At 42.2% G+C, this 103,805-nt stretch overlaps 2 protein-coding genes across 7 annotated transcripts; one reads left to right on the top strand and one right to left on the bottom strand.

Annotated features, from left to right (window-relative positions):
• Positions 1-261: 261 nt before the first annotated feature.
• On the bottom strand, positions 262-27,297 carry UBE2B (ubiquitin conjugating enzyme E2 B). The gene is made up of 7 exons (XM_033927290.1): positions 26,955-27,297; positions 26,728-26,789; positions 18,802-18,882; positions 17,814-17,839; positions 7,121-7,210; positions 4,870-4,958; positions 262-2,905 (listed from the first exon to the last, which is right to left on the bottom strand). Exons 1-7 carry the CDS (start codon positions 26,955-26,957, stop codon positions 2,777-2,779), a joined length of 480 nt encoding a protein of 159 aa, XP_033783181.1. The 5' UTR covers positions 26,958-27,297; the 3' UTR covers positions 262-2,776.
• Positions 27,298-31,653: 4,356 nt separating this feature from the next.
• CDKL3 (cyclin dependent kinase like 3) lies at positions 31,654-89,795 on the top strand. Of its 6 annotated transcripts, none has more exons than XM_033927788.1 (14): positions 31,654-31,784; positions 42,579-42,764; positions 47,697-47,891; positions 50,479-50,657; positions 50,995-51,107; positions 54,834-54,973; positions 60,867-60,955; positions 62,997-63,147; positions 65,492-65,811; positions 66,891-66,987; positions 68,098-68,253; positions 70,557-70,722; positions 81,150-81,247; positions 86,198-87,697. In XM_033927788.1, exons 2-14 carry the CDS (start codon positions 42,600-42,602, stop codon positions 86,231-86,233), a joined length of 1,905 nt encoding a protein of 634 aa, XP_033783679.1. In that variant the 5' UTR covers positions 31,654-31,784; positions 42,579-42,599; the 3' UTR covers positions 86,234-87,697. The 6 variants fall into 6 exon arrangements, with proteins under 6 accessions (XP_033783679.1, XP_033783680.1, XP_033783682.1 ...); XM_033927789.1 differs by lacking the exons at positions 31,654-31,784; positions 86,198-87,697 and adding exons at positions 31,824-32,026; positions 89,434-89,795; XM_033927791.1 differs by lacking the exon at positions 31,654-31,784 and adding an exon at positions 31,824-32,026 and having other exon boundaries at positions 47,856-47,891.
• Positions 89,796-103,805: the final 14,010 nt, after the last annotated feature.

The following is a 103,805-nucleotide window of genomic DNA, read 5'->3' as shown; positions in this document are numbered from 1 at the left end:
CAATTTTACATAAGGTAAAACACTTTATAGTTTATAAATCTTTCCTTTTGGCTAAGTTAATAATATGTAATTTATAGCTAGAAAGACATATGATCAAGAAACTTGTTTTATTTTACTTTTGTGATTATGATAAATACATCAAGGGCCTCAAAATAGTACCTGGTGGGCCACATGTGGCCCCCAGGCTGTGAGTTTGAGACCACTGATCTAAACTATAGAATGGAATTTTTCTATAAAAAATAACATCTTGAACAGCAGCAAGAAGCTCAAAACAAAATCAAATGTTTAGTAATCCAGTTACTGTCACTTTAGCATGACATAATAATGTAGAAAAGATACGATTCAGATTTCAGCAGTTACCTGCATGTTGCTGACCAGTACTATTTACTACATCATGGATTGTGTAACAGTGGTTCCTCCTCTACAGCCTTCCATCGATTGCAGTACTTCAAGGCTCTGTCCTAGGATCACTCCTTTTTTCAAGCTACACTTGCACACTCAGAGCGCACACTGATCTCTTCCCATGGCTTCCAGCTTGTCCAACATTGCCACCTGGATATCTCGCCACCATTTAAACTGAATATGGCTAAAACAGAGCTGCCCCTCGTTACACCTAAACCCACCTCCCCACTTCCCTCGTTCTCTGTCTGCTTATAATCTCAGGGTCATCTTCGATTCCTCTCTCTTCTTCGCCACACAGATACAACATATCACTAAAACCTGCCACTTCCTCTATAATATTACCAAAATCCAACCCTTCCTCTCTGAGCACACTACCAAAACCCTTAGCCATGCTCTCATCACCTTGTACTTGCTATGCTCAGGGCCTTCCACATATGAATCTAGCTCCCCTCCAATCTGCCCAGAATTCGGCTGCATGACTCATATTCCGGGAAAGCCACTATACTCACATTACCCCTCTCCTAAAGTCACTTCATTGACTTCCCCTCATTTCCAACTACAATTGAAACTCCTCTTACTGATCTATACATACACTCACTCAGCTGCACCAAACTCTCTCTCTCCACTTATCACTCTCTATGCCCCCCATGAGCTCTGCTCAATTGGTAAGTCCACCCTTCGCTTCCTCTGCCAACCCCAGACTCTATCCCCTTCTGCCTTGCTGCAGTGTATGCTTGGAACAAGTTCCCCAAATCCTTACAGGGGGGCTCCATCTCTGGCAGTGTTCAAAGCCCACCTCTTCAAGAGTGCTTTCAACTTCTAACTCCTCTCACCTTGGGTTCTGCATCCCCAATCCTATATATCATGTCCATCTGGCCAAATTAGATTGTAAGCTTTTCCAAGCAGGGGCCATCTATTAAAAGTCAAAATGTACAGAGCTGCGTATGCTTTTCAGTGCTAGATAAAGAATAGTAGTAATTTTTTTATTGCTAAGGTATTTAAACCCTACTCTTGATTTTTCATTATATAAAGACTACACACTACAGCAGCAGCTAGCTCCTGAGGGAGGAACAAGAAACCTCTCAATGACAGAAATTGCTTAATATTTTATCTAAAGTTACCATTTTTATGAGGCTTTAAAGCTGATTAAATTTAATTCATCCTCATGTTAAGGTACCTAATCTCAAGTGCCAGATGGGAAAGGGAATTGGATCTTAGGCCTTCTAGCATCAATTTCATGAAAGAAATAAGAACCAACATCCTATAAGGCCTTTGAGAAAGTAATCACTACCTTTAAATTTACAAAGACACAGAACACCAATCAACTCATGTTTGAAAATATGGCTAAAGCAGTAACTTTTACAACCATTAATAGCTAAAGCAATAAACTAGAACTATTTAAAACAAGTCATGATCATATTTTAATGCTATTTTAAAATTTATATTGCACAAATAAGGCTGCCTGCTCTTATAAACCTCTGGTTAAAGGACATTGAAATGTACTAGAAAGAGCTCAGCAGCTGCCTAGACTCAAGCTCTCTCTTATAAATAATTACATCAGGGCACTTACAGGTGTAGGCTTCCTCTACCCTCTAATTTCAATCCAACTACTATACAAAAGGTCCTCATTTTCAACAAACAAATAGTTCAATTTCTTACAACAACAAAAAAAGTCTATGGATTCACTGCTTCCTCTAGCACCAATTCACTCAAGTGACAGCACCTCCATTCTTATCAAATGAAACTTTGAGGCTAGAAGGTACGGACAGACCTAAATTTCAGCTGCATCTATTTGTATAGCAATGCAGAGAATGCTTATATGAGCATTTACACAGTAAAAATCAAGTGAGCTTATCACCAATGTTATAAACAAACAAAAAAAAGATTAAGTCATAAAATGAATCCCTTATACTGATAAGGAAATAAAAGAATAAAACATTTTGCACAAGTGCTTTAGAAATTAACAGCTCTGCATATTATAATTTATACAGTATAAAAAGTGCTCTCTGAAATTTAAAAACCTAAAGAATTCACAACTAAGGCATTCAATCTTTGAAAAAAGTACAGATTTACAAAATGTGTATTCTTTCATGAAAATTCCACACCAAATGTTATACATTAAAAAAAAAAGAAATACAAACAAGATATATTACAAATGAAGCAATAACTTAGTTCATACCATGCAATAAAAAAGTACATTAATAAAGCTACACAAGATTTTAAAGTTTCCAAACAGGGCTGTTCTTTGTTTGCAAACACCTTTGTAGGTAAATCCTTAAACCTTGTGGCACTTCAAATTTCAGGCAACTTTCCTTTTTACTGAGTTAAGTTATACAGAATGGTGATGATAACGATGAACAGAGTATATTATCTATTAGGAATCGTTCCAGCTTTGTTCAACAATAGCAGAAACTCTCTTCTCATATTCACGCTTATTTTCCTGGTACAGCTGTGCTGCTTGGCTGTTTGCAGGACTATTTGGATTTGGCTCATCCAGAAGAGACTGGGAGGGGGGTAGAGAAAAGAAATGAAAGTCACATTATTAGATAACTTTTTTTCTATGCTTCAGTTCATCATTCAGCATTTGGGGGGGGAAGACAATGCCCCTCCACTCCCAGATTATACCCTCTCCTCCCTGTTCACGATAAGGCACCTTTGCGGTGGCTGGTGGGGAACCCAGGCGACATTCTTCAAGCCTGGGCCCTGGAGGGATAAGCAGTCACCAGAGCTGCTGCATCGGTCATGCTCTGCAGGTAGAATGAAGTCCAGCCTCCCCATTAATACGATTCATTGCGGTTGTTTCATTGCAGCCATGCTGAAACAGATGCGATGTATCGTCCCATTCCACAGCAAATACCTGTTCCATGTTTATGCTTAATTTACATACTTGATACGCTATTACTGAATGTCAGGTCATGACAGTTTACAATTAAATCAGGTAAATACATCAGCATGTAGTGTCAATGCATACTAAAGCATTTACCACAAACCCATTATCAACCCCTCTTCCCCAAAAGGCAGCCTACTCTCCCTCGCCCATTCCTTGGTACCAATGTTGAAGGGAGGGGGGGGAAGAGAGAGGAAAGGGTAAAGGAGTTCCAGATCCTCATGCTCACTTATGCAGGTTTCAAAATGGCAACTATGACTTCTCTCAGTACTACTGCAAACCTACTCAATCTGCCAAATAGGGCAATTCTTATTTGGCAGATTGACCCCTGGTAGTGCTGCCGCTATTTTGAATCCAATGCCAAAGAGAGCAGGAGAACTGGAGACTGCTCCGGTCCTTAGAGCTTTGATACTAAGGGACCCTACACTTATGGGCCACAACCATATTTTTGGCAGAGGTGCATAATGCTCTTTTTGAAGGGGTGTTATATATACCTGGGCTAGCTGCAGCCTTGACAGGGCACCATTTCTTATTGTGTGCTAATTGCAAGCACTGTCCATGCAACACCTCCACCCATGACCCACTCCAACCCATGCTAATTAGTGTGGGCAGACTGCACTGACTTGCTTCAGCATGCAGTACCCATAACCACAGTTTAGTAAACAGACCCTTAATTATTTTGTGCACATACAGCTGCAGCACTAAGTCTCAGAAACCAACGTGTTCCGTTTCAAATCTTACTTGAACCTTCAGGGTTTTAGAAATGGTGGTGGGGCTCTTTATTTCTTCTAGATCAAGGGTGTCAAAGTCCCTCCTTGAGGGCCACAAGCCAGTCGGGTTTTCAGGATTTCCCCAATGAATATGCATGAGATCTATTAGCATACAATGAAAGCAGTGCATGCAAATAGATCTGCATATTCATTGGGGAAATCCTGAAAACCCGGCAGGATTGCAGCTCTCGAGGAGGGACTTTGACACCTCTACTCTAGATGACGCCTTATTACAGCAATTCACCATGTGCTACTATAGCAGTTCCACATTTTAAAAACAAATATTTTAAAATAACTTGAACTGAGGAAGATCCTGCAGTGTATCTGCTTCTGGCTTCAGCACCTTTCATTCTCATCAGGCCCTCAGCCAGATGCTTTTGAATCTACACCTGAGAAGTGGCTGGAGATGAAAGAACACAGGCTCCTCTTAAGCCCACATGTTTTCTAAAAGCAGGACCACTTTATTAAAACTGTTTCAGTAGTGCTGGAACTCTAGTAAAGTACAGTTTGCCCTGCTTAAAATCAGCTTTAAGTCTGCTGTCAACATTTTTATAGCAATTAATAGCAGGTTTCCCCAACTTGTACTGTTGAAGGGCCCATAGCCAGATGTGTTTTCAAGACATCTGCAATGAACAGTGTATAGAAAATTTTCTCCTGCTCCAAGACAGTATACATTTCACTTTATTCATATTTGTTCTGTTAAGCACTTACTGACTTAGGGCACCCTAACCTGTCTATAGCATATCCTAGTGAAACTACAAAAAAAGTTTAGTACAAAATATGGTTGTTTTTTCATACAAAGCAATTTACCTGAATTGAAGTTAAAATGGAAGACACATCATATGTTGGACTCCAACGATTCTGAAGGATATCTAAACATATGCTACCATCTGCATAAACTGCAATAAATGATTTGTTGAGATAATATAATTGTAATAGCAAAAGGTACATTAGAATAATTACACTAGCTACAGGAGCCATGTTTCAATGCATCTCACCTTAAGTAGCAGAAACAAAAATGGTCCTCCCTGCATCCCCATCCATCTCTTGACCTCTCCTTTTTCCTTTTTAAGTCTAAGATCCCTGATTTACTAATGTAGCCTTATCTTCTATGTCAGTCTCTTGACAGGACTATAAACCTAACTGAAATAGGGGCAATACACTTCTCCCTCCATATTCGCGGTTTCGATTATGCACGGTTTTTAACTTGCTGGCTCCTCCCCCCAAATTACGGCAGCTTGCATAGAGAAATTGCTGATTCCAAGCGTTTACAGAGAAAATTCCCGATTCCCACCACTTTCTTCACTGTGTTTTGCCTTTCCTTCAGGAATAGGCCAGGTCTCCCACCATGTTATTCGTGGTTTCACCATATTCACAATGGTTTTTAAAAGAAAACAGTGAATAACCTAGGAAAAAGTTATTTGCAGTTTTTCTGTATTTGCGGGTCCGTTAATCCCCTATCACAGCAAATACGGAGGGAGTAAACAATTCTACTATATCTTGTACTGCTCTTATAAATCTTCAGTAGTAACAGTTCATTTGCCCTTTACAGAGAGATACAGACCATAAGGCCTATCCAGTCTGCCCATTCATACCATCTACTCTCCCTTTCAGTACAATTTTGTCACCCGGAAAAGAACAGATTAGTGGGATGTATACATTGCACATCAATGTGCTTTAAGGATGTACTTGTAAAATGTTTTTGCCAGTGAGGGGTTGAAGCATGCAGAATTTATTAAACTAGCTGACAACTGGTGAAATTCACCAGAGGATGCCTGTTCTTATCCCACTACCTTATTTAAGTGCTATTCTAACTCTTAAGTCAGTATAATGTATCCCCAGCCCTATCTGGCTGACAATCTCACCAGCAAAGCTTTGCCTCAACTGCCAAAGTATCACTGCAGGGTGTACATGCATACCCCACAACTTAAGATACTATGAAGCATGAAGCACAGATAAAAAGTTACACACATACATATGAAATGCATGTCCTTTTCAAAGACTTGAAAGAAAAACCTTGAGTTTTCGTTTCAGATTGCCCTACACCCCCACAAATCTAATCCACTTGCATAGCATTTACCAATTTTTTTAACTAAAATAGATTCACCTTCACTGTACAGTTAATGATATTAAGATTGCATACCAAGACCTGACATAGAATGATAGCAGTCTACCACCATTTTGGCACTATGGTCTTTTCTGTAAACTGTGTACCTCCAAAATATTTGAAAGGCCTTATATCAAGCCTACTAAACTAATTGCAAAAGCACAGCAAGACTAGATTATATGACTATACTTATGGGCTATACAGATATCTTCACCATAGCTAACTAATGCAGCCTTATGAAATACAGTGGTACCTTGAATTACGAGCATAATCTGTTCCAGGAGCATGCTCATAATCCAAAATGCTCGTTTATCAAAGCGAGTTTCCCCATAGGAAATAATGGAAATTCGCTTTGATACATTCCCACCCCCCGAGGCCAGCGGCGCTGCTCTATCCCCCCCCCACGAGAACTGGCATTGCTCCCCCCGAAGGCCCCCCTGCGATCCGGCACCCTCCCCCCCGCGATTCGGCACCCCTCCCCCACTTCTTACTGTCATCTTGGCACCGGCATGTCCTGTGCATTGGTGCCGGTGCCCGAAGATCGGCCTCCTCTTCTTGCTGGGCCTTTAGCATCTGCGCATGCTCAAGGCCTGAGAGAATGTGAACTCGCAGGCCTTGAGCATGCGCAGATGCTCAAGGCCCAGCAAGAAGAGGAGGCTGATCTTCGGGCACCGGCACCAACGCACAGGACATGCCGGTGCCCAGATGACAATAAGAAGTGGCGGGGGGTGCCCAATCGCGGGAGGGAGGGTGCCGGATCATGGGGAGCGCCGCTCGGAAATCGAGGCACGCTTGGTTTCCGAGGCGCCAATTTTGCGAATGTTTTGCTCGTCTTGCAAAACACTCGCAAACCGGTGCACTCGTAAACCTAGGTACCACTGTACTGGATATACACAACAGCACTTCACATCTCTTGTGTTCCAACATGCACCATATATAGAATAGAGTGCTTACCATTCGGATGAAACATTTTGGATACAAATCTAACTGTTGGAGGTTTATTTGGATACTCTTCTGAAAATTCTATTACTAGTTTAAATGTACCTGCAAAAAAAAATGAACAGAAGTATTTTGTATTATGTAAAAACAAAAATTCTCTGCACCTTAACATTCTAATTTGACAACCCCATCCAGTCCCAGAATTGCAATACTCGGGTGGCCAGAACACTTGTCAGTTCAGTTAGAAGGCTGTCTTCCATAAATGTTTATTCTCAGTGCTATTTGTTGGCTGCGAAGGACAAGCCCTGTTCACACCAGCCATCTTCCTGGGCCCATGTGTGCCACCTCCATGTAGGGCTGTCCAGATAAATAAAGTTGAGAAAAACTAAACTATGTGAATTGAACTTTTTTCCCATGAATTTGATTGGGCTTGATCAGAAAATAATTTTTTTTTTAAATTGAATGCCCATCCTGGGGTTGCTCAAAGTTACCGATTACATAAAGCTCTGTTTGCTATTTTTGCTTAATGGAGCACAATATCTGCACTTTATCGTGGAAAACATAAAATAGCTAAACATGTACACTGTGGTGTAGCCTTCTACCAATGGCGTTCCAAACACTCAAGCATTCAATGTCTTCTTGAGATAGTCACGATAAAGCATGCAACGCTGTTCAACTCCTTGCAATAAGTGAAGCATGAGGCCTTGTTGCAAGCAGTTGAACAACATCGCAGGCTTTATCCTGGCTATCTAAAGATGACACTGAATACTTGAGTGTTTGGAACACTATTGGTAGATGAGTACATTATATAGTACAACTGTCATTTTAAGCTGATTTAAAAAAAATCACACTGTATAACAACTCGAGAAAACCTGTAACATTTCTTTCCAAATATTTTGCAAGATGCTGGGGAAAGTGCAAGATTTACGGAAGGTTGAGATTTAACTTCAAACCTTGTCCATGCTGACATTAATTTAAGAAAAGTACAAGATATCCTGCTTATGTCCAGAACTTTTCTTGTGTTGAAACTACAGTCAGCTTTTGTGTCAAATAAAACACAGGTTTGTGTGTTTTGATTTTGCTGATAAACTTATGTGATTTTGGTGGACCTAGTGGAAACACACAAATTCTTAAGAGCAGATTTTATTGATGAAATTGATTTACATTCAGTATTGAATGTAATTGAGTGTATTGAGTGTTTAGTTATTAGCTAAGTATGTTAAATTTTTGTTATTTTCCACAGCAAAGAGCAGATACTAAGTGGTACTGCGAGGTAGAAGGTAATTTATAGTCCAAGGTCATGTGGATGCTAGTGTGTATAGCATCTTTGAAGCAGCAAGGTGCTTTGAAGACTCAAGGGTCATTTTCTGTGTTGAACATGGTTTCAAAGAGATAAGTCTCTAGTTTTTTGTTTTTTTTTTCAGAATGTAAGGTAGTTCAGCTCAGATCCGATAGCTGTTGGGAGAATGCTTCATGTCTTTGTACTGATACTGTATATGTAAACATAGAGTTGAAAATATGTTTGTATTTGAGGCCTTTTGTTGTGGGATAGTTCATCAGAAGCTTACTGAGATTTCTGTTTGAGGTGGACTATAAGGAGGTAAATGGGTTTATGAGTGGCAATGCAGAGTTTCCATGTAGGATGTGGAAGATTATGCAGGTGGTTTTGAAGTTTATTTGAGTCGGGACGGGTAGCCAGGATAACAGATATGTGGAGATTAGATCACATTTTTTTTTAAACTTGAAAATAAGTTTAATCGCTGTGTTTTAAATTGGTTGCTTTAGTCAAACTGACAAAATCAACATTTGTATTAGTACTAGTTATAGCTACAATACCAAGAAATTTTCTTCATTAAGCAAAAATTTAGCAGCAAATTTTAAGAAAGATGGAGCTTTATGTAGCTTTAAGCGACTCCTGGATGGGTTTTAAAAATTATTTTCTGATCAAGCACAAAGCACAGTTACTTACCGTAACAGGTGTTATCCAGGGACAGCAGGCATATATTCTCACATGTGGGTGACGTCATCTACGGAGCCCCGGCGCGGACAGCTTTTCAAGCAAACTTGCTAGAAGTTTCAAGTTTGCACACTGCACCACGCATGTGCGTGCCTTCTGCCCACTAGAGGGCGCATCCCACCTCGTGGTCCTCAGTTCCATAACTAGCTTAGAAGCCATCCCCGGGGAGGTGGGCGGGTTGTGAGAATATATGCCTGCTGTCCCTGGATAACACCTGTTACGGTAAGTAACTGTGCTTTATCCCAGGACAAGCAGGCATGATATTCTCACATGTGGGTGACCTCCAAGCCAAACCAAAAAGGGCAGGTGGGAGGATGGCAAATTTAAGAAAACAGATTTTGTAAAACTGACTGGCCAAACCGGCCGTCATTCCTGGACAGAGTGTCCAGACAGTAGTGAGAGGTGAATGTATGAACCGAAGACCAAGTGGCAGCCTTACATATGTCTTCCATCGGGGTGGAACGGAGGAAGGCTATCGAAGCTGCCATTGCTCGGACCTTGTGCCCCGTGACTCGACCCGGGGGAGGAAGGCCAGCCTGAGTATAGCAAAGGGAAATGCACGCCGCCAACCAGTTAGACAGAGTGCGCTTGGAAACTGGGTGCCCTAATCGATTGGGATCGAAGGACAAGAATAATTGCGGGACCTTCCGATGGGACTTGGTGCGTTGAAGGTAAAATGCCAACGCCCTCTTACAGTCAAGCGTGTGAAGCGCCGTCTCGCCAGGATGGGAGTGGGGCTTAGGGAAGAACACAGGAAGGACAATGGACTGATTGAGGTGGAAATCAGAAACAACCTTCGGGACGAACTTAGGATGGGTGCGGAGGACCACCTTGTCATGATGGAATACGGTGAAGGGTGGGTCCGCAACCAAGGCTTGTAGTTCCCCAATCCGCCTAGCGGAGGTGAGGGCAATCAGAAACACCACCTTCCAAGTCAGAAATTTCAAGAGGGACTTGTTGAGTGGCTCAAAGGGTGGTTTCATCAGTTGAGCTAAAACCACATTCAAATTCCATACGACTGGGGGAGGTTTGAGCGGGGGACAAACCCTGAGTAATCCTTTCATGAAGCGTGTCACCAAGGGATGGAGAGACAGAGGGCGTCCATCCAGGTGTTGGTGGAAGGCGGAAATCGCACTAAGATGGACACGCACCGAAGTGGTTTTCAGGCCAGAGCGCGACAAATGGAATAAGTAGTCCAGAACCGAGGGTACCGGGGCCGATACCGGGTCCAGGAGGAAAGATGAGCACCAGGTGGAAAACCTGGTCCATTTCTGCGAATAGCAAAGCCTCGTTGAGATATTGCGGGAGGCTTCCAGCACTTCCCTCACTGATTGAGACAGGTCCGGAGGGGTCAGGGAACAAGAAACCAAGCTGTCAGGTGCAATGACTGCAGATTGGGATGTAACATGGATCCTTGATTCTGAGATAGCAGAGAAGGACAGACAGGCAGAAGAAGGGGTTCCCTGGCGCTGAGTTGGAGCAGTAGGGAGAACCAGTTCTGACGCGGCCACCGAGGAGCTATGAGAATCATCGTGGCCGTGGACGATCTGAGATGTACCAACGTTCGCATGATCAGAGGGAAAGGAGGGAATGCATAGAGGAACTTCCCGTCCCAATCGAGAAGGAAGGCATCCGCCTCCAGACGATCCCGCGAGTACATCCGAGAGCAATACAGTGGTAGTTTGTGTGTCTCCGGAGAGGCGAACAGATCTACCTGTGGCGTTCCCCAGCGAGCGAAGACCTCGTGCAGAACTGCTGAGTGTAGAGTCCACTCGTGGGGTTGCAGGAGTCGACTGAGTTTGTCCGCCAGACAATTCAGTTCCCCCTGGATGTAGACCGCCCGGAGGAAGATGTTCCGGGAGGCCGCCCACTCCCAGAGGCGAAGTGCCTCGGAGCAGAGGGGCCACGACCCCGTTCCCCCCTGTTTGTTCACATAGTACATTGCTACTTGGTTGTCCGTGCGGACGAGGACCACCTGGTCCTGTACTACGTGAACGAAGGCTCGAAGTGCTAGGAAGATGGCCCGAAGCTCTAGCACGTTGATGTGACAGCGACGGTCCTCTGCCGACCACAGGCCCTGTGTGCGAAGACCGTCGAGGTGGGCTCCCCACGCGTAGTCCGAGGAGTCCGTGGTCAGAACCTTGCGAAATGGGGGAGTGCGAAACATTAGTCCCGTGGACAGATTTGAAGAGTCTGTCCACCAACTTAGCGATTTCCGCAAAAGCGGAGTCACCGAAATGAGGCGCGACTCCGGATCGCACTCCTGGCGCCATTGTGATGCGAGTGTATACTGAGGGATCCTCAGATGCAGCCTCGCAAATGGCGTGACGTGTACCGTCGAGGCCATATGGCCGAGCAGCATCATCATGCGCTTGGCCGACACCCTTGGTAGTTGAGAGACCTGGCGGCTCATCCGTACCAAGACTTCCAACCGTTGGGTCGGAAGGTAGGAGCGCAGGCGCACCGTGTCCAGCACCGCACCTATGAATTGAAGAGACTGAGCCGGCCTCAACTGAGACTTTGGAAAGTTTATCTCGAATCCGAGGGTTTGCAGGAAGGCAATAGACTGTCGGGTCGCTGAGATAACCTCCTCCCTGGTCGGGGCTTTGATGAGCCAGTCGTCCAGGTAAGGGAACACATGGAGCCCGCGAGACCTCAGGGCTGCCGCCACTACTACCATGCACTTCGTGAATACTCGTGGGGACGCGGCCAGGCCGAAGGGCAGGACTCTGTACTGGAGGTGTAGGTCTCCCACCTGGAATCGTAAGAATTTTCGGCAGGTGGGGTGCACCGGGACATGGGTATATGCTTCCTTCAAGTCGAGGGAGCACATCCAGTCCCCTTCCTCCAAAAGAGGATACAAGACCGGGAGAGATAGCATTCGAAATTTCTCCCTGGCCAGGCATTTGTTGAGCTTCCTGAGGTCGAGTATGGGGCGCATGTCCCCGGTCTTTTTTGGGACCAAAAAGTAACGGGAGTAAAATCCCGTCCCCCACTGGTCCTTGGGGACCGGCTCGACCGCCCGAAGCTTCAGGAGAGCTTTGGCTTCGGTCAGAAGGGTCGGTAGTTGCGACCGGTTGCACAAGGCTAAATTTGGGGGACTGTCCGGTGGCGAGGACACAAAATTGAGCGAGTAGCCTTCGGAGACGATCCGGAGCACCCAAGCGTCTGAGGTAATCGCGGTCCATGCCTTCCGGAAGGACCGAAGACGCCCCCCGATGGGAAGGGGTTCTGGTGAAGGTGCGGAGGGGAACCCGCCCCGTCCGCTCAGCCCGTCAAAAGGAAGGCGCGGGCTTAGAAGGGCCCTGCGCCGGGGCTTGGGTTTGTCCCCCTCTGCCTCGTTGAGACGGACGTCTCGGAGGCGGTCTTGAGAAAGACGGGGTCGACTTCTGGGGGTACCGGCGCGGCGGAGGCCGGAAAGGTTTCTGCGGCGGGGGCCTAGGTTTGGGGCGGACCAGGGATGCTAAAGAGCGTTCCTGTTCCGACAACCGCTTGGTCGCCGCCTCCAAAGACTCGTCAAATAACTCGGACCCCACACAGGGCAGGTCTGCAAGACGTTCCTGCAGGTTTGGGTCCATGTCGAGGGTGCGAAGCCAGGCCAAGCGGCGCATGGCCACTGCGAGGGCCGACACCCTCGAAACCAGCTCAAAGGTGTCGTACACTGAATGGAATAGGTACAACCGCAATTGAGACAGGTTGGACATAAACTTATCGAATCCTGCTCTTTGGGAGTCCGGTAACGAGTTCCGATATTGAGGAAGGTCCTTCACCATCCCACGCAAGTAGGAGGAAAAGGTGAAGGAGTAATTTAGAACTCTGGTGGCCATCAGAGTGTTTGAATAGAGGCGACGGCCAAACTTGTCCAGGGTCCGCCCCTCCCTGCCGGGTGGAACCGCCGCAGAAACCCGTGAGGGCTGTGATTTTTTAAGGGCAGATTCCACCAGGAGGGACTGGTGGGAGAGCTGCGCCTTATCAAACCCTTTCGGGGGAATCGTCCTATACTTTGATTCCATTTTTGACGGGACAGACGTGCCTGTAAGAGGGCTCGACAAGTTCTTCAGCCAGGTCTGCAGGAGGACACTGTTGAGAGGGAGTCTAGGTACCTCTCTAGGGGGAGTGGGAAGGTCCTGTTCCTCTAGAAATTCCTTGGAATATTTGGAACCTACCATCAGGTCAATCCCCAGGGCTTGGGCCATGTCCTGGACAAAAGATGAGAAGGAGGACGGCCTAGCCTGGGGGGACGGGGTTCTCGACCGTCCCGCCGAGGAGCGGGGGGAGGCCTCATGGGAATACTGAGGATTCCTAACCGATCCTGAATCCCAGGATCCTCTCTCCACGGCCCTCGAGGGGGAGGGTGAAATCATCCTCCTAGGGGAGTCCCTGGGGGAGGATCCCGGGGTCCGTGGGGTCCTCTCCCGTTTCCTCGGCGAGGCGGCACGGGAAGACTTTCCCCGGGGTGAGCGGAGGAGCCTCGGATTATCGAGGCGCAACTCCGACACCTGCAGCGCCTCGCCCCCGAACGACGAGGAACGATCGCGCCGAGGCGAGCCTCGGGGTCGCTTAGGCTTCCTCGATCGGCGCCTCGTCCGAGGTCGCCTCGAGGGCGAGGCGTCCGGGGAAGATCCCGAAGCCGAGGAGGAAAGTCGGCGCACTCTGCGGAACTTTTCTTTTGGGCGGACACTGCGCTCAGGAGGCTCCCCCGAGGTCGAGGTCCGGGGCGGGGCCGAGGCCGAGGTGGACGGGGCCGCAATACCCGAGACCGAGGTCGCCGAGGCCGGGGCTCCCGAGGTCGAGGGAGCCGAGACCGGGGCCTCCGAGGCCGGGGGCGCCCCGGCCGAGGTCGACGCCGCCGGGCCCGCAGCACGCTGCAGCACTTCCAGGGCTCCCGACAGCTCCGATGAGATCAAGGCTCGAAGGAGATCCTGGAAGGCCGGAATCCCCACGAAGGTGGGGAGTTCCGAGTCCGGGGCACACTCCCTGGAGGGCGACCTCGGTCTCGAGTATTCCCTCGGGGTGTGCGGAGTCGAGGTCCGATGCGGGGTCGGGGTCGACCCACCCGCTTTGGCCTGACTCGAGGATGGCTTCTTTGCTGAAGGGGGATGGAACAGAGGACTTACCCGAAGTTGGCTTCGATGACGACGGCTTCGAAGATGAGGGCCGAGGCGACGCCGAGGCCCCCGAGGACGCCGAGGCCGAGGTCAAGGCCGGGGCCGAAGCCGACGTCGAGGCCTTGGGCGGCGCGTCGACGGCGAACAATTCCGCCATTCTGGCCTTACGGCGACGGAGGGCCCTGTTCTGGAAGGTAGCACAGCGATCACACGAGGCTGTTGGATGTTCGGGCCCAAGACAGACAATGCACCACCGGTGAGGGTCGGTGATGGAGAGTAGTCTCTCACACCGGCTGCATTTCTTGAATCCCGTAACAGGACGGGACATCGACGAGAAAAGGAAGAAGGCCGGGAACGACCGACGTTCCCCGGCTCAGGCTTCCGGGAGCTCCCGGAGCCCAACGAAAAACAATTATTATTATTTTTTTTTTTTTTTTTTTGTAAAACGGACGAAAAATAAAGCAGCACCGCGATTAATCCGATCAATAAACAAACTAAACGCGGCAGCTAGAAGGCAAAAACACTGGAGCTCAGATCCACAGGGCTTTCTTGCTCCGCGGAAAAATTTGAACTGAGGACCACGAGGTGGGATGCGCCCTCTAGTGGGCAGAAGGCACGCACATGCGTGGTGCAGTGTGCAAACTTGAAACTTCTAGCAAGTTTGCTTGAAAAGCTGTCCGCGCCGGGGCTCCGTAGATGACGTCACCCACATGTGAGAATATCATGCCTGCTTGTCCTGGGATAATCAAATTTATGGTAAAAACTTCAAGTCACACAGTTTTGCCAACTTTAGGTTTTCTAGACATCCCTACCCCCACAACATATCCAGATCCAAACAGACTTGGATAGGGCATCCATGTGCAGAGCTACTGGGAATGAGCTATAGACCTGGCCCACAATGTTAGAAAAAAAAAAAAAAAGGTCTCTACACAATAGTTTTAGTGATCTAAATGAAAGGTAGGCCAAATATTATTGCAGAGTCAAACCTGTAACACAAATCAAAATCCCATTTTGTGTCTAACTGAGCATAGGACAGGTTTACTGGAGCAACTGTTTGACTACAAAACCACCCCCCAAAAAAAACCAGGACCAATAGTCCTCATTCATTCTCATTTTTTGACCTTGATTTCCTGACTTTAATTGGGACCATTAAATTGCACCCACTGCTAAACACCAAAATTAGAGCTGCTGCTTAGGAGTACTACCCTAAACATAACCTGCAAAGCTCTGCCGCTTCCTGTGTACAGCAGTGGTGGTTCCATGTCACTGATGCCTTGAGGTTCCTTCCCTCATGCTGCTGCATGTTCAAGAGATCTCCTTACTGTTAATCAAGTCTGATAAACTGCCACAGGAGCAACTGTTAGAGCCAATTAGACCTACTTGTTCTAATCTAGTCTAACGAAGTAGGAGGAAGGGGTATGAAAGGCACTGAGCATCACATCAAAATGATTATCCCTTCGTCCCTTAATCTTGTGCCAAACCACCACATGAATCTGTAGCATTCTGAACAGCATGAAGATGCCCAGAGGCTTCACAAGTGACGTAGTGCTAATTTAGAAGCATGCTTCTCTTGCCAGACTAGCAAAAATTCAACAAAATAAGAGCATGGCAGACATTATGTCGTCTCACTGAAATCTGTATGGTGTTACCCGATTATCGGATATTCTACATTACCAGTCAATTTTTACTGTTTATAATAGGATCTTACAGCTGTATATGGTATAGTGAACGTTTTAAATCAAAACACTAAACAAGAATACCAATTAATCTGTTCCATACTGTTCTTTTTCTAGTCTCAAAGATGACTTTATGCACAAAATAAATACAAGACGGCAGTGGGGGGATTTTTCAAAGTGTGATAAAAAAAAATCATCTTTTACCACACCTTGATTCTCTGCATGATTCCAGTACTGCAGGCTGCTGAATCATGTGATTTAAAAAAAAAAAAATGCTGCTTGCTAGCCACCTTGTAAGAAGTGTTATTCTGCTTGCCTGGGAGCATTGGGCTTCAAAGCCACATCTTGATGGTCCGAGATGCCAGAACAGGATCCCATTCTCCACCCCCTCAAAGAACTACCGTATTTTCTCGCATATAACACGCGCGTTATATGTGGTTTTTACAAACCGTGCATACCCTTGCGCGTTATATGCGTGAGCGCGTTGTACAAAATTTTTTTTACATAGATTCCCCCCCCCCCTGATTCATCACCCGGAAGGAGCGCTCGCACTCCCACCCCGAAGGACCGCTCGCACCCCTACCCGAAGGACCGCTCGCACCCCCACAGCCTCCCCCCCTCCCCCATGGAGAAACTGTCTACCTTGTTTCCGGATGCCAGCCCAGCTGCTTCCTCTGCCGGCGGTCCTGCCCCTTCTCGGAGCCCTGTGCTGCGCTGCTTCCTCTTCAGGCGGTCCCGCCCTTTCTCTGATGTCAGAGAAAGGGCGGGACTGCCGGAAGAAAAAGCAGCGCAGCAGGGCTCAGAGAAGGGGCGGGACCGCCAGCAGAGGAAACAGCTGGGCTCGCTGGCATCCGGAAACAAGGCAGACAGCTTCTCCATGGGGGAGGGGGGTGAGGCTGTGGGGTGCGAGCGGTCCTTCGGGGTGGGAGTGCGAGCGCTCCTTCGGGGTGGGGGTGCGAGCGGTCCTTCGGGGTGGGGGTGCGTGCGAGCGGTCCTTCGTGGTGGGGGTGCGTGCGAGCGGTCCTGTGGGGGGGTGAATCGGGGGGGGGGAGCATTAGGCTTTCAGGGTAGGGTCAGGACTTCAAGGAGGAAAGGAGAGTCGGGGCGGGCGAAAACAGAGTCGGGGTCTCCAGAGGAGAGTCGGGGCGGGCGAAAGGAGAGTCGGGCAGCATGCGCGGTATACGGGTGTGCGCGGTATATAAAAATTTATGTACATAAATATGTGTTTTTTGCGCGCTATACCCGTGTGCGCGTTTTACACGGGTGCGCGTTATCTATGTGAAAATACGGTACCTGATCATTGGATGTTGGGGGGGGGGGATCCTCTGGGCAGGAGCAATGCTCAGTCAGTTCACCGCATCCAAAATATCATGACTACTGCTACAAAGTCATATTTCCATATAAGGAAATATTTTCTCATATAGAAATATGATCTTCTTTGGATATGGTGCTGGACTGGACAGGAGCAACTAGGCATTGCCCCTGGCCAAAGAACCCTGGAGGGCTCCCCCAGGACCACTAATGATGTTCAGGTAGCCCTTTCAGGGGTTAAGGGCTTCCTTGAAGTAGGGAGGGAGAAATCCTACTCGAATGTCCCAGGGCATCGGGTTGCAGCAAAAAGCTGGGATTATTTCACCCTGTTTTTAGGCCCTAACCCAAATAGGGAATTTGTATAGTAATAAGTTGCTGTACAATATTGCAGCGGTATTTTTTCGTCAAGCGGAGTTAGGACTGTTTAAATTGCATTAAGGGCCAAACACCACAATTTAAGGCCTTAGTGCTGGTTGATGAATTCCCCCTTGGTGTAATAATAATCCAAAGTATAACTTAAGCTTCACATTGGCAAAAAATATTTGAAAATTTATAGTAGTACAATATTGGAAGCATTTACAAATAAAAGTGTTTACCATCTTCAAAAGGTGTCCCCTCTGGCCTAGAAAATGAATAATCAGGATTAGAATATATTAAAAAAAGGGAAATAGCAATTTCTAATATTCTTAAAACATTGTCCTTTGAGTACATCACTGATAAAAGCACACCCATATTTTAAACAACAATTTTGAAATTGTGAAAGACACCAGCAACACTCAGAAAACATTGCACAAAAAATGCACAAAATACGCATTATTCTAAGATGGAGCAGAATGCAAAATATTTTTAATAAAAAGTGTGATGCTAGCTTTTGAGTTGACAGGAGAAAGCACAATGGGCCCCAAGAAATGATATGGGCACTGAATTTATTAAGGACCCAACACAGGCCATGCATTAGGAGTCAGTTCTGTATATGTTCCCACATATGACTGAATATGTTAAAACATATGGTCGATGTAGCAGAGACCCTTCTCAATGGCAGTCCAAAAGGCTGCCCTGCATCCATGCTGGTTAATTATTTTTGGACACTATGCATCTAAATGCTACTAGCATTACATCTGTGCTTGATTATGGTAGGTAAACTCAGCTCACAGTACAATGCTTCCTAAGCTACTGGCAAATGAGAGACTGTTTATCATCTTTAGAGTATATAATATTGCATGATAATAGATTTTATTCTTGTCCACCACAAATGTAGAATGTCTTTCTCCAAATGGAAACCAAAACACATTGCTCTGCAAGATGCTTAGGGATAGAGGACTCTGATGGATTTTCAGGTTAATTCTAATTTTTAGTGAGCTACTAGACGTACACAGCACTTTATAAAGTGGTGATAGATACCAAGGTATAATGTATCCCTTCTCTGAAGAGCTTACAAGTGAAGTGGGTACCTGATGCAAAGTAACTTGCCCAAGATCTGGGCAGGGTTCAGACCCTCAACCCACTGCTCTAACCACCTGGCCACTTCCTCTCCACATCAATTTCACCTCCCTTCTGATAATAAAGTCCGTCTCTCCTACTCACCCAAATATAACTGCATTCCATATCATGATATTATTTTCAGATGGAGCACCACTGACACCCACTGGAGGGTCTTCTTGCAATCTAGGAAGAAAACAGGCTACCATTAACAGTGAATAAAAAATAGGGTCTGTAATTTAACAAAAACAACACAGGAATGAGCAAATGACACCCCCTCCAATATACCTGGTTTAATACATGGGTTAAGGAACAGACTATTCAAATATCCAGTCACATGGAACAATCTACATCCTTTCCAGAACAGGTTTGTGCACAATGACAAGCTGTTCATGCCAAATATAGCTGGAACACTCATGCAAAGCTATTGCCACATCATCCTTTGGCCTGAGTTGCACTAGAAAGCATAGACCTGGATCAAATCTCTTACATATGTAGCTCTCACCAAGCCATGTGGCAATGCTTTTTTGTGCCAAGTAGTTCTAATTGAGTGAAAGAAAAGAGGGAAGAACTAGTGATGGATTTCATTCACAAATACTCAGATTTTCACCCATATTTAAGCAGATCCACACACTCCAGATTGCTCTCTGGGAAACAACTCTACTGAACATAAGAATAGCCTCACTAGGTCAGAGCAGTGGACAACTTAACTCAATATCCCATCTTCAGAGGCCAATCCAAGTCACAAGTACCTGGCAAAAACCCAAACAATAGCAGCATTCCATACCACCGATTCATGGCAGTGGCTTCCCCCATGTCTCTGGTATCCTTTTTGTCTGCTCAAAAGTATTATTTTCTTTTTTTAGGAATAAAATGCCTTGTTTTGTGGCCCATAAGATTCAAGATTTTTCCCCAATGTGGCTGTTATCAGACAGCTCGGGAGGAAGGCCTTCCTCCAGCTTAAACCTAGAGAATGACACGGGGACAAATTTGTCCCTGTCCTTGCAGGAACTCAATTTCCCAGTCACCAAGAGTTTTGTTCCTGTCTCATTCCTGTAAGCTCTGCCTTAACCGCACAAGCCTTGAACACTTATGATTTTAAAGTGTTTGAGGCTTGTGCAGATGAGGATGAACTTGCAGGAATGGGGCAGGGACAGGAAAAATAACTCATGGGGATGGGGAAAAATTTGCTTAAACCTTCTATTTTGCTGTTGGTTAACAGGAATGCTAGAACCAGAACCATGCCCATGGAAGGGGTACAAATTGGGTGCTCTCGCCTCCCTTTACTCTGTGTAGTCATACACATCTTTTAATTAAAGTATTCAAGTAAATCTTTTAATACTTATTGGGGGAATACTTCTATCTATATGGACCCCTCACAATGAACACTGAAGAAGAAAACTTTCCATTTGAGACTGCTACATAATAGTTTGGTGGAGTAATAATTGGGCACAAGTGACTTATTTTTATTCTTTTTTCCTGTAATGTGGGCTAGTTTATCCCTTACTTTTTTTTTTGGGGGGGGTCTATTTCATAAAGATTCTCTCATACTTTGCAAATTTATTTTTTAACAACAAAAACAAAACAACCCTCCCTCCACAATTCGACCCTTTCACTGAATATAGTCTGTACAGTACAGCAACAGTCTTGAAGATAGAGACCATGCATGGAGGCTTTTTCCCAAAATGCTTATCAGGGGCCATGAAGTCAATCATTTAGATGAGTGTGTCAATCCCATCAGCATTCCAGATGTGTTTATAAATAAGAATTACAAGTCCCAAATAGCACGGTTAGCAAGATCTTACACAAATCGCTTGCACTTTCACCCTTATAAGCTGCAATTGGCAGAAGTTACAAACTTCAGACAATGCAACACAACAAAATGACCAGGTGTTCCTCAAGTGGCCCCTGAGATCTCCGGACATTACTGTTTGTGACTTTTTCCTTTGGGGGTACGTGAAAGACAGTGTACGTACCTCCACTATGCATGATCTGCAGGAACACATCACTAAAGCTATAAACGCTGTTTATGCTTCGGAGAGTCTGGTCCGAGCTCGATTATCACATCAATGTTTGCTGAGTAACAGGTAGGGCACACATCAATTGTATGTAACCAACAGATACCATATGAAACTTTATGAATTGATGAAACTGTAGCCTCAAAGGTGAAAGAATATTCCAATCAATTTTGGTTTTGTAACCATTTAAAAATCAAGGAGTGTTTTTGTGGGCACCCTGTATTACAATGAAATGAAATTCCAGATCCAATCAATCATTCTCAAGCCAAGCAAAAATTAACATTAGAAAATCTTTAGTTGAAACAAGCAACTCAAAATAAAGACTGACATCAGCAATAAAACAAGATGAATTCAAGTTTTCCATCAAGAATTCAGAAGTTAGTGGCTCATTAAAGCTTAGATAAAAAACCCTCTTTCTGTATTATGACCCATCTTTATCCAAGCCACCAAGGATCCCAGTTTCAGAAGAGATGTCTAACCAGTCCTAATTTCCTAATATTCTAGTATATTATGGGACTTGCTGCAGGAATCAGGAACTACAAATACCAAACTGTGTAAGAATGAAATTTAAAACTAGGACTAGCCAAAGAGTATCCCTCCTAACACTAGGAAACTTGACAGTTGCACTTTATAATTTTAAATTACATGGATTAATAACTGAATGCAAGGATAAGGGGTTAAATGTTCCGCAGTCTGTCATAAGAGAAAACACCCTCCAAGACAAAGTTAGACAAGTTCCTGCTGAACTAGAACGTATGCAGGTAGGGCTAGTCTCAGTTAAGGTGCTGGTATTTGACCAGAGGGCCGCTGCGTGAGTGGACTGCTGGCCACAATGGACCTCTGGTCTGACCCAGCAGTGGCAATTCTTATGTTCAGTTTACTGCCTTAATTAAATAACTACTGGAGGATAGTGTGGCGTAGTGTTTAGAGTGAAGCCTCAGCACCCTGAGGTCATGGGTTCAAATCCCACTTTTGAGTGTGATTGTATAACTACAAAAAGCCAGTATACAAACCTATCCAGTGGGGAAGAGCTTTCATAATATCCACAATTTAAAATATTGTGTAAAATTCTGGAGACCACACTTTCAAAAAAAATAAAACAGGATGGAATTAATCCAGAGGACAGCAACTAAAATGGTTAGTGGTCTTCATTATAAAGAATATGGGGACAAAGACCTCATTGGAAGAAAGGCAGGAAAGGGAGATATGATAGAAATGTTTAAATACCATGTGGAATAAATGTACAAGAGATAAGTTTCTTTCAACTGAAAGGAAACTATGGAATGAGGGGGCAAAGGATGAAGCTGAAAGACAGACTCGGAAGTAATCCGAGGAAATACTTCACAGGAAGGCTGGTAAATTCACAGAACTGCCTTCCGATGGAGGTGGTGTAGATGAGAACTCTAAGGGAGGCAGGCTAGATAGGCCATATGGTCTACCTGCTTTCATTTTTCTATGTTTAATTGATCTCTATGCAATGGAGGCTATATAATTTCTTATATGACTACCATAGATATCCTAAAAATGTTACCAGCCGGGGGTACCCCAGGACAAGTTTGAGAACCAATGGTCAAGCAGGCATTCTCAACACAGTTCTCAGGACATAACCAGCCATGTTTTCAAGATATCCAGAATGAATATGCATGAGACAGGTTACATACAATGGAGACAGTGTATGCAAATGTATCTTATGCGTATGGCAACCCTCTGTCTTGACTGTAAACAACCACTCCAAACAGCACTCTCTTCCCAAATCAAATATTGGATATAAAGAAAGTATCACACTATTCACAAATGTATAATCCTTCTCTCACTCAGAATTTAATAATTTTTTTAATGATGCATGGACCTCAGTGATTACTGTCAGCGGATTCAATTTGTTTGACTTTAGGTACACCAAATTCTTCATAAGTCCATAATTCAATATCAACTCTTCAGATTCTTTAAATTATTCTAAACCTAAATAAAATAAGAAAATTTGAGCAACATACACGGGAAGGGGCAAGCATGCAAAGTGAATGATCCTTGAACAGCATTACATACATAATTAAAGCAAGATTCCACAAATCATAATAAAATAACAACATACAGTGATTTAATGCTGCTAGAATATTTGAAAAGAAGCATCAATTCTAAATAAAAAGTTGGTTCCATATCAATACGGAACACCACCTACAACTTTTGTCCCTTTGCTGTCTAAAAGGCAGGATACTGTGTTGCTAAAATAAGTATTGTAAGGGAAGCAATTTTGGACGTTTAATATTTAAAACTCTTAGAGGAAAAGTGAGGGTTACTAACAAGTCAGTAGGAATTTGAGGCTGCTTTTAGGCTTTCCTAACAGGAAGAATTTCTTTACAGCATTGTAGTTCTTCGCTTTTTTCCTCATGGTCCTGTTAAGACGTTGTCCATTGAATGTTATGTAAGTACTGTATTCTGTTTCCATTGAAAGGTATTAATGTACAATTTTGTGAATATTCTATACCCCTATTTAGTTTGTACAGCGCTTAGGGTTTTATAAGCATTTTTATCAAATTTTAAATAAACTGTAAACACTAAATATATGTATTTCTCTTTGATAGCATATTAATGTTAAAATGTCTTGAATCCTATTCTTTGTATCATTTTATGGAAAACAGTGACCGACATATTTTGCTTTAGTTTTAAAAGTATCTATTGCAGGTAAGCAGCCTTTTCAACTAAATGTGATATGTCGGAGTCCTCCCACCAAAGATGATTTATCTGAAGAGATTTTGAAGTTGCTTATATGAAGAGCCTATAGAAAAGTAACAACTAACCAGATCCCAGTTCATTTCAGAGACCTTGTCTAGCGCTGCTCTTACGGGCGTTCATTCTCCATGCACTTCGTGTAACGTATGTCAGTATACGGTTTCCTTACATGATATGTCAGTGCCTGTATGGGTGTATCACCGAAAATCGATAACATCTACTGACTGCGGTACTAGCGGTGTTGTTTATGTGATCCAGTGCCCGTGCAAGTTGTTATATATAGGTCACATGGTTAGAAACATCCAAGCACGTATTAGAAAACACATTTCTAGGATTACCACCCAAGTGCTGGAAGCCCCTCTCACTCAACACTGGTTGCAAGCTAATCATCATGTGTCTACATTACGGTACTCTATCTTGGATACCCCTAGATTACCTCGTGAGGGCAATTTGAAAGTGGGGCTCTATGCACAAGAACAGCACTGGATCTTTAAGTTAGACGCAGTGTACCCCAAAGGCCTCAATAGTGAAATTGAGTGGCGTGCCTTTGTATGATGTCTAATGATGTTGTTGGTCAAGCATACGGGTTTTTGATTGTTTGTTCACTGTATTTCCCCTTTGGCGTTTGCTTTCCTGCAATACTCATCTATAGGTTGAGTTTCCTTTGGCGTCATCACATATTGACGCAATAGTCCTTTAAATTCTAATCTAATCTAATCTAAACCTTAAGTTTATATACCGCATCATCTCCATGAGAATGGAGCTCGACACGGTTTACAAGAACTTAAAATAGTGGGTAGAGAAGAAGAAAAAGGATTACATGAACTTATATGTAGAAGGGGGGAGAGAAAGGGGGGAAGGATAGAGCTACAATTTGCTGAAAAGCCAGGTTTTCAGTTGTTTGCGGAATAACTGAAGGGAGCTCAGGTTCCGCAGCGGGGTGGTGAGGTCGTTCCAAAGACCTGTGATTTTGAAGAGAAGGGATTTTCCCAGTTTGCCTGAATAGTGGAGGCCGCGTGGAGAGGGGAAGGCTAGTTTAAGCCTTTGGGCAGTTCTGGAGGAGTTGGGACTGGAGGAGTTGAAAGACAGTGGGATAAGAGGAGGCAGGATTCCGTGAATGATCTTGAAAGCCAGGCAGGAACATTTGAAATGGATTCTGGAGATTATTGGGAGCCAATGAAGTTTGGCAAGGAGTGGGGAGGCATGGTCAGACTTGCGTTTTGAGAAGATCAGTTTGGCTGCAGTATTCTGGATTAGCTGGAGTCTTAGAATACTTTTTTTTGATAGATTTAAGTAGATGGCGTTGCAGTAATCTAATTTGGAAATTCTCCTGCGGTGTTAGTGTAGCAGCTGACACGCTGTGAGAAGGCAGTCTTTTAAAGAGCCATTACTTCTGAAAGTTGCTCGTTTGACAGAAATGTGTTAGATATGTGGTAAATCCTGCCCGTGGCCGGCAATTCCTTTAATATTTAAAATTGTTACAGTTTTTTAACTATAAGTAAGAATAAAGCAATAATCTTTTTAATCTGTTTTTGTATTTTTAGAGTCACATCTCGCCCACACGGTTTAAGTAGCCCTGTAAATTCTCTTTTGGTTCCCTGAGGCAGGAGCGAAATGTGTCTGTGTCACGTCGGAACACGCAAGCTCAAGATAAGTTTGCCGTTTCGGACCGTACATTATATATTTGTTATTTTATATAAAACTAGTAGCCCTGTGCACCCGAAGCAATTGTGCATATCAAATTATCCTTTACAGCTGGTGCTTTGAATTCAAGCGATGATTGGGCGGTGAGGTGGTAGTGTTGGGTTCTTCCTGTTATCACCTCCATATCTCTGAGCACTTTTGATTCACTATCAGTTGTATAGTTTTGTTCAGACTTGAGTATTCGTCACAGAGTGTTCTTGACTAATGTTTGTCACTGCCATTTGATCAATCTGCTTTCATTTTTTGAGAGATTTTTGCCCCCTTTTTGTTTATTTGACTGAGTCTGCCCTGGATTGGTAGCATGGAATGTTGCTACTCCTTGGGTTTTGGCCAGGTACTAAGGACCTAGATTGGCCACCGTGAGAACAGGCTACTAGGCTTGACGGACCATTTGTCTGACCCAGTAAGGATATTCATATATACTATACACACACACAAACTTATTTCTTAGAATATTTAGACAAACTTTTATGATCTATATCAGGGGTGTCCAACCTGCGGCCCCATGAAGTATTTTGTGCGGCCCCAGTTGAGGGTGATGCCGCCCCCGGGTGTTTACTGTCTTGCTGCAGCGTTTGCGTGGCCTCAGAAACATTTTTTGCAGCCAATGTGGCCCCAGGGAAGCCAAAAGGTTGGACACCCCTGATCTATGTTCTACATTAGTGTGTAGTAACCTGATTAACTATAAAGTACAAATCTTTCAAAACAACAGGTACTAGCATACTGATTTTGGCAAGAAAACAAATATATTATTTCAAAATTTGTATGTCTTTAAAGCTTAAACATGGAAAGAAACATTTTTAAGCTCTGGAAAAGCCAGGCCAGAGTATTGACACCCTGCATTAATGTCTACAACTAAGGTGATAGCCTTAAAATATTTTATTGGTCAAGCCAGGCCAGCTTCATCAGTGCACCAGCTAACAACTCCCTGAACGCGAAAGACATAACACAGGCCACCAAAGCTCAAGAAACCCCATTAAGCCAAAACGTTAAAATTGTTTTATTACGACACAAAAGGATGGCTTGTCGGTCTCGTTTTAAGGACACCTCATTGTAGCCCCAGCAGGGATCTCGGGGCACCTTAGTGGCCAAACAGGACCCATTTCCGCCCTTGTTACGCCATCTAGTTTTATTTCTTATATTAATAACAGAAGTGGTATTAAAGCCCGATTATGGCATCCCGCCTGCAAACCCGAAATTTATCGAAGCTGCGTGCGCATTCACAATTTTATTTTTGTTTGGGGGGGGGCAGAGTCCCCCCCTTGCAACCCACCGCACTGTAACACAACGAATAAACGCGACTTTCAGAAACTGGCCCACGTTAACCTGCTGCCCTCGAGGAAGCCTGATAGGAATCACCGGGATGCCGCCCCCTCCTCCCCCCCCCAAAAAAAAAGGAGCTGAAGGTCTCGGGAACCACGTGAGCAGCGGCCACTGGGCACCAGCTGGGCTTCCATCTCGAGGGCGGCGGGGGAGGGGAAGAGGTTCCGAGCTCGGGGCCTGTAGGAAACCTACCGGGGGGGGGGAGGAGATCCGGGGCCTTCCGCCCGCTCCCTTTCCTGAGGAAGAGCCATACACTTACCGCTTAAAATCCCTCATGAGCCGTCGCCTGGCCGGGGTCGACATGGTTCTAGAGGAGGGAAACTGAAAGAGAAAAAAAAAAAAAGGGGGGAGAGAGTTTAACCGAAAGCCCGTGCTGCCCCGCCGCCACCGCCTCGCTCCCCCGCGCCAGCCCGGAGTGAAACCAACCCAGCAATGACGTCTCGAAACACCCAAAAAGGCAGAACAGAACATTCCGCCCGACCGTACCATGTTACGCAGGAGTTAGGGGGAGGACGGGTGGCCGCCGGCCGCTTCTTCGCACGCGCGGGCTGCCCTGTAGGCGGGGAAAGGGTCGATCAGAAGCGGAGCGGCGCCCTAAACCGTCGGTCCTTCCATCGGACGAGGTCCATTCAGGCCTGCATGGGGGCGCGGGCAGCCAACTGGGGGCATAGCAGGGCAAAGGGCCACACGCCGGTCCTCCCTCTACTCGGGGGCAGTTGGGTGGAGCGGCAGAAAGCGCAAAGGGTTCCTCGAGAGAAAGGCTGCGTCGTGTCACGTGACGCGCCGGGGAGGAATTCGTCAACAATCCGTTGTCAGGCTGGCGCGCGCGCGCCCGGGGGTCCAGAGGGCGCATGCGCGCCGCAAACACGCGTCTCTGTGTTGTGTTTGCCCCTTTCTTCCCGGTCAGGCAAAAGGGGCTGCAGATGTAGGGGGGTGCAACTCCCTGTGATAAGTAAAACGGGCAGCAGGCGATTCAAAAAGTGGGAGAACCCCCCCCCCCTGCGACCAGGGCACGATTAACTTGGCTTAGGCAAGGCGCATGCCTACATCCTAGTTTTGAGAGACACTGATAAATGTGCTAATTCAATGGCTCCCAAAGAAGATTTTTCCTCTAGTAATTAAGCTGCTGAAGAAAAAAAAAATGGGAGTGGGGGGAGAGCCAGTCTTGACTCCTGAGGTCTGACTATTCTTCTCACCCCCTGCACTTGTCCCTCTAGTTGACAGCAGTTGGAAAGCAATGCTTCATATGGTATCTGCTGTTTCTTCCTCTGCAATCAGAAGCATAAAGGACCTATTTGTGAGAGTTTTTAAAATGTATTTAGGTTATGATGATGGTAACAAACCAATGGCCTTGTTTGTAATGTAATGTAATGTAATTTATTTCTTATATACCGCTACATCCGTTAGGTTCTAAGCGGTTTACAGAAAATATACATTAAGATTAGAAATAAGAAAGGTACTTGAAAAATTCCCTTACTGTCCCGAAGGCTCACAATCTAACTAAAGTACCTGGAGGGTAATAGAGAAGTGAAAAGTAGAGTTAGAGGAAAAATAAAAATAAAATAAAAAATTCTGGAGAAATTTAAATGATAGAAATAGAACAAAACAAAGACAAAAGGCAAAACAATAGATAAGATTAAAGATAAATCATAAGCTGGAAAGAAAAATAAAATAAAACTTTGTCTTCAATCCACGGTTTCAGCGTCAGTGATGAAGTAGAGCAATTAAGTTTAGGAGGAGCGATTGACGTTTCCAGAAAGGGCTTCTTCAGGGAAGAGACTTGGCAGACAGTCCCAGGATGCCTATGTCTCCTCCCCTGCGATGTTCTCCCATCCATGCATTCCCTCCCAGACACACCAAAGAATTAACCCTGCCCTGCAAGAAACACAAAATACAATTCTCACTGGTCTCTGCTTGGGCTGGGAAGGAAGAAGAGCAACTGCATTATTTTCATTTTACTCTTCAAAACCTATAACTTAAGAGAAAAAAAAATTATAAAATAGTTATTTTTCGTGGTGTAAATGCTATTGTATCAGCTTTCCTGAGTGATCTCCATTGATCACTACCCTCTGTCACCTTTCACTCAACCAGTTCTTGACCCAGCCTGTCACTTTGATCCATTCCTCTATCCCAGTGATTCCCAACCCTGTCCTGGAGGAACACCAGGCCAATCGGGTTTTCAGGCTAGCCCTAATGAATATGCATGAGAGAGATTTGCATATGATGGAAGTGATAGGCATGCAAATTTGCTTCATGCATATTCATTAGGGCTAGCCTGAAAACCCGATTGGCCTGGTGTTCCTCCAGGACAGGGTTGGGAACCACTGCTCTATCCAATTCTCTGGTCACCCAGTCAAAGAAATTGATCAGATTTGTCTAACAAGCCCTATTTCTAGTGAATCCTGCAAAGGCTTATAGGGAGCCCTGCTAAGTCCTTCTAAAACTATATTAAAATTCCAGGTTGGAAACAGTATTTGAATCGGCGGCCTTAGTCTCCAGGCCCCTTTCAACAACCAAATTATGTCCAGATATGCTTCTAGTGAGGCTCTTCACTCTCGACCTTGGAAGCAGAAGAGCCCTACTACTTAAACTTTAAGGGATGCTACTACCAGACCCTTACCAAGGCCATTTTGTAGGAACCCCAGTACAGACGATAGGAGCCATATCCGGCTCCAACTGTTATCTGCTGCAACAACGCTGAAATGTCTCCCATGCCCTGGCATACGCCGTAACCGTCGATGGCTTTTTGGCCCCAAGGAGAGTAGCAATGACTACTTCTGAATATTCAAGTTTTATTTAAAATTTGATTAATCGCTTAATCATCTTTCTAAGCGATAAACATAGCTAAAAAGTTTTACAACAATCGGGGAGTACAATATGTAAAACATATACTTGACGTACAGGACTTACCGTGCCAATGGGAGAGGAGGGTAAGAAATACAATGTAGGATAGGAAAGAAGACAAATAGGGGAAGGACAAAAGGAGGGGAATGGAGAAAAAGGTGAAGAAGAGAATTGCGAGTATAAAGGAGATAAGGAAATTGGAGTAAGAAAAATAGTGAATAAGAGGGTCAGAAATTTATTGCTGCAAAAGAAGTCAGGTCGAATGAGAAGGCATTGACCTGACTTGAAGAGCCAAAGGTCAAAAGCATCTTTAAAAAGAAAGCATTTTAACTTACTCTTAAATCTATCAGCGTGCTCAAAAGCCATACCATAAGACCAAAGCATCCTGGATCTTCTAGGGAAATAGGCCCTGTGAGAGAGTAAGCCTTTTGAAGGCATATAAGATCCACATACCAAGGATGCCTGGGCCAATCTGGCACTAGTAGAACTCCAGGGTGGTTTGCTATTCTGTGGATCAACTGGCCTATCAAGGACCAGGGCGGGAACACATACAGTAGCCCAATCTCTGGCCATGCTTGAACTAGGGTGTCTAGTCCTGTACTTCCAGTTTTGTGTCTTTGACAGAAGAATTGGCTCGCCTTTTTGTTCTTTGCTGTTGCCATGAAGTTGAATGTCCGCTGACCCCATTGTCTCACAATGGTTTGGAATACTCTCATGGACATTGTCCACGTCAGCCATGTGAGCCACCAAGATAGGAGGCAGATGTTCATCTGCAAGCTGATGAAGTGGTACACTCATGGTGCTTTTCTGCCTGTTGACAAAGATTCTGACTGCTCTGCCCTCCAGCAAAGCCTCCAGTCGTTGCAGCACTAGATGTATGGCACATAGTTCCAGCCTGTTGAATAACCATCTCCGCTGAGATGGGGGTCCATTGTCTTTGGACTGGGTGCCCGTTGCAATGAGCCCCCCACCCAAACAAACTGGCATCTGTCGACAGGATGCCCCAGGAATTGATCCTGAGCAGAACACCCTTCACCAAGGACTGTGGTTGAAGCCACCATCTCATGATGTTTTGGGATGCTGCTGTCCAAGGAAGTGGGACTTGCAGGGAGTCTCTTTGAGACCACCGAGAAAACAGTGTGTCCTGAGGGGGACGCAGGTGTGCTTTCGCCCAGGGCACCACCTCTATCATGGTCACAATCGACCTGAGAACCCGTAAATAATGCTTCGCAGTGGGCACTGACTTGGATAATAGGTCTGTGATTTGTCCGCAAAACTTCTGTTTGTGTGCATCAGGAAGAAAGACTCAGTCTTCTGCCATGTTGAAGAACTCCCTCAGGTATTCCAGGGATTGTGACAAGACCAGGTGGCTCAACAATTCACAGGGCAGTGTTGGGAGTGTTCAAGAACCCAAAGAGCTGGCACCTAAGGTGCTCAACATGTACTGCTTGCTGCCCCTTCTTGTTTTCAATAGTGACTTTATGCAATAGGATTCTTAAAGAAAAAGGACCCAGAATAAAAGTTGGTAAAGGGAAGGAAGAGGTGACCAGAGTTGGTTTAAGATGGAGAGAGAAAAAACAAACCAACCTTGGGACTAGAGGGAGAGAAGGAATTCAGGGAAATAATAAAGAGAGAAAGGAGAAGGGTAGATAACAAAGGAGACAAAGTGGAGGAGGAATAAAAAGAAAAGAAAAGTATAAAACGGGACAGAAAAGAGAAAGGTTAAACTCAAAATCACAAACACCACAATAGGCCTGAAGGAAACAGAGAATGAGGCACAGAGATGCAGAGCCAGAAAATGATGTCAGACCCACAAATGAATGCTGGCTGACGATTGGTACCTAGAGTTACAAAAGTAGCCCATGAATTGTCTGGATCCAGCTCTGCATGCATGCAGCCAGGGATTTTCCCCAATGGCATTTCCTAGCAAAAGTAAGACTATTGTTAAACAGACGCTATATGACTGGCTAGCGCCAGGGGTAGGCAATTCCAGTCCTCGAGAGCCCGAGCCAGGTCAGGTTTTCAGGATATCCATAATGAATATTGCATAATGAATATTGCACCGCCTCCTTGAGATGCAAATCTATCTCATGCATATTTATTGTGGATATCCTGAAAACCTGACCTGGCTTCGGCTCTGGAGGACCAGAATTGCCTACCCCTGTGCTAAGCCCTATACTTAGAAGCCACCGTTTCAAAATGACTGCAGTTGCTAAACCCAATGGAAACCCTGGACACAATCAAGGAGTCTGCTCTATATTGGGGAGGGGTACTCAAGCACCCACAGAGCCGGCTCCTGGGTATAATCGGATCAAGCACGCCCAGAAAAACAAACGCCCTCCACGTACCAAGGTGAAAGAAGCACGCCCCCCCCCCCAGCAGGCACGCTGTGGGCGGGGACGGATGACGTCACGGCTCCTTCCGGGCACGCGGCCCCCCCGGGCTGGCGCGCACGTCGGAGCGCGTAAGAAGGTAAACACGGCGTTGCCATGGTGACGAACGCTAGGCGGCTTGCGCGGAGGGCAGGGGCCGGGATCCGCCCTGAAGCGCGGCTGCGGCTGGGAGGAGACTTCGCCGTTGCCCGCCCGCGGCGCTGGCCATGCCGCAGCATGCAGGGTGAAGGACGGTTGCGTTCGAGGGCCGGCACCTTCGGGCAGAGCTGCCGAGCGCCAGGGCCCCCGAGGTCTCCTGTCAGCGCGGGAGACTCCTAGCATGTAACCTGCCTTCTTCTCCTTTAAGCTTTGCTCCCCTCCCCCCTTCGGGAAAGGCTTTTGACCCCGGGGCATAGGAGCCAACTTTTCCAAAATGATCAGGGCGCCTGAACAAAATCGAGCACTTGATTCAATCCTGGGCGTGCTTGAGCGCCCACAGAGCTGGCTCCTAGGCCCAGGGGCTAGGGCAGGGTCCCGCAAGCTGGCACACTAAGGGAGCAAATGTGGTTTTTTTTTTTTACTGTGGCACACCCCCACCGAACCTCATTTTATTTTCCCTGAGCTGGGGGGGGGGGGGGCCGTGTCTGGAGGGCCTCCGAGCATAAGAACATAAGACATGCTTGCACCGGATCAGACCTGGGGGTCCATCTGAAAGGTCACTTGAACACACAAAGTCAGAGGCGTGAAGAAAGTACAAGAGATTTATTACGGTATACCGGACTCTGGTGCAGTTAATAGCCTGCCTACTAGAGTGTCAGAAACAGGAAATACACGGACTTTTATGCCCTTTTTGCAAACTAATATATGCAAAAACTACAATTTTCAGTTGTTACTTCTATAACTTTTCTACAATTATTATTGGTCCTAAGCTCACACTAGCAGGTCACTTATCTAACTCTTACAGTTCTAAATGTTAAATGTACAGAAGGGCAGGGTACCTAAAGGCTCAAACTCTTATCTATTCAGCTTACAATGTGGTAAGGTAGGGACATACATTTTAGGCAGATGAAGTCGATAGATTGTACACTTTCTTCAGCTATGTAGACCAGAGCAATATTTTAAACAACAGTTAACCATTTCATGACCCTACACATCTAGTCCGGCGATCCGCACACACGGAGGCTCAGCCAGGCCTACCCTGGCGAATGCCTTAGTCACTCGTATCCCTCAATGTGGCCTGCAAGAAGATGTGTGTCCAATTTTTCCTTAAATCCATGCGCAAGTTGTCATTACACTGATGGCCGCGCATGCTCGGAAGCCCTTCGGACACGGCCCCCCCCCCCCCTGCTCGGGGAAAACGAGATGAGGTTCATGTGGGGGTGGAGAGGAGGAGCGGTGCCGAAGCCGGAAGCAACACTCTGAATACGCCATGTGTTCTTCAGTCCCTGGCGGCACACAGTTTGCAATTCTCTGGGCTAGGGCTTTCATTGATAATTACATGCCAGGTCTGGAGTAAGGCTTCTAGGTACCTAGAGGAAGCCTTCAGTCTTAGCTCTTGCCCCATTCGCTTTCAGGCCCCCCTTCCTGACACTTCTCTAATTACATTGAACAGTCATTATCACTATAACCCTATTCCACAACAATGATCTTATAAAAACACAAAGGCCTAGAAGATTCACTAACCCTCCAAACCATGTGCGATCCGTTTCCATTTGCATGCAGGCCAACAAATTCACTAAAGGCCTGCATGCAAACAGAGACAATCGTTAACACGCCCCCCTACCCACGGCCAGGATCACTAGAGAGCAATCGCTGCTCATGCGCACACCCTGACAGTAGTGACATGAGAAGCAGCCTCCTGTCACTGCTGTCAGACCTCAGCCCTGATCTCTCTTGCCTGTTCGCCAGGCTCTCCTCCTCTCTGCCACCGTTCCCTGCACTGCAAGCCCATAGGAGGGCCCTTAGGCACCTGGGCCAACCTGAATCAGGCCTTTCTCCCAGTTCATTATGGAATGCACTGGGAGTGACCTAGGACTCCGATTGGCCAGATCTCTTAGGCCACTCCAGCTTCTGAGACCGGGTGTCCTGTACAGAATATGGCCCTTCATGCCTTCTAGATAAGAGGTGATAAGTTTTAAATGACTGCATGCTAATGCTAACGGTGCAAGGACTGAACTTTACTGTGGTGCTAGAAATGGGCTTAGTGCATGGGAATGATCTGTATTAGGACATGCTAAGGCTATTTACATTACATTACATTAGTGACTTTTATTCCATTTTAACCATGTTAGTGGGGGTGCCGGCACCCCTCCTCTTCCCATTTCTCCCCTCTATGTGCGCACCCCCTTCCCCCATGCCTCTGGTTGAGGTTGTTGTTTGCAGCGGTTGATGGCGTGCTCTTCGCAACTCTGTTGGCTCTCCCGCTGACATACGTCACTGCTGGGTGCCACACATAGGAGGTGTAAGCATCTTCAATGCATTCAGTTTCACCTGGCATATAATCTAATCATTGATCTGAATATTAATTTTAATTAGTTTTAGAACATAAACAGTTGTAGTTATTAATATACAGTGGTGTATTAAAGGTGGGGGAGTGCCTTAGTAAAAGGACCCCTAAGTATGAAAAGAAAGAAAAATACAGCTCAAATTTAACACAAGAAATGATACAAGGATGAATATAAAGCATGTTGAAGCAGATAGGATTAGCACTCCTCCTCAGGGACTCAACCAATCCGTAAGCTAGAAATAGGCCCCCTCAAACGTCTTCAGCACTGCATGTTCTGCACTAAAGTATTAGGTACGACTATGAATATTTCCTCTGAGATTCGATTTTTGGGTGTAATCATTGATTTGCAACTGTCCTTTGAAGGACACGGTCAGGCAATGATAAAGAAGATATATTTAAAACTACTGCTATTAAATAATCTTTGATTGTATCTCTCCAAGAATGATTATAAGCATGTTCTTCAGGCAGTTGTCTTGTCCAGCCTTGATTATTGTAACTTGGTACCTTTTAGAAATTCCTGCGACCGTTATGATTATTCTGTTGTGGGATAATGGATATTATGGTCAAAAGAAGATTATTTTTTGTTTGATTTTATTTGTGTGTTTGTTATGTTATGATTTGCTTTGTAAAAGGTGAACTTTAAATAAATAAACCATAAAAGCATAAGAGAAATTTAATAAATGCTTGAATGAAAATGAAATTTTAAAAGCCCTGCTAAGTCAGACCAAGGTTTATCAAGCCCAGCATCCTGTCTCTTAACACAAGAACCCAGCAGATCTCAAATCATGAACCTGGCATGTAATTAACTTATACAACATATTATATAGCCTTCATAACAAAGGCTAAGCTATCAAGATACAAAGATCTTCAGACTGTCAATCGGGTAACATAACCCAATCCGACTGCAATCCTCATTGATCCAAGTGGGGTAATGTTACCCAATTGACAGTCTGAAGATCCTTGTATCTTGATAGCTTAGTCCTTGTTATGAAGGCTATATAATATGTTGTATGAACTAAAGTAATAACAGTGCAATAATCAGTGTGAAGTTCTTGTCAAGTAGTATGGCACAATCATGTAATTAACTTAGGCAGGAAAAGAAGTCCCGTCCTTTTAAGAGTAGCTATGGAAAAGAAAAGCTTAGCTTATGTTTAAAGTACAAGAAGACTATAAAAAAAAATGTCTACCATAGGAAGAAATAGCAGCTGTAACAGTGCCTGAATCTTGATTTAGAATTGCTGTAGGCATAAAACAGACTTATTTTGAATACAGCAATCCCTCAATATACAGAAGTGATAACATTTCCACAGTGGCTTCCTTATCTAATCTAATCTAATCCTTAGGTTTGTATACCGCATCATCTCCACGTTCGTAGAGCTCGACGCGGTTTATAGTAGGAGAAATAGGAAGGAACTACAACAGAGGGTTAGAGGTAGAAGTGTGAAGAAAATTTAGAGGACTTGGGATGCCAAGATATAAGAGTTTCCTTGATTCCTAAGTTGGAGGGAGACTTACATTTTTTGAGAAAAGCCAGGTTTTCAGATGTTTGCGGAAAACTTGGAGAGAGCTCAAGTTCCGAAGAGGGGAGGTAAGGTTGTTCCAGAGCTCAGTGATTTTGAAGTGGAGGGAGGTCCCTAGCTTTCCTGTGTGGGAAATGCCTTTTAGCGAGGGGAAGGATAGTTATAATCAAAATCCATATTCCATTAGATGTAGGGATGCATTTCTAAGAAAAATAAAACCAAACTGCACTTGATGTACTGAAAACCAAACAATGATCACAAAATAGGAGCAGATAACATGTTGAAAAACATTTTTTGTCATCTTCTTGATCCTTATGATAATCTTTATTGTTCTGGAGCTTTCATTACAAAAATTCGGTCAAATGGCACCATCGCGAGCACTTTTTATTCTCCTTCTACGGTTCTCTGTATCAGTTGAGAATGTTGTTCTGATCTCTGATTGGAACTATTAGCCGTGAGGATTGGCAAGCCAACCTGAAAGCATGTAAAAGCTTTAGACATTGCTTTGTGGTCAATCGCCATGGAGTGGCTGCAGCTTTTTAGACACCCTTCCTCTATAGCTCACTCTTATTCTATTTGTGTCAAATCCTCATCAGACAGATCTTCATGTAATGGGAGCAATTATTTTATTGATTGATTGATTTAGTTTAGTATTTAGAGCCTAAGATGTTTACATTCAGGTACTCAAGCATTTTTCCCTATCTGTCCCAGTGAGCTCACATTCTACCTAATGTACCTGGGATTAAGGATTAAGGCCCAAATTCTGTAACTGGTGTATAATGTTAGGCACCTATTTTGGAGGCGCCCCCCCCCTAGATAAACACCTATGTAAAATTAATAACAAGCTCAATTAAGCTTTTTAATCAGCGATAATTGAAACTTAGGCGCCTATCAAGAATAAGCGATTCTGTAACAAGGCGCCTCTAAAAAATGTAGGCGGCCTTCAAAAAAATAGGCACTGTGCATGTTGGGCATGGGTGTGGCTATGTATTTGGTGCCTTCTTCAGAATTGCTGCTCTTAAGTGTGCGTAAGCGCTCACATAGGCGCCTAACTTGGTGTCAGGTCAAAAGCGCGCTGGGACAAAGGCGCGCGCAGACAATTGAGCGCAGCGCGGAGGTGCACGCCGCAGAAAATTACAGTTTTTACGGCTCCGACGGGGGTGTGTGTGGGGGGGAACTCCCCCACTTTACTTAATAGAGATCGCGCCACGTTGTGGGGGTGGTGTGGGGGGTTGTAACTCCCCACATTTTACTGAAAACTTCACTTTTTCCCTGTTTTTAGGGAACAAGTTAAGTTTACAGTAAAATGTGGAGGGTTACAACCCCCCACAACGCCAGCGTGATCTCTATTAAGTAAACTGGGGGGGCTCCCCAACAAAACCCCCCGTCGGAGCCCCTAAAAACTGTAATTTTCTTCGGCGCGCGCCTCCATCATGCGCTCATTTGTCGGCGCGCGCCTTTGTCTTTCGCGGGGTTGTCTATGAACCGCCTAACTTTTAGTTGTACCTAGTGCTGGCCTATTTATTGGGTGCCTCCAAAATAGGTGCCACTCAGCGTGATTAATTAAACAGCACCCAATTATACTTGAATCGCGTTGAACAGTGCCTATATCGACACCACTTTTTGGGCGCTACTTATAGAATTTGCCCTTAAGTGACTTGCCCATAAAAAAACCCAGCCATAAATAGTTCTCAGTGGCATAGGTGCAAAAACTAAACAATTTATATAGAGGAAAAGCCTCAGAACCCCGTCAGGGAGGAAACCCTCCTCTAACTAGAGAGGGCACTTCACTTCATAAGTATAAAAACATCCAACAATTTTTATTCACAAGTTCTGAAGTCATTATTCCAAAGCTTAGAAATTATTGTTTCATAAACTTATCTTTTGGCTTGTGCAGCAATAGGAAGCTCACAGTCCTGCCCATGGTCACAAGGAGCAGCAATCACATCTGATTTTGTAGTATCTTCAAATCTAATATTATTACGTTTTGTTGAATTAATAGAACGGTATCTGTTTCTGATGGATACTGAACAGCAGGTGCACTTTGCATACTCCATTCAGAGTTTTTAAATTTGTCCCATGAGTCAGTGATGTCGTCAGTGACGTTCATGATGTTATAGTTTCATCAAGTTTCTCTGTTGGCCTACTTACCCCATAAGATCCTTTTACTGTAATCTGTTGAGAAGGCGGGTCGATCGCCTGTTGCCACTGGGATGCCAGGGTCCACTGAGGAACACAAAAGTGAAGTCTGGCAAAAGGAGTCACGTGAACAGTAGAAGCCATGGGGCCTAGCAGAATCATCATTTATCTTGCAGAAATTGATAGTAGACGATAAATCTGCTGACAAAGGCGAATCAGGGCATCTCGACGTGATGGAGGTAGAAACGCTCTGAGGCGGACAGTATCCAGGGTGGCCCCAATGAACTGAAGAGATTGAGATGGGGTCAACTGGGATTTTAGGAAGTTGATTTCGAACCCCAGACTTTGGAGGAATAGAATAGTCTGTTGGGTCGCTGTAATAACCCCTTGGTGAGAGGGGGCTTTGATTAGCCAGCCATCCAGGTATGGAAAAACTTGAAGCCCCTGAGTGTGAAGAGCAGCAGCCACCACCACCAGGCATTTTGTGAAGACATTTTATTATTTTACTCAGAAAATAAGTCTTGATTCATACGTTGGTTCAGAACGCTTGTTCTCTTGGGGAAGTATTCAATTCTCACATTATTAGAGAGAATCTCTAGGTGGACCAAAAAACCTGGTGCATTGTCTTTGAGGAGCAATGTTTTGTTGGAAAGATTATTCCTGTTGCACTACCTGAATTTACCTGTAAACCGTGCCGAGCTCTATCTTTAAGGAGATGATGCGGTATACAAACTTAAGGTTTAGTTTAGTTTAGAAACAGTGATGTGAAGCGTTTCTGAAAAATGCTTATAGTTCAAGCTTTCTCAATTGAGCTCTATATGACAGGTACATTTAATTTTGCATAGTCTTGCGTAGTCTTTGGATTTTATGAATGCTACACCAGTAGGAGCTTCAATGCATCTGCAGCATTACTTTCCAAAAGAAGTATCAGGTAATCTGTGGCAGCTTTAAAATTTGATGCAGATTTAGCGATAAAGGCATTCATTACCGGAAAAGGCCTGTTATGCCTTCCATACATTGAAAACTTGATGTGTTTTGAGCTGTTAGGTCTTCCGTACAGATGAATGAATGTGTCTCTTACTCACCTTCTGTTTCTGTACATTCTAGACTTCTTACAGATCTGTTTATCTGGCTTATAAAAGAAGCACAGTTTTATTACTCTTGCATCAGACCAAATCCTTAATGCTCCCCTCCCCCCCCAACACTGCCCATCTTTCTTTACTTTTTCCCCCTCCCCCTTTCAAGATCCCTACCCCCTCCCTCTCATATAATATGCTTTGTTCCCCCCTCTCATAAATTCAATTGTACTCTTACAGTACATACTGTATGTGCTCTGTATTAGCCCTTCCTTCACTTAAATTGTCAATGTAAACTAGTTTGACCCTTCGATTGCCTTATGTTCTTCTTTTTTCAATTGCACTGTATGTAACTCATCTATTTGTTGTGAACCGCCTAGAACTCCCTGGGTATGGCGGTATACAAAAATAAAATTATTATTATTATTATTATAAAGGAACCCCTTGACTTGTTTGTCTTCTGAGGACATTCTGGCCCTGTTACCACTTACTATAAAGTCTGCCTAAAGTAAGGTGCCGATATGGGCGCCAGCTTTAATTCAGTCATAGGCTTAATCAGTGCTGATATTGGCACTCAACAGCTCACAGTTGGTTTTAATTGGATTTAATTGAAATTTGGACGCCTAACTCGAAAAATCAGGATTCTATATAAAGTAGGCGCCAAGCCCAAAACGCCTTTACTGAAAGTGGGCATGATTAGGGATGGATCGTGAGTGTGTTTTTGGGTTAGGCACCTCTTTGTGAATCGGGTGCTGTTAGACTCCGATATCGATGTCTAACCTGGCAAAATTTGGGGACGCCTAAATGTTAGGATGCTGAGTACCGCCTAAGCGGTGATGCAGAGTGTGATTCTATAATGGGTGCCTAAGTTTTATAGAATCGGTGTTGATATCGGCGCTTAACTTTAGGCAGATTTTATAGAATCAGGGCCTCTGTTCTCTCGTGCTCCTGATCACTAACATGCTCTGGTTTGTAACCTTCCTTCAGTGATGATCTTCGGAAGCTCAGGATGCCCACGAGCAATGTCTTCCTCAGTGTTTCTCAGTCCTCATGTGGAGGACCTTGAAATAAATGATAAGGTGGTATATCAAAATTTTATTCAACTTGAACTTGAGGTCTAGTTAGCCACTTGGTTTTTCAGGATATTCATAATCAACATGCATTAAACTCTTTTGTTCATGCTCTGTCTCCAAGTACTGTAAGTCAATTTCTCATGCATATTCATTATGATAACCCTGAAAACCTGAGTGGCTAGATGTGCCTCCAAGAGAAGGTTTGGGAAACATGGGTCTGCATCAGCACTGGCTCTTTCTCTAGTTCTGTATCTTTATTTTGTATAAACTCTGCCATCTTTTATGTCTCTCCAATTTACTTTTTACTGCTGACAAACATTTCGCTTTTAGAGCTCTTTCTGTGCTCGCGCTATAAGTTTCTTTTTGCAAACTTTGCTCCATCTTCCGGATTATGACAGTTTCTAGGACTGCCAATTCTGATCTTAGATACACATATTCAGCAGATTTTCCTTGGTTTTCATTTCTGTGAGAAGAGACAATCTGAAAGCACTGAAGGTGATGCTTCTTGATATCTAGCTTTATTTTGCCTTTATTATCATAGATTGTTCTTACTGTGGATGTTACAAGCACTGACGCCTTAGATACATAAATTGATTTTTCACCAGACTCAAAAGTGCATTCCAATTTCTAAATTTATATTTAAGCTAATGTTTTTCTATTTCTTTTAGCGTGTCTGCTCTGATCTTCAGACAGTAAATGCTTTGCAAGCATCTCTGCTGACTTATTTCCCACAAGATGAGGCAGATTGTGAGGAGAGTAGAGCAGACATTTTGTCCTAGGCTTTCTGCTCCTGCAGCTTTATATACCTCCAAAATAACATAAAAATGCTTTCATTTTCTCTTAGGACACTGTGTAGAATGGAAACATAGAAAGATGACGGCAGATAAGGGCTATAGCCCATCAAGTCTGCCCACTCTCTTGACCCACCCCTTGGAGTCAACTGACCCCTTTAATTATACAGCCACTTTACTTTACCCTAGTGACCCTATTCCTGGACTTGACCCCCGTAGGGATCCCACATAGGTATCCCATTTATTCTTAAAGTCCGGGATGCTGCTGGCCTTGATCACCTGCACTGGAAGCTTGTTCCACTGCTCAATCACTCTTTCTGTGAAGAAGTATTTCCTTGTGTCTCCACAAAACTCCCCCCCCCCCCCCTCAGTTTGAGCGGATGCCCTCTTGTGGTCGTGGGTCCTTTGAGAAGAAAGATGTCGTCTTCCACCTCGACGCGTCCCGTGATGTACTTAAATGTCTCAATCATGTCTCCCCTCTCCCTACGTTCTTCGAGAGTGTAGAGCCGCAATTTGTTCAGTCTTTCCTCATACGAGAATCCCCCGAGCCCTGAGACCATCCTGGTGGCCATCCGCTGAACTGATTCCATTCTTTTTTTTTAAGTTCAATCATTTTTATTAGCACATCTTTACGGTAATGTGGTCTCCAGAATTGCACACAGTATTCCAGATGAGGTCTGACCATGGCTCTGTATAATGGCATTATGACTTCAGGCTTCCTGTTGACGAAGCCTCTCTTGATACAACCTATCATCTGCCGTGCCTTAGATGAAGCTTTCTCCACTTGAGTGGCAGATTTCATGTCTGCACTGATGATCACTCCTAAGTCTCGTTCTGCTGTAGTGGAAGTGAACTGTGGTGAGTTTTTGCCTATGTGCAGGTCAAGAAGTGGCCTGTGGGAAGCTCAGCAACACAAGAAGTGATTATAGTCACACATTTCCTTTACAACAAATCTGTGCATTCTGTATATTAAATCCCAACCCCAAAGCAGAATTTCTCTTCAAATTACATTTTGTGGGATGTTTTTTTCCTGTGTCCAGGGCTACTCAGGTGCAAGGCCTTTTTGGCCTTGAGGTCCTGAGTGGTAGCCATGGGCACAACTTCCTTTTCTTAAATATCCATGTAAGTGTCTTATCACCTTTCAAGGGAAAGAATATGTTTTTTTTGAGGAATCTTTGCAATTGGAGAATTTTATTAAATGTCATGAGAAATGATTACTTTAGATCAGGGGTGTCAAAGTCCCTCCTCGAAGGCCACAATCCAGTCGGGTTTTCAGGATTCCCCCAATAAATATGCATGAGATCTATTAGCATACAATAAAAGCAGTGCATGCAAATAGAAAGGTTTGGACAAGTTCCTGGAAGAAAAGTCCATAGTCTATTATTGAGAAAGATATGGGGGAAGCCACTGCTTGCCCTGGATCGGTATCATGGAATGTTGCTACTCCCTGGGATTCTAGAATCGTGTTGCTCTCTGGGATTCCGGAATCTGGCTATTCTTTGGGATTCTGTATGGAATGTTGCTACTCCTTGGGTTTTGGCCAGGTACTAGTGACCTGGATTAGCCACTGTGAGAACGGGCTATTGGGCTTGATGGACCATTGGTCTGACCCAGTAAGGCTATTCTGACCATACTATAAAAATTAATAATTTCCAAGATAATTGTGCCTTCTTTATTTAAAGCATGTTGGGAATAAATGTGTCAGTTTATTTGCAAATGAAATGTTTGGTAGACATGTCCCAATTCACTTTTTAATGCTTCATCATGTTCCCTTTTTATTTTTGTGTAGAAATAGAAATCGGGCTTGAAGATGGACATGTATGAGAACCTTGGGATGGTGGGAGAGGGAAGTTATGGCGTAGTAATGAAATGTAAACACAAGGAAACTGGAAACATTGTAGCCATTAAGAAATTTTTTGAGAGGCCAGAAAAATCTATCAACAAAATTGCCATGAGAGAGATAAATTTTCTAAAGGTTTGTTTCATTTGTTTTAATTACTTTCACAGCTATTATTGAAAAATATGTCTCCACTATTAATGCCAGACAGGATTCCCCTTGAAGTTTTATACTCCTAAGGCATTTGTCTTGTCTGCAAGGCCCCATACTGTTTTCAAAGATAAAAGAATGAAGAATTTGATGGCTTTTCTTTTCCATTATGTCCATTTTGCATATTCAGCTGCTTGGGGTCAGTCTTGTGGAAGAGAGCAATTCATTTCATTCAGAGATTTTTGTGCAAGACTCCCCAGTGGAAAACCAGCCATTAAGACATTGGTGACATATTATGCCCCGAATGAATGGATACAATTGCTGGAAAAGTACAACATTGCTGATATTTTATGCAAATGTGTCTCTTTCATGACATAAAATCTGTTACATAAACTGATTTCTAAATCTGCAAAAATGCCAGTATACTTATTGCATTCAATAATGTATTTGACCTTAATTATTAATCCCATACACAACCTGAACGAGAACCTTTAACACATAAGGTCCTTTAGAGTAGAATAATTGCTTTTCATTGATAGCAGTTGTGTTTTTGATGTATTCTGCTTAGATGAGAAATCTACTATATGGCAGCTAGTAGATGAATAAATTCCATTAATTCATTGCAAAGCATGGCTTCTGTATATGACGGAGTCTTGTTAGGTTTGCTTGTTCCACAGTCATCGTATTGACTGGAAAACTCTTAACTCTGAAATAATTTAGAAAATATTTGTGTTTGTGGTTCCTACATATCGTGCCTTCTTTATCAGCACTAACATACCAATATAGTAAACGACAGCAGATAAAGACTAGCATGGGAGTTATACCTGCCGCTTATGTTTTGGTCTGAATGAAATACGGTACTTTTATTCATTCCTTTTTCCATATAGGGATCCTCTGTGTGTGTGTGTGTATGTATATACAGTGGTACCTCGGTTTACGAGTGCACCGGTTTGCGAGTGTTTTGCAAGACGAGCAAAACATTTGCAAATTCGGCGCCTCGGAAACCGAGCATGCCTCGATTTGTGAATGGCACCCCCTGCGATCCAGCAACCCCCCCTTCCCCCGCCGTGATTGGGCACCTCCCGCCGCTTCTTACTGTCATCTGGGCACCGGCACCGGCATGTCCTGAGCGTTGATGCCAGTGCCCGAAGATCGGCCTCCTCTTCTTGCTGGGCCTTGAGCACCTTCGCAGGCACCAACGCACAGGACATGCCGGTGCCGGTGCCCAGATCTAATCTAATCCTTAGGTTTGTATACCGCATCATCTCCACGTTCGTAGAGCTTGACGCGGTTTACAGTAGGAGAAATAGGAAGGAACTACAACAGAGGGTTAGAGGTAGAAGTGTGAAGAAAATTTAGAGGACTTGGGATGCCAAGATATAAGAGTTTCCTTGATTCCTAAGTTGGAGGGAGACTTACATTTTTTGAGAAAAGCCAGGTTTTCAGATGTTTGCGGAAAACTTGGAGAGAGCTCAAGTTCCGAAGAGGGGAGGTAAGGTTGTTCCAGAGCTCAGTGATTTTGAAGTGGAGAGAGGTCCCTAGCTTTCCTGTGTGGGAAATGCCTTTTAGCGAAGGGAAGGATAGTTTTAATTTGTGGGAGGATCTGGTGGTATTAGGGTTTGAGGAATTCCAAGAAAGAGGGATAAAGGGAGGAAGGATGCCACATAGGATTTTGAAAGTTAAACAGATGACAGTAAGAAGCGGTGGGGGGGGTGGTGCCAGATCGCAGGGGGGCCTTCGGGGGGAGCAATGCCATTTCTCGTGGGGGGGATAGAGCAGCGCTACTGGCCTCGGGGGGTGGGAACGTATCAAAGCAAGTTTCCATTATTTCCTATGGGGGAAACTCGCTTTGATAAACGAGCATTTTGGATTACGAGCATGCTCCTGAAACGGATTATGCTCGTAATCCAAGGTACCACTGTGTGTATATATATATATATAATTTATTTTTTAAATTCTGTTACCATTTCATCCCCATCATCTCCCTTGGAAGAGCATTTCAGGCATCCACCACCTTCCCTGTGAAAAAGTATTTTCTAATATTGCTTGCCAGTTTCCCTTATTTCTGCTTCTGTACTTCTATTAATCATTTCTATAGCGCTGTACATCAAGGCATAGAAGAGAAAGTTCCTGCTCAAAAGAGCATGTAGCCCCCCCCCCCATTTTGAAAAAGGTTTATTCATTTATATCTTTCAAGCATTTACCGTATAGCTGAGATTTTTGGGTGGGGTTCTCGGTTTATATTCATGAGAACTTGCAGCAGGCGTTCAGCTAGCGGCTCTGCATGGGCAGGAGCGAAGGAAAGTCATTCTTGCTACGATTCACTGTTGGACCACCAGGGATACTAAAGATACTCGGGGGAGGCAGGAAGGAGGTAAAAATTCTTAGAAACGGCTGGACCAGGAGGTGGGAGGATCCCTCCTGTCCTGGGCACCACTGGACCACCAGGTCTCACGGCAGGCCCGGTGGAGGCCTGCAAGTCATCTGGAGGGAGGGGGAACAGAGTACGGAACCTGGCAGGGAGGGAGTGGGGCTGGGTGCAGAGACAGGCAGGGCAAAGGGGGGGGGAATGAGGGAGGGAGAACAGGGAGCAGAGCCAGGCAAGGCACTGCACTGCACTGCACTTGAATATTAACCCCCTCGGTTTATATTCAAGTTAACCTTTTTTCTTCCTTTTGGGGGGGAAAAGTTAGCTCGGTTTATATTTGGGTTGGTTTATATTCAAGTATATACAGTAACTGTTTGTATTATATCTCCCTGAACCCTCCTCCTCCAGGGTATACATATTTATGTCTTCAAGTCTGTTCTCATATGTCTTCTGTTGTATCTTATACACAAATTGGAACAACTACAGACAACAGCATAGACAAGTGAAATGTGGTGGGCCATAGGGGCCATGGCCTCACAAGTATTTAGCCTAATACAGCTTCAGCAACTAGAGAGCTTGGGAGTTGAGGATGGAGAACAGTTTGGTTGCTGCCACCAAAAAGGGATTCTGCTGCTTCTGGACAGCAGCATTGTTGGGTGCCTCATACATTATCAGATGTTGTCTTCATGATTTCTAAGCCCTAAGATATGGGTTTAAATATAGACAAAAGGAACCAGCTGTGATTCAGCATTGTGGTATATTAATAATAATATCTTCAACAATTTACAAATAATATCAGTACTATGTTGAGGATTCCAATGATGATGTAAGCATTATTTTCTATTCATATTTTTTTTCCTGTTGATCAAATAGTAGCATTATTTCTCACAGCTAATTCTATATCGCTTATATGTGGCTCTTTTCCCATAAAAACATCCTTACTGCTTCTGTTCATTTCTGCCTAGCAGTTTTGAGCTTGTTCTCCTTGGCTTATTCCTCATTTGCCAGAGGTTCTGTTTTTGAGTTTTATAGGTACATCTCCCTAATTTGCATTGGGAAATCTGCTTGAAAAGGAAAAGTACATTACATTAGTGATTTCTATTCCGCCATTACCTTGTGGTTCAAGGCGGATTACATTCAAACTAAAAACAAGAATTACATTCAAAATTTGAAGGAATAGAATAAGCGATGACATAAAATTTTTTAAGGTAATAAAAATGTTGGGTAAAGAGTTACAACTGGAAGTAGAAGTCTTTAGGAGATAAGAATAGGGTGAATTATGTGGTTTTAGAGTAGTTTAGAGTGGTTTAAAGTAGTGCAGATTACTAGAATAAACTTATCCAAAGTATAATTATTAGTGAACTTAGACCACATGTACTAAGTATATTTTTCCATAGGTACATCTGGTTTCTACTAAGCAAATAGCAAGAGATTCTTTTAATTACTGCAGATGTTAGAGCTTTTTCCTCCAGTGGCAAAATTTCCTTTTCTGGCTAGATATTCTTTTCAGTTTTGCTGAAAGATGTACAGAATGGGTAAAAATTCTCCAGTAAGGAGCCTTAGGAGAATTTGATGCAAAAGTAAAAAATCTGGTGTTTTACTGGAATTCCTGTCCTATGCAAGAAAGTTCATTTAAGTGGATGGTTACTAACGTGTTAAGGGAATAATGCACGATTTTTGCCACATAATGCAAGTTAAATGGCAAAATTGTGTGTTATTTAACTGCAAATAACATTAGAGAGACAAATCATTCAAAGTATCTCATTGTTACCTAGATTGAATAGCATAGCTTGCATTTAACTTTGCAAGCTGCATTATTTGTGGAAAAATAACGCCAGATCTGGGCTAGCATTATTTTTCCTTCCTGGAAGCACCTAGCCAGGTGCATGATGTGGCTATCTGAAAGGAGCCAGAGATTTTGTAATACTCATGCCATTGTTAGTCTGCCTTCTAGCAAAAACCCAACCCCCCTCCCCATCCTAGACCCTACTGGATCTATCCCTGGTATCTAGTAGGCGAGAGGGCATAGGAGCAATCCTCAGTCATTCCTAACCCCTAGCGGTGCTCTTGGGAGACTACCATTTGAGATCAAGTTGTCAGATGAGGAGCACTAGGCTGCTTAGTTTCCTAGCAGTAGTACAGTACCATGAGACTGATGCCATTTTGAGCCCAGCAGCCTAAGTGGTAGGAGTGACAGGGGATAACTCCCTACTTCCCTAAGCATTAATGATAGGTCCAGTAGGTTTGTGGGTAGGGTGTGGGGATTAGTCTTACTGGGATGGGGACCTTTGGCAGGGTGGGTGTAAGTATTTGATCACCTTTGGCCTGTTTAAGATGGCTTCCAGGAGCAGTCTAGTCTGTGAGGTTGTTCATGTGTTGTATTATTCAATTATCACAGGAGGTACTAACCTACAATATTGAGTTTACCACAGGTTAGTAATTTGTCTAGTAAATTCAATTGCCGTACAGTTTGATATTTTGCCATTGTCCCTCTTAATATCAAAGTATGCAGAAGTAATTTAGTAGTATTTATCATTTTTCTTTCTACACAGCAATTTCGACATGAAAACTTAGTTAATTTGATTGAAGTATTTACTTGGAAGAAAAGATTATTTTTGGTGTTTGAATTTATTGATCACACAGTCTTACGTGAACTAGAGCTTCAACCTAATGGGCTGGATAGTAAAAGACTTAAAAAATACCTTTTTCAGATCATTCGAGGACTTAATTATCTTCACAGAAACAATGTAAGTACCTTACAGAATCTGAGAAAACTACTCCAGTCCAAGTAATGTCTTTCAAATAATCTGGCTGCCTTGTAAAACAGTTTTTGGTGCAGCTACAAAGTTGGCAATCTCCAAAGCCGTTTACCCAAGTAAAGAGGCCTGACTGAAATGACCCTTCTCATAGTAGCAGAGAAACATGCGCAGGATTCAGAAAATACACATTTTTAATTGTACTAGAAAGAGATAAAGGAGAATAAAGCAATGCATATACATGTCATTTTCAAAAGTGCATGTGCTGTTTTTCCTTTATAGAAAGATGTGTATGTGAGAAGCATGATGGAATCATTCCCTGTGTGACATGGCTCCTTGCACTCCTGTCCTATCCACTGTGCCAGGGCCACTGCAAGGGAGACAGGGCACGGGAAGTGATTTTTATGCCCCTTGTTCCCTTACACAGCCCTTGGGATGGCTCTGATGTGAGGAAAGTCCAGAGATGCCTATTTTGTATTGTGGTCTTTTATAAACTAAGCTCCTAGAACCAGTCCTAACTTGGAATGGATACCTGTTCACAAAATTACACCTGCTGCAAGGGAAGTGTAAATGCATGCATGTACTCTGTGTGCACGTGTGTATTTTTTAAAATGTTGAACACATATATCTTACACCTCTGCCTCTGCTCATCCAGACTACACCCCTAGGAACATATATGCACAGATTGCATAAACATAGGCACACTCTCTCTGTATACTTATTAATTGCTGGCCCGTATTCAGCTGGCGGTAATCAGCATATGCTGACTGCTGCTGATGTTATACCTGGAAATTGAATGCCGGACCATATCCGGGCTCCAGCACTGAATTTTTGGGAGCGTGTCTAAAATGTTACTAGTTAAGTGCAATATTCAAAATCAAAGAAGGGCTGCAGAAAATGGTGTTTGTCGATACAGGATTTTATTCCAACATTAGAAAGCAACACAGTGCTCTCCACATATGTTACGACTAAACCGTCTTCCTCAGAGCTCCTAAAAGTTTACATAAGTAAAGTTGTATGTAAATAAAACTGTTATATGAAAAATGACTAAGCGTCAATTATATTTGAGTGTTGGTGAAGTGACAATATAGGCATTGTGTAAAATGGTGACGAATAGTGACAGAAATATCAATGTTGGTGAGTCAAGTAAGAATAGTGATAAATGGTGAAAAATGATAAATGAGGAGTGATAATAGTGCAATATTCAGCACTTAACATGCAATTTAAAAAAAAATGCATAAAGATAGGATTGTGTTTTATGTGGACCTATTTTATGTGGTTATCTAAACTGGTTAAGTGCTGACTCCACTCCCAGAATGCCCTCATAATAGCCAGTTTTGGCTTGAGCGCTAATCAGGCATTTTCAGCGACACCCATTTGATTAAGTGACACTGAAAATGCTCAGTTAGCCCCAGAGAGGTGATTTTAAACGGCCAGGAGCTTCTTCTGGCTGTTTAAATCATTTTGAATTTCAGGCCCTACATGTATATGCAGTAAGGCAATTTTTGAAAAGTCCCTTTCCACATGTAAAACAAGCTTTGCATGCATTAAAAGCTTTATAAAATTGCCCCTTTAAACTAGTTGATTTGATTAGAATTGACTTCAGAATGCTCTGAAACCCTGGCAGATTAAAAGAAAGGAGGTGCTCTTTTAGTGAGGCATGATGGGAGTGGGTTAAAAGGACACTTTTATATTGAAGCTTTAACTGGTGCATTCTGCAGCACTGTGTCAATTTCCATAACCCCCCCTCCCTTTCCACAATACTTCAGCTGTGGTCAAGATCCTCTAAAGCAGGGGTTCTTAACCTGGGGTCTGTAGACCCCTAGGGAGTCCATGGATGGGTTTCAGGGGGTCCGTGAGGATCAGATAAAAATTAACATTTATATTCACTATACAGCCATTACATTTTGCATAAAGAAGTGCTTTTTTTTTTAGATTGTTTATTTTATAGTTTAATAATACTTTGTGTATGTCATATATGTATGAAGCAATCAAATCTCCATAAATAAAGTACATTATATTCATTGCATGCAAAGTTGTGTTTATATGACTATTTCTGGGGAAGGGGTCCAGAGCTTTCATCAGATTCTTAAAGGGGTCCTTGACACAAAAAAGGTTAGGAATTACTGCTCTAAAGGAAAACTATGTTAAGGTATACAGAAAAAAGACAATTCTATAAATTGGTTTCTCCCTTTTAAATATGTTGATGCCTTGCTCTGGGCACCAATTCTATTACTGCATCCGAGCATCAAGATTATATTCAGAAGTTGACATGGGCGTGCCTCAAGTTTAAGCACAATTATTTATATCATGTCACTGGCAGGTGTAAATAGGCTCACCAAGTGACGCACATAACGGATAACATCTTCTTGTGTTACACGTGTCTCTTGGAGATTCGCCCATGGCCTGCCTATGCTCTGCCCACAGTTCATTGCTCTAATGGTTGCTACTTTATAGAATAGAGCCCAGTGTACTTTCCCACATTAACTACGAATTATAACACGTAGGCGTTAATTTATTAAATCCCCTCCAAAATGGCTAGGATTATGATATTGAACTTGCATTTTGTGATTTCCAGATTATACATCGTGATATCAAACCAGAGAATATCTTAGTCTCTCAGACTGGAATTATTAAACTTTGTGATTTTGGCTTTGCTCGCACACTTGCAGAACCTGGTGAGACTTATACAGATTATGTGGCAACACGCTGGTACAGAGCTCCAGAGCTGCTATTAGGAGACCCCGTATATGGAAAGTATGTGTTCTTATTATTTATTTCCTTCCCATAATACCTTTCTTGTACATATTCCTTCCATTTTTTAATATCTTACTTCTCTGCCTTTCCAGTTCTCCATCATTTATGCTGAGCACTGTTAAATCCTCCTGTTTTTTTGTGCTGGGCACGAGGCAGGTCTACCAGTATTCTAGTATTTATTTTGATGGAGTTGCTCAATATTGTCTCAGATGTCATCTGCTAATGCTTGTTGAGGAATTGTCCTGATTTTTCTTGTTTTAAATCTTTCCATGCATGTGGTACCCATGTTGTCTTGTTTTAGCCGGATTGCTCACCACTGTTGTTTTATTAATGTTAGGCCTGTTGACATCTGGGCTTTGGGTTGCATGACCATTGAAATGGCCACTGGAAAAGCATTTCTACCAGGCAGCTCTGATCTGGATCAACTCCATAAAATTGTGGCAAAAGTAGGTGGGTGTAATTGAACTAATATATATATACATATATATATGCCATAAAATCATTATGAAAGAAAGGTGGTTTCTTAATGAACTATCACATGAACCTCATAGGTGTCATGGTATACGTAAAACTAACTCATTTGGACAATTTGCCCCTGTGACATAAAAGTCATTTTATGTGAATTGCACAGCAATTTAGAATAGCATAAATTATAGACAAAAATTTCAGTAAATTTTTATGTAGTTCAAACAGATTGATATTCAAAGGTTTTGTCCAGCTACTTTCAGGAGTAAGCTGGACAAACATTTCTGTTTCAATTCTACATATTATGAGCGGTACAGAAGGGAAATTATAAAAATTTTATTAAAATATGGGAGCCATTAATATCTTTTTGTCATGATTAAATGCCATTTTTCTATTAATTATACACCACTTAGTATTGGGTGGGGGGAGGATTTCAAGTATATGATCTTATAATGATTATGGGCTTTGAGGGAGGGGGGGTTACATTTGCATTTATAGGTCATAATGATAAGATGGTCAAGTGGTTAAATTAATTGTGTTTATTATGAATTTTTGTACACTTGATGAAAATTTAATAATGAATAAAGAATTAAAAAAAAAAAAACAAAAACCCCAAATGACTGGCTAATTTTGTCTAGGCAAAATGTAGACTATACAAAATTTAGCCAGATGAAAAGCTGCTACCCTGGGGGTATTCCTAGGATATGGTTAAAACCATTGCTGGCCAGCCAGAATTCCTTGTTTAACTCTGATCAACTAAATAGTAGACCTAAAGTTAATGAGAGAACTTTATAAACTGCTTAAACAATATGGCCCAGTTTCTATAAATGGCCAAAAACAAAACCTAAAATTACCAAACTTCAATTCACAGAATTCCACAAAAATATACTAAAGAGGAAGACCTCACTACTGGGGAACTGCATAATGTCTCCTCTGTGTGCAAAGTAATGCTAATTAAGTGTAAAAAGTAAAGTGAAAAATGTTTCAAGTGAAAAATGCGAAGGCAATGCACCCCCTGTGACGTAATGACGTAATCATCTCAAACTTTTTCAAATAAAAACAAAGCTTCATGCCAGTGCTTGTGAATAATTTTAGCAATCATCACTTTTCATACAGAGGAGACATTATGATGTATGGGGCAAACTCATTTAGGTTCCAATTCCCAAGTAGAATATGAGTTGTCTGCTGGGTTTTGATCTTGTGCAGTTCCCCAGTACTGAGGTCTTTCTCTTTAGTATTCTTTAAAAGAATTTGGCCTTTCCACTTTCTATATATTATTATTTATTTTTTTTTACCAAATATTTTTGTGGAATTCTGTGAATTGGAGTTTGGTAATTTTAGGTTTTGTTTTCGGCCATTTTGTTTTCGGCCATTTTTAAGGTGTCCATTTTTAGAAACCAGGCCATATTGTTTAAGCAGTACTTCAGCTATCAAGAGTGTTCTGTTTTTAATGTCCTTCTGTCTTCTCTTTAATCCTCTTATTTCTGTTGTTTATCATATAGGGCTTTAATTTATAGCAGGACACTTATGTGAGAAATTTCAAAAGGGGCTTGTTTTACAAAAATAAGCTTTCAGATCCAGCCCTGTAAATTTATGCATGTACTCTACATGTAAATGCATATGTTATAGAGTAGTAATCCTAGGTGTTAGAATTGTCCCCTACTCAACAAAGCTAAATCAACCAAATAGTTTTTAATTCCATTGAGTTTATTTAAACCTATGAGATATTTGTTATTTAAAAGTTTTTGTAATGAAGATTATTTAAATATTGGAGGGATCGATGAAGATATAATGTGTAAACCCTTAACGAGTATAAAGATTGCATAGGGAATGGGTGGTATCACTGAGATCCCTGAAGAAAACTGAAGTGGTGTTATAGAACAGTGTTCTTCAACCACCGGTCCATGGACCGGTGCCGGTCCACAGAAATTTCCTGCCGGTCCACAGGGCCAGCATGTGCATCAGGCCCAAAACTGTGTTCTTCAACTGCCGGTCCGCAGTGCGATCGATGCGTTGTTAATAAGATTATATTGTGTGTATATATGAAAAATGAATGGAAAAAATACAATTAGGACTATGGGGGCAGGGTCTGGGGTGGAGATTGGGTAGAGATGGGCAGGGTCTGGCCCACGACTTAGCCCAGTGTTCTTCAACCACTGGTCTGCGGACCGATGCCGGTCCACAAAATAATTCTTTTATTTCTGCCGGTCCATAGGTGTAAAAAGGTTGAAGAACACTGTTATAGAATACACATAAGCCGCAATGATTTCCTATTGACATTTGCAGGGTATAAGAAACAATATATACAGATCTCATAAATGTGTGCACATACTTTATTTGCAGATATGTAGCCATGTAGCTTTACATGCTGAAAAACGTATTTAAAAAAATTACTCCCATACTACTATGTATATATTTAGGGCTCCTTTTACTAAGCTATGCTAGCGGTTTTAATGCGCGCTTAGCGTGCGCTACAATGCCGCACATAAGAACATAAGAAGTTGCCTCCACTGAGACAGACCAGAGGTCCATCTTGCCCAGCGGTCCACTCCCGCGGCGGCCCATCAGGCCCATTGCCTGAGCAGTGGTCCCAGACTATCCCTATAACCTACCTCTACTCCTATCGGTACCCCTCTTTTTTTTTTTTAAATATTTTATTTATAAATTTTTCATTCTTACAATAATTTAATTGTACATAAAGCTTAAATTAATACATGAAAAATTATGATTCTAAATAATTCATCTTATCATATAAAATATAACCCTCCCCTTTTTTCATTTCTTATTTCCACATAATATACATTCCCCTCCCCACGCTAATATAACTATTACTAATGTGCTATGAAATCTGATCATTGGAATAGCGGGTCAATGGTTCCCAAATTTTCTTAAAATTATGAATATTTCCCTGTTGTAATGCTATTGTTTTTTCCATTTTGTATATATGACAGACTGAATTCCACCAAAATGTATAGTTTAATTTGGAATAATCCTTCCAATTTTGAGTTATTTGTTGCATGGCGACCCCTGTCAATATTAATAATAGTTTGTTATTGTTTGCTGTAATCGGACTCTGAGTTCTCATTGCTGTACCAAATAGTATAGTATCATATGAGAGTCCTACAGGATTTTCTAATAATTCATTAATTTGGGGCCAAATTAATTTCCAAAATGCATTTACACAGGGACAATAAAAAATTAAGTGATCTAACGTCCCAACTTCTACTCTACAATGCCAGCATCTATTAGATCTAGTACTATCTATTTTTTGTAAACGCGTAGGGGTCCATAAAACTCTATGTAACAAAAACATCCAAGTTTGACTCATAGATGCTGACTTTGTAGATCTTAATCTCCAGGACCAAAATCGTGGCCATTGAGACTCAGATATTGTCTGACCAATCTCAATGCTCCAAATATCCCTAAGTCCTATCGGTACCCCTCAATTCCTTTATCCTCTAGCGCAGCTTGGTAAAAGGAGCCCTTAGACTGGTGGTAGGAGTGCAAAAAGTAGAAAATTTAAACTTGTGATTTGTAACAGATGCATTTTCAGAATTACATGGCTCCTCTATGGACAAATCTATCTGCTAAGTAGTAAGAATGCTGATTTACATTGAATTAAGGAAACAAATATCATGCAAAATGTTGCTCTAAAGTTAATTGTCTCCTGGTTGCCTTATATCAGATGATCAGGGCTTCCTTTCTTTTCAGATAAATTGAGTCCACGCCTCCAGGAGCTCTTTGAGAGCAATGCAGTCTTTGCAGGGGTGGTTCTTCCGGAGGTTCATCACCCTACAAATGCAAGGAAAAAGTATCCCAGATTAAGCCCATTATTGGCGGATATAGTACATGTATGTTCAAAGAGATCTAAGTTACAGTTGCTTTCTAGGAATATGCTAGGAAAAAAATTGAATTGTGTATTGTTATGTCATTTTGTTCTTTTCTCATTTATATTTCACTTTTTTCCAGACATGCTGCTTTTCATTTTAGTGCTCACTACATTTTTACAATGTACATAAATATTTTTTTACAGTGTGTTTTTGTATTGAATTATTTACCAGATCTTACAAATATTGTGTTTTGAAAAGCTTTAGCCTTCTGAAATGAAAAAATATTTTAACTCATTTTTAATTTTAGATGGGAAAGGACACAAAATGTCATAGCGGATATTCTAGTGCAATAAGTGTGTCATTTTGGACGGATGGGTAATATCCCCATGCTCATGAGCCATGTATAAGGAATCCAGTCCAGCTTTTGAATCCCTCCTCTTTCACTAGAAGGCTCTTCTGCCCCCTTCAGTTTTTCCTTATGCACAAGAACCAGAAGGAGTCTTTCTGACCTGCTCTGTATATTTATTTTTTTTCAGTTCTTTTTGCAAAGTTTTGACAATTTTCAGTGCTCAGAGTTCCCTTAATTGAGGTTTCAACACTGCCTATGTGGAGGAGAAGCAGACTGAGGTCGGCAGCGGACAGGCCAATCCCTCTGTTGGCGATCTTTTCTAAAGTTGTCTCAAGGGCATTATACCAATCATTAGTCAAACTATCAATATCTTCGTCCAAATTCAGTTATGATAAGACATCAACAAAATTATCCCTCAGAGTCTCAATTTCAAATTTTGGTCGGACAAGTATCTCACCATTTCCCCCATCACTAGAATGATGTATCTTAATTGACTGAATGGAGAAACTGATGAAATAATGATCTGTCCATATCATGGGTGTAATTACTGGACTGCTAAGCAAATCCCCTTTCATCGTTAATGGCAGAAGCACCAGATATAACATGTGTCTGCCATTGTAAGTCACTTCATGAATTATTTGTGTAAGTGAACATGCCTCAAGCATCTCAATTAGATTACAATGTTGACTTCTACCTTCCCCATCTGGAGTAAGAGGAATATTAAAATCTCCTATTATACATAGTTGTTCCATGTCTACTGGGAGATTCAAGATCATCTCAAACAGCTTTCCTGGTGGACTATAGATCACACAGAGGGACAAATTCATGTTAGTCAACACAGCGTATTCCAACTCAGATGTTACATCTGCAGCAGTTAGTTTAAATCTCAGCTCTTTTCTAAAGAAAACAATTACTCCTCCTCCCCTTGGGCTTGAGTGCAGGCTGTCAGGCACCCGTAGGGGGCTCAACGGTGTTCTGCAGGGTGCCGGTTGTGTTTTGCCTCCCCCCTTTCTTGTCTGCAAGTCCATGGGAGTTCGAAGCTCAGTCAGACATGGGTCCAACTGGCAGCCCAAAGATTCAGCGTTGGAGGAGCGGTCTGTTTGAGGCAATGATTTCTTCAACTAGATCCAGCAACCTTTGGAGCTGAGGCAGGCAGCAGCACATTTCCAGCACAGGTCACAGTAAGTAAGAATAATTTATTGCTGTAACACATTGGGGTAAACTTGAGCTCCATAAGTGTTTGGCATGATTGTTTCGCTGTTTTGATTGTTCTTTGGCAATGTTTAACATGTTTGTTATGATTTCAGAGCAGAACAGAGTTGTACTTTGGGGAGTTTTCCTTGTACGATTTCTTCACGTATGTTTCTACAAGGGTTCTTCAAAAAGTTTCCACACTTTTCATATTTTTGCGGGAAATGGTTGGGGCAGGAGAAGTGGTAAGAGGGTGTGTCGTAGAAAGTGATGTGACTAGTCAGTCAGGCAAGCCGGTTCACCTTGCAGGTAGTGATGTAATTTGCTTTTAAGATAAAAATAAAAGTGCAGAAACTTTTTGAAGATCCCTCATATATGGGGTTATTGCTTGTTTTGGAACAAACTGAAGGGGGCAAAAGGGCCCTCTAGTGAAGGAAGAGGATTTCAAAAGCTGGAGTGGATTCCTTCTGTATGGCGTGCGAGCATGGTGATATTATCCATCCATCCAGAATGATACAGCTATCTACTAGAAAAGATATTTGCAAAGTAAGAACCTAAACTCTTTTTGGTTTTTTATGTTTAAAAAAAAGACAACATAATCCTGCTGGATTTTTTTCAGCTATTTAAATTTTATGTACTGTAAAATTTGAATGTTTCTACCCCCTAGTATTGCTATACCATAAGTAAGTGAATGGAATTGTGTCAGTTTATTCATTCACATCTATAATAATAAAATGCTAGGCGCGCATGCACACTCTCGCTGCGTGTTCCCTGAGATCTGATCTGTCGGGATGTGCCGGTGAGAGTGAGCATGCGCGCTTACTACACAGCCTACACCTTACCATGTCACAGAGGGAGTGAACGCGGACTCCTGCCGTCTCCCGAGCCTCAAACGTAAGTCTCCTCCTTTGCCCGCCTCCGGCCTCTGCCCCTCATCATGCTTCAGTCTGTCGCAGACTCCAGAACTTTTAGCGGCTCCTTTCACGAGCCGCACCTGCGTCGGAGAAGACTTCCGACGCAGGCGGCGATCGTAAGAGGAGCCGCCACGGCACCTTAAAACTTAAAAATCAACCTTCAGACTCCGGAAAAACTCCTCCGAGGCAATTAGCCATCGAGCTCCACTCCAGCACCAGCGGAAGTTGAGTTTTTCAAAATTGTGAGACCGTGGAAAGGGAAGGGGAGAGGGTGCCAAGGAACTAGATAGCAGGCCTGAACGCAGGAAGGGAAAGGGGGGTAGGGTAAAGAAAGTGCTGGGTCTGCTGCACTGTAGATCCAATCAAATTTGTAATTCTGTGCCAAGCCTTGAACTGCTCTGGAAAAAAAACACAAAATAGTTTCTGGGTCTGTTTGCTGATGTTTTCACGAGCAGGAGTCGGTTTTGAAAACACCTGGTGTGGTTCATGGAATGGGAATGGGGGGGGGTGCTGCTGGACAGGGAGGAGGTAAAAGTAAGCGAAAAGGGCTGCTAGCACCCGTTAATGTAACGGGCTAAAATACTAGTTTTATATAATTCCTACAGGGTATATAAACATGATATACTCAATATAGTTAACACTTGGATTTGTTTTACATACTTGATATTTTGAATATATTCAATTTATGACTATATTCTGTGCATGGGACACTCCCAGCAATATCTTTCATTACAGGCGTGGAAATTCAAACACAAATAGTCTTTTCCCTGTTCTCTTCTCATTTTATGTACAAAAAATGGCTATTTTCCATCTTGCAGATGTATTCCATTCTGCTTCCATTTCTTTTTGTCCACATAGGGGCCCTTTTACAAAAGTGTGGTGAATTTTTGCACTTAAACATTAATGCACAGTAAATTCAAAGGCTATGCTACGTGACATAATCACGCTCGAGAAATGGGCTGCGACATGGCAAATGAGGTTTAACGTGGATAAATGTAAGGTGATGCATGTTGGTAACAAAAATCTTATACACACCTACAGGATGTCTGTTGTGGTACACCAAACTGATGATCAAAACAACAGACATCAAAGTGTTTTGGAAAGAAATCAAAACATTTCTTTTCAAACAACACGTCCTTACTTAATATTCCCCTCCCCAATCGCACATGCACTCTCCCCAGCAAATAACACACTAGTCATCCCCTTGAACCTCATTTCCCAAAAATATCCAGACTCCTAAATAAGCATCTCCCAAAGGTATCAATTTAACCTTCTCCTAAATAAGCATCTCCCTTAGGTATCCACTTAACTGATTCCTTCAAAGTTAGGTACCTTTCTTCAGTTGCCTATATTGTTTTCCCCACTGAACCTTGTAACGACTTGAACCCTGTCAAGTTATTCTATCGATAAATCCAGATATCTTATACTTGTATTTCTATACCACAACATGTAATTTACTTAAATCGTTGTAATGTAATTCTCTCGGTAATGTCCTGATCTCTTTTAATTGTAATCCGCTTAGAACCGCAAGGCACAGGCGGAATAGAAATCACAAATGTAATGTAATTAGGAGTTATGCACAAAATTGCCCATAGTTGGTATTCTATAAAATGTGTGTAGTTTTCATAGCACACAACTGCAAGGAGGCATGCCTGGCATTTATGCCTAATTGCTTTCAGTTATCAGCCATTTAGCTCGCATAAATGCTCATTCCTCAATTTGGGCATGTAACTTCAGTCTTAAGTTAGTAATCTATAATGGAATTTCGCACACAATTGCTAATATAGAATTTGTGCTCAATACTTGTCATTCTAGCACCCAACTTTGGGTGAGCTTAACTGCTTAATTCATGTTTCAAAAATAACAACATAGAAGTGTAGAAAAAGACCAATTGACCTATGCAGTATGACTGATTATTTCAATTGACTCTTCCAAGCATATATTTTAGCTGCCAGCCTTAGAGTTTGATTGTCTAAGATTTTGACGCTCCATTTTGCGTAGGATATCTGGGTCAGGAAAGGGATTTTCAAGTTGGGCCTTTCAAAATGTACTGTGTATTTTACAAAAGGCTTATAGAATCCAGAGCCTTTTGTTACATACACAAATACTCCTACATTCTTATGCATATTTGCTGATATATACAGTAGGAAGAGCTATTTTACAAAAGAACACATTCCAAAGAGCAGTTTCATATGGGGTGTTACATGTGTAAGTGCAATTTCTAAACCTAAACTGAGGTTGTTTTTAAGGCCCAACAAATGAGTACAATTGTCTGCTCGCTCACTCGCTTAAAACTCCAGGTCTAATAAGCAGTTAGGGATGGATTCTGCAAATGGCGCCATTATTGGCAGCCGCCTACAGAAACGGCACCATTCGCATGTCAATCACACTATGGCACCATTTGCAGAATTGTGGCCATGTCAAAAATAGATGCTGGAAAATAGACCAGGCCTATATTTATGGCTCCTACCTGTGATGAGAATCACATCTACAGAGGTGCCTATGTCCACTTCTGGCGCAAACCATGCCTACTTTTGACATAGGCACCAGTGGCGCTTCTATAGACGAGACTTGGATGGCGTTCTTTGTGGGCACCTGCAGGCGCTTACATTTTTAAAAATTACTTTTAATTGGTTTTAAACGACGTGGTCAATTACAGCGCTGTTTATCGCCAATTAAAACAAGTTAGGCAGCTGTGGGGCATCTACTGCCATCTAACTTTGGGTGAAGTTTTGAGAATCAGGCCTTTAGTGTACACTTATGCATTGATAAGAGTTAGAGAATGACACGGGGACAAATTTTTCCCCATCCCCAAGGGAACTCATTTTCCCGTTCCGTCCCCGTGAGTTCTTTTCCTGTCCCTGCCTCATTCCTGCAAGCTGTGTTCTCATCTACACAAGCCTCAAATGCTTTAAAATCCTAAGTAGCAACATTTTAGAGCTCAGATTGTGATGTCATAATGCCTCATTCCACCAATGCCTAAGCTCCGTCCTCAAACGCTTTAAAATCCTAAGTAGCAACATTCTAGAGCTGAGATTGTGATGTCATAATGCCTCATTCCACCAATGCCTAAGCTCCGTCCTCATCTGCACAAGCCTCAAACCCTTTAAAATCCTAAGTAGCAACATTCTAGAGCTCAGATTGTGATGTCATAATGCCTCATTCCACCAATGCCTAAGCTCTGTCCTCATCTGCACAAGCCTCAAACACTTTGCAATCATAAGTGTTCGAGGCTTGTGCGGTTAAGGCAGAGCTTACAGGAATGGGGCAGGGATGGGGACAGGAACAAAACTCGCGGGGACGGGATGGGGAAATTGAGTTCCTGCGGGGACAGGGACAAATTTGTCCCCATGTCATTCTCTAATCAGAGTATCTTATCTCCTGTGCCCCTGTGTAGCCTGCCAGGCAGACCTGGCTAATGGGTCTAATAAGGTAATAGTTTGTATGTTTTGTTTTACAGTCTTGCTTACAAATCGATCCTTCTGATAGGGTGTCAGCCACAGATCTGCAGCAGCATGACTATTTTACCAGGGAAGCATTCCAAGACAAGTAAGGATTTTATCAGATATGGGGACTAAAAGCTTGCACTTTTTTGGTGCCCATTAAAGACGGTATATCAAATGCTAATATTTCACATAAAAGAGCTATGTGGGTACTTTTATAAGTTGGCACTTGCTATGAGTGTGTATTCAGGTTCGTATTATATGTCAGTTTTATAAAGACCAAGTAAATGTCTGCATTACATGTGCAGATATTTACTACTGCCCCAGAACGCTTGTAAATGCCTATCTATAATTTGTACGGTTGCGCATAATAGCTTAGCATATTTTGTAATCTGGAGCAAATTCTCAAAACGGCGCCATTAGTTAAGCGGTGGTAAGTACCCTAACTTAATCATTTGAATTGGTTCAGTCACAGTAACTGACTGCGCTGATTAAAAAACAAAACATTGTTAAAACTCAAAATGGAGGTGCTGTTAGGTGCCTCCAAAACAGCACCTTTGTCCTAGCTAAAGAGGTGCCTGAAGTCGCTTACAGCCACTGTAGGCTTGGTTAACCCCAGAAATGGCCTTAGACGCCTCTGTAGATGTGATTCTCGTGGAAGGTAGGTGCCGGAAATATAGTCCTTTAAAACTCTGGCTTGCATTTCCGGCCTACCTTTCATGTAGCCACAATTCTCCAAACAGTTCCATTGTGAAGTAGGCCGCTGTCTAGGCCTACCTCGAGATAGAGACCTCACACACTCTATATACTGGTATCAATCAATAAGTATATTTATTAGCAAATCAGTAACAGCTTACAAGACTAAATCATTCAGCATATAGAGTAACAGAATGTGATCTTCAGGCCTGAGGATCCTCTGATGTCTGTTCTGCTTACTTCCTCTTAGAGGCCTGTTCTTATACATTTCTTGGTGGTCAACACCACGTTGGTCTAAATCACATGATACATCTTTATTGGTTATTTCCTTACACGTCATTACATAAGTAGATTCATTTATTGGCTTATACATTTGTGTCACGTTATACGTCTGTTCAGTTTACCGTAAGGCCTATTCTTTTCCCGCAAATGCCCCTTTCTTTTACCATATAAGCAATTCTGAGCCTCAACCCCCATCCCTGCTTCGTTATCACAAGACATATCTTGCTAAATGATATTCTTGAGAATTCTATTTTCTGACCATGAGATGTGTTCATCTTTTTGTAATATCCTGCCAGGTGTGAGCCCTATTGCCATGCAACAGAGTTAAGTCTTGTTTCTCATAAGTTTCGCTTAGCCTAGCAGCTAGCTCAGCAGCAGGGTATTTCCCAATCAGTATATGCCAGCTGGCAACTGTATTATGAAATGTCTTTTACATTGTTAATATACTGATTTATTAGAGCAGGAGAAAAAGGGGGGGGTTGAGGTCTGGTTTCTTCACCTTTAGTGTTATCCAAAGGACTTAACATGCTTCACCTGTATTATACAAGGACTTTATACCAGAATTTTCCATGATTTTTTTCTTCTTCTCATCTTCCTTTTCCTCTCAATTGTGTGATTGACACGCAATTGGTGACCATTTTGTAGCAAGCTGCCAATAACGGCGCCATTTGCAGAATCCAACCCTATATGTGTACATGTGCTCTCTGTCCAGGTTCCTCCCAAACTTTGCTTTTTACATGCCTGTTTGCAAAATACATATCATCATGTCAAGCACTGGTCAGTATTTTATAAGGGGCTATTTACGCACATATATGGTCACATGCACAAACACGACTTTAGCAAATTGTTCCCTAAGGGCCAGATTCTGTATAGTGTGACCAAATTTGCACATGCAAATCTGTGCACAGCGTTGATTTGCACACATAGCTTAATTGTGCAACAAACTAATCAGGCAATTAACACCTAATAATTGATGCTAATTGGCACTAGTTATATATTTTCAAAGACGGTATATAGCAGCTCTTATTAATATATTTTCTTGTGCATTGCTAAGATGATTAATATTTCTATCTAGATGATAATTACAAAACTGAAATGTACTATATATGTGATTGACAATATTAATACACGATATATGCATTAAGGTATATAGGCATTATTTTTTCCAGGTTTATGCAAGAACTTCAGGCTAAATTCTTTCAAGAAAGGAAAAATAGTACTTACGGAAAACTTGGAGAAAACAGAGAGTTGGACTGTGGAAAAGAAGACAAAAGAGTATTTCAAGGAAATGTATCACAGTGCAGCATAAAATTCCCAAGGGTGAGAACTATAATCTTATTTTTAGACTTTAGTATTTTTTGCTATCTTTATAATTGTGTGAAGGAACAAAGTGTCCTTGTAAAATAAAACTGATCAGTGATATTTTCTTTTCTACATATAAACTTAGGGCCTGCACTTCATAAAAAAATATCTATTAGGGTGCAGCCGGAAAAGGTTCTTGAAAGTTCTCTCCAGACTTTTTGACAATGATAAAGAGTGGTGGAGGACATCCGCTCCACTACAGGGCTGACTTTTGTGCTGTCATTGGTACTCTACGAAGGGTTGTTGAACAAGAGAATGGCCAAAATGTTCACTCAACGTGGTACCTCAACTCAACAAAGTATTTTCATTCATATCATTGAGTGAGCCTCATCTCAGTGCGTTTCTTTTATTGCGACTATATTGACTTCTGAGTTGTCAAAGTTTAATTTCAGCCCTGCAAAGGTTTTGCATTGCATGATGAGTGGTATGATTGCTGGGATTACCCAAAGAACATTAATAAATGACATAATATCTTCCTTGAAATAAATATTTTCACTTCCTTCCTCCCTATTGGGAACTCTTGAACAGAGATTCCAGTGTCAAGATGAACAATAATGGGGACCACAGACAACCCAACTAGTTGTGCTCTAACAGCAAACACCTGTGTAACTACCCTGTTAATCAATAACTGTGCACTAGGGATGTATCCATCTTATAAAATTTTCCTCAAATCCCATCTGCTCTAACACCTCAGGTCAGTAGAGCTGCTCCTTCACCCTTTAGTATTCATGGACCACTGAGCTCCACCTCTCCCACAATTATCTAATCTAATATATAAAACCCTAAGCTGCGTATGCGCACTCCCACCTGCGTGCTCCCGTTTTCCGTGCGTTGTAGGGCACCGCAGGTAGGAGTGTGCATGCGTGCGAATCTTTCTTCCCCCCAAGGCGGATGTCGGCCGCGGCGGCTGCAGGCCGCAGCAGCTGTAGGCCATGGTGACTGTCGGTGACAGCAGGCCGCGGCGGCTGTCAGCAGCTGCAGGCCGTGGCGGGCGAGCATGGAACACAGAGCCACCAGCAGCAGGTGGTGGTCAGCCCGAGAAATCCCTGACCTACAGGCCGGACCGAAGTTTAAAGTAGTGAGTGTAGGAGGGGCAGGAGAAGCTAGACTGAGGGGAAAAATGATGATGCACAGGGAAATGGAGGGAGAGGGAATGCTGCGGCTGCTGCACAGGGAAGTAGGGAAGGAGATAGGAAGAAAGACACTGGGGCAGGGGCAGGGAGAGAGACAGAAAGACAGACAGACATAGGGGGCCAGGGAGGGAGAGAGACAGAAAGAAAGACAGCGGGAGGAAGAGAGACAGAAAGAAAAAGACAGGGGTAGGGAGAGAAACAGAAAGAAAGACAGACATATATTCTAGCACCAGTGGGAGGAAGGGAGACAGAAAGAAGAAAGACACAGGGACAGGGAGAGACACAGAAAGACAGACAGACAAAGGGGGCCAGGGAGAGAGACTGACAGAAAGAAAGACAGCGGGACAGAGAGAAAGACAGAAATAAAGACAGACAGACATATATTCTAGCACCAGCGGGAGGAAGGGAGACAGAAAGAAAAGAAGAAAGACACAGGGAGAGACACAGAAAGACAGACAGACAAAGGGGGCCAGGGAGAGAGACAGACAGAAAGAAAGACAGCGGGACAGAGAGAGACAGAAATAAAGACAGACAGACATATATTCTAGCAGCCGTTAATGTAACGGGCTAAAATACTAGTAACTTTATAATGTTGACATGTAAGGTGGGGCAAGGGAATACAGGGGGGGGTCCCCATATCCGCAGGTAATAGGTTCCAAGACCTACCACAGATATGTGAAGCCATTGATAATAGCGAACGCTATTATATCGCAGTTTACTGCCCAAGCGCTGAGCACTCCCACCCACCTGCCTTCTACCCCACTGTGCCAACAACCTTTTCCCAGCATACCTTCTCCTTCACCAGCAGCGAGTAGCATCGGGCTGCTGTTCATTCCAGCCTGAACTCCCTCCCTCTGATGCCACTTCCTGGTTCTGTGATCTCAAAAGGAGGGAGCTCAGGCCATTGAGAGCAGCGGGCAAGAGATGCTGCTTGAAGCCAGTGAAGTTTTTTTTGGAGGTATGCTGGTTTGGGTATGGACCAGTGGGGATAGAGTGTGGGTGAATGGGTGGGAGTGCTCAGCACTCAGGCAGTAAACTGAAGATAATTGAAATTGCAGATATGGGGGGGCCCCTGGTATAGCTTTCCAAAGCATGAAAAAAGTCAGTATCTGGTTTATGGAATATTTTGTATTTGAATTTGTATAACTTTGATTATATGTTTCTTCCAGGAAATTGAAAAAGACAAGAAAAACAAAGACAACAAATGTGAAATGAAACCTAAAACGAAAGGAGGAAAATCACAAATGAAAATGTCTGAAGAAGATGAACCTTTAGAGCTCACTACCAGCCAGTCCCAGGTTGTTCTAGAATTATCTCAGGACAATAACTCTGTTGGCCCTGAAATAACTTTCTCCGTGGATCCAGGGAAGGATTCAACTGGTATGAAGGAAGACCTTCAAATAGCAACCAATATGACAATGCCACTTATCAATACTATCAGTGGCAACCTTACTGCAAGTAATTTTGGTTCACAGCTCACCAGTACTAGGTTAGTACAGGATAGAGGCAACCTTGTTGCATTGATAATGCACTGTCGTGATGCAGCCTTTCATTATTGCCAGTCAGCAATGAAGAAGTGCTTTGGTCCACCTGTATAATGCTGTGATTTAGTATGGGTATATTTATGTGGGTAATATTCACCCAACATTTTTCCCTTCCTGTAGGCATCCCAGCCTCCAGCTGAATACTTATTAGAATGGGCTATAAATCAGAAGAAAAATAGTTTTGTAATAGAGATAAAATATATTAAAATATTTAACTTTTAGCAGCTGTACCCTCTTATATAAAAGCCTTTCATATTTATGGAAACATTTCAGAGTAGTTGACTGTGCTGTAATGTTGCTTTAACATACTTGTTCTATCAGGAATACCAGGATTATATTTCTGTACTACATAATTAGCTTCTCATAAAAATGGAATAATTATAAAATACACTTCTCCCTCCTTATTCGCGGGGGATACGGGCAGAGCCGGACCGCGAATGGTGAAAAACCGCAAATATCCGGCTCTGACCCACCCCGCCTCCCTTCCGCCTTCCACCGGCATCCTGGCCTTACCTGGTGGTCTAGCTGGTTTTTGGGGCAGTAGCGATCTTCCTACGCTCCTGTCCCATGCAGATAGCCATTAGGAAATGGCTGTGGGGAGTTCCCCCCCCCACACTACACTGAAAACTATTGAACACTGAAAAAGGGAAGGAGAACAGGAGTTTTCAGTGTACCCCTCAAGCCCCACCAATGGGAGCGCAAGCACTTCTAAGTGTAGTGGGGGGTTCCCCCCACACACACCCCCTCAGAGCACAAATGGGAACAGCGGAAGCAGTGGCACGCATTTGTCCTGTTTGCAAATGTCGCTGCGGGATTGTCAGCGCTCCAAAATCCTGTATGCTTTTATGGGTCTCCAATAAGCACGTAACCCATTTTCTAATTATATAATACTACTAACATTTCTTTACCAAATCCTGGTAGAGAAAGAAACTTTTGATTAAAAAAAAGTTTTTAATGAAAATATTCTATGTTCCTGTTTTTAATTTTCTATAGTATATAAATCTTAAATGTTGTTCATCTGCAGTAGGTTAACAGAAAGGCCAAAGAAAAGAAGAAGTCCTTTACAGGCTCTGGGACAAGTTGGTCCTAACAGTAAACCAGAGGAAGGATCCATGATCCAGGTATGATAAGAACTGGGTTGTCAACTGTATCTGTCTTCATTTTTTTTTTTTTTAATTCTTTATTCATTTTTAAAATCTTACAACAAGTGAATTACCCATAATAAAACAATTTTCACATATCACTTGTATTTACATTCAAATATTCCTATATACTATAAAAAATACTCCCCTTTTTCCCAATAATCTTATTCCATATGATAAATATTCCCACCCCAATCCCATCCCACATGTACATTATCCATGTGCTAAGATATCTGATCATTAGAGTAATTAGTCAATGGCCCCCATATTTTCTTGAAATTATGAATATTCCCTTGTTGTAACGCTATCATCTTTTCCATCTTATATATATGACAAACTGAATTCCACCAAAATGTATAATTTAATTTTGTATAATCTTTCCAATTTTGAGTAATTTGTTGCATGGCGACCCCTGTCAATATTAATAATTTTTTTTTTCTGTCTTCATTTTGCTTTTGCATTTTGTTTATGATTATGATGCCTTATATCTTCCATTCTCTCAATGGTTGTTGCTGAGAGATTTTCCATAAAAGCAAACAAAGTCCTTTTACTAAGGTGCGTTAACATGATTAGCATGTGCTAAATACCATGCGGCCCATTGGGCTGCATGACACTTAATTCACACTAAATCTGTTAGCACAGCTCAGTAAAAGAGCCCCCAAAATTGTAATCTTATAGCCTATTTAATTAACCTGCTAAGGATGGCAAAATGTTTCTTTGAAAAACTGCTGTCTTCTAAAACACATTATAGAAATGTGAAATGATAGATATATCTAGGGGCAAATTGTAAAACATTTTCTAAAAATTGTCTTAACCCTGTTTTCCCCCTCTTCCTGCCCCGCAGGAAGTTTGACCCTACAGAGTCTGTGCGTACAGTATTTATGTACCTGTGGTCCTTCTTTGGGAAGAAATTTTCCCTTTAGAAAATGAGCTTGCAAGCTCACAGATATTAAGCACTTGTAGGCCTGATGCAAGATGGTGACCAAGGGAGAAGATGTGGGTTGTTTTTTGGTAATCTTTTAGTCTGAAGTTTATCTGTGTTTTTCCTTTTTGCAAATCCTTTTTTCCCTTTTTCTTCCTAATTTGGAGAAACACAAAGGCAAAATAAGGGGATTTCTTTCTGACCCCCTGAGACCTTTCCAGCTTTGGCAAACTTCAGTGATTAAGCACCTAGCACATCAATCTGAAATCTCGCCCGAAGGCTTTGTTACTGGTTCATGTATGGAGGCAGATGGCCAACTGGAGGTAAAACTATTGATAAACCTTAACAAGAGGTCTGCCCCTGACACTAAATGCTTGAGGCACTGGCTCAGGGTACCAAAAGCCTACCTCACTGGCTTGCTGTTGTAAACGGCCCTGAGCCCACACAAATATATTCAGCTCTCTTTTCCCCTCCCCACTGCAGAATCCCAACCCCCCTCCCATCGTATCCTCAGCTTATCCTCTTCCATTGCTCTCTCCCCTTCCTCTCCTGTGTTTTTCAATACAAGCATGCCAGTCTGTATTCTTCTCCTTTGCTTACACTAGCTCTTGCTGTAGGATTTGAACTGCAAGGCTCAAGGAGGAGGATGTGGCCTGGCCTACAGCTGCTCTCAGTGGCGCCCCTCCCCTGCCTTCCTCACTGCTCCTCTCTGCCGTGCACGCCTGCCTCCCCCCACTTTCCTTTTCCCGTACCTTTTTAACTTCTCTGGCATGAGCAACATGTCTACATCGGTTTCGGCTCACCCTTTGATGTCACTTCCTAGGTGTGGGTCCCTTAAGTGATGTCAGAGAGAATGCTGATGTCGACGCGGGCAGCAACCTTACGACGCCACTGGCTGCTCTTTTTCATCTGGACATGTTTTGGGCAGGACTAGGGCAGACCTAAAAAATTTGAGCATTCTCATTTTAGAAAGGGAATGAGCAGTGGTGTAGTGAGGGTGAGCCGCGCCCCTCACCCGCCCTCTTCCCCGCGTTCCCCTTCCCCCATACCTTTTTAACTTCGCTGCGAGCAGCCACCAACTTACTGCCCGCTTTGGCGCTCTCTCTGACATCCCAGAAGTGACATCGGAGAGAGCTCAGAAGCCAACGTGGACAGCCAAAGTTAAAAAGGTATGGGGGAAGGGAAGGGGCATGCATACGGCAGGGGGAGGAGTAGGAAGGGGGGGTGCTGGCCTTCCCTCCTAACTTTGCCACTGGGCATGAGAGTCTGTCCTAACAGATCAGTGTCAGGATTTACTGCTGCTACCTAGGACATCTAGGTTTCAGAGATTAGGGGATGTTTCCCCCTTAATCCCTCAGTGCTGGATGTTCTCCTCCCCCTCTCCACCCCAAATCCAATCTGGCAAGGGCTACCGGGCTCTATGACACCTATGATAAATGTGTAGGTTCAGATACATGACCATATATTTTGCTATTCCACAACATAAATGTTTATGTGTCCATTTTGACCTTTTGGTATTTCGGAGGTTATTTTTCTAAAGTGGCATTGGCAGATCTGTTCTAAAATGCAAGCATAATTTCGGACATTCCAACCTGGCTATTTCAATACTGCTCCATTTATATAATGTGTGGGTCACTATAGGGCTCATTTTCAATGCACTTAGACCCATAAAGTACCATAGGTTACGATGGTACTTTGTGTGTCTAAGTGCTTTGAAAATGAACTTCAATATATAACACTTGTATTATGGATCCCATCATCTGCCATTAATAGAAAGGTTTGGAAATGTGATTTGACTATTAGCATATGACATATTAATCAGAGTATGATTTACACGATTGAGGAAACGATCAGCCAGTTTTCTGGCTGTTGCAGCAAACTGGGATCCTTTGGTTTCCTATTAAAACTGAGGGAGGAAACTCTTGAAAGGGTGCTTTGTTGATAAGTCTTCGAAGTGCGATAGACCCATAATGTTTTGTTATCTCTGTGCCCACGTGCTGCACTTGGCTATGTTTCCCCCAGTAGTATACATGAGAGCCTGAAGGTCTCAGAGGTATTCATGAGAGAGGAGAAATGTTCTGTCATGGAAGGGAATGAGGTAATATGGTGGAGAAGGTACATTATTACTTTTAAACTAATATAATTATGCCAGTCTTTCCGGCTTTTTAATACTGTAATGTCAGACTAGATATCGAAGCTTTCTCTCAACCCAGTATTATATTTTTCCTTGTTACTTTTCTTGGTTTCCCCATCAGTTCCTTTTGAAGCCATTCAAATGTTGATCGAAAGCCTGGGCAGATGTTTTTAGTCTTTTGCTCTTACTTGGAGCCAAATTCCAGTCAGAACCTGTTCGTTTTGTTTCTGCCACCCAGTTACAGATGGTAGTGTTATTGGGAGAAAGGCTCTACATAATGGAAAGGAAGAACACGGTTCATACCTTGTTAATATAGTACACAACTCTAAGCTGATACCAGCTTTATAATGATTGTAAAAGATGGTTTATTTGGTTTTCCCGAATTCTCTCTTATTTTTATTTGCCAGACTCAATGAATAGCTGCTAATGTGACAATGAGGGTTGTATAAAAAAATGTATCATTAATTCAAATTCCTTTCTTTCCCCTTCAAGATTCAAACTGGGAAGTCCATGTTACTTCATGACCGAACTCCACAGATCGAGAAAATGCAGCTGTCAAACCGAAAGAAACCAAATCCTTCCAAATGTGAGAGAAAAGAAATCCACCTCCCAGAGCTACCATTAACAGTACAGCAGAAAGAACTCCGAGAAGTGGAAGGTGTGAAGGCTGCTGTGCGATTACACCATGATATTTGCACATAAACAGCAAGTGCTAAAAATAGAGGATAAGAGTTAAAACTCAGCCAATTCCAATATGTGACTTAGATGGAAAATGTTGAGATAGGCACCTGGACAAAATAATAATAATAATACAATGGTACCTCAGATTATGAGTGCACCGGTTTGCGAGTGTTTTTGCAAAACATTCGCAAAATTGGTGCCTTGCAAACCGAGCTTGCCTCGATGTACGAGCGCCTCCCCCCACGATCCGGCCCATCCCCGCTAAGTGTAAGGCCTGATTGGCCCAGGCTCTAGAAGCCTGGACCAATCGGGCATTAGGCATAGCAGGTCCGCCCATCCCCACTAGTCCTAAGGCCTGATTGGCCCAGGTGCCTACGAGCCTGGGCCAATCAGGCCTTAGGACTAGTGGGGATGGGCGGACCCGCTATGCCTAAGGCCTGATTGGCCCAGGCTTCTAGAGCCTGGGCCAATCAGGTCTTAGACTTAGTGGGGATGGGCCGGGAACATTTAAAGGTTAGTTGGGGGGGGAGGTTAGTTGGGGGTAGGTTAGGGGAGTCATGGGGGGAGGTCTTTAGCATGGGGGGTCCAGAGGGGGGTCTGGCTTTCCGTCAGGAGGGGTTGGGCACCCTCCTGCCGGCGATTGGGAGTTTGGGGGGACGGCGTTCCGTCAGGAGGGGTTGGGCACTCTCCTGCCGGCGATTGGGAGTTTGGGGGGGCAGCGTTCCGTCAGGAGGGGTTGGGCACCCTCCTGCCGGCGATTGGGAGTTTGGGGGGGCAGCGTTCCAGCAGGAGGGGTTCGGCACCCTCCTGCCGGTGATCGGACAGGCGGCCGCGGCCGCTATACTTATTACGGCAGGGAGTTTTGCTGGCCTACATTTTAAGCGTCTCTTCCTCAATTAGGGAGACGCGTAGGGCCGCCTAGGTTTGCCTATGGCCCTTAGGCGAGCTTAGGCGTCTTGCGGGCCTCCCTAGCTCCCGGAGGCGCCTTCAGTTTAGGCGGCCTGCCTGGGGAGCATTTTTTTTAAAAACGTGCATCCCGATTGGTTGATTAGACGGCTGTAGGATGCCTACAGCTGCCTAAAATCGGGACGGCACTTTTCAGAATCTGGGCCAAAATATCTATAATCACCCCATATCAGTTATTCAAAATTCCATCCCCCCACCTTCCTCCACCTGGATGTGCATATTTAAAGGGAAAAACACTATTCAAACAGTACAATATTTTGCTAATGGCTCCCAAATTTCCTGAAACCTCTTAAAATTCCCTTTCTGAATGGCCAATGTCCTTTCCATTTTGTACATATGACACAGTGAATTCCACCAAAAACCTTAATTAAGCCTTTTCCAATTCTTCCAATTGCTTGTAATTTGTTGTATGGCGACTCCTATCATTATTAATAAAAGCCTGTTGTTTTTAGATATTTGGCTTTTAGCCCTCATGACCATGCCAAATAATACCGTATCATAGGACAATGTCACTGGATTTTCCAACAGACAATTAATTTGGCCCCATATTGAATTCCAAAATGCCAAAATAAATGGACAATAGAACAATAAATTATCTAAAGTCCCTGCTTCGAGATGACAATGCCAACATCTATTTGACTTAGAGCTATCTAACTTTCTTATATAATTTTCTTATATACCGCCCCACCAGCAGTTCTGGGTGGTTCACAACAGTAAGACTGAACATTTCAGTTAGTAATAACAATTCTGAGAAAATAACTATCATAACTACTACATCGTTAAATACATAATCAGATAAAAAATTCAGTTAAAATATAAAACAGAATAAAAAGTACATTTGAAATACGGAATCTAAAAAGAACACATCTTAAAGTCTCAAAAATCTTGTTTAGCGAATAGATGTGTTTTCAATAATTTCCTAAATAAGGGATAAGAATTGGCTTGAACAGTGAACAGAATCATCCAGGAGATGTCTTTTCGACCAGTGATCAGTCTTTATTCAAAACAGTGGTCCCAAAAGGGATCCCAGTTTCAGCATGTAGGAGACGCCTTCCTGAGGGTACACGATCGGGGGAATTTTCCCTGCATAAACAAAAACGGTTTCTCAACAGATCACAGACATTGAGAGCTTTAGCTTCCATCAAATCCGCTAAACAGCAAGGCGTTGATGAGTTTTCCAAAAAAGCTGAAGCCAGATTGATGCTAAAGCTCTCAATGTTCTGGTGATCTGTTGCGAAACCGTTTTTTGTTTATGCAGGGAAAATTCCCCAGATCGTGTCCCCTGAGGAAGGCATCTCCTACACGCCGAAACTGGGATCCCTTTTGGGACCACTGTTTTGAATAAAGACTGATCATTGGTTGAAAAGACACCTCCCTTGCCTTTATTGTTGATCTGTTCATATCTCAAAGCGAGGGGTTCTTCTGTCTGCCTGTCTGTCTATTTCTTAGGTGGAAATAAGGGGTTTGGGAATGATTTCTGCTGAGTAGGCTTCCTGGGCTGTGGGTTTTGTGAGCAATTCCTGATAAGAAGTATGAGGGCAGGGACCACAAGCTGCTTTTGTAAAAAACTGACATGGTTGGGTTCAATCCTGAAAAAGACAATATAATTCCATTTATTACACATACCCCCTTAAACCCCACCTCTCTCCCCCCCTTAAACCCCACCTCTCTCTTCTCTCCCCTATTTAACTTCTCCTAAATTTCAGTATAGTCCTCACTTAGTCTGTACTCTGATAAATTGTCTGCACTCTGAAAAATTGTTTGTACCCTGATAAATACTGCACAATCTTGTATGTCCAAGCATCTAAACCTATTGTACATCTTATTTGCCTAATTACTTCTACTGTGTATGTTTACTTGTAGACCGTTCTGAGCTACTGGGAGAACGGGATATAAATCTAAATAAATAAATAAAAAAAAAAATAAATAAGTTTCTGAAGTACTGCAAAAGGCAGAAAATGTTAAGTTAGTAGATTTGCAGTTCTATAAACATCTGTCCTATATTTCTCCTGTTCTTTGGGGAAAAAAGCATGTTGAGTGATCAAAGCTATCTGTTATTGTGCATAGAATTTTAGCAACGGAGCTGAAGGAATTTCCTAATGAATAAATTGGACACAAGATTGATTTACAGTTAAAGTTCATGTGTACTTTTGCTGCTGCTAAGCTAAACTGTGAAAATGATTACTGGTTTACAAGTGTAGCCATACTTGGCTTATATTTGCTAAAGTTCAGGAAACCCCGAGCTTAACATGTTGGCCTAGTAACAGGAAATATTCTCTGAGACTTCCAGATGCAGTAAAACATCTGTCATTAACTTTATTCAGATCTGAGTCTGGAAGAGGCGTTTAATGTAGCAAGAGCAAAATTACGATGAGTTGAACACTCGGTTTCTATCAAAGGTAACTAGAGATGATTTGCTTGGTGCCATTTGCTAAACATTGTCTCTTAAACTTAGTTAGCTTTGGCACACTAAACGGAGCAAATGCTTTTTTTTGTGGCACATTATAAAATTGCAAAACCAACAGAAATTAACTCCCGAACTCTGTTAGGCTCTTTTATTGCCGATTGTGACAGCATTAGCTCCAACGCTCATAGAATTCCTATGAGCGACGAAGCTAATACCTTCATAGGCGGTGATGAAAAAACCTAATGCTGCTTCATAAAGGGGGGGGGGTATATTTGACAGTTATTTAAAGTTCTTTAAGGGCTCCTTTTACAAAGGTGAGTTAGGGCTTTAACGCGCAGAATAGCGCACGCTAGACCTTAACACCAGTATTGAGCTGGCGTTAGTTCTAGAAGCGTAGCGCAGGTTTACCGCGTGCTAAAAACGCTAGCTTTAGTTCTAGAAGTGTAGCACAGGTTTAGCGCGCGCTAAAAACGCTAGCGCACCTTTGTAAAAGGAGCCCTAAGTTATGTAGAGGTAATTGTAACAATGGTGAAACTAAAGTAGATAGGACAGAATTGCTAATCAATGCAATGGACGTGCTTGTTTTTGTGTGCAAATTAACTGAAAAACACGGCTCATTAGTTGACAAGCAAACGCACATTTCATCATCCACCATCTGCAGTCGTTCTCTTTTTTTTTTTTTTAATATTTATTCATTTTCAAATCAAACAAGTGCACAAAAATATATCATGCAAGTAATTCCAATATAGCACTATAATATCTAACACATAAGATCTAATAGTGTAAAAAAAAACAAAAAAAACACCCACCCACCCTTCATCACATTTTAAACTAAAATAGAGTGTACTATATTATATAACATATGATAACATATCTTATTAACTTACCCTCCATATCCACCCTCCCCCTTGAGTGTGCTAAATAGATCTAGAAAAGAAAAGAATTGATGACTATTCATCACAATATTTTGCCAATGGCCCCCATATCTTTTTAATTCTTTATTCATTTTAAATCATAAACAAGTGTACAATAATATATCCATTAAATTTCAATGTAACACTTGAAAATCTTAAATCATATCATCAAGAACAAAAGTATATATCCCCACCCCCCACCCTACTGAAATTAAAATTCATGAATCATTTTCAAACATACAATAAGTGTTCAGAAATATAATCAAAGTTATTGTATGTCCCTTTTTGTATCGCTATTGTTCTTTCCATCTTAAAAATATGGCATAACGAATTCCACCAGAATGTGTAATTAAGATTCTTGTAATTTTTCCAATTGTTGGTAATATGTTGAATGGCAACCCCTGTCATGACTAATAAAAGTTTATTATTATATGATGATATTTGACTCTTCTTCCTCATAGCCATTCCAAATAAAACAGTATCATAGTCATTCTCTTTTTCGATTTGATTTCTGTCAGAGTTGAAAATCCCAGTTTGTAAAGATAAGATCCAAATGATAACAAAGCCTTGATTGCAGTTTTGCTCAAGTTAGGATAACTACTTCTTAAAAAAATAAAATGACTTGCCCTTAAAGAATGATGCTTGTCTGGGCAGTTGTACCCTTACGCACGGTTCATAGACAACACCGCGAAAGACAAAGGCGCGCGCCGACAACTGAGTGCAAGATGGAAGCGCACGCCGAAGAAAATTACTGTTTTTAGGGGCTCCGATGGGGGTTTTTATTGGGGAGCCCCCCAGTTTACTTAATAGAGATGGCGCCGGCGTTGTGGGGGGTTTGGGGGGTTGTAACCCCCCACATTTTACTGTAAACTTAACTTTTTCCCTAAAAACAGGGAAAAAGTGAAGTTTTCAGTAAAATGTGGGGGTTACAACCCCCCAAACCCCCCCCAACGCCCCCACAACGCAGCGCAATCTCTATTAAGTAAAGTGGGGGGGGTTCCCCCCCACACTCCCCCCCCCCCGTCGGAGCCCTAAAAACAGTAATTTTCTGCAGCGCGCACCTCCACACTGCGCTCAATTGTCTGCGTGCGCTTTTGTCCCGGAGCGTTTTTGACCTGACACCTTAAGCACACAAGACGTATCTTTATAATGATTAGAAAACTACTGAAATTCATGTTGGATAATGAGTGTGGCAGACAGCAGTGAAAGAGTAGTTAAGGACATGATAGCTAGGAGGAAAAAAACTCTGTGGCTCCCCCCCCCCCCCCCGTCACTTAGTTCCCTAAGCACACATTTATTTTATTTAATAGTTAATCCAGAACTGCTTGCATGGGCAGGCTACAGGCAGGCTTCAGTTATTTGGTTAGCAGGACTGTTCAGACCACTAACATTAAGCCCTGAACGTTGCATCCAGGTATTCAGCACTGTATAGTGGCTCTGAAGATCCAGGTTTTATTTAAACATCGTAGCTGGACTTTAAATACTGACCCAGTTATTTTTTGATGCAGAGGCTTGATATTCAAAAGGTTTGTCCAGCTTGATGCCTGGACAAAATGAAGCAAAGCAGGAGGTGTTTCTGGGACACAGTTATGCTTTGCTGGCTGTCCTAAAGTTACCCCTCAATATCTCTCCTCGCTTCTCTCTCCTTCCGTTCCTCAGATCAGTCGCTCTTAGCGTTACCCTTCTCCTCCACTGCCAATTCCAGACTTTGTTCTTTTGCCCCCTATGCCTGGAATAAATGACCCGAGTTTGTCCATCAAGCCCCTTCCCTTCCCTTGTTTAAAAGCGGACTGAAAACCCACCTTTTTGATATAGCTTTCAATCCTTGACCCTACTCCTACCCTCCTACCCAGCCCGCTGATTGACCGTTCCCCTTGACTGTATTCATGACATCCTGTTTGTCTGTTTTGCCTGTTTAGATTGTAAGCTCTTTCGAGCAGGGACTGTTTTCTTATTCTTTGTGACTTTGTGCAGCGCTGCATGTGTCTGGTAGCGCTATAGAAATAATTAATAATAGTTGTATTATATTGTGTGACAGATTTATCCAGACTACAGAACTCATTGATGACCTTCTGGAAAGTGATAAAGACCCTCTTCTTCAACTAAAATTCAACCATAGTCTACGCCTCACCCCTCTAAACCCCCCTTCCCTCTACCCTCTCTTCTCCACTCTAAACTTCTACTTAAATTGCTATATAATCCATTCTTAACCTGTATTTAAACTACTGTATAGTCTTTGTATTGTCCAAATGTACTCCACTGTGAATGTTTGCTTGTAGGCCGTTCTGAGCTACTGGGAGGATGGGATAAAAATCTAAATAAATAAAATATGTTACCTCCTTGTATATCAACCCCAGAGTGATTAGATGTTGCTAGACGAGGAAAGGCAGTTCTGCCCCCAAGTTCTGCACTGTGTTACTTTTGCTGTACTCTTTCAACCCTCTGGGAGCAGCAGCTGATCAAGAAGCCAATCTCCTGCCCTTTGCTTAATACTCTTTCACATCTGTACAATAAAGTACATCATGCATGCTAGTTGGCATTCTACCCAAAAAAGGCTTTGCCAGGGCCTGGAGTAGACTATTATTTATGGTAGACTTTCTTACTGACAAGTCATTTTCCTTCTGAAGGGAAGTATTTTATAATGAAATATTGTTAAGGTTAAAAAAGAACAACCAAAAAAGTCATGGTCTCAATAGTTTTCAGTTCTGAGCAATTTTCACAGTTCATTAATCAATCATAGCGATAATGTGAAATATCCATCAGCACATGCTCTGCACTGTAGGTACGATTTACTGCCTCAATACTGTAAAATCAATTTACTAATGAAATAAAATCACAGCTAATAGGCTACTGGCCTTTTCAGTATTTTGAAATGTCAGATACATTTTCTTTCCAGTATATTACTGGTTCACTCTTCTTAATAGTACGTTTATTCACAAGAAAACTCAATCATGTAGAAGTTTTCAGGTTTGATAAACCAAATGTTATGGATAAAAGGGAAAATGAAGAATGTATATTTTCACGGCACTTTTGCCTTTGAATCCTGTCTACAATGGTTGAGAGACAATGTCGCAAAGCTTCAGTAAGAACATAAGCACATAAACTTAGTTTGCATTGTGAGGACTCTGTGCAGCGCTGCGTAGGTCTGATAGCGCTCTAGAAATAATTAATAATAGTCGTAGACCTACTTGCCAAAAGAGGAAAAAAGAAATGACATGTTGCATTCAGGTTTACTGCTGTACGCCACAAACTAGCCTTTCATATTCCTTCTTTCTTTTGTGGGCATATCAGACTTTACATTTAAGCCAAGAAAATGGTTTATCTAACATTTATGAGGGTAAATCAAAAAGTAAAAACAAAATACATTGAACGGCTTTAATAGAAGTAACTGTGAGCAATTGAACATATCGCTTTTTCGGTGACGGGACTAAATCGCGCGAGACAATGGCGCGCAGACAACTGAGCGCAAGGTTGACGGCGCGCCGAAGAAAAGCACTATTTTAAAGGGCTCCGACGGGGGTGTGTGTGGGGGAATCCCCCCACTTTACTTAACAGACATTGCGCTGGCGTTGTGAGGGGTTTGGGGGGTTGTAACCCCCCACATTATACTTAAAACTGAACTTTTTCCAAAAAAAACAGGCAAAAAGTTTGTTTTGGTTTTTGGTTTTTTTTTTAATATTTTATTTATAAATTTTTCATTCTTACAATATTTTAATTGTACATAAAAACTTCAAATAATACATGAGAAATTGTGACTACAAATAATTAATTTAACACATAAAATATATCCCTCCCATTTTTCCCAATACTTAAATCCATATATAATATAATATACATTCCCCTCCCTTCCCCATTCTAATATAATTATTATTGTGTTAATTTATTTATTAATTTTCTATTCTTACATCAATTAATTCATATATAATATAATTAATTATTTCATAACACTTATAGTTATAATCAATATATCATATCATAAATAATAAATCCTAAATTTATATAAGTCCCTCCCCATTCCTATATATTTATTACAAATGTGCTAAGAAATCAGGCAAAAAGTTTGGTTTCAAGTATAATGAGGGGGGTTACAACCCCCCAAGCCCCCCACAACACCAGCGCGATGTCTGTTAAGTAAAATAGGGGGGTTCCCCACCAACACCCCCCGTCAGAACCCTTTAAAATAGTGCTTTTCTTCGGCGCGCCGTCAACCTTGCGCTCAGGTGTCTGCGCTCAGTTGTCGGCGCGCCATTGTCTCACGCGATTTTGTCTATGAACCCGCTTTTTCACATGCAAGACGACACATTTGTTATCGTTCAACTAGCTTCTGCATTCCTGCAGAGAGGTTTTTCAGCTGCTCCCGAAGCCAGGAGAGCACCGCTTCCTTTACTTCATCATGCTTTGTCTTTTGCTCTCCGGGTCACAGTGATGCGCCCATGTCTCATTGCCAGTGACAATACTCTCCAGAATACTCGGATTTTCTTCATACCGTTTCAGGAACACGCTGTTGCTTGTGCGGATCAGTAAGCTGTTTGGGAACCCATGGTGCGCAGACTTTCCTGTATCCCATGGCATCATGCATTATGGCAAATGCAGATCCATAGCTGATATCCAAATCTGCAGCCAATTGAGACACTGTTCAGTCTTCTCTAATCAAGACATCAGCCCTGTCGATGTGCTCTTGTGTGCATGATGTTGATGGGGACATAGGGGGAGATAAGTGAAAAGAGATAGTGAGGGGCAGTTGAATGAGTGCATTTGTAGGTCCTCTGCCAGGTTACAATAGGGATTTTAGAGAGAGCATAAACACTGGGATTAAGATGTGCAGGTCAGGACATGTCAAATTCCAGTAGTAGTTTAGAAAAGGATCTGCTGGGGAAGACTTTTCTTTTTTTTTTTTAATATTCTTTATTCATTTTCATATTTTACATCAAGTGCACAAATTATTAAATTACAACAAATTATTACACAATATCACTTTTATATCTACTACATAAAATTCTAAAAATATTTTTGTCTCCTCCCCCACCCCCCACCCTTCAAGTACTTTCCAATCACCTTATACACATTATATACCATATTATAACGTATTTTGTAAAATTATTTCCATTACCCACCCCTCCAGATGTGCCAAACAGAAGACGAAAAAGAAAAGAAGAAGAGAAAACCTGATGATCATTCACTACAATATTTTGTCAATGGCCCCCATATTTTTATAAATTTAGTATATGTCCCTCTTTGTATTGCTATTGCTCTCTCCATTTTGAATATATGACAAATTGTATTCCACCAAAATGTATAATTAAGGTTACTATGATTCTTCCAGTTGTTGGTTATATGCTGAATGGCAACCCCTGTCATGACTAAAGACTTTTCTAACGTACATGCAGGAATGGATGTGTATGTGCTAGCTATATGTGAAGGAAGCATCCATTTTCACTCGTTTGTCTCAGCGCGTACACATGTATTTGAGCAATTTCAGGACCTAGATGTGTTAGCACAGACACACAGATGTATATATTTATCATTTTAGAAGCCTACACATCTGTCTGCACCCAGTTAGGTACAGAGCCCACAATCATATAGTAGAATCAGAATTGGGGAGAAAAATACTGAGAAATAAAGAAGGTAACCCCCCTCATCCTTCCCGTAGAGCAGTGTTCCCCAAGTCTTTCCTAGCGTACTCCCTTGCCTCTCAGATTTTCAGAATATCCACAGTTAATATGCATGAACTTCATTTGCATATACTGCCTCCATTATATGCAAATTTCTTTCATGCATATTCATTGTGGATATGCTGAAAACCTGACTGGCAAGGAGGTACTCCAGGACCAACTTGGGAAACGCTGCTGTAGAGCACTGTCCAAAATGAGTGCTTTGCCAAAACGCCCCTGGAACATCTTTAAATTCCGATGTAGATCTTGGTTCACATGGATGCCCATTCCTCTTCTGAAATGGGGACTACATATGTATATTTTAGCCCCTCCCTAGACCTGCTGAAACTATGCTTAAGCAAGGATGAATGAATACTTAGTACAAGTGTCTTAGAGCTACAGTTGATAAGGAAGTAATGTAGTATAAACTTAGATGTAATTTAACTTTTTCTTATCTTTATAAAAGGAAAACAATTAAAAGTAGTGAAGAAACAGCAAAAGAAGTCAGAGGAGTCTAAAATCCCGGTGTTGTTCTCCATGGAACACATTCCAGAAAAACAAGAGGTAAATGAGTATTTTCTTTACAATAGGGTCCTTTTACTAAGCTGTGGAAAGCATGGAGAGTGGGCATATTCTGTGCCAATCAGTAAGCGTAGCTACATGCTAAGCAATTAGTGCATAAGCGATTATAATGGATGGTGGTAGGGGCTAATGACTATATGCTAATGGGAAAATTAGTATGTAGCCATTAATAGGGAAAATAGAAAACTCGACCATTTTACCCCTGTGACAAAAATAATTTTAATGAGATGGAATGACTCGCATAAGGATTCCTAAAGGCCATCGTAGGAACTCTGAGCAGCCATTTTTATGGAGGAACCAGCAGAGGCAGAAAAGACTGGAATCTTTAGGAAATGGCTGCCGTGAGTTCCCGTAGTCTCTCGAGACTACGATGGGAACTCCCCAAAGTCATTTCCCATTGGTGATCTACACAGGGCAGGAGCGTAGGAAGATCGCTCCTGCCCCAAAAGCCCGCTAGATCACCAGGTAAGGCCAGGATGCCGAGGGGAAGGCAAAAATATGGGGGGGCTTCCCCCCAAAAAAAAAAAAAAAAAAAAAAATTGTGATTGTGTGAAATCACAAGTGCGGAAACCGCGAATGGCGAGGGGGAAGTGTAGATCAGTACAACTATTAATACAATTAGGTTGTAGTTATAAATACATGGTTACAAGTAGGCCAACATTAGCTGATCATTATGTCCCAGGAGTTGCATTAGACAGTTTAGAAATGGCCTTTTACAATTACCCTTTCAGTTACTTCAGGGTTGGCTCCCTGTCTCGGTACAGAAATGCTTTTAAAAGTTTTCTAAACCTGAGATCGTGGTCACAAGATTGTAGCGTAAGTGATAGTTGGTTCCAGCATTTTGCTAATTTAATTGGATGGATAAGGTAATTTGTCTGGTAGATGTTATATTGCTGCATGCTGGGAATTTTAAGTGGAAAAGATTTCTGATGGAATATCTGTTGAAGGCACCCTGGAGTAGGGTGGCCAACTCTGTTAGGTAGTCGGGAGAATTCCCTGTCAGGATCTTAAAGGCAGTGATGCCTAATTTAAACTTGATCCATTGACAAATTATTCTACTGATCAGATATAATAACACATGTATAGAACATATAGAAGGGGTAGGGAGGGAAAACGATTGTAATATTAATATGATATAAAATTCTGATAACGGGTTTATTTAATTCACATTGTAAGAACATTTAATAATAATTTCAAGTGTTTTTTCATAATTGAATGTATTACATGTATTTCACTTGATGTAAGAATTTAAAAAAAGAATAAAAAAAATAAAAAATAAACTTGATCCTTGCAGTTTTGGGCAGCCAATTTAGTTTCATATAGTAGGGCTGTAGGTGTTCTGATTTCCATAGTCCAAATATGATGCCAAATTAATTCTGGTAAACTTTAACAAATGGAAAGTAAGTTTATTATGTAGCATGAGAAACATAATAACTTGTACTAGAAATAGTAGAGAAACTAGTTAATTGGCTGCATCTACCACTCTTCCTTTTAAGCATAAAAGATTTAGCATGTAGATATGTCAGCTGATTAATTACCAAGTTAACCAATAGATCTCTGGGGTGAAAGTCTTTGAGGTCAGGTTTTCAAGATATTTTATTTATTTATTTATTCATTCATTCATTCATTCAATTTTCTATACCGTTCTCCCAGGGGAGCTCAGAACGGTTTACATGAATTTATTCAGGTACTCAAGCATTTTCCCTGTCTGTCCCAGTGGGCTCACAATCTATCTAATGTACCTGGGGCAATGGGGGGGGGATTAAGTGACTTGCCCAGGGTCACAAGGAGCAGCGTGGATTTGAACCCACAACCTCTGGGTGCTGAGGCTGGAGCTTTAACCGTTGTACCACATTCTCCCACCATCCCAGATAAATATTCACAAGAGAGATTGGCAGGCCTCCCCCTCTCTCATGCCTTATTGGGGGTACTTTTTTCTAAAGTCATTTTGGCACATATGTGACTTCTTATAAAAGTTTGACCAGCAGGCGTGTCCATTGCCAGTAGGAGTGTATGAGCACTCGTTTGTTTGGCAGAGGAAGGGCAGAGTTCACAAGTACTCATGGAGATTATTAAATGTATTAGTCTCCACATGTGCTTCAAAATTATAGGTGTATTCTGACCTCATAAAGCAGTTAAAGAATTAGCAAAATATAAGTTTGGGTATGCGCACCTGTAATGTAGGTGTGATTTCTGCTATACTAGTAATTTATAAAGACAAGTAGATTACCCTTCACTACCAATGTTTTTGAATAGGACTTTCTGCAGGTCATATGTGCAAATGGCATATTCCAAAATTGCCCGGCTGATGCACATATAACATGTATGGGGTAATTTTTAACAGGATACCTGCGTGAGAATTCCAAAAAGGCACTTGTTTTATAAAGGTGACACAGGCCTTTAAGTCTGAACTTAAAAGTTTTCTATTTATAGATGCCTTTAATGATTAATTTTTTTTCGCATTCTTAATTTAATAGGTCAATTGTCTTCGTCTCCCTTCCTATTGTTTTTCCCCTGAATTAAAGATTTTAATACTGAATTAATGATTTTAATACTGAATGTAACCATTAAATAATTTTCCTTTTGTCTCATTATAATTTGTAGAAATACCCTCTAAATGTACTGTAATATGTATATTTAAGATAATCGTTTGTTTAATTTAATAATTGTAAGTATGTTATCAAAAATTTTTATTTATCTGTACATCGCCTTGAATTTTGAATAGGCGATAAATCAAAATACTTAATAAACTTGGAAACTTTGTGTATCTTTATGAAATAGGCTCTTAGATCCAACTCCAATAGTGTACAAATGTTGTGGGTTCAAACCCCGCGCTGCTCCTTGTGACCCTGGGCAAGTCACTTAATCCTCCATAGCCCCAGGTACGTTAGATAGATTGTGAGCCCACCGGGACAGAGAGGGAAAATGCTTGAGTACCTGATTGTAAAAACCGCTTAGATAACATTGATAGGCGGTATATAAAATCCTAATAAACTTGAAACTTGATGTAGAAATTTACACATGCTCTGAAGAAGGTGTAAATTTATGTGCTCACATGTATATCATAATTTTGCTTCTGCCTCGTCCTAAGCAAAACAAACAACCAAAACAACATAACACATAAAAGACCACGACTACCCGATTACTAAAACAATAAAAATATTGGGAGTCACACTAGACACACATTTGACAGTGGGTGAACACACTAATGTAGTGGTAAAAAAAAATGCTTCCTGGCATTATGGAAATTAAAGACCATCAAAAAATACTTTGACCCCTATCATTTAGATTACTAGTGCAATCACTAGTGCTTTCTACACTGGACTATTGCAATATCGTTTACATGGGTATACCCCAAAAAACAGTGAGGAAACTTAGAATTGTTCAGAACACGGCAGTCCGCTTGATATTTGGATTGAAAAAAAGCGACCATGTCAGCCCCTACTACAAACTGCTGCACTGGCTGCCAGTCGAGGCACGAATAATATTCAAATTCTCTTGCATATGCTTCAAGCTGGTTTGGGGACTGGCTCCTACATACTTACTATCCCACTTCGTATTATACAGTCCCATAAGACAAACCAGAAACTGCAATCTATTTGCATATCCAAGCACTACCGGCATTAAATACAAAACCTTTCTGGAAAGAACCTTTATGTATCAAGCAAACAAACAAACAACACTGGCTTGACAACTACATTAATGGAGCTAGACTTGACCTACGACGTTTTTAGAAAAGCCATAAAAACTGCCTTATTCGACAGATATATTACCTAAATAGTAACTCTGTTAATCCTTTTCTTTTCTATTTCTATCCAATGCCCCACCGAAACTCTTAACAAACTGTATTTTGTAATTTGCTCCTATTTCTAACATGTCCCTTCTGAAAATACTGTATATTGTATTTCGCTGTATTTCAAGATTCTACATACTGTAATTTCACTGACTATCTGCATATTGTAACTCGCTGATTGTCCAGCTCTCTTCAAATGTAAACCGCCTAGAAGTCGCATGATTATTGGCGGTATAGAAGAATAAAGTTATTATTATTATTAGGAGTGTCTACTTTTTGTGCATGTCCTCTTTACAGGGATATGGATGAGCAATTTTATAAAAGCTCTTTTTTCCACATGTAAAACAGGCTTTAGATGCAAAAAAAACTTTCTGAAATTCCACCCCCCCCCACACACACACACACTTTGGGTTTGAAGAGACATTCTCTAGGACAGGGTTTGCATTGATATGCACCCTTTTATGTTATTTTTCATAACATTACCCTGAAAAATGTGTGCCTCACAGAGCATGTATGAGGGATCTTCAAAAAGTTTCAGCACTTTTTAAACACTATTTATTAAATATCTCAAAAGAAAATTGCATCACTTTTCTATATAAACACCCTGTTTTGCGATACATTTTTCCCAGCGTCCTACAAACACACCCTCTTACCACTTCTCCTGCCCCAACCATTTCCTGCAAAAATATGAAAGTGCAGAAACGTTTTTAAGAACCCTTATAAATGTACAGTAAGTGGATAAGTGAAGAACCAAGAGAGCATCCTGAAGGGATGCACAGGAAGGAATATCTCGGTGGCCGTCCCCTTTCAGAAGTTGAATATGGGCAGACATAAAGGAAAGGTCGATGTCTTCCCCTCTGAACCATTCTGGAGCTCAATGAACAGCTTGAGGTCTGCTGAGGGAGCACTAGAAGCCTTAGCCTCCTTGGCTTACGAGACATCTTTGAGTGAACTGTCCAGTGGTAGAGCTTCTGGGTTCAGAAGAGCAGCCAAGGGCTCCCGAAGTATTCCATACTCCCTAGGGGATCTGAACCAGAAGTAGCAGATTTCAGAGCAGTGTGGTATGGAGGTTTTGGTCTCGGTGAATACACTTATTGAGATGTATGATGGTGATAATGTTTTTTGCTCTACTGTTACAGTGTCCAGTTCTGAAATTTCGATTCCGCCACTCGTGAAACCCGACCAAGTCACCTTGGGTGCGGTGTGGGATGTTCTATCATTTTTGCATAAATCTTTTACTGCTTTAACTTCTGTGGTGGTGACAACACATCAGAATCTTACAGTATCCTCTGGAGACTTTAAAATCCTGTCAGGAACGTTTGGAAAAAGATATGGAATAATGGCTGAAGTGCAGCAGGTTCAATCTGTGCTTAACCAAGATAAGGACTCAATTCATCGTAAAGTTGAATAAATTGAATATAATATTAGATACTTGAACTTATGAGTTCTTAATTTTTCTAAAAATCCTGTTTTACAATCTGGAGACCTGTTTAGAAAGCATGTGGTGGGAATGCTGAAGATACCAGGTTTGGTACTACCTCCATTTTCTAAGAGAATAGAATCTTCTGGAAGAGAAGCAGATGATGTTGGTTTGGATCTTACAGGGTTCTCTGAAACAAACTCTGGAAATATTCCTGGCGCTATGTTGAGAGTTGAGAGATTTTGTATTTGCACAGGATCAGGACCATGTTCCGAAAATGTTTTCTAGCCATGTGACTGAGTTGTTGATGGACCTAAAAGTTTGACTATTGACTGATTTCCATTTTGCAACATAGACCATAGAAAGACATTTCTGGTTATGAGACCTCTTTGTTGATCAATTCCTGTTGTGTTTTCCTTATAAATGCCTCGTTGTATTCTCCTCTGTGATATATATTGATCCAGAAAAGCTACAATTTTTTCTTAATACTAAGAAGCTAGAACTTCCTGTACAGACTCGGGATACTACTTGTGGTTTTCTTAAGGAGTGGATAGGGGCTTTATGTAAGAGGCTGGATTTGTGTTTTGTTTATCTCTCATAACATTTATTTTATTTTTCATTTTTCCTTAGTACCCAGCTCCAGGGTTTCCCCTTGGTTCTTCTCCATGTTTTGTGGTCTGGATAGCATTAGTAATGGTTGTTTTCTTTTTGGGGGCGGGGTAGGAGGTGCTACAGTGCTTTTCTGTAATAATTTGTGCTTGTGTTAAAATTGGAAAATGCAATAAATATACATTTTTAAAAAATATACAAGTGCAAAGGTTCCTTGAAGGAATTTCCAAAATGGAAGTATGTGGGTACTTTACCTCTAAAAATCTGGCAACCTCTACACATTAAAAAGTATGTGCATACTTTAAATATCAAAATAAGTGCCTATTTTTAAGAGCACATAGGTGCCTGCATATCTCTATAAAATAGTCTCCTATAATGACCCCCATTAGTATATTTGCATGCATATGTTGTAAGATAGATATGTACTTCCCAACTCTGCTCCTGGTCTGCCCAAATTATGCCATGGGAACAGGGCCAGCATAACCTATGGACCAGGTGAGGCTGTGATGTCTCTGGTCATAAGTTTATGAAAGGTATGAAAAATGATTTTATTTTCAATTTGGTGATCGAAATGTGTCAGTTTTGAGAATTTATATCTCTACATTTTGCACTATATTTGTCTATTTTTCTATAGTTGTTACTGAGATGACATTGCATATTTTAACATCATCTGCCTTGACCTCTTTGAAAAAAAACAAATATAAATGATAATTAACATTTTCTCTGCATACAGTGTGCTTTGTGTGTTTTTAATTTTGTGGTTACCATTATGTATTAATAAGATTATATTGTGTGTATATAAAAATGAATAGAAGAAATTGCATTACAATTAGTACTATTATTATGGGGGTGGGGTCAGGGGCGGAGCTTGGATGGGGGTACTCGGTTTATATTTGTTAGATTTAGGGGGTACGTGGCTTGAAGAAGTTGAGAAACACTGATCTAATGTACCTGGGGCAGTGTAGGGTTAGGTGACTTGCCCAGGGTTGCAAGAAGCAGTATGGGATTAGGCTATAGCTCTAACCACTAGGCCACATTCTTCTCTTCCATTAAACATTGTAAAATAAAAATAACTTATGTGGATATCTTCCATACAGGCTAGAAACTTATTATAAAATGACCCCTGCAGTAAACGCTAACATGTACTTACCGCAGGTTAAAAAGGCGCCTGAGCACATCCCACGTGCGTACTTCCTACGTGCTAAAAAGGAGATTTTATTTTTTAGTGCTGCGGGAGTGTAAGAAGAGGGCAGAGAATAGGCATATTCTGTGCTAATTGCTTAGTTCAGCCACATTGCTGCACGCTAACCAATTAGCGCAGGATTAGTGTGCGAGTTCTTTCTGCCTAGATAGAAAATAGGTGTCAGTAAGTGCTTCTGCACTAATGGGAAAATTAGTGCATGGCCATTAATAGGGAAATTGGAAAATGGGGTCATTTTACTGCTGAACTAAAAGTGGCCTCAGCGCACAGGAAAGCCCTGTTTTGAGTGCTGGCCACCTTTTAGCGTGGTTTAGTTAAAGGGCCCCCAGAATGAACTGTTCATGAAGTATTTTAAATTAGCTTTCTTTGAAATAATGTAGACAGACAAATAGTCAAGCAAGAGCAAAAGTGTAAATGTCCAATCAGAATGGTGCACAAAAAGTGTCTTTCAACTCATCTGATAAATCCGAATGTCTTTATTCATCCAAAATAACTCATTCATCCAAAGTAACTCAATGACTCGACATGATCATGTTTTGGCCACCCGGCCTGCATCAGGAGTCTTAGGAGTCTTTGGGTATCAAATGGATAAATATGCTCTAAAACACAATGATCAAACCGTTTCTCCGAATCTTGTGACGCTACAAACCAACACGGCCTTGCAGTGAAAAAAGACAAGGCCGTGTTGGTTTGTAGCGTCACAAGATTCGGAGCAACGGTTTGATCGTTGTGTGTTAGAGCATATTTATCCATTTGATACCCAAAGACTCCTAAGACTCCTGATGCAGGCCGTGTGGCCGAAACATGATCATGTCGAGTCATTGAGTTACTTTGGATGAATGAGTTATTTTGGATGAATAAAGACATTCGGATTTATCAGATGAGTTGAAAGACACTTTTTGTGCACCATTCTGATTGGACATTTACACTTTTGCTCTTGCTTGTTTGATTTTTGTGGATTTGTTTCCCCTGTTTTAGTGTGACAGACAAATAGTGGCATAGAAGATATATAAATACAGCTAAGTAAAACTGATGTTTTATATTCAGCAAGAAAAAGACAGATGGGAAAAGTTGATAGTGTGCAGTTTACAAGAACTGAAGGTATAAAAGCAAGTTAAAGCTCTCTTTCCCGATTCAACCTCTAGACAAACAAGAAGTTCACGGAATGAAAGAGCAAGCTATAAACCTTGCATGTATCCAGTTTGGTGCCACAGGTCTGCTGGGACTCGATTGCACAATCAATGTACTGAAAAGAGACAATTTCTTATCCCATTTATCAGCCTTTTACATTCGATAATGTTGGTTGGATAATTCTAGTAGTAATTTAGACAATTTTTCAATTTATTAAATGTACATTATCCTAAAATGTCTATTGCACTGTAAAATGTCTAGTCAAATAATTCATAAATGAATATATTTTTTCTAACAACAGCTTTTTAGTGTTTTTCTTTAAACCGTAACTACTGATAACATGTGTAAAAGAATTTAATAAAGTTTCATTGTATGATCTAATTCGTTCACGTGTGTGATTTGAAACTAAATGCATCTCGGGATGACAGTAAGAAGGATAAGAGCCTTGTACTAACCCACATTAAAATCTAGGGGCTCCTTTTACAAAACCACAGCAGTGAGTCCCAGTGCAGTAAATGCGACACATTTGCCATGTGGGAATTGCTACCATGGCTTTGTAAAAGGGGCCCTAATGGATGAAAATATATAACCTACTAGTTTGAATGCATACAGGACATCAAGCTCCAAAGTTTGAAATACTGAAGTAATTATATATAAAGTGCACATTGAAAGGAGTGTGTTAAAAGAAGCATGTCCCTTAGGCAAAGTTTGAAAGTCAATACCCTCTAAATACAAGGGGACAGTCCATGACATTTGAAAGTCTCTGCTAGAAACATTGAAACATAAAAAGATGACGGCAGAAAAGGGCTATAGCCCATCAAGTCTGCCCACTCTACTGACCCATCCCATTAAGTCTGAGTGCTAGTGACCTAGTTCCTTAACTCGACCCTCGTGGGGATCCCACGTGGATGTCCCATTTATTCTTAAAGTCAAGCATGCTGGTGGCCTTGATCACCTGCATTGGAAGCTTGTTCCAGTGATCTACTACCCTTTCTGTGAAGAAATACTTCCTGGTGTCACCATTAAATTTCCTTCCTCTGAGTTTGAGCGGGTGCCCCTTGTGACCGAGGGTCTTTTGGGAAAGAAGATGTCGTCTTCCACCTCGACATGTCCTGTGATGTATTTAAATATCTCAATCATGTCTCCCCTTTCCCTGCGTTCCTCTAGAGTGTAGAGCTGCAATTTGTTTAGTCTTTCTTCGTACAAGAGACCCTTGAGCCCGGAGATCATCCTAGTGGCCATCCGCTGAACCGACTCAACTCTAAGCACGTCTTTACGGTAATGTGGCCTCCAGAATTGCACACAGTATTCCAGATGAGGTCTCACCATGGTTCTGTACAGTGGCATTATGACTTCAGGTTTGCGGCTGACGAAGCTTCTATTGATACATCCCATCATTTGCCTTGCCTTGGATGAGGCCTTCTCTACTTGTTTGGCAGCCTTCATGTCTGCACTGATGATTACTCCCAAGTCTCGTTCTTCTGAAGTCCTAGCTAGTGTTTCTCCATTTAAGGTGTAAGTTTTGCATGGATTTCCGCTGCCGAGATGCATGACCTTACATTTCTTAGCGTTGAAACCCAGCTGCCATGTCGAGGACCAGTTTTCCAACGTAAGCAGATCCTGCGTCATACTATCCTGCAGATTGCTTTCACTTACTATATTACATAGTTTGGCGTCATCGGCGAATAGTGTTACTTTACCCTGAAGCCCTCGGGACAAGTCCCTTATTTATTTTGTGGGAAGCATTAAGACACTATGTTAGTGGTAGCTCATGTGGGAAGCCATGGATGTTGCACTGGTGGCAGTCCATTTGGGAAGGTTGAGGACATAGTGCTAGTGTTGTCTCCTGTGGCTGGAAGACAAATGTAAAGCTATGGTTCTTATTACAGGAAGGCGGACAAGGCTGTTGTCTCATAGGTTGAAAGTGAAAGGAAAGAAGAAAGTGAGAGACTGGTGTGGTTTGCTCTGTGCTGGGGAGAGAAGAGAGGGCTGGAGTCAGAGGGTTGGAGGAGTGGTATAGAGAGAGGAATGGGGAGAAGTACAGGAGTTACTGGAGCAAAGGGAAAGTGCTAGCGTCAGACCTGGGAAGAGGGAATGAAAATATAAAAGAGTGGTTGTGTGGTTTTTGTTGGTTTCATTTTTTGCTCATGTCTGTTCATTGACTTCCAGTGTGAGTTATGTTTCAGGTATGGTTGATTTTTACTGTTCCAGAGTATTTACAGCCCAAGTTTGCACCTGAGATAATGGAAGATGAAGTGATTTGCCCAAGATCGTAAGGAGCCTTGGTGGGATTTGAACCCTAACTTATCAGGTTCTCAGCCCACTGTTCTAACCAGTAACCTACAGTCCCCTCCAGGGGGAAATAATGAGTCGGGAGGACGGTAAAAGTGGCCTCCTGCCTGTCAATCCATGCAGTGGGAGTTGGGTGAATGAGAAAATGTTGGCATTCTCCCCACCATCCCTGACCCTTGCACTCAAGATTCATTTTTTAAAAAGCTACACTTTAGTTTGGAATTCTCATGCTTTCAGGTAGATTTTCTGGGTCATCAGGCTGCGCAGTGGTATAAAACTATTACTGATTTGGTTAAAAAGAAACCTAAAAACGGTCTTAGGGATATTTGGAGCATTGAGATTTCAGCTTCTCAATGTTCCACGAATTTGGTCTTGGAGGATGAGATGTACAATGTCTGCATCTATGAGACAAACATGGTTTTTTCTATTGCATAGAGCATTTTGGACCCCAGTTAGATTACAGAAGTTGAATAGTTCAAAGTCTAATAGATGCTGGCATTATAATCTTGAAATAGGGACTTTGGATCATCTTTTGTTTTATTGTCCCTATATCTTAGCCTTTTGGAATTCCATCTGGGATCAAGTAAATTGTTTACTGGAAAATCATGTAGCACTATCTTATGATACGGTATTATTTGGAACAGCTATGAGAAAAGAGTCAGATATCGATCATTTAACAATACATTTTTATTAATCATGACAGGAGTCGCAATTCAACATATCACCAACAATTGGAAGGATTGCAGTAGACTTAATTTCAACTTTTGGTGGAACTCGTTATGTCACATGTTCAAAATGGAAAGATCATTAGCTGTACAAAATAGAAATTATAAGACCTTTACTAAAATATGGGGGCTAATGACATCTTTTTATGATGATTAAACACCAGTTTTTCTATTGAAATATACACCATGAATAATAGAGAGGGGGAAGGGTTCTTATTATATTGTGCATATTAATAATAATAATAATAATAATAATGGGGAGGGGGTGGGTTATGGGTTTATATATATACAATTGTTGTTTTTCTTGATGGATTTACAAGTGATGTTTTCAAGACTATGTATGGTTCTATTTTGTACACTTGTTGAAAGATTAAAAATGAATAAAGATTAAAAAAAAAAAAAAAAAAAAGCTACACTTATGGCATGGCCTTTTTAATGCATATTCTGCCTAAACAGATTTAAAGCTACTCATGATCAAAAGCCTAGCTAAAGTTTCCAGTGGTACACTCCTGATTCCCAAGGTCATTACTATTATTTGCATTGGGGTATTTATTAAAATCTAAAATCGGAAGTTCTAACTAAAATGCTGTAACACCATAGAAGATAATTACAATGCTGTCTAAGCTTAACCACAGGGAGTATAAATGAGTGTTCCTTGTCACGTAGGGAGAGTTGACGAGCAGATAAAGAGGGAGTTCCTGCTTTTATAACTTTTTATCATTGGACACTTCGATATACTTTAACTTTTATGGGTTTTGTTTTGCTCAATGCAAATTTTACTGCAGTGCCTCTTTTAGTCCAGTTTCCTATAAGAAAACTGTACCTGTCTAATTAATCTATTATTTGTTTCAAAGACTTAAAACCTGCTGCTATCAACAAATATACAGCATAGGGTACAATAAAACATTCAAAACAAAAGCCACTCAGTCCACTCCAAATAACAACCCTCCCACAATAATAGAGACATAAAATATTTATTTATTCATTCATTCATTCATTTGTTTAGCTCGTCCTCCAAAAGAGCCCAAAACGGGTTACAGGAATACATGCACAGTATAGTCAAGACAAATATGGACAAGGGCTTTGAAATTTGTTGGCGTGCAAAGATATGCTCAGAAATCTTTTTGGGAAGAACTATAGATAAAAATATTGCAACACTCCCAACTTTGGAAGAGCAGAAATTGACCCTGAGAAGTTGATTCTTATCGTCCACTAGATACCCCAGTACTGCTGAACTCCTGAGCTGCTATTGAAATAGTTATTTAGGGGGCAAGTTGTCAACGAGGCTGTCATTAAGATGGATTATTTTGAGATTTGGTCTTGGAGGATGAGATGTACAGTGTCGGCATCCATGAGACAAACTTGGTTTTTTCTGTTACATAGAGCATTATGGACCCCTATTCGGTTACAAAAATTGGATAGCTCTAAGTCTAATAAATGTTGGCACTGTCATCTCGAAGCAGGGACTTTAGATCATTTATTATTCTATTGTCCATTTATTATGAATTTTTGGAAATCAATTTGGGACCAAATTAATTGTTTATTGGACAACCCAGTGGCATTATCATTTGATACTGTGCTATTTGGTATGGCAATGAGAGCAAAAAGTCAGATTTCTACAAATAATAACAAATTATTACTCATAATGACTGGTGTTGCCATTCAACAAATTACGTATAATTGGAAAAACTGGAGTAGATTAAATTATAATTTCTGGTGGAATTCCTTATGTCATGTTTTTAAAATGGAGAGATTTATTGCAATACAGCGGGGATGTTTCAGGAAATTTCAAGATGTGTGGGAGCCATTAACAAAGTATTGTACTGATTAGATGACATTGTTTCCCTTAAATTTACAAGTTCAATGGTGAGGGGGGAGGGGGGGTAATTTTATTATTACATATTGTACAAGATATTTGATTATATGATAGGAAAGGGTGGGAAGGGTGGGTGATAAGAGCATATTATTTGTACCATTGATGATTATTAAGTGATATATTTATTGTTAATTTGTTTGGACATATTGTCACACTTATTGTAAGTCTGAAAATGAATAAAGAAATTAAAAGAAAAAAAAAAAGATGGATTATTTTTCCCCTAATGTACTATTTTAGCACAGGTTCTGTTGTATCCAATGAGCCCAATAATCTGGGTTAGCAGTAAGACTTGTGTATCCACTCCTACTCTAGCTAAGATAATATTTGAGCACCGTTATGACTTCATGTGCAACTTTCTTTAAATTAGTTCCTTTACACTCCCTCCCCCCCCCCCCCCTCCCTTTTACTAAGCTGCGGTAGAGGTTTCTACTTCAGCCCAGAGTACTAAATGCTCCGACGCTGCTTCGATGCTCAGAATTCCTATGAGCATTGGAGCAGAGTTGGAGCATTTAGCGTTCCGGGCTGCAGTGGATACATAGAAACATAGAAATAGATGGCAGATAAGGGCCCACGGCCCATCTAGTCTGCCCACCTTAATGTCCCTCCCCTACCTTTGCCCTGTGAAGAGATCCCATGTGCCGATCCCATTTGGCCTTAAAATCAGGCACGCTGCTGGCCTCAATCACCTGTAGTGGAAGACTATTCCAGCGATCAACCACTCTTTCAGTGAAAAAGAATTTCCTGGTGTCACCTCGTAGTTTCCCGCCCCTGATTTTCAACGGATTCCCTCTTGTTGTCGTGGGACCCTTGAAAAAGAAGATATCTTCCTCTGCCTCGATGCGGCCCGTAAGATACTTGAACGTCTCGATCATGTCCCCCCTCTCTCTGCGCTCCTCGAGCGAGTATAGCTGTAATTTGTCAAGCCGTTTTTCGTATGGTAGATCCTTGAGTCCCGAGATCATCCGGGTGGCCATTCTTTGCACCGACTCCAGTCTCAGCACATCCTTGCGATAATGCGGCCTCCAGAATTGCACACAGTATTCCAGGTGGGGCCTCACCATGGATCTATACAATGGCATAATGACTTCCGCCTTACGACTGACGAAACCCCTTCGTATGCATGATTTGTCTTGCCTTGGACGAAGCCTGCTCCACTTGATTGGCAGACTTCATGTCCTCACTGACGATTACCCCCAAGTCTCGTTCTGCTACCGTTTTTGCTAGGATCTCGCCATTAAGGGTATAAGACTTGCATGGATTCTGGCTGCCCAGGTGCATAACTTTGCATTTTTTGGCATTGAAGTTGAGTTGCCATGTCCTAGACCATCGCTCCAGTAGGAGTAGGTCGTGCATCATGTTGTCGGGCATTGAATCTTCATCTGTTGTGCATTTGCCCACTACATTACTCAGTTTGGCGTCATCGGCGAATAATGTTATTTTACCTCGAAGCCCTTCTGCCAAGTCTCTTATAAAGATGTTGAATAGGATTGGGCCCAAGACTGAGCCCTGTGGTACTCCACTAATCACCTCCGTCATTTACCTTTACCATGGCTTAGTAAAAGAGGGTGTCAGGTCAAAAGCGCGCCGGGACAAAGGCGCGCGCAGACAACTGAGCGTAACGCGGAGGTACGCGCCAAAGAAAATGAATGTTTTAAAGGGCTCCGACGGGGGTGGGGGGGGAATTCCCCCCACTTTACTTTATACAGATCGTGCCGCGTTGTGGGGGGTTTGGGGGGTTGTAACCCCCCCATTTTACTGAAAACTTTACTTTTTCCCTAAAAAACAGGGAAACAGTTAAGTTTCCAGTATAATGAGGGGGTTACAAGCCCCCCACAACACCGCCGCAATCTGTATTAAGTAAAGTGTGTGTGGGGGGGGTTCCCCAACAAAACCCCCCGTCAGAGCCCCTAAAAACACTCTTTTTCTTCGGAGCGTGCTTTCGTCTTGCGCTCAGTTGTCGGCATGCGCCTTTGTCTTCGGCAGTTTTGTCTATGAACCGTAAAAGAGAATCTTAGTTTCTAATTCCTGTTACTCTATCATATCTATATGTTCCATCTTTGCTTATACTCGGGCTCATAAATCAAAACTTAAGCACATCTAAAAGCTCACCCAAGTCATCACTTGGATAACCTAAAAGACAGATCATCCAAGGGCCAATAATCAAACCAACTTTTCCGGATGTGCCGCAGGACTTTTTATGCTTTTGAATGCTGCTGTACGCCCACTGCTAAAAGGGGCATATCTGGAGGAGTAGTTAGGGCAGGATAGGGACCTAGACTTAGTCATCCTGCAGAGATAATCGAATGTTTTACTAGACATACTGGATGAAACTTAAACGTTGGGAGTTAGATGATGTAAAAACAGGTATAAGTGCCAAAAAGGTATCCAAAGTGACCAGATAACCACTGCGGAGACAAAGTAAAGACCCCCCACACACTCCCCCAGTGTTCACTGACCCCCCCCCCCCTTACACCTCCAGAAAGATCAGAATAAAAAAGTACATACCTGTCTCCAGAACATCAGCACCTGATATTGGAAAGCCTAGTAGAATTGCATACAGGTATCTTAAGTAGCCTGGGGAGTGGCCTAGTGAAACATAGAGAGGAGGACCCAAGCCCATAAGCCACTCTAACCACAACATTTATGGAGGAAAATGTTCGCCTCCCAAACCCCCTCCCCCTAAACCCAACTCTACTGACACATAGGTGCCACCTGCAATCTTAATGGCTATTGGGGTTATAGACAATTGGATATAGTGAGTTTGGGGGGTATTTTTTTTTTGGGGGGGGGGCTCACCATAACCTATAATGGAGTTCTGGTGAGATGTTTATCTGGCACCCTTTTTGTGAAGTTCACAGAAGCGCCCATGACTGGATGGCCAGTCCATTACAAGATTGGCCCCTCCCACATCTAAATGGTCTTGCTCTGGACATTTGGGACTTGGACAAAATTTTGGTTGAAAATGTAGTAAAAAAAAAAAAAATAGATGTCCTGGCGGTCTGGATGGACAATAGCCAGGACGTCCAGATAGACAATTTTTGAGAAAAAAAATTCTAGACATATTTTTTTGAAAATGGGCATTTTCCCCACTGCCACCTTTAGGTGTCTACCACTATACGCCTAAATCAGACTTAGACGTATCTTTTGATTATGCCCCTCCATGCTATTCTTTTATCATGTATTGTATTGACATTGGAATGTAGCATACTAAGGTGCGGTAGCCATTTTTGCGTGTGCTAACACATCCTTAGGATATAATGGACGCCTTAGCACGCCTTAACATTTAGCGTGTGCTAAAACGGCTACCGCACCTTAGTAAAAGGACTAGTATGTTATTTGAATAATTTTACCGCCATAATTGTCTATGGCCTCCATTTGACTTATTCTTGCTGTATACCACCTTGCGTGAATGTCTTCAAAACAGCAATAAATAAATCCTAATATGTAAAGAAAAAATAATGGCAGCCCACACTGATCATTTCCCCCCTCAGTCTGTTGGAAAAATTATTCCATGACGGTCTGATAGAAAATGATACCAACCTTTAAAAACTTTGTCTCACGTAGAAAATGCTGTTTATAGGAAGTTTATGGATATTTGGGAGCCATTGAGAAAATGCTGTAAGGAGTGATTGTTGATTTTCCCCTTTTGATAATACACGTCCAGGGTGGGTGGGAAGATTTTTTTAAAAATTCTGAATGCAAATTTTTCGATAAGTAGAAGGGGGGGGGGGGGGATGATATATGTATTTGTCATAGAATATAATTCTGATTGAATTTAAGTGCTGTTAAAGTGTAAATAAGACCGCGAGAAGATAAAATCGGGTGGGCCACGAAGAGACAGGGAGGAACTGGAGCGGAAGAGGGAAAGGGGCCTGCTTTGGGGGAGGGGTGTGCTTGGAGGCAGACAGCTTTGCTTGGGGGGGGGAGACAGAAGGGGGGCCACGGAGAGACAGGGAGGAACTGGAGCTGGAGAGGGAAAGGGGCCTGCTTTGGGGGAGGGGTGTGCTTGGAGGCAGACAGCTTTGCTTGGGGGGGGAGACAGAAGGGGGGCCACGGAAACACAGGGAGGAACTGGAGGGGCAGAGGGAAAGGGGTCTGCTTTGGGGGAGGGGTGTGCTGGGAGGTAGATAGCTTTGCTTGGGAGGGGAGACAGAAGAGGGGCCACGGAGACACTGTCAGGGAGGAATTGGAGGGGTAGAAGGAAAGGGGGCTGCTTCGGGGGAGGGATGTGCTGGGAGGCAGATCGTTTTGCTTATTGGGGGAAGACAGAAGGGGGCCACGGAGAGACAGTTAGGGAGGAACTGGAGGGGGAGAGGGAAAGGGGGCTGCTTTCTAGCACCCGTTAATGTAACGGGCTTAAAGACTAGTAATTGTATAATATGTTGCACTTATTTATGCCTTTAAAATGAATAAAGATTTACAAAAAAAAAGAAAATGCTGTTTTAAAATTGAGCTATTGTTTGCGGGTGACCCTAGAAACATTTGTTGAGACGTACCTTTGTATAGTATTGCGAATTGTTTAAACACCTGGGTGTGGAAAAGGTACACACCTTTTCATAGCAACAGGCAGCTTTGCTGACGTCCATAAGATGTTTGCAGGAAGGAATATGGAGAACAATTTCCCTAAAGGCAGAAATGTGCAATTCATAAAAGAGGAACTGAATGTTTCTGAGTTAAAAAGGAGTACACTCATTACTTCCTGGGGGAGTTGTTACATGTCGAGTCTTTTTCATAAGATCATATGTCTGTTTGCTTTGGATTTAAAGGGTTTTTACCTTCCATGCACCTGGCACACTAAGAAATCCCTGAAAGTTTTCAAAAGCTTGTTCTTAGGAAGCCTAACTAGGGGATGAGAGGCTTATAGCTTCAAAAGGTACTGCGGAATCACACTTGTGCTGTTTCTCCAGGGTGGCATCTCCTTAGCTTGTGTTGTAGGTTTCAAATCCTTGTCACAGGGCTACAGAATATAGAAATCTGTCCATACTTTCCCTAAAGTATTTTCTGACGCTCAGAAGAGTTCCTCAAATTTTTGCCATAAGTTGGAGGATGGGCTTTGCCCAAGAAAGGAAACATTAACCCTTTCAGGACCATAAGGATCGTAGGCCAATTTTTGTGGTTTTGACGACATTTTTATGGTAAAAAGGGCTTGCAGATGCCAAAAAATTGATTTTTTTTGTGAAATATCATTATTTTTTTTTTTTAAATCACACTTCTGGCTTATGGACAGTGTGGCAAGTGAATCTTCTCGTCAATCTGGCAACGACGCTAATGAATGAATGTCGGAACCAGTTTGTTTACATAAAGGCAGTATCATATGGAATCCGTACATATCAAATTTAGAACTGTAGACTATCCCAATCAAAATTTATAGGATTTTAAAGTTATGGGACAAATATGTCCCTTGGTCCTGAAAGGGTTCTCACTTTCTAAAGTGATCCTATTTTTATTGTTTAACTTGTAATGGAGTTGAAATTTTATAAACTGCTTTTTTTTTCATTCACAATGAGTCCCCTGGTCTTCTTCCTTTGCATGTCCTTGATCATCCAATTAGTGCGTCTGAAGTTTTTAAATTTGTAAAAGAAATATATCAGCCCTGAAATTAAAATTATTTCCAGCAACTTGAGTTACTGAATGGTGCATTCTTGGGCTTCTCTGTTGAGCATCTCTGAGTGTTCCGTGCCTTTGTCTGATATAGATTATAGAGAATGACACAGGGACAAATTTGTCCCCGTCCCCCCAGGAACTCAATTTCCCCATCCCCGTGAATTTTGTTGCTGTTGCTGTCCCTGTCCTTGCCCCATTCCTGTAAACTCTGCCTTAACCGCACAAGCCTCGAACACTTATGATTTTAAAGCGTTTGAGGCTTGTGCAGATGAGGACGGAGCTCAGGCATTGGTGGAATGAGGCATTATGACATCACACTCTGAGCTCTAGAATGTTGCTACTTAGGATTTTAAAGTGTTCGAGGCTTGCGCAGATGAGGACGGAGCTTAGGCATTGGTGGAATGAGGCATTATGACATCACAAGCTGAGCTCTAGAATGTTGCTACTTAGGATTTTAAAGTGTTTGAGGCTTGCGCAGATGAGGACGGAGCTTAGGCATTGGTGGAATGAGGCATTATGACATCACAAGCTGAGCTCTAGAATGTTGCTACTTAGGATTTGAAAGTGTTTGAAGCTTGTACAGATGAGGACAGAGCTTAGGCATTGGTGGAATGAGGCATTATGACATCACAATCTGAGCTCTAGAATGTTGCTACTTATGATGTTAAAGTGTCTGAGGCTTGTGCAGATGAGGACGGAGCTTAGGCATTGGTGGAATGAGGCATTATGACATCACAATCTGAGCTGTAGAATGTTGCCACTTAGGATTTTAAAGTGTTCGAGGCTTGCGCAGATGAGGACGGAGCTTAGGCATTGGTGGAATGAGGCATTATGACATCACAAGCTGAGCTCTAGAATGTTGCTACTTAGGATTTTAAAGTGTTCGAGGCTTGCGCAGATGAGGACGGAGCTTAGGCATTGGTGGAATGAGGCATTATGACATCACAAGCTGAGCTCTAGAATGTTGCTACTTAGGATTTTAAAGTGTTCGAGGCTTGTGCAGGTGAGGATGGAGCTTAGGCATTGGTGGAATGATGCATTATGACATCACAAGCTGAGCTCTAGAATGTTGCTACTTAGGATTTTAAAGTGTTCGAGGCTTGTGCAGGTGAGGATGGAGCTTAGGCATTGGTGGAATGAGGCATTATGACATCACAATGTGAGCTCTAGAATGTTGCTACTTAGGATTTTAAAGGGTTTGAGGCTTGTGCAGATGAAGATGGAGTTTGCAGGAATGGGGCAGGGACAGGAAAAGAACTTGCAAAGACAGGAAAATTAGTTCCCATGGGGATGGGGGGGATTTGTCCCTGTGTCATTCTCTAATAGACTACCAATGATTCGGACATTCTGGCCCTGATTCAATAAATTCTGCCTAATGTTAGGTGCTAATATCAGCACTGATTCTATAAAACTTAGGTGTACATTACAGAATCACGCTGAGCATCGCCTAAGTGTGCTTGGGTGTTGCTCAGCATACTAACATATAGTGCCCTCCAATTTATGCCAAGGTTTTCTATGCCTAGAGTTAGGTGCCTAATGGCACCTGATTCACAAAGAGACACCTAGATGAAGAAAACGCCTATGATCCGCTCCCTAACCACACCCACTTTTAGCATAGGTGCTTTAGGCTAGGCACCAGTGGCGTAACGAGGGTGAGAGGTGGCTGCTCAAGGGTTCTGCTGCACAGGGGGAGGGGGAGGGGGGAAAGATGCTGCAGAGGGAAGGCACAAGGGGATGGGTGAGAGGGGAGGAAAGATGCCGCACATGTGGGGGAGAGAAAGGAACGAGGAAGAATTGGGGAGGGGTGGAGGAGAGGAAGGGAGAGATGATCATTGAACATGGAAAAAAAAAAAAAAAAGACATCCCCGAAAGTAAGCCCTAGTGCATTTTTTGGACCCCAAATTAATATAAGACACGGTATATTTGATGCTCTTTGGCCACCTAGTCTCATGTTCTCCCTCTGGATAATCCTATCTGACTTTGTTTTGTCAATATAGATACAGATGTATTAAAATATTTGTTGCTGTTCCTTTTGTTGATACAGTGTGCTGGCTGCTTCAGCTGGTGTTTTTAGCAGGCTCGATTCTCCTCTGTATGACCTTGTGCTCAGATTAGGCCTGCTGGCTATTCTGGGTAGGGTCCCTTCCAAGGCCATTACCATGGTCACGAGATGGCCTTGCCTTGTGCAGCGCCAGGAATGTTAATGTTATATATAATAGTTATTACACTATAACAGTGCATAATTTGCACATGCAAAGCTGCCTTGTACACTTATTGTGCTAAGCAAATAACTCTTCTTGAATGATATAAAGGACTAAAAACGCAAAGTATGCATAACTACAAGAGTAGTCAAGCCCAAAGTTACATAATATTCCATCGCTCACGACGGACGTCACTGTCACATGATGCTAGTACAAGCAGAGGCACTTTTTAAATATCTATCCTGGCAATAGCTCTCTCATTATTCAGTACTCTGAAGGTAGCATTTTCTTTTTATATTTCATAGGCTTGTGAATAGTTTGTTGGTTTTGGACCAGCTGAATAATGGCTGTCGTGGAGCGTTCCTGGGGAAATAATTGCTTGAAAAAAATTTAACAAAACCATATAGATCAGTGGTCTCAAACTCAAAGCCTTTGCAGGGCCACATTTTGGATTTGTCGGTACTTGAGGGCCTAAAAAAAAAAAAAATAGTTAATGTCTTATTAAAGAAATCTCACTATCAGTTTTTCTTAATAATGGCAAAAGATATCTATACCAAAATAGTCACAGAGTCCTCTGCAATGAGTTCAAAATGAGGTCCGAGAAGGGTATCAGACAGCTCCACAAACCAATATAGTTTGAGGAAAATAGACTCTTCATTTACCCACGGTACCACCTCCTCCTCCGTGTATATTCGTTTTCTATTTTACTTCTTTTTGTCTATTATTTGATTCTAAATTGTTAGTCATTTCCAATATTAGAGCATGCTATTATAAATCGTCAGTGAGGACATGAAGTCTGCCAATCAAGTGGAGCAGGCTTCGTCCAAGGCAAGACAAATCATGGGCTGCATACGAAGGGGTTTCGTCAGTCGTAAGGCGGAAGTCATTATGCCATTGTATAGATCCATGGTGAGGCCCCACCTGGAATACTGTGTGCAATTCTGGAGGCCGCATTATCGCAAGGATGTGCTGAGACTGGAGTCGGTGCAAAGAATGGCCACCCGGATGGTCTCGGGACTCAAGGATCATACGAAAAACGGCTTGACAAATTACAGCTATACTCGCTCGAGGAGCGCAGAGAGAGGGGGGACATGATCGAGACGTTCAAGTATCTTACAGGCTGCATCGAGGCGGAGGAAGATATCTTCTTTTTCAAGGGTCCCACGACAACAAGAGGGCATCCGTTGAAAATCAGGGGCGGGAAACTACGAGGTGACACCAGGAAATTCTTTTTCACTGAAAGAGTGGTTGATCGCTGGAATAGTCTTCCACTACAGGTGATTGAGGCCAGCAGCGTGCCTGATTTTAAGGCCAAATGGGATCGGCACATGGGATCTCTTCACAGGGCAAAGGTAGGGGAGGGACATTAAGGTGGGCAGACTAGATGGGCCGTGGGCCCTTATCTGCCGTCTATTTCTATGTCTATGTCTATACGTGTCAATTCTGAGTACTTAGCTTTCAGCTGTAAACTCGCTCCCCTGAACGCCAACGCGTTTCGATTTCTTTATCAAAGGCGACATGGGGAAAGCTACTAAAGTGTACATGCACTGCATACCGCCGCAAAGCTTTATCCCAAAAGTCTTTCAGAATTGACACGTATGAGCAATGATTTATAGTAGCATGCTCTAATATTGGAAATGACTAACAATTTAGAATCAAATAATAGACAAAAAGAAGTAAAATAGAAA

The sequence above is a fragment of the Geotrypetes seraphini genome, chromosome 18, assembly GCF_902459505.1.
Source record: "Geotrypetes seraphini chromosome 18, aGeoSer1.1, whole genome shotgun sequence".
Lineage (NCBI taxonomy): Eukaryota > Metazoa > Chordata > Amphibia > Gymnophiona > Dermophiidae > Geotrypetes > Geotrypetes seraphini.
Note: the sequence above shows the minus strand (reverse complement) of the source record. Positions and strands in the feature narration are given on the sequence as shown.

Excerpts from the sequence above, each read along its gene's own strand:
- CDKL3 (XM_033927788.1), top strand. The coding sequence starts at position 42,600 with ATGGACATGTATGAGAACCTTGGGATGGTGGGAGAGGGAAGTTATGGC. Across the intron at positions 60,956-62,996 it reads AGGGAAGCATTCCAAGACAA|GTTTATGCAAGAACTTCAGG; the intron begins GTAAGGATTTTA and ends TATTTTTTCCAG. Across the intron at positions 65,812-66,890 it reads TCACAGCTCACCAGTACTAG|TAGGTTAACAGAAAGGCCAA; the intron begins GTTAGTACAGGA and ends GTTCATCTGCAG.
- UBE2B (XM_033927290.1), bottom strand. Across the intron at positions 17,840-18,801 it reads TGGAATGCAGTTATATTTGG|GCCAGAGGGGACACCTTTTG; the intron begins GTGAGTAGGAGA and ends TTCATTTTCTAG. Across the intron at positions 4,959-7,120 it reads CAAAATGTTTCATCCGAATG|TTTATGCAGATGGTAGCATA; the intron begins GTAAGCACTCTA and ends CATTTATTGCAG.